Source organism: Argentina anserina, chromosome 3, assembly GCF_933775445.1.
Source record: "Argentina anserina chromosome 3, drPotAnse1.1, whole genome shotgun sequence".
Classification (NCBI taxonomy): domain Eukaryota; kingdom Viridiplantae; phylum Streptophyta; class Magnoliopsida; order Rosales; family Rosaceae; genus Argentina; species Argentina anserina.
In genome coordinates this window covers 2,341,030-2,480,324 of record NC_065874.1, presented here as the reverse complement: position 1 = coordinate 2,480,324, position 139,295 = coordinate 2,341,030, and the positions used below count along the sequence as shown (strand labels likewise).

General features: G+C 39.2%; 15 protein-coding genes, 1 non-coding gene and 2 pseudogenes across 17 annotated transcripts; 8 read left to right on the top strand and 10 right to left on the bottom strand.

The window, feature by feature from the left end:
- Positions 1-497: 497 nt before the first annotated feature.
- Positions 498-1,777, top strand: LOC126788232 (non-classical arabinogalactan protein 31-like). The gene is made up of 2 exons (XM_050514204.1): positions 498-1,044; positions 1,133-1,777. Exons 1-2 carry the CDS (start codon positions 537-539, stop codon positions 1,432-1,434), a joined length of 810 nt encoding a protein of 269 aa, XP_050370161.1. The 5' UTR covers positions 498-536; the 3' UTR covers positions 1,435-1,777.
- A 4,797-nt stretch (positions 1,778-6,574) lies between these two features.
- LOC126788235 (transcription factor bHLH162-like) lies at positions 6,575-7,591 on the bottom strand. Its single transcript, XM_050514206.1, has 3 exons — positions 7,466-7,591; positions 6,821-7,171; positions 6,575-6,715 (listed from the first exon to the last, which is right to left on the bottom strand). The coding sequence occupies exons 1-3, from the start codon at positions 7,589-7,591 to the stop codon at positions 6,626-6,628; spliced, it is 567 nt and encodes a 188-aa protein (XP_050370163.1). The 3' UTR covers positions 6,575-6,625.
- A 15,005-nt stretch (positions 7,592-22,596) lies between these two features.
- Positions 22,597-25,890, bottom strand: LOC126788230 (serine/threonine/tyrosine-protein kinase HT1). The gene is made up of 4 exons (XM_050514202.1): positions 25,628-25,890; positions 24,063-25,393; positions 23,390-23,845; positions 22,597-23,062 (listed from the first exon to the last, which is right to left on the bottom strand). The coding sequence occupies exons 2-4, from the start codon at positions 24,864-24,866 to the stop codon at positions 22,763-22,765; spliced, it is 1,560 nt and encodes a 519-aa protein (XP_050370159.1). The 5' UTR covers positions 24,867-25,393; positions 25,628-25,890; the 3' UTR covers positions 22,597-22,762.
- Positions 25,891-36,858: 10,968 nt separating this feature from the next.
- LOC126788231 (uncharacterized) lies at positions 36,859-38,615 on the bottom strand. The gene is made up of 3 exons (XM_050514203.1): positions 38,337-38,615; positions 38,006-38,225; positions 36,859-37,514 (listed from the first exon to the last, which is right to left on the bottom strand). The coding sequence occupies exons 1-3, from the start codon at positions 38,571-38,573 to the stop codon at positions 37,084-37,086; spliced, it is 888 nt and encodes a 295-aa protein (XP_050370160.1). The 5' UTR covers positions 38,574-38,615; the 3' UTR covers positions 36,859-37,083.
- A 5,804-nt stretch (positions 38,616-44,419) lies between these two features.
- Positions 44,420-47,137, bottom strand: LOC126788228 (L-type lectin-domain containing receptor kinase VII.1). Its single transcript, XM_050514200.1, has 2 exons — positions 45,087-47,137; positions 44,420-44,535 (listed from the first exon to the last, which is right to left on the bottom strand). Exons 1-2 carry the CDS (start codon positions 47,134-47,136, stop codon positions 44,453-44,455), a joined length of 2,133 nt encoding a protein of 710 aa, XP_050370157.1. The 5' UTR covers position 47,137; the 3' UTR covers positions 44,420-44,452.
- Positions 47,138-59,117: 11,980 nt separating this feature from the next.
- Positions 59,118-64,105, top strand: LOC126788229 (probable hexosyltransferase MUCI70). The gene is made up of 9 exons (XM_050514201.1): positions 59,118-59,901; positions 60,492-60,725; positions 60,856-61,069; positions 61,277-61,386; positions 61,470-61,669; positions 61,982-62,085; positions 62,798-62,985; positions 63,065-63,264; positions 63,493-64,105. The coding sequence occupies exons 1-9, from the start codon at positions 59,640-59,642 to the stop codon at positions 63,733-63,735; spliced, it is 1,755 nt and encodes a 584-aa protein (XP_050370158.1). The 5' UTR covers positions 59,118-59,639; the 3' UTR covers positions 63,736-64,105.
- A 579-nt stretch (positions 64,106-64,684) lies between these two features.
- Positions 64,685-65,413, top strand: LOC126788236 (uncharacterized). The gene has a single exon (XM_050514207.1). The coding sequence runs from the start codon at positions 64,738-64,740 to the stop codon at positions 65,194-65,196; it is 459 nt and encodes a 152-aa protein (XP_050370164.1). The 5' UTR covers positions 64,685-64,737; the 3' UTR covers positions 65,197-65,413.
- A 146-nt stretch (positions 65,414-65,559) lies between these two features.
- LOC126785686 (lipoxygenase 3, chloroplastic-like) lies at positions 65,560-69,897 on the bottom strand (annotated as a pseudogene).
- A 310-nt stretch (positions 69,898-70,207) lies between these two features.
- On the bottom strand, positions 70,208-74,459 carry LOC126785684 (linoleate 13S-lipoxygenase 3-1, chloroplastic-like; annotated as a pseudogene).
- Positions 74,460-76,913: 2,454 nt separating this feature from the next.
- On the top strand, positions 76,914-78,347 carry LOC126785683 (F-box/FBD/LRR-repeat protein At1g13570-like). The gene has a single exon (XM_050511308.1). The coding sequence runs from the start codon at positions 76,914-76,916 to the stop codon at positions 78,345-78,347; it is 1,434 nt and encodes a 477-aa protein (XP_050367265.1).
- A 2,872-nt stretch (positions 78,348-81,219) lies between these two features.
- Positions 81,220-87,806, bottom strand: LOC126788227 (vesicle-fusing ATPase). Its single transcript, XM_050514199.1, has 21 exons — positions 87,605-87,806; positions 87,270-87,366; positions 87,086-87,167; positions 86,935-86,985; positions 86,478-86,642; positions 86,087-86,241; positions 85,896-86,004; positions 85,625-85,724; positions 85,487-85,542; positions 84,877-84,942; positions 84,670-84,752; positions 84,269-84,402; positions 83,808-84,018; positions 83,552-83,683; positions 83,413-83,473; positions 83,216-83,275; positions 82,942-83,000; positions 82,764-82,851; positions 82,476-82,598; positions 82,010-82,075; positions 81,220-81,664 (listed from the first exon to the last, which is right to left on the bottom strand). The coding sequence occupies exons 1-21, from the start codon at positions 87,759-87,761 to the stop codon at positions 81,521-81,523; spliced, it is 2,199 nt and encodes a 732-aa protein (XP_050370156.1). The 5' UTR covers positions 87,762-87,806; the 3' UTR covers positions 81,220-81,520.
- Positions 87,807-90,786: 2,980 nt separating this feature from the next.
- Positions 90,787-93,475, top strand: LOC126788233 (50S ribosomal protein L21, mitochondrial). Its single transcript, XM_050514205.1, has 5 exons — positions 90,787-91,268; positions 91,384-91,464; positions 92,496-92,597; positions 92,929-93,003; positions 93,091-93,475. Exons 1-5 carry the CDS (start codon positions 90,840-90,842, stop codon positions 93,208-93,210), a joined length of 807 nt encoding a protein of 268 aa, XP_050370162.1. The 5' UTR covers positions 90,787-90,839; the 3' UTR covers positions 93,211-93,475.
- Positions 93,476-98,447: 4,972 nt separating this feature from the next.
- Positions 98,448-104,617, top strand: LOC126788226 (probable ubiquitin-conjugating enzyme E2 24). The gene is made up of 10 exons (XM_050514197.1): positions 98,448-98,838; positions 99,749-100,571; positions 100,698-100,798; positions 100,983-102,454; positions 102,540-102,671; positions 102,789-103,211; positions 103,315-103,378; positions 103,490-103,629; positions 103,716-104,027; positions 104,123-104,617. Exons 4-10 carry the CDS (start codon positions 100,994-100,996, stop codon positions 104,351-104,353), a joined length of 2,763 nt encoding a protein of 920 aa, XP_050370154.1. The 5' UTR covers positions 98,448-98,838; positions 99,749-100,571; positions 100,698-100,798; positions 100,983-100,993; the 3' UTR covers positions 104,354-104,617.
- Positions 104,618-105,124: 507 nt separating this feature from the next.
- Positions 105,125-107,839, top strand: LOC126785656 (uncharacterized). Its single transcript, XM_050511270.1, has one exon. It carries the CDS (start codon positions 105,125-105,127, stop codon positions 107,837-107,839), a length of 2,715 nt encoding a protein of 904 aa, XP_050367227.1.
- Positions 107,840-114,813: 6,974 nt separating this feature from the next.
- Positions 114,814-117,684, top strand: LOC126785654 (uncharacterized). Its single transcript, XM_050511267.1, has one exon. The coding sequence runs from the start codon at positions 114,814-114,816 to the stop codon at positions 117,682-117,684; it is 2,871 nt and encodes a 956-aa protein (XP_050367224.1).
- Positions 117,685-117,933: 249 nt separating this feature from the next.
- LOC126789548 (callose synthase 11-like) lies at positions 117,934-123,825 on the bottom strand. Of its 2 annotated transcripts, XM_050515740.1 has the most exons (4): positions 123,215-123,408; positions 118,388-122,759; positions 118,176-118,237; positions 117,934-118,065 (listed from the first exon to the last, which is right to left on the bottom strand). In XM_050515740.1, the coding sequence occupies exons 1-2, from the start codon at positions 123,263-123,265 to the stop codon at positions 118,401-118,403; spliced, it is 4,410 nt and encodes a 1,469-aa protein (XP_050371697.1). In that variant the 5' UTR covers positions 123,266-123,408; the 3' UTR covers positions 117,934-118,065; positions 118,176-118,237; positions 118,388-118,400. The 2 variants fall into 2 exon arrangements, with proteins under 2 accessions (XP_050371697.1, XP_050371696.1); XM_050515739.1 differs by having other exon boundaries at positions 118,388-123,825.
- Positions 120,672-120,751, bottom strand: LOC126789645 (small nucleolar RNA J33). Its single transcript, XR_007671560.1, has one exon. It is a non-coding gene; the product is annotated as a small nucleolar RNA J33 (small nucleolar RNA).
- Positions 123,826-128,336: 4,511 nt separating the features above from the next.
- On the bottom strand, positions 128,337-130,065 carry LOC126785652 (pentatricopeptide repeat-containing protein At2g33760). The gene is given in 3 exon segments (XM_050511263.1): positions 128,337-129,673; positions 129,676-129,955; positions 129,958-130,065. Coding segments are annotated over 3 exon segments (1,725 nt in total).
- Positions 130,066-139,295: the final 9,230 nt, after the last annotated feature.

Here is a 139,295-nt window from a genome sequence, read left to right as displayed (position 1 = left end):
TAACGTACAATATTCCCTCATACATCAATCTCTAGGAGAGTCTTTATCATTGCCTTTTCTTTTCCATGTCTTACAGTCCCAATACCCAATCTCCATGTCTTTAATTTTCTCTTCTCAAGAATCTCACTTTAACTAAATTACCAAGTTAATTAACTTATAAACAAAGTTAAGCATCATTACCCCTCGAACAGTCCCAAATAACCCAAGTCTAGTATCCACCCATTTAAATAACCCGGGTCCGATTCTCGAACACCTTGGAAACTTCCACATAGTCTTGTTAACTGTGTAAAATCCCTACATTTTCATTGGCTCCCGATTTCTGTGCATGTGGGCCTCTCTGCCACTCGACCCTAAATATGGAAGACCTTGCAGCTCCGATCCCGGACCCGACCCGACCCACTAACCCACCAAAATTTAAAATCCAACTTCACCAAGAAGTGCCGCAGTGAATCCCGGCCTAAACTCCTATATAGTCATATTTCATTTCCTCTAATTTTCTCACTCACACTCTCACTCTCTCACTCAAGAAAGCAAAAATGGGGTTTGCAAAAGCTCTGGTTTTTGTTCAGCTCTCTATTCTCCTACTAAACTCCTTGGTTCGTGCCGACTTTTGGGCCATTGAAGCTCAGGCACCGGTGCCGCCGCGCCACCACGGTTACTATGCACACCCCATAGCCGCCCCTGCCCATCCTCCCACCCACGGCGGCCATCACCACCACCACCCCAAACCTCACCCACACCCACCAACCGCCGCTCCAGTTCACCCCCCGGTCCACCCTCCGGCTCACGCTCCTGCTCCCCACCACCACCACCATGCTCATCCACCTTCTCACGCCCCGGCTCACTCTCCTTACCACCACGCTCCCGTTCAGCCCCCCAGCCACCCTCCCACTCACCCCGCACCACCAGCTCACGCTCCGGCCCCAGTTCACCCTCCTAAGAAGCCCTTCCCACGTAGCTTCGTCGCCGTTCAAGGCGTAGTCTACTGCAAGTCGTGCAAGTACTCCGGCATCGACACTCTCCTCAACGCCACCGCCATCGCCGGTAAATAGAAACTCCTCGTCCGTTTTTACGTACTTGACTCCATGTATATCACTCATGGAACCCAAGCTGACGTCGTTTAACTGTGTAGGTGCCACCGTGAAGCTCCAGTGCAACAACACCAAGTACCCGCTCGTCGTTACAGGCAAGACAGACAAGAACGGCTACTTCTTCATCACAGCTCCCAAGACCATCACCACCTACGGCGCCCACAAGTGCAAGGCCTCCCTCGTCTCCACTCCCACCACTGCATGCGCCAAGATCACCGACTTCCACGGCGGACTCACCGGTGCCGCTCTGAAACCAACCAAGCCATTCCTGTCCGAGAAGAAGCTCCCCTTCCTTCTCTACACCGTCGGTCCTTTCGCCACGGAGTCCAAATGCCCCCGTTGATTAGTTCAATTTACAATCTCTACCATCCTGAGTCCTAGAAGACCGCGCCATCTTGTGTATTAGGGTTTATGAGTTTTAAGGGTTTTCCCTCCCAACATGGTTTGTAATGAATGGTTTAAATTTGGCCCTGCGTGCTTAATTACTTGGTTTACAATAAGTAATGACAGTTAATTAATTGAAATCCCTGTTTTTACTCTGGTTAAATTAGTCATCTATTTTAACGTCTAGTGATTCAACGGTCATAAGTAGATTACAGGAGTACCTGTTTGTAGAATGGCAGACAGCCAGACAGGTAGCTTTCACTTTCACTGAGAATAGAAAAAAGCTTTGAAGATAATTACGATTACATCCCCAGCAATCATAGCCTTGCATGCGATTACCAACTATATTGGATTCCAATTTTGTGACAGGTCCATTTGATTTCATCGTGTTATGTCGTTTAATCCTATAAAGGACTCTCTAGCGGGGTCCTCTTATTTTCCTGTGAAAAAGGAGTGCTGCTTTCTTACAGGGACCAAGTTAAAAGGTCCTAGTCGGTAAGGACGACACCAATAACAGGCTCTTTAGGGTTTTTGGCTTCTGGATATGTGAAAGGTTAATCATACCATGTGGGTCGCTATGTGATCTGAAGAAATTCATGTGATTTAGGCTCTGATTTACCACATGCTGTGTGGGAGGATGGAGTTGAAGTGTATCACGATGAATACGTATCACGGTACTCGTCCTGTGTGCGGATTTTTCTGCAACCCTAGTTGAGAGAAAGTTTCCGATGAGAATGTGCGTATTATGGTACTCGTCCTGACAATTGTCACCTAAGTAATGTGTGAAATTTTCATAATATATTGTGTTAAAATAAATGGTCCGACCATCTCATTGAAGAGCTCTTCGTAGCCTAATTGGTGTGGGTTATGTATTGGTTTATAAATGCATGCGTTCCCAAATCCCAACTTGGTATGGTTCTACAACGGTTGTATACGAAATGATGCCAGGCCCCGACCATGACTGGGATGCATATATTGTAAATTTTAATTTGGGTTGATATAATGTTCTGTATTCATTTTGTTTTCTATCATGGTATTGTTGTCCAGTGCTTTTTCTGCAGCATTATGATGAACTGTAACTTTTGTATGAAAGATCTGATACACAAAAGTATAGTAAGGACCAACATTCTAAAGAGCGTTAAGCGGTATACAGGTGGACAGCCACTTTCTATCGCCTAAACGGTTAGCCGGCCTCTTAAGCGGCGCCTAGACGGTTTTGAATTATTAAATATTTATTTATTTTTATACATATATTTAAACTATTTTAATGATTAAAAATATATAATGATGTTTAATATTAATTTTAAAAAAATACTTAAAATAGTCTAAATTCACATAACTTAAGTAGAAAGTCCATAAAAATATTTGAAGAAAAGATAAATAATGAAACAAATGCAATAATACGAAATCTCAATTTATTTCTCTCCAAATTATTTCCTAATTCATTCAGTATTAGACTCAAACTTAATATTCATATTTCTTTCCTCTTCTTCTGTTGATCAGATTCAGTTTTCAGAAAATAGACAAATAGTTAGAGCTGCGGCCTCTTTTAAATTTTTTTTAATATCAAATGATGGTTGAACGCTTAGGACTAAATAGAGCCAATTAGACTGCATATGACTGAATATGGCCGCCTAAGACCGCCTAGAACCACCAAGGACCGCATAGGCGGCCCCTAGGACCGCCTAGGCCGCTTAATTCACAAAACGCCACAGATGATCGTCGAGGCAAAAAGTGTGGCGGTGGGTGACTTTCTAGCGCCTAAGCGCTGCCTAGACCGTTTTTTAGAACATTGGTAAGGACAGTCAGAGGACCTGTGTGGCTGTTACAAAGCATTCACTACAGTGTGTATCATTATTGCCATGATTAAACGGATCTCCTTTTCTGTTCTTTTTGATCTGTTTGATTTGCAAAACTAATGCGCAGCATAGTCTTCGAGCTGTACACGAGAATATCTAACCTGAATATATAGTTCATGTAGTTGGAGCTGATTTCAACACAATGTAACGTCTTAAGTTTTATATATCTCATTCTTTACATGTCTGCCATTTACGTTCAATACATCTCCATCACTTTCCTTTTGGAGCATTGAAACAAGTTTGAAATGAAAATTTGTTGATGATACCTCACGCTAGAATAGAGCAAATAAATATTGGTCCATCATACCATGAGACAATTCAAATTTCAAATTCTAGCTAGCTTCTATCTTTGTTTCAGTTAATGGCGCTCGTGTTCGATCAGTACTTCCTATCTCTGCATATCATGATGGAAGATTTCTCTTTTGCGTGAAAATTGAAGATCGGAGTCGCTGGGAAAGTCAGGACTTCTGTGCATTCACTCCCTGCCAAATATATCCAATAATGTCATCACACTCGTCGGACGCCCTAGCTTGTAATGTTTGTGCCACAATAACTATAAAGCAGAAGCCCTAATGTCGCCGAGCCCAAGTATTATGAACCAAAAAACCAACTGGGCCACAGGAAAAACACACATAATCTGATATCCGTGATTGCTTTCATGCTCTCAAATGGCGAGGGCAGTGATGAATGGTGACCTAGCTTGCAGTATGGTTTTATCTTGTGATCCTAGTTGGGAAAATGAATAAACTCGATCAACAATTTGAATCAAGTCTCTTATATCATCAAATCGCACGTTATAAATGGTATGAATTGGTTTGCATGGGATTTACCATAAATCTTAGTTCAACATTTGGCTCCTGTTCAAAACAAAAAAGTTCAACATTTAGCTACAGCAATATCTGAAATCGAGTAGAGTTGTATACTTGTATAACCAACTTGTGAGCTAACATGCATGTTACTATTAGTTACAGACTTACAGCACTACTCCAAGGATGTAGCTACACACGGGCTACGGTGGGCTGTAACCCATCTCAAATTACTAAAAAACTTGTCTTTCTAGTTAAATTTTAGTGTTAAAATTTAAATTTGAAATATTAGCCCACCCCAAATTTCTATATATAATTCATAAATAGTCGTAATTTTTTTTCTAACCCAACCCATTATGAAATCCTGGTTCCGCCCTTGTCTTTGGCAACAGTTCCGTTACATGTTTAGGTAACGGCGTGAAAGCTCGAAACTGAGCATGGGACTTCAAGGTCTGAGATATAGTTTATTCGCTGCGCATCGATCAACACTTGAGCATATTGCAAATTTCTTCATTATCTTTTCGTAGCTAGTGTATACTTTCGTATTGGGGCCATAACATGTTGCTGGATTCATTTTGTAGAGAATGGGGTCATAAACGTATTTAGTAAGAGGCTTCAACATTTTAGGGTTTCCAGAATTAAAATGATCGGCATCACCAGAAGTGGATATATATATATATATATATATATATGTTCCGGTGGAATTCCGACTGGCATAGACATAAGCGCTGAGAGGAGAGAAGTGCGGCTGTGTTGGTTGGCACCTCGTTGTGAGTTGTCAGTGGTCGGAAAAGCCGAATCCACACCGTCCGTACGATGCAGATCTTCGCAGCTGAGAATTTATGTATATATATATATATATATATATATATATATATATATATATAGTCTCTATCCAGAGTGAAGGTTCACTCTGAAGTTTCAGAGTGAAGTTCCAATTTTGGGTCACACTTTTCGGTCAAAATTTTTCACCATAAGTGATTCAATATTTAGGTATGCTATTCAAGATCATCTCTACAAAATTTCATCCAATTCGGACATATTTAAGTTATTGAAATTAGATTAAATCAATGAATGAATTAAAACTGTTCAACGTGAACCGTTCGTGTAAATCTCAATTTTGAAAGCTCAAATCATTGTCAAATTGGATGAAACTTTATAGAGATGATCTTGAATAGCATATCTAAATATTGAATCACTTATGGTGAAAAACTTTGACCGAAAAGTGTGCCAAAATTGGAACTTCACTCTGGATAGAGACTGTATATATATATATATACATAAATTCTTAGCTGCGAAGATCTGCATCGTACGGACGGTGTGGATTTGGCTTTGAAAAGTTGAAAACGTGCTATTCGGACTTGCCTCATTCGTTAACCAGAACAAGTAGAAGCTCATACTATAATGAGTTCTAAGTGTTGAGTTTGATCACTTTGCTCTACTAAGGTTTTCTACTTTCATTGCCGTGAAACCTTCAATATTGGTACGTTACTAGGCTTATTAATTATGCATGATCACATTTCAATAGCAAGAACTATCAACTGCAGAGTAAACTTGATTAAAACTGATAAATAATTTGATAGATCATAGTGTGGTACGTACTGGAATAGCAATTAAAGACATTTTTGGCATGGGTTTAATAAGCAGAAGCGCGGAACTATGCATGTATGGGATAAACACAAATGTAAACGTACAATCTGTCAACAAGAATGAATTGTCGAACTCTGGCCATGTCGTCACAGAATACATAGAAGAAAGATTAATTAGGACGCGTAGAACTCTCTGCCTATACTTCTTCCTTATCTTGTTGCACGAGTAGCTAGCTAGCTAGAGAAGCATCTCAATTTTCTCTTCCTTTCTGATATAGGTTTAATTTGATCAAGAAATGTAGAAGGTCAGATACTCACAGATTTACAGAGGACAGGAAGGAACATGTGTTCCATTCCAAATTGTTTTGTATATCGATCGGTTAGTATACATATATGTATTCGATCACTATAAGTGACTAACTGACTATACTCGGCCTAGCTGATTCCTTCTTTCTCTAACCTTAAATCTTTTTCTTGATCATTTTCTTCTGTAACCAAAATTATAGAGAAGTAATAGTAATGGTATTCCTTTAAGCCTTTTAACACTCCTTATCTTTCATTTAGTTTTCCGTCCCTCTCAAAAAATAGTAATGGCATTCATCTCGTTTACTTATTTCCTTGTATTATGATCTTGTAAATAAAATGAAGGTTTCTAGCTGGCTAGAACTCTCCTATGGTATAGTGTATATTCGTCAACAAAGCTTCAGAGTTCAGATTACCCGAAGTTAATTTCTACTACAAAAATACAGTACTTCAATATTAGAATAAAGATACAAATCACCAGCAGCGCGCTGAGGAACCATATAAACGACTTACAACAAGACTAGCTTGACATATGAAAATGTCTCTATTAATTAATCACATAAAATGCAGCAGTGAATGATGATGTAATGGCTTCAAAACCCAGTAGCATTAGCTTCGTTCACAAACTTTCTTAGTCTCTCAGATATCCTTGCAGCTACCGTGCCTGGTGCACAGTCGTTGATCTATTCATGATCAAGAACAAAAATTTATATCGATGGATTATGAAGTGAACTGATTTAGTTCATTTATGAGTGTGGTTTTATAAATCATGTTGATGACTTGCTTACCTTAGAATGTATACTGTGGAAAATGGTATTCTCAACAACTGAGAAACTGGCATTTACAATGTCAGCTCCCTCTTGAATAAGCATACGGATCGACCCCTCAAACATGAATTGAAAATCCAATCCAGTTATCAGAACTACATCAAGAGCCGAACCCATTTCACGAATCTCGATCTGAGGTGATCTTAACCGGCCACCATGTAGTCCACTACCATAAGCTCCATTGTTGTCATTAATGATCCGCTCTACTCCCGTTTGCCTGTCTTTCTTCTGCTTCAATCTCTCCAAGTTGGTCTGCAACTTCTTAATGTAATTCACAGCTTCATCTATTTGATCTGGCAAAGAAGTCACTACCTGCCCCGAAAGAAACAAGGTAATTAAGTGCAGTGTAGCTGTGAACTGTGCAACTCACAAAAAGGCAAAGTGTTTGATTGTTTATGGACATGCATGTCTCAACGAGACTCAATAAGATGCATAATTTAGGAGATGAAAGAATCATCGGTTATCTTAAGAGAAAAGCCTAGATCTGAACCGTTAAACACATACAAGGTGTGATATATGTATGTATAGATATGTGTGTGCGTGTGTGTATACAGGCCTTCTCACAGAGAGAGAGAGAGAGAGAGAGAGAGAGAGAGAGAGAGAGACCCTTGAGCGTTGATGGGGTAGAAGAGAATTGAGCTCAGAGTATAGGACTTTCATCTGATTCCTCCTGTTTTTTTCAATGGTTTTTCTGTCAGTTCTGGATGAACGAGGGTACTGCTGCTGATCCATGAACAGAATAAAGCTAATAGCTTAACCCGGGTGTACCAATTATCTTATAGTCACAGGAACCCAATTTCCCACCTGCAAATTATAATAACATCATAGGGTGATCGTTATTATATATATAAACTTATACAAAGATGTGGTCTGTCATCAATTTAGTTTCAGAAAGAAAGTGAAAGGTGAATTAAAGGCAAAACATTATATATGATTAGATGCAATGCTATTACTGAAAAAAGTTTGTGCAGATTTCACAGGCCTCGCATGGTCCCAACGTGCCCCCCACCATCCTTGACCGTCAGTTTCCACAGATCACAGATGAATACACACACAAAACCTAGCTAGCTGGTTAATTAGTTCATCACTGAGCCAGAACTATAAATTAAAACGGAACCATACTCATAAGAGTCTGATAAAATATACATATGTGATATTGATAATATTTTCTTACAGCCCTGAGGGAGGATGGGACATGAAGTTCACTCGCAAAGTTTATTTGCATTTATCCTCATTCGAATTATTTTTAGCCTATTCGTCGGCCTAGTTTAACATTCCTGAATCTTTCAACAATATTCTTTCTATTCTTACAAACGTCTTAGTTAATGTACCTTTTAGAAAATCACATGAACATATTCAAAGAGTACGGTAGATTGCCAAACTGTTAGGATTTTGCAGCTAATTAGTAGCTATATATTTAAGCTAGCTTCTGATTAATTATAACGTTAATCTTGCATGTTTTAGTTAATATAAGCTAAGGATAGCCTAAGGATATATCTGTGACACTACCAGCTACCAATTAACTACATGCAAAACTAATCCTACTTACACAAACATCCTTGAAGCTAGTACTGTAAGTATGCATACGATTTAGTCCATTAATAACTAGTTAAATCACTTGAACGTACTTGAATGATCATGTTTTCTTAATTAAAGATCGAGACAAATTTCAGCTAGCTAACAGAGACGGATAAAAAACAGAACTTAACCTGAGCTTAAGACAACATCAACCATTTAGCAGTACCACTGTATCGATCGACGATGAATTGATGATGATGATGCTGCTGTCTGGCACGTACCTTCGGCCTATCACTTTCTAATTTAACTCATACAGTAGCAACCAGCATATATATTAAGTTATAAACTACTCCACTCCTCCTTAATCTTATATCCAAGCTGGCTGACGATTCATAAAGGCTGAGCATTGATTGGGTGGTTATATTCCCATTTGCTTAACGTGCTAAAAAGACCACACTCACTCTCTGACCGGTTCTTCCAGAGATATTTTTTGGTAAGCTTTGTTTTTCATGTGTATACTCCTAACTTTAATTAATCTTTGTTCACATTTATGCTTTCAATTCATTTATCACTTTATCCTCTCCAGGACCCATATACAGAAAACGTCAAGAGCACCATAGTTGCTATCGATCAGAAACGTACTGTTTGAGTGTGATTCAGATTAGACTCTGTACCCCTTTAGGTCTCATTACCAGAACCACTGGATACCATTTAAACAGTTATTCTTTAACCTAGAGCTAGATATTTTCTCTAAGAGCTAGCAGCTAGCTAGATATATATAATTTAAAACTGATATTATGTATATGCGTCGACTCGTTCTCTAGGGAGTCTGAAGTTGCAATCTATCTGTATATTATGTATATGTTTAATGCTTTACATTTTGATTGATGCAGTCTAATCTAATGGGAACAAGATAACCAGACAAATCATCTTTGCTCGCAAATTCTCATACAACATGGGGCTATCAATTCTTGCTTTTACTTAAAAAAGGTCAGGACAGTGGTAATCTTATGAGATGCTGTGACTCCGATCTTGTTGGATAAGTGAAGCAAGGATAAAGGAAGCTCGTGGTTTTGAAAATATCATGCATATACATATATGCACGTCATGCCAAAGAATTTTGGATTTTCTTTTATATATTTATCTTTGTCTTCTTTTCAGAACCACAGAATGCAAGAAATTTTCGTTTATGTAAATGATGCAAAAGCCAAATGCCACTTCAGTTCACAGTTGCGAACTGCAGTCGACGTGAATATGAAGTTATGAACCATGGCCGTGGAATTAATAGATATGCTTCAGAAGATTATTAACCACGGGCTCTGCATAAGTTAATTAATGCAGGGTTCACCGGGCTTTGAAGTACTCAATTCATTCAACATTCTGAGAAAAATTTACAATGCAAATAAACAGTAAGATCTTCTGTTCGTCAAATTACCATGAGTACAATGTTCCTTTTCATTTTCCTTTGGAATGAATTGGTTGGCATCATTACTGTCAATTTGTCATGCACATATGTGTAGTAGCTCTACTGGTTCGATCTCTATACATAGTCATGGTGATTCTGTCAATTTCTTTTTGGTAAAGCTTGGTAGGGAGCATCAAGGTCCCCAGCTCTGGACTCTTCGTACGAAAGTTGATTGATCGATCGACTTAAATGGATGGGTCTAAGGTCCAAAATATCTCCGATATTTCATTTAAAAAAAAACGATATATCTTATGGGTAAATATCGTATTTTTTCGGTATCTGCGATATTTATCCGATAATATAAAATATTTCTAATATTTATGATATATCCGATATATCTTCGATATTTTAGAGAAATATCTGTAAATTTTCACTTGAAAAAATTTATCTCGACTTAAGGATGTCTTGGACTCTCTGAGAGAAGTTTTTGCTTAATTAATCACCTCGAGGAATATAAAAAAAGGCTAGAAGAGTAGTCCCTCAATCGGCTAATTTTAATTTTTCGTAAAAGATATCCGAATAAGGAGTGAAAGTTCAAGTCTTAATTCTTATTCTCTTAAGAGTCCAGCCATATCAATGACAAGTGTTCTCTTTGAGGGAATCCAAAATAAAGGATCACATAATAGTCTCATGAAGGTCATAAGTAGATCCAGAAATCCAGATGAATAGTCAGTTTTCGAGTAATTTTAGCACAAACGGCTTACATTTTCTGCTTGCGAAAGAAAATTAGAGTATTTTTACTCTTATTCATACAAAGCAAAGGAACTGTCTTGCATATCAGAAGTTGGAAAAATTTGTACACTGCTACTACAATATAAAGTTACAACTACGTGATAAATGAGAAAAAGATAATGTGATCAATAAAAATAAATATATCGATCTAATTCATGTTGCTAGTGAACCACTTCAAAATGGCATTGATCCTCTTCATAATTGGATTATGCATGCACACCTCGATAATGAAAATGACAACCCTGCTCCACATGTTGTAGAAAAGGCAATTGATTTTGGAATTGTTGTAAATAATGTATTATCTAATGAAGTTGGAGACCCAGGAGATGATTCTGATAGTTCTAGTGTGTGACGGCGTAGCAACAACAAATAGTTCAGATGATGATGATAGTGGTGGTGGTGGTGGTGGTGGTGGTGGTGGTGGTGGTGGTGGCGGTGGTGGTGGCGGTAGTGGTGGAAGTCGACAAGGTGGTGGAGATACAAGGTTTGAATATGAACCATTTTATGTAGGTGGAGGATTTGAGCAGTTCACTTGTGAAAGTATTTTTGATCATGATATTCAAGATAAGGATCATAGATCTAGAGCAGGTGGTCATGGTGCGCAACAACATAATAGATACGGGAGGAGGACAAGAGGAGTCATTGATGATTAAAATATTCCATCAGAGGTTTTTTCAATTGCCTTAAGTTTTGATTTTATCAGTTTAGGCACATAGTACAGTGAGACGTCAAAAGAATCACATGAAGTCAACTATCAATCTGGTTATCATATTTACGAATATGATCAGTTTGGAGAAATATATGATCAATCATCGAGTTAGATTCATTTTTATTATCTCATTCTCGGAGAAATTGTCGACAAATCGAAATAGATATATGACTATCATGTTAACTATTACAATTCGTATTATATGGCTCGTATATCTTGGGCAAAGTATTGTAGTTTTGTTACCAACGTGTGTATTTTCAAACAGTTAGAGACTCTTTATGGTACTAGATAAAATTGATAATTGTATATGTTTGTATGTAATTCAATAATAAATCAATACAAAGTTTCAGAACATGAAGTCATGAATGATATTTTTATCCAATATCACTGATATATCTGATATCTCCCTTTTTAAAAAATTATATATCTACCGAAACCGATATTTTAAGAACATTAGATGGGTCAAGTCTATCACTAATAATAATACATGAGAATTCGTTTATACCCAATTTCTAGACACCATTTTAGAATAGACCCACCTATAAATTTAATTCAATTTACACTATAATAATTCAAATTATGATAATATATTGTTTTCTTTTTTTTAGTTTAATTACATATTTCCACTATTTAAATTTGATTAGTCAACTATCAGAATTAAATTTAGTTTAGATATACAATTAAGGTATTTTTTCATGATTTTGGGAGTTTTCCTTAACTCATCAACATTGCTAGAATTATGGTAATTACTTTACATATCAGTATTAATTAAGGAAACATAGCTTATGGAACCGTTTTTGGGTAAATTTTGAAAATTCCTTAATTACCCATACATGAAAAAAAAATCTTGCATAAACACAATCTAATATATTGAAAGTACAATGGAGAAACTATAACTCCAGAAATTATTTTCTATAGTTGGGAACAAACCTTAGATCCACGTTTGAAGGAGTTGATTTCAAATGACCAGGTTTTAAGGAGTTAATTTCAAATTCAGAAAATTACCCATAATCTATTTGACTATTTCTCTTCTTTTATACATTTTTTCTTAAATTCTCAAAATTAAAGGGCAAATAACAGGCACAGAGTGTGTGTGAATAGCTAGTAATAATAAATTCAAAAGACTTATATATTTAAATAATGAATGTAAAACTCAATTTTGGGTAATTTAAATTTTCTATCTAAAATGTAGATTTTCTTTCTTCTTTTGGTACTTAGTTAATGCATTTATCTTCAACAATTTGCATTAACTATTTCTTTTTCGGTCTTCTATTTGTAACCTAATTCAAAGGTAGATATTAATAAAAAAAACTTGAAAGTAGAAGTTTAAGTTTTTAACCTATCTAATAGATTTTACTTTTACTTACAACCTATATATTAGACACGTTGGTTTATATGGATAAACCAATATGGCTATATGTTAGATAATATTGGAGACTAAACTATAAGAAAATATACAAAAATACCTAGAAGAAAGATACTTACAATAAGAAAAGATTTAACCCTTTCAAAAAAAAATTGAAGAAATCAATTTCAAGAAATAACATACCTTGTTGGTAGATACCAAAGAGAATATGACAATGAATATACATAGAAGATAGTGTACGTGATACATAAATTCACAAACAAACAATTGATTTAATTTTCTTTCTCTTTGTTTTAGTTCAAAGAAAATGAATTGTTTGTATCAACATTTGTACAGTTTAGCATTTGACTATATATAAAGGTTTTTTAATGCAAATTTAAAATGAATGCATGCATAAATTAATAAGTTGTTTCCATTTTTGAACGAGAAGGGTAAAAAAGTGAAATCATTCAAAATGAAAAAAAAATTTTTTGTTTTAAAAATAAAACCTATAAAAAAGGTTAAAACATTAATTTGGGTATAGATTCAAAAAACTTTTGGGGGTGGATTTAGATTGAAAATGGGATTTTAATATTGAGGTTATGTCTAATTATCTCTAATAATACTAATAATCACTACAAAAAATATGGGTAAAAGCCACAAATGTAAAAGTCACAAAAGTATGGATATGTGGCTTTTAGTGGTGTGACTATTGCAAAAAATGCCACAAATTTCATGCAAATGTGGCAATTTAATTATTATAATAATTTAATTGTCACATTTGCATTAAGTTTATGGCATTTTTTACAATGGCCACATGGGTAATGCCCACATGTTAGCCACATATAAATGTGTCTATTACCAACTTTTTTTGTAGTGAATGATCAATGCGATAGTCTCAGAATCAGACTGGTACATTATATTTTAATTACGGTTTTTTAAATGTAATTTATAAAAGTGAGATTCCATATACTCTACTTTCTAGCAGATTATTCCATCCACAAACCGTGTAGTCTTTAGTCTTTAGCAATTGTCTGTTTATATCAATTAGCAGTGTTTGGTAGTTAGACATCCTTTTTTTTTTTATGAAAACCAGTCACCACTGTGGAGGCTTAATGCATGCTCTCAACACTTTCATACAACTATTCACCCTGCCATTTGCATTTGAATCCCATCAATTTTTTTTTTGAAGAAAATCCCATCAATTTCTATAGACAATGCAATGAGAGATCGAGTATTTTTATATGCATGGTTGAACTAAAATTAAGAATATTCTTTTGTTGATATATATTTTGTTGTCTATAAGTATCAACGGTTGTAATTGATAGATCATCTAGTATCCTTACATAAGGAGGTCATTAGTGAGGTCAACATGTTGACTTGAACACAATTCACGCAAGCGAATGTATCGTTGTTAAATAAATGAAGTATTTAGACCTTAGTTATCATACCACGGGAATTAGCTAGGTAATGACCTAATCTGAGTAATTGGATCTAGAACAACTAAAAGCACACAAGAAAATAAAAATAAAATAAATAGACAAAAAAACTATAAAGCCTTGCCAATACTCGGCCTAGTTCGCACTAAGCCTAATCACAAGCATCAACTTGTAACTTAAAATGGATATGCACAAATGAGATGTAGATATTTTTTAGAGATATTGATTTAGTGATTCCTAAATTAAATTAAAGACAAACCAAATATAAATAAAAACAAACTAATTACTAATTAAATATGGAATTCAAACAAGTTGGGAGCATGAGAGTTTTGGGGCGTGATTCACACTAACTCTTTCTTGAAAAATATTGATATTAAAGTCACAAATGCATGTATTTACAAATGTATCAAGTCCCGTATCTAATACCGATTAAAGCTACTAGACCAATTATCCTTATGGTGTATTGATTATGCCGGTGAAGGCCATAACAAACTCTCTAATATGGGCATTACGCCGACTAAGGCCGCAACATCCAAAATTAGAGACCTAGAGTGCAAGATAATAGAGACCCAAGCAAGCTTAGCTACAATTAAGCTAGCTAATAGTTACCATGCTTAAATCCTAGATGCCACAAGACTAACAAGTAGTCAACTCATTAATCTATCATCAAAATTACCCACAACATAATTTCCTAGGGTGATGATTAAGCTTAGAAACATGCTTCTAAAAACCAATACATTCAGATTTAAAGCATACATAATGAAAATGTGTATTTATATCATTTAAAACATCAATATTTATACAAGATTTGAGTTAGAGTTTCACAACCCTAACTCCTAAAATCAAATTACTCACTATCCATTGATAAATACATCACCAAATACATAGAAAATTGAAGAAAAAAAATTAGAGAAGAGAGAGACACAAAATAGGCTCACAAATTGTTATAGGCAAATATGAACCCACTTGAAATTAAACCCTCTTCTTTATCAAATTAGAAATCCTTGTAGTGGTGAATCCTTGATAATTTTGGGTCTGAGTTCTTTAAAATCTTGTTTGAGAGGTGGTAAGAATTTGATGGAGAGTGTGAGAAAATGAAATGAATTAATTGAGAAAAATGGAGATGAGAAAATGGGGGAGAGAGAGAGTGCAGCGGTGGTATTGATGTTTTTTTTTTTATGTAGGGTTTTTAATTGAATTCAAAAGGGCAGAGGCTGCCACGTGGCTTCACGTGAATGGTGAAAGGAGAGGAAATGAGAGGGGGAAAATCTAAGTAGCACGGACACGGATATGAGTGTGCGTATTGGACACGATTCGATACGTAGACATGACATATAGAAATTTTTTTGAACATGGACACGTGGTGGACACGTTGATTAAATATTATTTATAATATATATATTTATTTATTTAATTTTTTTTTATAAATTTGAAAGTATTAAAAATGTTAGATGTATATATATGTCAAAGTGTGCATTAAAATGATGAAAACAAAACTTGTTAGAATGGCTAAGGACTTGATAAGTACCTTATATAACCAAGGTTCGAATCACACCACAAGCAGTCTTATTTTTATCACGAGTTTCTCTCCTTATATATATTAAAGTGTGCATAAATATAACAAAAACTGAATCTGTTGGAATAGTTGAGAAGTTGTTGAGTGCCTTGGATGACCAAAGTTCGATTCTCACCATAAGCACTTTCACTTTTATTATGAGTTGGTGCGTGTCCGCCTGTCCGATTTGGACACTCGCTCGCGTGTCCAATTCGGACACTCGCGTGTCCAAGCCGTGTCCAAATGCGGATACGCGTGTCCGGTGCGTATTGGGGCGTGTCCGTGTCGGACACGCGATGGTGTGTCCGTGCAACCTAGGGGAAAATGCACGGCTAACATGTTTTTTTTCTTTTCTAATTTCTCTTTCATTTTCTCCATTTCCTCTTTTTTCATTTTTCATTCGGCATACAATTCCACGGAGTATTCCACTCACTTTCTGGCATTGACTAAGATTGACTCCGCCCTTGCTATTTTGTCCTTTTGTCTGAAGCTCCATTTTACTCTAATTTCGTCCGGTTTTTCCAATTTCTGCTTATTTTCTATAATGTAAATAAACATGGATTACTTACATAATATTGACATGAGGATTAACATATTTATAGTGTCTTAGATATGATTACACACGTATGAATGCGAGTAATCACATGTCAAGACAAAGTAGAAGTTGCTATATGATAGATTTAATTGCAATTTTGAAAATTAATCAACTTTTGGTCATTAAATTGATTTTTAACCATATTATGTAAAAAAGTTGAAACAATAACCATGTTGTAAGGTTGATACCCTCATTTCCTTTAAATTCAATCTTTGAAAATTTTAAGAAGATAAATCAGCAAAAATATCACAAAAAAAAAATAGAATGGCCAGAAAGTCATCAAATACCAATACTAGAATTTGAAACTCTAGCCTCCACCAGACGTACATATGATTGGCAATTCCTATATAGTTTCTTCCTCTAGCCATATATTGGCCTCTTGGGAATTAAATTAAGGAATGCAAACCTAACTTATTAAACTTCAGTAGGAATACTAAATCTGAAAACTATTTTGAATAACCCTAAATTTTCAAGAATGTAATCAAATAAACGATAATCTAATCTTAAACTAGAAAAGCAACTAAGAGATTATAAATGTATGTACCTTAAACATATAACAAATTTAATATTCTTATGTATCAGTAAGATAGTAAAATAATCTTTAAGTTTTCTCATATATTCAAGTTTGATTGTGGTGATAGAAGTAATTTGATCCTAGAAAAGAATGAATTAATGTAATAGGTTTATAAAAGGATATTAAAGATTTTTTGCACTTTCATGTGGTTATTTTTCAACTTTTTTCCAAAATATGGTTAAACATTAACTTGGTGTCCAAAAATTGGTTAGTTTTTACAATTTTTCTACACCATCGAAATTTTGAAGGATAACCTCTTTTTAGCATTTGAACTGAATATTAACCATGTTTTATCAAGGTAAAATTGTCAAAATACACCACAAACTTAGCTGAAATTGTTAATTTGCACCATAAAGTTGTATTTGAATCAATTTACCTCCTAAATTTTGTAAAAATTTCCGATTTGCACCCCATCCGTTAAATTTAACTGCTTATATCCAATTTTACGTCACATGTTATGCACATGAGGGGTAATGTTGTCATTTTCTATTTATATTTTCTTAAAAAACAAATAAAAATATTCTTTAAAAGGAGGATTATTTTTGTAATCAAATTATTTATTTACATTTTTTTTCTACATACTTAACCATACTTCGAATTATATATTCAACATACACACCCATTCAAATATAGTGCGTTGTGTATATATATATTTTTATATGTACACATTTATTTTTAATTTTCAATGTATTTATTTATATATTTTTAATATCTTTTAACATACCATATCACGTGAAATAATAAATATATAAATCAATAACATGTTTCGAAAAAAATAAAAAAATATAGTAGCAAGTGTTCCTCTTAAGTAATTTTATTAATTTATTTCATTATTAAATATGAATAAATATATAATGATAATATTGTCCCTCAAATGCATGACATGTGCCTTAAAATTGGATGGAAAACATTAAATTTAACGGATATGGTGTAAATCCGCAATTTTTACCAAGTTTAGAAGGTAAATTGATTCAAATGCAAGTTCGAGGTGCAAATTGTCAATTATGACTAAATCTGGGGTGCAAATTGGTATTTTTGCCTTTTATCAAACAATTGAAAAATAACCATATAAGGGGATTAAATGTCTCATATACCTCATTAATATTTTTGGTGAGTTCCCAAATCCCAACCTTCATTCATTGTTTCATTCAAACCCCTCGTTCAAATGGTCACTGTATGCAAATAAGGATTTGGTAGTTCTCTTTTCTCACCATGTTTTTTCCTTGTTGATTGTGCCAAATCTCTAAGGGAAGCAAAGGCAGTGGGATGAGGTGAATTGGAGTACAAAACTCGTTAAAGTCTCTCTTTTCTACCCAAGAGTTTGACAGCCAAAAGTTGGAGATCATTCTTTTGCTGTCACTCGATCTTCGATCTCCATTACATGTAGTCCATACGGTCGTTTAGAAAGCTAGTACCCAACAATGGAGGGAAGATCATTGTCCCCAGCTTGGATGCTACAAGAGTGATTGATAAAGTTCATCCTTGATGTTTCGTTTGATTGTTCCCTAATGTTCAATTACGTACGCTTTCAATTTGCTTATAGAGCATCAATTAAATATGCATAGCTAGCTAGCATTTGTATTACATATTCCAACGGAGATTAATTTCTAGGGAATAGTATTAACTACAAAGGCTTTTCAAGTACTTTTCGATCATCAACACAAATAGATTTGGTATCATTTTTTTTTTGTAAATAAAACCTATATCCCGATAGGAAAGATCATGTTCGTCTAATAGTGTAGAGAGAATATAATAGCATATGGCACAAGTTGATTGTGAAGTGGGCTTCCGGCCATGGACAATTCCAATCATTGAAGGTAGTTGTTTCTTGTTTTTGTAACGCGATTTGTAGTTTGAAAGGTTGAGAACTGACAGTAATTTAGATGAGGGTATATGAGACATTTAGTTTCCTAATATGGTTATTTTTCTTATGTTTGATAAAACATGGTTAATGATTATTCAAAGGCTAGAAAGAGGCAATTTTTCAAATTTCTCGGTGTAATCCAACAAAAGAAAAATCTCAAAACTTGTCCAAGAATCTCAAAAATCCACATCTTTTTCAGTTTTTGAGCATGTGGCACAAAATCTCCCTGATTCTTCCTATGGGTGTGCCTTCTTGCAATCTTTCTATCTCTGTCTCCTGATGGCAGCCAAACCCCGCCTAAACCTATGGTGAATCAAGCCTCCATCAGCATGCATCTCTCCTCATTTCCAATCAGCTTCTCCTATCTATTCTATTGTTACCAAGACCCTAGGTTTTTGAAATTAGGGTTTCCCCTGTTTAACGGCATCTACCGGGGGTTGGAATCTGGTAACTCTCCAACAAAAGCAGAGTTCAACATCAATGGGTAGCCTCCAAGCGGTCGTATGATATTATTGCTGGTGAAAGAGATGCAATCCCAAATTAGGGCTTTCCATAGTTGAATTTGGGGCCCTGCTCCAAACTCAAAAGTTAGATGACATTAGTCGAGTCTATTGTCATGTTTATATAAGTTGTAGAACAGGGGCTTGTTTTTTTTGTTTTGTTATATTTGAGCTTACATTCAAAAGAGTATAGACTATAGACCTATGCTACATATTAACTATTAAGACATCTTGTCTGCCGAGCCGCTTGTCTGCTGCTCGAGTAAGTTAATACTCTGAGTTTTATGCCCCGAAGCAATGTTAAACGGAATTAATTTACTTTCCCTATTGGGATTTGTGGATAGAACATGAACATATGATGTCAAGAGGTGATGGAATTATAACTGGGAAGTTGGAAATTAAAGGAGCTTATTCAGAGCTCCAACGGTGTGTCTTAACCAGTCGCACGTGCCTCAGCACGTGACTTGCTTCCAAAACTCTGTTAAGCCTCCGTCATCCACCCAACGCTCCCGCTATTCTCGAATCCCAATTGCTGTTGACTTTACGTTGCCGACCAGAATGAGAAAATGAAACCAAAACAAGAACCATAGTAAAAATGAAAATCATCAAAATGAATGGGATTTTAATTATCAAACCACTTCCAAAATATATTAAGAAATCTACACTATCAATTTCCTTCCCTCACTGATCAAACACTACAAAACAATGAAAACATGAACCCAGAAACCATAGTTAAAGACGAAGGATCTTGGTAACATAACCTTGTTGCTTAGTTCTCGTACTCGTATTCCCATATACTTTTATGGGCATGAATAAAGTCAAAAATGAACCCTGGAGCATTAGATTGGACATCCACGATAGTGGCTTCGCTGAAACCGATGACACCCAAATTTGTCCAAAACCCATTTCAAATTGAAAACCAATTATACATAGAATTAAAACTCGATGAGGGGATCACATATCACACCTCATGCATCGGCAATGGTGACCGGAACACAAAGAAGATATGCCGGAGCTGTCGAGATTTCGACGTTCTATTCTCTCTCCATTTTCAATGAATTGTCCAACAACAAGGACATTGATGATAGATATGCGAGCCAGATGGGATTAGATCTCTGCTGCAACACCGCCAGAAGGTGGAGAAATGGTCGGGCGACCCGCATTAAGCTTTGCCGGTCAAAAGTAGATCCGAGATGCCAGTTAGAATTTGATTGTTAACGGAGTTTAAAAATTACATACGAGATAAATTACATTGAATGAATGGACCCACAAGTGTGTGGTGATATTGTTTCTTCTTATTAAAATATTCACTGGTGGTAGCACTCCGTGGTGCATTATATCGCTTCCCGGGAATTAATTGCCTTATTTACTTTGTCTAATTTGAAACGTATTGCAATTACTAACCAGTGTTTTGGTCTTGTCAAAAGAAGAGAGGGATCTAATCAAGTCACTTTTTTATATTAAAAGATAACTTCATTAAGACGAAGGATTAAGAGAGTAACCAGATTCCGGACGGGGAAATCCTTACATTGAGCTGCACAAGAAGAGAAAGAAACAAGGGTCTAAAAAACAGAAGAACACAAGAAAACAAACACAAACGGACTAATTCAAGCATTATGCAGCTTGAAACCGAGCAAGTTGCATTCCGGTCACAATGGCAAAACCAAGGAACTGGTTACGCCTGAACCTCGCCCACCGCACTCGTAGACGCAGACGCAGGCTCAGTCAGTCAGTCAGTCACGTCACTTATTCGTACGCACAAATGGACGACAAATCAAGAACACTTGTCCAAACAAGTCCTGACAAATTAACCCAAAAAAAAACAAGTCCTGATTCTTGACAAACTAATGTATATAGCACCCCATGTTATGGTGGATGAGTGGATCGGAGTATTTATGATGCAATCCACCCGTTTCAATGCATACAAAGAAAGTCGTGACTCGACAGTTTTTAGTTTCATATATTTTGCTTAATAATGTACATGGGTAATTTCTTATCTGACATGTGAAGAACTTCTCTTTGTTTGGATTGAATGTTTCACATTAAATAGAAAAGTTAGCTTCGGTTTCCGATTTTTAGGTTCATAAGACCTTAAACTTCGGATGCATGCATAATGAACGAATCACTGAACTTTTCGTCTTAATTAAATTTATTTTAAAAATTTTGAAATCTCAGTCGAAAAATCACGTCACTTTTATTTTACCTAGATGTGTATCCTTAAATTAAGGTTAAAGTGCAATCCATCAAACAGTTATATTATAATCCATCAGCTGTCGGGAGTTCCAAACGTATCTACAGTTAGATATGGATAGCTCGCTAAAGGAGACTTTCTCTCGAAATGTAAGAGAAGGGATGAGAAAAAATCACGGATACAACTCATACAAGATTACATACAAGTAGCAAAAAAGCAATAAAGCACAAACGCCCATTCTATACAATGCATCTAAATTCTGAATTAGTATTTAGGAAGGTAAGTGTCAAGATCTCATCAATAAGTGTATCAACGCCATAAGGGATGCTAGAGACATGACAGGACCAAATACAGTTTTGTTTCTCGCAAATGGCAACAAAACTAACCCAAGAACGTTGTGAGAATTAATGTCAACATGTCCTTCAAAAACCTATACCCTTTCAAAAGACCAAAGATATTTTTGCACCTATAATTCAATACACTAGTCCTGCCGTGCATTATGTGACCTATAGTATAACATGTAGGCCAAGCATATCCTGTGATCAAAAGCCAGTATGGAAATGAAGAAGTGACAAATGGACCAAACTATGTAGGAAATTCCATCTCTCGAGTCACGGAAAATTTAACCAGTTATTATCAAACTTCTCTTCTAATTGCTTACAGAGATCACAGTTTGAATTCTCTTCTAATCGCTTGAAAATATCGAGGTCGGAATCCTGCCTCGCCGAGAACAAAAACAAAAGAACCAGGAGAGACGTATGAAGGTTTGAAGATAGAAAATCGAATTTGACACCCCAGGAAGGCAATAAAAGGGCACCAGAAATTCTGGTTTAGAATAGGACAGGTACCAACTCCAATTTAAAAGGGGCTAGTAAGAACAATCACAATCAGACTTTAAAACCCTAGTAGAATGCACAATGCGTAGTCCACAGGTGATGAATTCCAATCCAAAATGGCTACTTAAGAATACTATTAATCAGATTTAAAGAACCAATAGAGAGAGGAGTTCTAAACTGCTACTCATTATATGATTCATGAACGTACGGAACATGCGTATAAAAACACAAGGGAGTGCCATTCTTCCAGGAATACAAACGAGCAACATGACCCGAAATTGCCATAGGCATGAGGCATGTGTTGTAGAGGTCAAAAATGAGCTAAATTGATGACCCAGCAACAGAATATGATATTACAGTTTCCATCTGTAGAGGTCAACCATTTGTTGTGTATAATGCTAGAAAGAGACTTGCTTTACTTCAAAGCATGCCTACCAATTGCTATTAATATCACTTTCAAACTGTTTCACATGAATGTGACATAGGAGGAACACAAATAAAAAACGGCTTAGAAAACGAACCTTTCTTTAATTACAATTTGACCCGGTACTACTACAAAAGCTGGTCATAAGAAACACACTCAAGAGAACTTGGGTTTAGGCATGGGTGTACTATTTGGATGCTGGCCAACCTTGGGCGGAGTATTTGGATGCTGACCAAGCTTTTGAATCCAGTGAAGCATCCCCTTCTTATGGTCTTGGCAAGACAAATTCTGTACTAGTGTCAGCGTTCCATCTCGGGCAAGGGAAGACTCAAATTGTTCCAACACCTTTACAACCTGCCAAAACTCGGGTCTTTTATCTGGCTGCAACGACCAGCATTGCTCGATCAAGGCTCGCATAGCAGGTGGACAGCCCTTTGGGATAACCGGCCTCAAATTCTGTAAGCACCACATAGTATCTTAGAATGTGTTTAACAAGAAGCTTTATACACACAAAAAGGTGCATAAAAGCTTCAAAGATTAGAATGAGTTCAAGAATTATTTCTGCGAAGTAAAAATGAAGCAATGCAGCAATTCCTAAACCTGCTGCAAACTCATATAATTAACTCACAATGAACAGCAAGCTTCACAATGCAGACAAATATATGAGGTTACGTAATTTTGTAACTTCAGAATCTTCAGATGTATTTGATGCATGATTAATGGAAAACTAAAAATAAGAATTAAGAAAGCAAAGATCCCTACAACAGTACTATACTGCCATACCTTGTTCACTACTGCAAAAGCAGCTTGAATGGGATTCATTTCTTCGTAAGGGATTGTTCCGGCTACTAGTTCCCACAAAAGAAGTCCGAAACTGTAGACATCAACCTTTCGCCCATAGGATTTACGCTTGATCATTTCAGGGGCCATCCAGCGGTAAGTTCCAGGGTCATCAGCCAATGAATCACAGTATACCTCCTCACATGCTATGCCAAAATCAGCAATTTTCAGCCTGAAGTCTTTATCAATAAGAACATTCTCAGGCTTGAGGTCCCGGTGAATGACTCCTTGTGAGTGGATGTATTCCATTCCCCGAGCAATGTCCAAGGCAATGGCAATAAGTTTCTCTAAAGGAAGAGTTTTGCACTCAAGTTTGTGCAAGTAAGCCCTCAAGGAACCCTCATCTAAATATTCTGTGACTACACAATAAACAGGAGGCTTTCTGCAAGCTGCAATGAACTGTTTCATTGGAACAATGAATCAAATTATCAGTTTTCCATTTTTACATCCTCAATCATCCCCAACAATTCGACCCTCAACAGAAAATAATAATCATTCCCAACAATAACTGAACAAGACTTAATCATGTCCAATGTCAATAACTCATTAATCAGTATATAAAAGGAAAATTAAACAAGCTATTTAAAGAAGAAAGTTGGGGCGAGAATTCCATTACCTTGATGACATTCGTATGGTGGAGACGAGAAAGAAGATTGACCTCTTTGTTAAATTGCTTCTCCAGTCGAGCTGCCATGACTCCACCTTCATCATCTTCCGGTACCCTGATGATCTTAACTGCAACAGCTTCCTCATTATAAATCCCATGATAGAGCCTGCTATGAGCTCCATGAGCAAACTTGAGACCAAGAAACAACTTTGACAAATCAACACTATATTCATCTGCAGCATCCACCGCATTAACTCTCCCACCTCCATGATCAAAATACTTGGCCCATGGTGATTCCTTCCTCTTTGATTTGGTCGACTTATCACTGACTTTCATTGAAGCCAAGTGCCTGAGGGGGCTAGTATTCGATGACGAATGCGAGGAATGTGATCCCTTGTGTTGTGAATCCTTCCTGAACAACTTCCCCATAATTCCCTTCTCTGATTGTGCTCCCCTAGGATGTGGTGTCGAAAACCTCTTCGTCTCAGTCTTAGCTTCCTTAAACACATCACTGAGGTTGCTCTCCGGCAAAGGAGACAAAGATCTCTGCTTGTGAGCAAGTAGCTGTCGACCAGCAGGTGAAGACACACGGCTGTTCTTCCTAATCATCGAATTACTGGGGCTCGACTTCTGCCTAGTCGGAGCTGCTGCTTCTCCAACAACAGGCCTTGACTTCAGCCCTGCCATCTTCTCCTTCTGAAAATCTTGAAAGGTCAAAGGAATGGAGGTCAATCTTGAATCATCATAGCGATGTGAATCAAACCGATGGGAGAATTTCGTTCTCCGAATCCAAGAATAAGCTTCTTCCTCCATAATCTTCCCAGTAATTCTCCGACAGCACCAAAGAACCAAACCTCTTTATGTCCACAAAACCACTTCCTTAATCTCCTTCTTCTCCTCCTCCTCAAAGTGAGAAGAAGAGTCACAGCAAACTTGGTGCTCCTCAAACAATCTTAATACTAATACACTGTCTGAGACACCAAATCTCTTCAATCCCATTCACAACAGCAACAAACAACAACAAACAAGTCTTACCAGCTGAACAAAGATTCAAACTATAAATCTTTCTTAATAAGCTAAAATCAGGAGGACATTCAAAAGACACACACACGCGTCAAGAAACCAGAGACCTTATTCTCATCTCCATCAGAACCAAAATTCCCTGAAACCCACCATAGCCCATCAAAACCTCTAAAATAAATAAAAATTACACTAATGATGATAATTATATGGACCCATGAGCACCACCACCAAACCGTCCAATCTCTTAACAAAACAACAAACTTGTATTAGTTTCAAAGTCAATCACCACCTTCCGTAAAAGCCTGGAAATTCCTACGCTGAAAAAACAAAAACCTGTCAATAATAAAAAATAAAAGCAAGCACTCAATTATATTGAAAACTAAAATAGACACCCATGATTACAACCCCTATGAGGCTAAAGAAAAACAATCATATACACCACAATAATTCAGACCCAGATACAAAACCCACAACATCACGGGAAAAAGTCAATAATCCATATTTAATTCTATGAGTTAAAAAAAAAAAGGTGAGAGCTCTGGGTAGCTTACCCCAAAGGAATATGGCTCCTTCCTCCACCATGCCACGATTTATAATGTCACCATTGAAAAACAAAAACAAAAAACAAAATTTGAGAACAGAAAAAAAAAGAGAAAATATGGTAATAGATTCTATGGACCCGGATATATATACGGGGGAGGTCTTCTTCTTCTTGTTGTTCTTCGTTGGTGGTGAGAGGATGAGGAAGAGGAGGAGGTGGTGGTGGTGTGTGGGGACCACCAGGGCCAAAGTCAGAAAAGACGGGGGGATTGAAGAAATGAAACACAGAGAGAGAAGACGAAGCAGAAAAGGAGAGAGAGAGTTTTTATTTTCTAAAATAAAAATGGAGGAGGAAATTAAAGTGGGATTCCATATTTCCATGTGTCACTATCGGAGGGAATAAGGTTTTGGGGGGTTCTGTACGGTACGGTTCGCACGGTGTAATCTTCTTGTACGTGCGAGTCTTTTTGACGGGTTTTTTTTTTTGGGTGGTATGGATCATTATGATTTGATTCTCAATATGAATATGAAGATTTTGGAGAATCTGAAAGGATTAAAATGGTGCAGATCTGGAAGGTGAGGCGGGTAAGGTGATACCTGAAATGTGGTTTGGAGGGAGCACCAAATGTGGACTGGAATTGATATGAGTTGATTTTTAGTGTACGAGATAGTAATGGTGGTCTACTACGGAGATTTTGATTATTAAGGTCGTTGATGGTGTGGAATTTCATTTCTACAACAATTTTGATGTGCTTAACTGTTGCTTGGTGGTGAGTTTTATTTGTTTAGTTTCGAGGCGGTTCCGGATGATGAATGTCTAAGAATAATCGTATGGATATGATGTTTTGAGTTATTAAGGTTCTTATTTTCGGCTTCAACGCATGATCCTATAAAAAAGATCTTTGTCTATAATCTTAATTTCCTCGTAACTAATTTACCTACCTATTTTGTATCTAGTAACAAATAGCGCTGTATCAGATTAATTCTCAACAATTATAGAATGAAAACAGAACAATTACATTATTGTTATACTAGCATTTCTACATGCACCTACGCGCGCGTGCAAAAACTCCTAATTTCTTCTCTACTCTCATACAATTTTCTGGGTGGTTTTGTTTTTTAGTTTTGTATCTAAATTACAATAATATATTTTTATACATTATGTTCAGTTTTGTGAAAGTTAATAAATTATGGACTTGTTTGGTAGTTCAAAAATTTAACTATTGGAATCTCTTTTTTGTTTTATTAATAGAAGATAAATAAATTAATAAAATATATAATCACATACATTCTAAACTTGCACGTAAAACTCACTATAATGTAGTCGGGGTAAGAATCTAGATTCCATACCCACAAGGACGTAGCTATACACGGGCTACGGTGGGCTGTAGCCCACCTCAAATTACTAAAAAATATGTCTTTCTATCTAAATTTTAGTGTAAAATTTTAAATTTTAAATATTAGCCTACCCCAAATTTCTATATATAGTTCATAAATAATCGTAATTTTTTTTCTAACCCAACCCATTATGAAATTCTAGCTCTGTCCTTGCATACCCAGGTTTGAATCAAGCTCAGGCGCGAATCAGTTTCTAGGTTTTTTTTTCTTATATGAAAATAAAAATCTCCACATAATTGCACATGTGACATGGGGTGTCGTCTTCCTTGTGGCATTAGCGTCGAGGAGGTGGTGTCGTGTGGAGAAGGGGTCCATGTCGACGTTGGCATAAGGGGGAGAGATTTGAATTGAGATATGAGATCGGGTTTAGAGAAGGGGTAGTTAATATATAAGAGGGGTTCAAATGTCTCTTCATTTGCTTTCATTGGATCAACCGATCGGGTAATAAGAACTGATTTGGGCAAGTTTTTCCATGTTTATGTTCAAATGGTCAAAAAAGCCCAAATAGATATTTGATGCACTAAAGATGAATTAAATAAACCAAAACTAAAAGAGAAAAAAGTAAAAGAATTAGAAAAGAAAATAAATTGATTTGAATTGGGAGTGTTTCAGTCTCATTAAAAACTTAACGGAATATTCTAACGGTCAATTAACAAATGGATACGTTTGTCAACAAATTTGAGTTTAAAGATATACTAATTTAATTTAAAGTCAATTGATAAAATTATTTTTAAGTATAAAATATAAGATGTCACAAATATTTAATTTTAAAATCAAAGAAACAAAATTGTCGCTCCAGCTACATAATTTATGTTCTTGTACGAAATGAAAGTACGAGACTAATAACCGAACAATGGAACTCAAGTAGAGATCCAAATTCCGAAAGTACTTATTTAGACATGGCCCAGATAATATAGAAGCCCAAGCAGTATATGAGGTCGAATGGGTTGACCTAGCACGATTCAGGAACAGCTAGTAAAGGACTTGATGAACACAATAGCTAACTGTAAATGCTGCAACTCGTTAATGAGATTCATAATGTAGAAGAGAATATATCGCTGATTGTGCTTATATTAATCATACTGAAGACACAGTAGTAGGCAAAATAATAATATACATTTATTCTCGCTAATGTTATATTCGTGTTCGACGCATACATGTTGAGTGATTACGAAGAAAATCATTATAATTTGGGATAAAAACTTTTGTTTTCTTCGAATAAGGAAAATATATATTGTTGGTAAGAAATGGATAGGGAAAGTTCGTTAGATGCCTATACTTATACCTTTTAGTTCTGCTTTCAATTGATTTATTCAAGCATACTGCTCTTGTATATTGTAAGTTGTAAGTTGATGCGTTTGCAGTGACAATATGCTGTGGTGTGAGCATTGTGGTGGTCATGTTTTTACAAGACTCTTGATGGCAATTTTTTTATGTATGTTTATACCTACACTAGCATAGAGCTAATATGACATGACACCAAACATAATTATCACTCTTTAGGCAGACCCTACAAGTCACTATAAGACTTAACCTTGATATCCATATCGTACCTCATCATACAAGCTTTCAAACGATAGTCGGAAGCCGCCAAGACATGACCGGGAAGTCATATTTGGCCTCACCAAGATAGCTCTACAATAAGCTTTGAAGACTAGAGTTAGAAAGTTTGTCCAACATTGAAGAATATGTAAAGGAGATGGGTTCTCTTACCTATAAAAAGGATCTCTCCTCCCACTTAGAAATGATCCAACTATTATACTTATATAATATAAGGCTATTTGCCTATAAGGCTATAACTATCACTCATTAGGCAGACCTACAAGTCACTATAAGACTTAACCTTGATATATATATCGTACCTCGTCATACAAGCACTCAAACGATAGTCGGAAGCCGCCAAGACATGACCGGGAAGTCATCTTCGGCCTCACCAAGATAGCTCTACAATAAGCTTTGAAGACAAGAGTTAGAAACTTTGTCCAACATTGAAGAATATGTAAAAGAGAGGGTTCTCTTACCTATAAAAAGGATATCTCCTCCCACTTAGAAATGATCCAGCCATTATATTTATATAATATAAGGCTATTTGTCTATAAATAGTGGATTCAAGTTGACGTAAATTACCCTCAAAGAGAGAGAGATGAACCACTATACTTCTGGTGTTCAAACTAACGCTAACCCACACTCAAAAATTCATGAATAGCTAACTAAGTAGATTAGCCACTCCGACAATTAACTATATTAACATTGGTGTCGTCTGTAGGAAGCGATGACAAAGAGGTACTACATAAATTTCCAACGTTTCAAAGATTTACCCTCATCTCGCGGGGATTTGCGGAGCGCATTGAGGATCAAAAATCTTGTTGTGGTGCTAGAATCAACAAAAGTCAGCAAGTCCGAAGAGCAGTGTAATTCAGAAGTAAAGGTGGCAAACGGGCCGGGCCGGTCCATTTTAAACGGGCAAAAAACGTGCTTGGGCCGGCTCATTTCTTTATCGTGACGGGCTCGGGCCGTGCCATTTCCTTAAATATTAAGCCCGGCCCGGCCCACAGCCCAAGCCCATGTCGAGCCGGGCCAAAAAGCGAGCCGGCCCCGCCCATAAGCATTATATTACACAATTAAAATAAAAAATATTATGTACTTTGAATATTTATTTTATATAACTATTTAGAGTAGTAAAATAAAATAAAATACTACAACACATTTCATAATCTTATTTTAAAAATGTTATGTATCTAAAAAATAATGACATTCTATTCAGTATTTTGATAATACTTGTGAAATATTATAGTTAAAATAATGAAATAATCAATAGATTTTAATTTAAAAAGTATAATATTCAAGTTTAATAATGATAATTGTTTAAATATTGATATAAATAATATAAAATTATGTGTTTAACGGGCCGGCCCATAAATTAATCGTGCCGGCCGTGCCGGTCTTCTAACGGGCTCGGGCCGATTTTTAACGGGCCGGGCTCGGGCTTTTGGGCCCATTTGCCACCTCTATTCAGAAGCAATGTTCTTATCTCTTGGCTGCGCATCAAGCTGCATCGGCGCCATAAAAAAACACAAAGGAGAGAAACTTCGAGCGACCGAGTCTCAAACAATAAGAGGTCCAAGCGTCGAGCGTTCCCTGCAATCAAAGATAAGATTCTAAAACTCCAAATTAAAGTTCAAATGCCTTAGTTACGGCGGAATGAGGACAAAGTATGATTATAAAATGATATTTACTAGTCACTTGACCATTCATATTCTTATGTAGGGCTGGGCAAATTCGGTTCGGGTCGGTTTTTGGCCCAAACCATTTTCGAAACCGACTCAATCGGTTGGGCCAAAACAAAAACCGAAACCATATTTGAATGAGTTGGGCCAACAATTCGGTTTGACCGAATTTTGAATCGGGTCGGGTTCGGTTATGGTTTTAACCGAATTCATTGTAAATGAGCTGATAATTCGACCCAATTGCAAAAAATTTAAAATTTGCATGAGGTGGGAGTCGAAACCCTTACCTCTTAGGTGTAGAGAATGACAAGGAACCACTGCACCAAACTTAGTTCTTGTTATTTTATGTGCAAACAATAACTTTATTAACTTATAATGAATTTATTATTATTTTTAATACATAAAAATTAATTCAGTCGGTTCGGTTTATAAACGGTCGGTTCAACCTATGAAACCATTTTCGAACCATTTCATTTCGGTTTTGAACTTCTTGAATCCATTTGAAATCGATTCGGTCGTCAAATCATATATTCGGTTCGGTTCGGTCGGTTTATCCATTTACAATCGGTTTATACCCACCCATATTCTTATGTTGGTTGTCTCTTGTAACTTAATTTTATATTCTTTTATGGAGGCCAAAGCCAATGCGCAGTGGTAGGAAACAAAAGTTCAAGCACCCCCAAAAACAAAAGTTCAAAGTCCCAAACTGCAAGCTTCAACAATTTGGGCAGCAAGCTTGTGCTTGCACTAGCAGAGACCAGGGCTTTGCGCATCACTCAGGTGCCAACCCATTTGGACACCCAAAATTCTGCAATGGGGACCGATCCCTCACATGCGTTGTTAACAGCGCCGTCGCAAGCCCACTACGCCATCTCCTCATTGTCATGAAACTCCGCCAGAGTGCAAGGAGTAGTTGCGGCGTTAGTAGACTCTCACTCACGCCATGAGGTAATTACGACACAACAAAAACAAAAAGTTGTAGCGCCTCCAAGAGCAGCGCAATGATACTCCTCCCTGCAACGCGCATCACCTCCCCGCAACACCACGACCTGGCGTCTCCAATCCGCAACGCCTACTCGTAGCAACTCCCGCAACGACCACGCATCACCATCACTTAGTTACTCACTACAACACAAGTCCGCAACGCCAAAACTTTAACATTGAGCGCCCAATTCAGTGCAATTAAAAGTGATCGACGCAACACTGCATCAAGCAACACCACTGCGCAACGCCCTGCCCAGTGAAACAGTGCCATGTCCCGACGTTTCCAATGTGCAACGCAGCGCAATAACAAAGCCAAAGTGCCAACACATTAACGTCATTACGGGTAACTCAAAAAATCATTATCGAAGCAGGTTCACACGCAACGCCAACAATATTCACTAGTCTGAGGACACCCAATGCCAAAACTCAACACCACGCAATTGTCAAGTTTTGAAAAACCAAACTCAATGAAATCTCACGCACACCATTCTGTTGGGGTGTATATGTTGCTGTTAATTGTCGCATGATACCATGAACCTTGCAAAACTCATTAAATTCTTTCGAGGTAAATTCTCCTCCTCGATTTGTTCTTAAACCACACACAGACAAACCAGTCTCCTTCTCCACAAGATTTTTATAACATTTAAACATACTGAAAGCTTCACTTTTCTCAGCTAAGAAGTACACCCAAAGTTTTCGATTGAAATCATCAATGAGATTTAAGAGATACCTCTTGTTACTATTTGAGATTGGTGTTATAGGGCCACAGATATCAGCATGCACCATTTAAAGTTGTTGTGTAGCTCTCCACTGATTCATTTTTGGCATGTCCTTTCGCAAGGGCGGAGCTAGAATTTCATAATGGGTTGGGTTAGAAAAAAATTTACGATTATTTATGAACTATATATAGAAATTTGGGGTGGGCTAATATTTAAAATTTAAAATTTTACACTAAAATTTAGATAGAAATACATATTTTTTAGTAATTTGAGGTGAGTTACAGCCCACCGTAGCCCGTGTATAGCTACGTCCTTGTCCTTTCGGTGCTGCTTCCCTACCATGCAACTAGAACATAATTTGCTCGAAGCTTTAAGTTGTGGAAGATTGTTGACCAGTTTCTTGTACTACAAGACTCTCAGATGCTTGTGACTTAAATGCCCATAATGTTAATGCCACAGCTCACTAGCCTCATCTGTCTTTACCTTAAAGCAAGTTGACGGCTGTATTTTTACCATTGCTAAAAACACAAACATCATGTTGGCGGACATTTGACTCTCCATGATGCACCCTCTTCTAGGATGATAAATTCTACAAACTCCATTTTGTATCAAGATTGCAAGTCCCTTCTCTTGTAATTGGCAAATGCTCAACAAATTATTTTTCAAGTCTAGAATATAATAAACATCACTTACAATCTGAGTTACTCCATTTACTTCCAGCTTGATGTTTCCTCTTTCCATCACATCCATTCTTGAGTTATTTCCGAGCTTCACAAAATGTCTAAACTTCTCATCAAGATCCATGAACCACTGCTTATTTTCAAACATATGGTTGGAACAACCGGAGTACAGAAACCAAACTCCTTCACGATTCGCATTGTTTAGCTCAACATGTGTCATCAGCAACATCTCATCTTCTTTATCCAACTTAGCATAATTGACTCTTGTTTTCCAGCTAGGGCATTCATATTGAAAATTACCCAGCTTATGGCATTCAAAGCATTCGATAATTGCTTTGTTGAAGCTTTGCCTTCCCCTGCCTCGTCCTCCTCGAAATGCACCTTTAAATGCGCCTCTACCTCTGCTTCTTTCTGCTCTATCTTCATGAGTGATCTTTAGAACTTCTTCTTCTTCTTCTTCTTCTTCTTCTTCTTCTTCTTCTTCTTCTTCTTCATGGCCCTTCATTCTCTGTTCATGAACAAGAAGACAACTCTGCAACTAATCAATAGTCATCTCTTCCATGTTGTTTGATTCTCCAATCGAGCACACGACATAATCAAATTTTGAGACCATTGATCTCAAATCTTCTCAATAATTGTCATTTCACTCATACTTTCACCATTAGTCCTAATGACCTTCATTTTGTTGGCTATAGTTAAAGTACGAGCAAAGTAAGCATTTATTGACTTTCCTTCCTTCATGTGGAGAACTTCAAATTCTTTGCACAAATCTTGCAGATGTGCTCGCTTGACCCTTGTTGAACCTTAAGACTTTTGTCTCATAGAGTCTCATATCTTCTTGGTTGTGCTTCTGTCAAGGATTGTCTCAAGAATATCTTGATCAATTGCTTGATAGAGAATATCCTTTGCCTTGAGATTCTTCAGGTTCTTTTCTTCTAACAACTTTTCTTGAGCCTCAGTGGTTTGGCGTCTCTCTGCCACCACGGTGGAGAATGTCCTTGCTCCTACGGTCTCCAACGTAATTCTGTTTTCAACAACGTCCAAATATTGTTCGGAACGTAAGAGATTCTCCATTAATTATGCCCAATGATCGTTGTGCCCGTCATACTTAGGCACAATGATATTGCTACTTCCCTCTGCCATCTCTCTCAATTCTTACTCTCTCTTTTTCCTCACACACCCTCGTGTTTACTCTCAATCAAGCCCATTGGATGGGGCTCTGATATCACTGCTGAAAAACCAAACTCAATGAAATCTCACGCACACAATTTCTGAAGGATGATTCTTATTAAATTATTGAAAGAGCTTTGGCTTATAAAGCCTTCTTTACACATAACTAAAACAAAGAACAACTCACGTCTTTAACACCTCTAAAGATCGTAGTAACACAACTACATAATAAGTCAAATACTAACATCATGCTCCTTATAAGTAGGAGTTATTATCAAACATGAATTCAAATAAATCCTAACTGACTAATTGACCATCCTTTTACTGCACCAATGACCCTAATATCAAGCCCGCATCGTAGCTAGCGTCTTGAAAAAAAAAACCGCAGCGCAATGAATCCTCCGCCAGCGCAAGATCAATTACGGGCACTGCCTTACAAGTTACAACACCGCGCAACGCCACAACTCAGCGCATAGCACTCCCATTAGCACCATCACAAAGACAAGTCAACACGCAACAACACAGGCGCGCAACAGAGTCCCGCAACGCAAAAGCACAAAGAAGTTTGCTTTCAGATCTACAAAGCTAAAATCATCTTTATACATGCAGCCAATCACATTGTAACTATTTGATTGTGAAGCATGTTTACAACCAATATACATGCACGCCAGAGCGCTGGATAACTATTAGATGCCATGTTTAAATCCATTTGCATGAGCTACTATGGTATGATGCCACGCATCAATTACACACACACACATATATATATATAAATATATCACTTGTCAACCTTACGTAAGTCAATACGTAGCTTTTGCATGCCATATACACATGATATGTTTCTCATACAAGAGTTTATGTGGCCAATACCGATAGAGCGCAATGAGTATACCCGGTTACCCATATATATATATGCAAAACACTATGCTATATATATAGTTACGCATGAGAAGCGAACTTTATATTTAGCGCATCAATGCCACTGTTAATATTCTCTTGCAAAATTAGCTTCGGCATGTATGATTATCCAACAGTAGGACATCACACTTGCATACGACACTAGATAGCTGCAGTACCACATGCAATATCTATGCATGCATGACAACAAATAGTCACAAGCAGACAGTGCAAATTAGTCCACTAAATCAATATAATTAAGTTCCTAATGACTTATTTGTTTTACTACGAGGAATTGAAAGGAGAACGACGCCAAACCGGGCATCTCCTCAAACGCAAAACCAAAAGGCTATTTGCAGTCCCCCGAACAATGGAGCGACAACTCCAACATGATTTTAGTACTTGCATTGATCGCTATCCATGCTTATTTTAGAGTGGCATAAGATAAGTAAAATGCTTTGTCTCTCTACACACATAATCTTTACATAATGTTACTACTTTTTATGGATGCTTACAAATATATCACACTTGATATGCATGCTCATATGACTTTTAAGCATTTCCTACAACATTTTTGTAGAGCTAGCAAAAACACATGTCATATCTTACAAACGAATATCATGCTTTTGTCAAATCTTGAAGGCTCATAAGCATGCCCACAAAACGCAAAATGCCGTTAGCAACTTCAGTACAAGAATTTGCTATGCCACAACCATGTTTAAGTTTAATTGTAATTCAATTAACTAAACATGAATAACTTATCTACTTAAGCAAAAATTGATGCTTAAAGAATGCGTGACGCACACACTCAAATATCAAACTTGATTGTGCTAATAAAACTAGCTAGGAATTATTCAAACTATTGTTCAAGAAAACAATTAAATTTTTTATGCATATTGTTGCGAAGTCAAAACTACTTTCCTCGCCAAAGAGCGAGAGACCTTCCTCTTATAGCACGAGAGATTTTTCCTTGCATAGCGGAAGCCGGAAGACATTAGCCCAAAGATAACACATTAGTCCAAATCGCATTGCACGAGACTAGCTAGTCCAACTATATAGAGGCTACTCATACCCTCTATATACATTTTGTTCAGCTAAGCTTTGCACCTTGTACGTTTCTGCAATAACATGTTTCAGGAATCAAACACTGATTGGGTAATCATCCAATACAAAGTAAAAACTCATACATGCATGGATAGCGCGCAAGAATATATATATATATATATATACACACACACACACACACGACTGTATTGTAATCCAACCTAAGCCAAATATCCCATAATTGGCATTAGACCGTCAACTACTTAATCTTTGAATTTGAACCAAATCTGACTTGCTCTAGCTATCAAACTTACAGTATCTTCTTCTTTTTGGATGAAAAGACATACAGTACTCTTTATTAATTTATCATCTATTGGCATGCAGAAGCATATTCCAGGGACAAAAAAGAATCCGAAACTATTATCCGATCGCATGAAGGGGATGCTAATGGACAAAGTTCTGTTGTTACCATATGTCGGAGCATGCATGAATCAGACATGAGGAGGAACAGTACGTGGCTTTGGAGTTTTATATATGACCTGATGGGGATGAATAATGGTCTTGAATGATTAAAACTGATGTAAATGATATCGGTGATGTGATAATTGAATGTTCACTGTCATCATCTTGTGTTTTATATGAAACGGTGGGCTATTGCTCATCTCCAGTATGCATCTCTCAGCAGATAAACTATGTCCCATGTACCCTAGCTAGCCCTGTTTTATAAGAGATGACGAAAGTAGCAATAATGTGTATTTAGATACGGAGATGGTGTTCAATTCGCAATATATATAATCTACACCATGATAAAATTATATAATGACAAAAATTTAACAAAGAATGAGATACCTCCAATACCAAATATATGCTTCTATTAAAATTACAGCACAGAATTCAGTATCTCTAAACATCGTTCAATCTATAATCCATTTTACATTTCAATGGAATGAATCGATAGAGTGAGTCTTCTTATTTTTATTGTCGATCAGTCCCTCACCCAATTGTACGTGTTTCTTTTTATCTGATCACTGATCATCTCATGCATTAGTCGCGCTCCGTTGATGTTTAGCTCTCTGATTTTGAGACCAGATTCGATATCTACAGACAAACACAGACATGTATGAATGGGGATATATTTATTTTTATTCAGATCGAACCTTAATATATTTATTGTTACTTCAGATCAAGCCTTAATTAAGGATGAAAATATGATTTTTTTTCCTAGTCTATACAATATGTACATGCAAACGGACTCGCAAGTACTACTATTCCATATTCGACTTTCTTTAGTTCTTAGGATCAAACTCATCGGCAAAAAAGATCATGAACGAAACGCTAGATGAACAATTCACACAACTGCAACCGCTGCGCAATGCATATTAGGCATTATCTCCCCTAGCAAATCAACAGTTAGCATTGATGACTTCGGCCTCAGACGCAGCCGATCCGATTGCCCCATTGAGAAAGGTGGTGTTGACGTCGTTCTCTTGCACGCACCAAGCCATTTAGCTTGCATGTACTTCTGCTTTCTCCACGGCCCCATGTGCATTTTCTTCTCCTTCATGCACTTCTTGGCAGCCGAACACAAAATTTTGATCAAATTTTGAAGTCTCTCAACCTTGCTGACAAAGATTTCGGGAAGTCGTTGCACCAATCTGTTGTATTTATCGCTTGCTCTGGCCATCTCAAACTCGGCTCTGAAGTTGAGTTCTATGATCACCCTCACCTGTCCTTTCCTGGAGCTTGAATTGTCCACTACATCCAAAAATGTGTGCTCGCCTAAACACAGAGAAAACGCAAGGTTTAATATAACCAAGTTGTTTACCAAATTTTCGAAATAATCCCAATTAAGGAGTGGGTAGACTGTGTATCAGAGTACCAGACCAATATACAATATCTTTTTGGTTTGGTTTATAGCGATGAACAGAGTCTTCACAGATTCAAACTAGTTTTAGAAAAAGAGCAAATTGGTAGAACTTAAATCATTATTATAAAGATGTTAGATCACTTATCAGAGAAACAGAGAAGTATATGAGATTAGGATATATGTATTCTAAGATTAGGTCTTAATCATGAGCATCTTCCTCAATGATCTCGATCCTCATTATTTCAATGATAATGAGGAAATCAAGATGTTTAAGAAAGATGGAGGATGATCAAGGCATAATGACAATTTACATAGAAAAAAGGAGGAGTTACGTGATCGATCAGGCTAATTAAATAATCAAATAACATTGATTGAATAACATAATCGTGGTCGGTTTTCTTACCTGAAGGAATATCCGGCGAGCTTCTCCACCTGGACTTGCATATAGCACTGTCGTAACCAGCATTGCAAAGCCTGCCGCAAACTTCCCTCATAAGGCAACTCCGGCAACCACTCGCAGCCTTCCCACAACCGCATACCCCAGCTCCTGCCGATTCTCTCACCGCCTCCTTCGTCACACTCCTAATCGTCGTCTCTAGAGAACTAGTCCTACACAACGTGGCCTGCAACACAGATCGATCACAACAGTTAATACTTGTCTCATTTCACAACGTTAATTAGCTAGCACTACATCAGGAATTCAAGAACGCAACGCTAGCTAGATAAGTAATTACTTGTAAAATCTGGTTCTGGTTCTCCCAAAACTTCTTATCCTTCTCATCCTCTCCGGCATCCTCTTGATCATCGTCCATGTCAAACATCGCTTCATTTTCTTGACTACTCTGGCCCCCGTCGCTGCTGCTGTAACTCTGCTCGAATTCTTGACATCCATCTTCCAGAAACCCGAAAACCATGCCGGAGAAGCTCGCTGCCAACAGCTCCTGTGCAGTGTTTGCCGGAATTCTGGCCATATTTTGGACTAAGGTGGTTCACAAAACAAATGGTGTGATTAACTTGGCAAGAATCTTGTGGGTTTTTCATACATATATATAGTCACATACACATACCACTAGCAGGTAACGAAACCTCACTGTTTGGATTAGGATAGGGCCCATAGATTTCACTGGTTGGTTTTGGTTGCTACGGACAAAACAACTTTATTTGACTACTTTCATGTCATCCATTTAGATTAATAACACATGTTATATATTAATTATGATATAAATGTAGTTATCTATATAAATTAATAATAATAAATAATATTTATCTAATTTACATTTAATAAAATTTTAAAATTTATTATTTTTATAATTTTTCAAATTTAGAATTTAGTGTTTACGGGGGGTTTTAGTGTTTATGTGAGTTTAGTGTTCAAATTTTAAAAATTTTAAAACCCTAAATCTTTAATATTAAATAAGTAAATTCGTGGATCACCCCTTATATGTCTACTCATGTCCACCCGTAAAAGTCACATGTCTTAAATTTTATAAATTAATTAATTATTTATTTTTACTATGTGTTATTAATTAATCTAGATAAACATAATTATATCATAGTTAATTTAGGATACATAACGTTTATCTAAGTAAGTAGACACGAGAGTGGTCAAAAAAGATAATCGGTAAATTTACTTTTTAATCTTAAACTCTATCTTGAAACCGTAGACTCTTTGTATAAAAACTATTTATTATTATTGAATTTAAGTTAAAAAATTAATAAATAGTTTTAAAATTTTAATAATTAATTATGATAGAAATATAGTAAGTAAAAAGAACCCATAACATTAATTTAGGTGGGTAGAGAAATAAAAAACGGTCAGTAAATTTACTTCCGCTGCATGGCGACGAGGATCCACGTCAGTCAACTCCAATAATTGCAACAGTTCTGGGTTTTTTTTTTTGGAAGTAGTTCTGCTGGTTTTTCTGGACCGGGGGGATATTCGAGTACATCCAACTTCCATTAACAAAAAACAAGAAATTAGAAATTAAATTGCTCTACCTATTTGATTGGTAGGCCCCTAAACACGATGGAATTATTAGCTTGATGAGGAAATTGGAGCAATATCAGCCGTGGATCGATGGATATTATCCCCGTTGAGGGGCCCATGTGTCCGGCAACCTACCCAACATTATGGAGTGATTGGAGGGTACTTCGTAGTATTGGATTGAGATTGAATACGCGGCGTCCGGGCCTCGCTTAATCATCTCTTTTTCTCTCTGGTTTCCGGATAAGGACGGGAACTAGAAGGTTGGCGACGGTGGGCGAGGAGGTGGTTGAAGGGGCGTTTTGGTCATTAGAAAGCCCAATTTTTTCTTCTGAATCATTCACATTAATGCGTCTTTGTTCATATAGTCTGTCGCGATCAGATGATTAGTTCGCTGTGCGCACATCATACATGAACGTAGGGGTGGACTTTTAGACACTGAAAAACTGAAAACCGACCAAAATCATACCGAACCGATACTGAAAAATCGAAACCGAACAAAATCGATCTATCAGTTCCAGTTTTACATCAAATTGAATAGTTCGGTTTCGGTTTGCGGTTTCGTCCGTGTAAAAAACCGATCAAACCGAACCGAATTGAATCGACATATATGTATTTAATCATTAATATTTAATATAGTAATAGGTGTATAACATGTTTATATTTACTAAGAGTTACATACGATATACATGATTTTACATGATAATGACCTCGAAATGTCTAACTTAATTGCTCACAGTCTTTAACTCATTAAATATTACGTTTGGTTAATACTCTATCGTAACTTTGTTGATTTTATTTGTTGTTTATAACTTATTGCAATCTAGTTTACTTATTTACTAATTTGAAGTACTAAACTTGTAGCTTACTACTTTATTTTGATTTTAACTTTTGTTTTAAGTCAAGTGTGAAAAGTTATTACAAATGATAGGTTATTAACCGAAATCGAACCGAACCGAATTATAGGTGAACCGAAACCGTGGTTAATAGATAATTTTTTTCAGTTTCGGTTTTGAGAAATACAAAACCGAGACCTCGGTTTCGGTTTTCGGTTAGTGCTCTTAAACCGAACCGATGGAACCAAGTCCACCCTTACATGAACGTAATCTAGATTATTATCAATTTTGACTTAACACTAATGAAGTCATCCGAAATAGTGCAATGCTAATCGCTTCATAACTCCGTGTTATAAATTATCGATTGATAATAACTACTAGTGAAAGGATTAAGCTCGTCACTAAATTTAATTTATACATAATGCATAACGTATCGTTGAATTGTAGAACAATTCATTATTAGAATACCGCTTACTTGTGTGATTAGGTCTTAAGGGTTTATGGACTAAAATTTCCACCAACATCTTCTCATAGTCTATAGAGATGTATTTTCCATCATATACAATGAGACCTCATCATATGAAAGCATGCATAATGAGAAGATAATACCTTGCGCTATTGAACTACCTAGAGATCCTTTAAAAAAACTAAAGATCATCAAGCTTTTCTACCTAGAAGATTGCCCACCAGCCACATTGTATTAATTAGCTAGGCATGCATCTACATCGGTAAATAAGTAATTAGGTAGGAAGAAATATCACTTTGATCGTTAAAGCATGCTTCGATCGACACTTTAGTCCTTAAATTTGTGAAAACTTCACTTTGGTCATCTAACTATACTATATGTATATCACATTGGTCATTCTATTTATTATTTTCACTGTTTTTATTTGTTAACTTGAAGAATAGTTCGGAGATTAAAGTAATCAAACGATAATTTTTTCTTAATCTTTAGCACAACAGTTTAATTATTTTCTAATTAATTAGAATGATAAATATGATACTATATATTAGGATTTAACATTCAACTAACAAAAAAGATATACAAAATGACAAATATGACATGCAAGTAGTATAATTAAATGACTAAAGTGAAGTTTTCAAAATTGTAATGAACAAAGTGTCGGTGTGATATTTCTGCCAATTAGGTAATATAGGCCTTGATGAAGTAATATACTATAATTGATTAGAAGCACAGCATGTCATCGTGGTCAAAATATATACAACGTCAGTCTAGTGGACTAATCCTTCCAAACACTACATTGATTTACTATCAAAATAAGCTTGTTTTTCATCTTTAACATGTTCACGTCCCGATCCATAGATAATGTACGTACGTTGCTTACAATTTTTGCAGTCGTTTTCCGGTCCCCAAGTAAACTATTAATTCTACGATATATTCCAAGTTTTTCACTTTTTCCAGCTTCAGTTTTGGCCATATTATTTTCTGGTCTTCCTTACTTAATTAACAACTGGAACTCGAATGATCAACTTGCCTTTCTTAATCGGTGTATGGAATTGGTCATTGTTTATTAACAGGCGATGCATGTTGAGTTAATCTAATAGAGTGCTTATAGTTGGCAGCATGTAATTTAAAGATACGATAAAGAACAAAACTGGGAATCAAAATTCACTGTGAATCCAGATACTAGTTGTCGACCACAGCCACATTAGTTTTGCCAATTTGCTGATTCTTATAGATTGGGATGAGATATATTGGATTGGGTTAACACTTAAGATCTACAAACACAATAAGGTTTGTCGAATCATCATACATATCTAAACTCGTTTATAAAAGATCAAGTTGGGGCTCTAGCTACCGTATCCATTGAGCATATTGAATAATATATGTTCATGTTTCGGATCTTAACCTGATGACCTTGATTAGTCACTGATCCAATGTACGTGGCGATGACTTATAACTTGTCAACTGCTTCATTCAAGCTATATCTGGGAGCTTGGTAACTATTATTCGATGAACACTGACGAAAGCAACATAAACATGTGTCGTCGTACGTACATGAAAAACCCAAATTAATACTCCAAGTAACCAAGAAGCTATATATCATGCCATCGATCGACCAAGTATATCATGTATATCCTTAAGCAATTGTGTGGCTCGCTTGCTGCTGTATAACTGGGACGTATTTTGACAATAACAAGTATATATATATATATGAAAACAATCGAGAGAGAGGACGTCGGACATTCCACCGACCAACAACGCGCAATGACAACGCGGATAGTGGCGTGATCTTTGACGTCAGCACTTTAAAGGTTGTGCGGACGTTCTCTCCATAACCGGCATATATGTGTGTGTATATATATATAGGCCGTTTCAGGTGCACAGCGTCCGCACCTGAAAATTCTCCTATATATATATATATAATGGCCATTCCACTAAGAGAATTTTTTTGTTAAATGGATAGCTCATTCACCAATTTTTCGATTACATTTCCACATTTCCACCGTTTAAATTTTAGGTTGTAATGTGTAAATCATCTTTGTAAACTTTTAGTCAAAATGATGATTGTTAAGATATCAAACTTGGTGAAAGCAATGGACGCGCAAAATCTATCAAACTTGAACCGTTCATGCTTATAAGGTTAAATCTTAGTTTTAAACGTCAATTTTACATATGTGATTTACACATTAAATTCTAGATGTTGAATAGTGGAGATGTTGAAATGTAATCGAGAAACTAATCTAGTGACATATTCTTTTAAAAGACAAAAAAAAAAGATGCTTTAGTGGAATGGCCTTATATATTTGAACACATCATTTAGATGGTAAATGCCCTTTGGATCAAAAAAAGGATAAGAAGATAAGAACATAATGTATAATTTATAGTTGACAGAAAGGAAACCGAAATATCGGTGTACATGAAGTTTTGAAATTATTACAAAAAATTATAGGCATACACATGCATGTCAGCATGTTGTACACATGTATATATATTCGCATCGTCTAAAAGAAAATACCCAATATCTATTCAAAGCGTATTCCAGTGTGTGAGTTTCTCATTTAGATTGTCGCCATTTTGTGATGGATACGACAAGGTACCAAATTTGATGTGTGATCGATGACCGAGCTGGTCGGCCTTGTTCGTGGCTGATAAGGTGGTAGGAAAAGCTGGATGAGTCCGCATTCGAAGTTTAGAACGACAAAGGTTCTTCCAGAAGCTCTGTATCACTGTATGAGTTTCTGGATGCATGCCAGAAATTTCAAACAGAGACACAAACTTGATCGAGTTCGAGCTAGACCTGCGAGGTCCAGCCACGTAGTAGGCATGCAAGCATGATGGACCGTTAGGAAATTCAGAAGGGACTGAGAGTCGGAGACTTCAAAGATTCAAAGATGGTAAAAAAAACCACAGAAAATTTGTGGTGCACGTAAGGCTAATCCAAATAGACGGATCCTGATAAATTTCATACCAGTTGCATTCAGATAGGACTTCAAGTTGAGTGGAAGCGTCCAGCTGATAAGGTTCAACACCTTGATGTGGTGTCTTTTTTGTCCTTCTCATATGTAGTCTCTACTTGTCTGTTTCGCAAGATTTGATGAATAATTTAATTTGTTGACGAGCTTTTTTTCATATAAATTTCACCTTAGAAACAATCAATGCAGATAATGAACATAACATTGTCAATGGGTCAATGGGAAAATGTCGTGATAACTGAGAAACAAAACCACTGGCAACAACAAAAACTGAGTGGACGTGTAATCCCATCGATTTAGAACCAACAACATAAGACTATAAGTCGATCCTTTCCTTTCTGTCTTGCCCGTCCCTTGAGAAAAGGAAGACGATGAGGACTCATCTGTTTATCATTTTATGCCTCCCACTGACTAGTGAGTAGTGAGTCACTCCCACATGCGCACATCGTCCATTTCTGAATAATGAGAGGTAAAATAACATTATCCATATATCTAGCTGGACTCATATTGTTGATCAATCTCATTCCAATGACTAGTTGGATCGGCCCAGCTAAGTCCTCGCCGTCATGGAATATGTCAATGTGTTACGCTATCAAATGAGTGATCTACAACAGAATTCGGACGCCGGCCGGGCATTACAGATCACGAAGAAATACCTCATTCGAGTGAAATCATCTGCGACATGCCGATCGGAGGAGTTTAATGTGTTACCTGGTGGTAAAATTGATCGAGAATGCATGGAAAACACTCAATATGTGTGTCAGTGACCCAAAAATAATGTTTATGTGCTTTACATTGTCCTGTACACTAGTCCATTTTTAGCTGGCCATCATAAGCCCATCTTCTTCTTCATTTTTAGATGATTTTCAAGAGATTGATCATTCTACGACTACCAACCTTCATAGTTCCTACCCAAAATCGTAACTATCTTATTGGAGTATCATTTCCTTTCATCATTGTTAACAAGACAACATAATTCCTAGATAATAATTCTTTAACTGTAGCAGCTTTAAGCTACTCATGGGCATAAATCTCAAAATTGAAGATAGCAAACAACTATAATAAAGGAATGAAACTTCAGACTCGCATGATGCCTGCATTCATTGAACTCACTCATGAAGCTAGTCATGTTCTTTCATATTTACAAGTAATGTTCATGTACAACACCAAATCAAGTTATATATGTATGAAAAAAATAATTGGGATATGATGAAGAGTTCACCTACCGTCCACTATGCTAGTACTGGACCAAGAAAGAGATGCTGAATTGGACATAGACTGCTTGATATCATCAAAAGTTGGGTGTGATGATAATCCATACCCAAAATTATGTGAGAACTCGGACCACATTTCCTTTGATTCCAATTTATGTAGCAAATAAGCATCCATTTGCTCTGTTTCCGACTCATCACCTCCCTCGTTATCATTCTTCCCCTCCAAAATTTTCACCACTTGCCTCATTGATGGTCTTGCATTTGGGTCAGGGTAAGCACACAACAATCCCAAATGCAAAACCCTCTCCACCTCCTCTTCATTAAACCCTAAACCTCTGCTCCTCAACTGCTCATCAAATGCATTTAGCAATTGCCCATTCCCCATGAGTTGCCACACCCATTCCACCAAGGGTGGTTTCCCTTCCTCTATAGGCCTCCTCCCACACAACACCTCCAAAATCAAGACTCCGAACCCGAAAACATCCGTTTGGGCGGATGCTCGCCCGACGTGAATGATTTCCGGGGCTAAGTAGCCCACGGTGCCTACCACCCTAGTGGTGCCGAGCACATCACCATGGCCGTGCATCCTCGCCAACCCGAAATCCCCTAACCTTCCATTCATTTCCTTATCAAGTAACACATTGCTTGCCTTAATGTCCCTATGCAACACTTTTGATTCCCATCCTTCATGCAAGTACAAAACCCCAGAAGCCACATCTCTCAAAACCCTAATCCTGTCTTCAAAATCCAACATCTTACTCTCATCACAATCAAACACCAACTTATCCAAACTTCCATTTTCCATATAATCATAGGCCAACATGAAATTCCCCTTCTCTTTCTTACACCAACCTCTCAACCCCACCAAATTTCTATGCTTCAATCTCCCAATGCTTGAAATCTCAGCCAAGAACTCTCTCATTCCATTATTCTCAGGGGAAATTCTCTTCACCGCAATCTCAGCTCCTCCTGCCAAAACACCCTTGTAAACCTTCCCATTCCCTCCAATACCAATCACATTTTCCTCCCCAAACCCATTCGTCGCTGCTTCAATCTCCGAGAAAGTAATCCGGTGAGGCCAGTACTCCAATTCCCAATCCTCCATTTCATCTCTCTCCCTTTTCCTCCTCCTCTTCCTCTTGATCAAAAACAGAGTAAACAGAGCAATCACACAAGCTGCAATGAAACCCCCTACTGTAACTCCAGCAATAAACCCTTTAGACTCAAAAATCGATGCCTTAGGAAGCACAAAATTAGGCAATCCAGAAGTGATCAAACTCTCACCCATAGAAAAATTAGAATTGCTGAAACTCCAAGCCAAAATCATATGTCTCTCAACTAACGCCCCCGTCGAGCCTGTAAACCCTACAAACATTTCCTCCTCCAAAACATCAGAAAGATTATAAACATAACTCAACAATGGAGTCGTCGGCCTCGGCATCCCAGCTTTCACCATAGTCACATTAATCACCGAATCCCTATAATCAATCCAAGCCTGGTAATTGACGCCATTGTTGAGCTTCAACTTCTTGAAGACCTTATTTCCAGTCCAATACCCCGCTTCGTATGCATCAAGCGACTCCAATGAGTTCACATCAATTCCCACATGGTTGTCATTTATGTCATTGAACTCCTGGTTCTTGAACACGTCGAACTCGACCCCGAAAACATGGTTCTTGGAGCTGCCTCTGTTTGTGAAGTTGAACAGCCCTAAATGCTCGGTGGAGCTGGTTCCGTTTATGCCCTCGGCGGGCGTGAAGAGGAAGACCATGCCGTGGCCGGGAAGAGCATTCTTGATCGGAGCGATGGAGAAGATGAAGGAGGTGGAGAAAGGGTAGACAGAAGCAGAATTTGGAGGTTTGGTCGGGATTTTGTATTTGTAGAGAGCTCGGCCGATGGAGAAGCTGGTGGCGTTTGTGAGAGTGAGGATTTGAGAGGAGACGGTGGCGTTGCCGAAGAAGAGGAGGTCGGAGGAGGAGTTGAAGCCATTGAAGATGAAATCGACGGCGGAGAGTGGGTGGAGAGAGAGGAGGATGAGGAAGATGAGGAGGAGGGTGCTCATGGTGGAGAAGCAGGGGGGATGTGAAACAGGGTGAAACAGAGGAGTTGAGTTTGTAAGATATATGGGCGGTGATAAGGCTTGTAGTCAAAGAGTTGGGGGATTTGAGTTGACTGATGGAAGGGAAATTTGACCCTTTGATATGCAGTTAATTACGAAAATGTACAAAGTTTGACTTGCGAGGTCGGATTGCAAGTGTTGTCGGTTTGTGCTTATCTGTTTTTATTTGCACTACCGCCGCTACTTTTTTAAAAGATGACATAACATTACAGTAGTTTCTTGACCAAAAAAAAAACATTACAGTAGTTTATGAAAATGATATATAATGTGTGATAATTTTTTCGTACAGCAAAAGAAGAGCTAAAGATCACATGGATAATATTATTGTATTTAAAACATGCCTGAAGGACCAACCGATGCACTAATTGGACGTTCATGAGCTTATTTAAATCTCTCACAGTGAACTGATGCTATTTAGGAAAACGCACATAATACTTAAAGTTTCACGGTATAATGTATAATTATAAGGTACTTTACGGTTGAGACTAAGTAATATGTGACGGTAATTGAGACTCAATTATAGTTTCGTAATAATCTACATGTTGTTGCTCCACGATGTGGGACTACCATCCCTATTACTAAGTTATGCTATCATGCTTGCTCATGTCATTGTTCGGGGTGTTGCATAGTAGTTCATTTCCAATAACGAGAGATATGTCACATCAAATAATCACAGTCACTTCATTGGCAAGTAAATTGTGCTCAAATGCTCAATGAGATTCGCACAATCATCCTAGGTAGAGTGGTTCTAGTTTCTTTTTAATTCACGGTCTTATGTCATACCTCAGTTGACAATTCATCCTAGCCGTCGCTGCGATACCTATAATGGCATCTTCGTTATATTGTGGAGAACTGAACCTCATTGCCAAGTGAGAGGTTGAAGAAACAACGTATCCCTCTCTCGTACCAAACCATGAGACACAATAACCAAATCTTGGGACTCTCTCCGTACGAAAAGCAATCGTTCGCGGGGGCGGCTGCTGCTCTTCTTCAGTTCTTCTTCTTCTTACTTGTCCTAAATTTGGTAACCTCAACTATTACTTGCTTATCAAGTTAAACCAGTTATCTGCCTCTCAAACCAATTTTTGTGAAATTGTCTGATTCTTCAAAACATACCTAAGGAATTTGGTTTGTTTGAGTAATGTATCTACATACAATGTGAGAACCGTGACTAGGTTAAAATGGATGAAAGACCTTTCAACAGAGGCATGCGTTCATACTAACAATGTAGACAACAAAAACTTTGTCAACAATGAAATTAAGGGAGGGCTTCTATTGCGGACCACTAACTTGCGGACTCAATACGGACCTTTAAAATACATTGTCAGATCAATTCAATGCTACATATATTAGATAGCTCAATAGATCTGACCTTACTCAATCATGTCGTTTACTTTCTTCTTCTGTGCCTCTCCTCCTTCACAGAAATTCCTCTCTCTCTCTCTCTCTCTGCCTCCCACCATCCTTCATCTGATTGTGGGCATCCTAGCAACGACGTACTTCAGCAAATCTCATCCACTCTTTGAATGATCGATTGAGTTTATTGAGCATATAAAACTCTGCCTAAAATAATTATAAACAAAAATTAACTCTAATTGATCCATACATAAGATTTATAAATTATAACGATACGTGCAACACTTATTTATTTAATTTAGAAACCATTATTTGATTTATATTTAGTTTGCAAGTTTATCTAATGGATAAGATCATAAGAGAACAGAAAGATCGATCAACTTCATCTTCAACTACTCGGTTTAACCAAGTTGGAGATTTGTCTTTCATCTCTACTGCCTTCTCTATCTCCATCGTTTTATGGGTTTCGATCGGTTTAATCAAGTTTCCTCTCTGTTTCTCTATTATGGGATTTTTGGATTTACAAATATGGATGACATCAGAGAGAGAGAGAGAGAGGAATTTATGTGAAGGAGGAGAGGCAGAAGAAGAAAATAAAAGACATGATTGGGTAAGATCATCTATTGAGCTATCTAATATATTTAACGGTGAATTGATGTGACGGTGTATTTTAAAAGTTCGTATTGAGTTTGCAAGTCAGTGGTCTGTAGTAGAAGTGCTCCCATGAGATTAATTTAGAGGACTAGGTGTGATCAATACGACCAAGTTTCATGAGATACATTATACATTTATACTTAGAGGACTGGCATAAATGGTTTTGGAATATACTATATGGTGCCATGGGCACAAGACTTTTTTTTTATACGCATGGGTACAAGACTTCTTCTTTTTTATACGCATGGGTACAAGACTTCTTCTTTTTTATACGCATGGGTACAAGACTTTAACATGATCAACTTCTAAGAGATTTCCTAATAAGAAAAGTCAGTGATTTTGTAGGTGGATGGTCTCTTTTTCAATAATTGAACGAGGTTTAGTTCGGTTTCAAGAAAACTCTTTTAATTCTCATATTATTCTTCACAGCCAATGTGCACGTAATTAGTTGACATGTAGAGCTAAGATAATGTAATGATCAACCAGTTAACATCAATGTTGATTGGTCTGAAATGGGTATGGCTTCCCTAATTTCTACCATCTTCGAGAATCACAGGAAAATATGCATACCAATGAACAAAGTCAACGAACTTTCAATCATGCAAAGGCCAGAGTAGCAATAGCCAGGCTAAAATGAAGCGAGGCTAATCCCAATTAGTGTCTTTCTAAAATAGTTGGGCCTGAATGGTTGATAAGCCAAAAATCTAGGCCCATATCTACTTGCGCCAGCGATTCCTCACGCGCGTCCGAACACGGTCATACAAAGTGTTGTAAGTTCCTTTTAATTGGTAAACAAATTTAGTTTGGGACGAGATGGTTCGACTTGCTGGTTATATGACAACATTGTCGATTAGACCTCTTCTGCTAATTAGTGACGAAATCAATCAATCTACAAGATTGAGAATTTTGCCTTTTTGGATCCGTCTGACTATAGACAATGAGACAATAATCGCTCATCTTAGGGTTCAAATGGTTCAATATGTAACGATCCGAACTCGTTGACTATGATTTCGTTTTGCTCTAACCTATTTGAAGTAGCCTTTTAATGGCTACCTGTTTTTAAAATCATTTATCATCGGATATTGTTTACTCATCGATCTAAGTTTGCCAAATTAACGAGTCTGCTTCATTCAGTATTGTTTTCATTGCTAAAACATATAGGTCACATAATGAATGATAGTGGCAAGGTCGTGGTGTAACTTGGACAGTTATGGCCGGCACATGATGTTTTTAGAAACATAAACAATTTACGCACTGATTTGGTCTAAAGGGATTGATATTGAAACAATTTTGGACATCATCATCGAATCTAATTAAACGTGGTCTAATTCCAGAAATTGATGCGATGAATTTGACGAATGTTTTGCATTTTGTCAATTTTGCTCATCCCCGTTAATAATCAAATTGCAACTTGGATGGAATGAAGGTTATCTTTTCTAAGAAAGGGACTAGGATAGACACGCACTTAATTGGGATTTAAGTTAAATTAAAAGATGCCCTGGTTTTTAATCATGCACCATTTTTTGGAATTTGGAAGTTAGCTCCTTCGTCAAATTTTCAATTGAAAATGAAGTTAAATCACGTCATAACGACATACTTGTTCCGGGAGAATTACTATTCTATCCTTATGTGTGTCTTAGCCTAATAGGTTTCCTGTTAGGAGATATATTAGCATCTCCGTAATAGATTAGGACTCCAAATCCTACGGGATTGTGGTTTTGTAATGCCTATATATAGGCCCTCATATCATTCAATAATACACAATTATTTCATCATGAAACACGTTATCAGCACGTTGCCCTAAAACCCTGAACTTTTAGAGCCCTAGAAATTTTTTCTCTCCACCGCCGGCCGCCGCTGTCTCCGGCCTCCGGCATCTCCTCGTCGGCACAGCCCCTGCTCGCCGTTTGTTGCAGCCCCCCCCGCTGCACCCCCGCAGCCCCGCGCGCAGCCCCTGCATGCTGCCCCTGCAGCCCCGCACGCAGCCAGCCCCGCACGCAGATTCTGCCCTGCGGCCCCTGTTGCCCCTGCGACCCCCCTGTTGCCCCTGCACGCAGTCTCCGCAGCCCCGCAGGGTATCCTCCGCATTCGCTCCGCAAAAACATCTTTTTGCCCCGAAAAACCCCGCACCAGAGGATTCAAAATTGCTCTTAATCTCCGTAATAAATTAGGACTCCGAATCCTACGGGATTGTGGTTTTGTAATGCCTATATATAGGCCCCCATATCATTCAATAATACACAATTATTTCATCCTGAAACACGTTATCAGCACGTTGCCCTAAAACCCTGAACTTTTAGAGCCCTAGAAATTTTTTCTCTCCACCGCCGGCCGCCGTCGTCTCCGGCCTCCGGCATCTCCTCGTCGGCGCTCCTCGTCGGCACAGCCCCTGCTCGCCGTTTGTTGCAGCCCCCCCCCGCTGCTACCCCCGCAGCCCCGCGCACAGCCCCTGCATGCTGCCCCTGCAGCCCCGCGCGCAGCCCCACACGCTGCCCTGCCCTGCAGCCCCCGCAACGCAGCCCTGCACGCACGCACGCTGCCCTGCCCATGCTGCCCCCGCATGCAGCCCCGCACACAGCCAGCCCCGCACGCAGATTCTGCCCTGCGGCCCCTGCTGCCCCTGCGACCCCCCTGTTGCCCCTGCACGCAGCCTCCGCAGCCCCGCAGGGTATCCTCCGCATTCGCTCTGCAAAAACATCTTTTTGCCCCGAAAAACCCCGCATCAGAGGATTCAAAATTGCTCCTCCCGCATATATACGCAATGAACGCGAACTGCACAAGCAAACTCTTCGCTCAAGAGAAGCTACTCCCGTCTTCTCTACCCTTTGGGGCCTTTAAACTATTTCTCTTTTTTCCTTTTTATTTTCCTATTGCTTATTAAATCGTTTATTTGCACGTTTTCGTTTTCTAACTATGTTTCACGTGCTTGCATAGGAAAAGTGATCACTCGTCGTACTATGGTGATGACATTCATGCCGAGATGGATGATACTTTTGTCATCTACATACGATTTTGATCGTACCCTCCCAAGATTTTATGTCATCGGACGAAGATCGAAAAGGAATTCAACAAGCAACTTCATGCATGACGATCGATTTGCAGAGCAATTTACTTATATGCGGTCTATTTGGCAGACCAACAAGTATGTTTTTCTTAAAGTTGCTGCTTTTGAAGATATATATATAAATTATCGGGCACTATTAGCCTTTTTCATGTCTTCTTTTCCGGCCTTTCTTATAACGCCGATTAGACCAAAGAGGGATATGATTCCCCTCTTGGTCGACGTTTTTCGTGTGACAGTCCTGGGGGAGTCACGTTATTATTTAAAAAGGAAGATATCGATTTCGTGTGGTCGCCTGAGTGCACCGCTATTTTGGGTGCGATCATGAGAATCGCCGATATGCATCGATTATTTTGTGACCATATACATCACAACCCTTCTAATTCCGGTTACATACTTGAATATTTCGATTATTCGAAACCTATACAACCCTCGTTTCTTATGGATGCGTCGTCATCGCGACTGTTATTTGAATGTTTGAGTTTTCTTAAACTCATGTCTATAAACGATAATCCCAAGGTCTACGTACTCATTTATTTGAGTTGATTCATTACTCTGATGCAGCACTATTTGCTGACAAAAGATCCCAAAAATAAAGAATTCTATGGGACACACTTAAAGTGATTTAATGAACGTCTATGACGTTGTATTATCAGAGTTGACCTTGATGCATACTCCACATCCAAGAAACGCATGCCATTTTTGGCACATGTATCTATTTCTTGAGGGAATTTTGGAGATGGAAAAGTAACATTCTTCCATTCTCAAGTAAGCAAACATTTTTGAGCCTCAGGCTAAGGCTCCGCCCGATCCGATATGCAAGATTTTGTTGCTACGGACTTTTGATTAGTCAATCTATTTTGACTATGTTTTCTGCTTACTATTTTTCAAGTATGACGTTGGCATTGTCATGTTTCTTGTTCGACTTTAGCTTAAGTCGTCTATTGGAATTGGAAATTTGGTTGTGTTGTATTAAATATTGGCATATTCTATAAAATTTCTCATCTTTCTTGGACTCGTGAGAATTTTATTTGCATTGGCTTAGCATGCATGGTCAACGTTTGCAACTCACGTGGTTTTTTAATTGGCCGCTTTTGGGTTACATGGGACCCCAATAGCACTACATTGTGATTTTGGATTTTGAAATTTGGAAAACGGACCTCAGAACGTCAAAATTGACGTCGTTTTTCCCGGTTATTGTTTCGGCGTTTCCGGAACGTTTTTTGACGTTTTACCGGCGTATTCGCCGCCTTCCAGCCATATTCCGGCGTTTCCGGAACCGCCATCCGGTTCCGGACGGCGTTCCCTGTCGGACCTGAAGTTATGGCCTCCATACCGGCTAGGTCCGGCCACTGCCGGACGGATTTCCGGCAATCGGTGCCGCCGGCTTCCGACGAATTTTTCAGACGTTTTTTTTCGTCGTTTCTCATCATTTTTCTGACATATCTCAGCAGTTCTTGCTGCCATGTTTTCCTAGTCCAAAATTCATCCGGTTTTGAGTGAATTTGACATGGTTTTCCGGTTTTCTCCAAGTCGTTTCATAACTCAAATGATTTTATTATTATTGGTGACCACCCGCACCAATTGGATGGTTTTTACCACCCAAATTGTTTGGTATTCAACTGCTCCAATACCATGTTTTTCCAACTCTTGAGTTGAAGAATGTAGTTCTATTGCCATGTGATACATTCGATGGGATTGCCATTTGTTTCAATCCCCTCTCTTACAATATCCTACGGCGTATTGTGTAGAGAAGTTCACCGCGTTGTTGACTCTCTTAATCTTCATTTTGAGAATGTCCGCCGTGAAATCGAGTGTCTTGCTAATTGCGTAACCACCCACACTGTCATACGGCGCAGGTAGTTGTTTTACGGATCTCGTGCGGAGATTGTGTTGTATATCTTCGTGCCTTGCTAAGTTTTAAAGGCCATTCATGCCAATGATGGATTTTCATCTTGATATTTGTGTTAAGAATGGAGATGAATAAATCTGTCAGATTTCATTGACAGTATCTTTTTCAAGCTTTGACAGTAGCTTTGTTAGCCTGCAGACATCGTTTTGCTTGCCTGCAGCAGTAGCTTTATGTAACTCAAGATTCTTTGAATCATGGGTTCGGTTTTACTGTCTTCTCGGTTTTGACATGATCATTTTTGGTCATTTTGAAAAAGATATTATGATTCGAGTTCTTTGAAATTCACATTATCATCTATTTTTCATGTTCACGAAGCGATTGGAGGACCACCTCACCCATGCTCCACACGGTGAGGCCGAGCCTGCCTATTTCGGCGGCTCCATGACATTAAGGCCGTCGGTGGCGGCATCCCCTCCTTCACAAGAGCTTGTGATGCCTCCCGTGTCTTCTAATGCCTCCATGACAATCTCTTATGCCAATCGCTCATTTTGCAAAGCTTGTTCTTTTGCTAGATATCAAGGAAGTCCTTATTTGCTAAGGCTCCAACCGAGAACATTCTATTCTTACAAAGTATTTAAGGTGACATTAGTGGACCCTATCCAACCGAATACATACATTTTTTGGTATTTTTATGGTATAGGTTAAGAGCATCGACGCGTTGGTCACACGTCGCTTTGCTTTCCACAAGAAACGCTGCATTCGCTAAAGTTTTTAGCTATGATCATCATCCTAAGGGCTCACCACCCTTCCTATCCTCTCAAATCTATTTGAATGGATACCGTTGGAAAGTTCACCCCCACGACTTTGATGATTTCGTTTTTCATGTCTACTGGGATCGTCGTTGAACATATTATTCCTCATGTTCATTCACTGCACGATCTCGCAGAGCTTGGACTTGGTTATGGGTACTAACCTGCCGATTTTTGCATGGGGATATGTAATGATGTTGCATGCAGCGACACTTATTCGTTTCAAACCCACAACTTGCCAAGAGTTTAGTGCGTACCAGATGGTCACTGGATACAGTCCCAACGTTCTTTTCACTAACGCCTATTTGGTTAAAGTTGTTTATGGTGCCTCTATTGTAGTTATCTCAATGGGTTTACTTGAAACGATTAAGTATTCTGGTTGGTTATAATTTATGAATCACCAACACTTGTCCACTATTTTCCAATCTACAACCGTTGATCTCTATCCTGCGATATTATCAGACGGTTACTTTGATGAGACATACTTCCCGTCGTTAGGGGGAGATATGGAATGCTCTCATTCTGGTTTTAACGCCAGGAATTGACGTGGTGTGGCACTATGTCTCATTAAGATCCCGCACTACTCAAAGTGAGTAAATGTGCAACACATTATCGACCTCCAGAAAGTCAAAAATTCGATGCTCAATGACTTTACCGATATTGCGAAAGTGACGAGATCGCACATAAATGCTGTGATGTGCCGGTAAGGTTGGGACTCTCAGAATATGAGAGAATTTCATATGACCTGGTCCTAGCACCATTGGCACCATCCCTGACAGTGGGAAGGAAGCCGGCTATGGCACCATCGTACGCTGTGGTGTTGTCGGCGCCCGTGGTATTGTACCACAAAACAAGGGCGGCAAACGCAAAGATGGACTAGTAAGGGTCATAGTTTCGGTCTTGGCTCCTGCCTAGATGAGGGGGAGACCATTATTCTCTGGTATCAAAACCAGAAAGAAGCGAAGTGCGTAGGCACAATTATTTCGCCCATCATCAAGAGATATTCTCTAAACATGTGTATCAACTAAGTTTCTGTGGGACGCTACAGACTCCTTTTGTTGATGTTAGAGAATAATAGAAATCCCACAAATTGATCGTATACAGCGCGCGCGTGTTTAATGGATTGATCTCCCATGATTGATGATGTATTCGCTTATGCTCTTATTCCGTTGTAAAGCATCAACGATGAGCAACTTGACCGAAGTGGAAAGAATCAATACAGGTTGAACTAGACTTGTTATGTTGGTCGTTGTTCGTAAGTGTAATGAGAAAGATGAAGTCATGCGATATATGCAGGACTTATGGCGCAAAGATTGTCTCATTATCCTAGTATTGACTACGATGAGTTATATTCTCTCGTTATGGACATAATTGCTTTCCGTTACTTGATCAGTCGTAGTGTCCATGAAAACTGATTTGCAGCATATGATAGTGGTCATAGAATATCTGTAAAGGGATCTTGACGCAGATATGAGAGTGCCTGAGGGACTTTAAATGCCTCTAGACCACGGAGAGCTTATGTAATCAGATTGCGACGTTCGAGAGAACGTAGTACAATCGGTTGCAAGAACTAATACCCATATGTGTTCATATTAAGCTAATTATTGATTCTCTATTCCGTCTAAGTATAGATGATGAAGAGATTCAATGAGCTATACATTCATACATGTTAGTGTTGTTGGGACACTATTGCTTTCATTATGACGTGATTAACTATGCGCCTATGCATTATCATTGGACTTGCATTGCTTATTTGACATGAGTTTAATTCTACACTTAGTGAACCAACACAAATCCTATCCACACCAACGCCGCCAGCAGCTCCAGCAACATCAACGTACGCCTTGGTGTAGCAGTCGACACTGGTAGCGTAGAGGATGCGTACGGTTCCGTCTTGGACCAAAATCAGTCCTTCATTGGTCCATTCCCCCATTCTTTTTGCGAAAGACACATTGAATGTGACAAATCAGAATCTGTCCAGTTTCGTAGGTCAACTTCAACGAGACCTACAGGACAGCTCGCTCGATGAAATATGGTTAGATTAGTACCGTTGGAAATGTCTATGTGTCTACTTTCAAGGGACAACAACCTTTCGTTCATAGCTATCATATTGAGTGAGTTATGGCCGTTTTAGCAAAGTAGGACAGTCATGTCCGGAAATTTGCAAGTCAGTCAACTTCGATAGAGCATTGTGAACTGCTCCGATCGGATGAGGTTGTGAACCTTATGTTACTGGAAAGCCACGGGTGTCTACTTTTCAGAACATTTTACAGTTCGTTGATACCTATTTTGACGAAGAAGTTATGGCCGTTTAAGTGAGTGAAGGTCATTCTACCCAAGAATCTGATTTTCATTGCAAACTCTTGTTTTGAGTTGTTATGCAATCTTGTTTCTTAAGATCTAAGTTTGGCTAAGTATAGCATGAATGATCTAAGGATGTGTGGCTAGATTAATGGTTAATCATTAGCCCAAGACTACGTTTGAGAAGCATGTGATGAACGTTGTGTATGTTGTTCTTTGTACTCCATGATTATGACACTAATCAGGGGGAGTTGTTTCGTAGACTTCAGGGGGAGTCTAGCTCACATGATGCTATCAAATGTAGACGGTGCGTTGTGCTCTTTTTCCCTTCGATCAAGCTTTTGTTTTTACCCAAGAGGTTTTTATTTTGCTTGACAAGGTTTTTACCGAGGCAACGATGTGTGCACCATGCAACCTAGGCATGCGACACAAGGGGGAGTGTTCCGGGAGAATTACTATTCTACCCTTATGTGTGTCTTAGCCTAATAGGTTTCATGTTAGGAGATAGATTAACATCTCCGTAATAGATTATGACTCCGAATCCTACGGGATTGTGGTTTTGTAATGCCTATATATAGGCCCCCATATCATTCAATAATACACAATTATTTCATCCTGAAACAATACTTTAATATTATAAAAAAAATGCAAGAAAAAACGAGCTATAAATTCAAAACTTTTACATCTAGATGACTAAAATAAAAAGTTTTACGTGTGATCGATGTTTTATGTTACGTGCAAACACTTAAAACCTCTGAGAAAGAATTGTGAAGTTCACCGATTAAATGTTTGAGAATAACATATATCTTCAATTTGGAAGTGCATCCTAAAGGTTCACCGATTAATGCAGAAACCATTTTATTGTTGTTAGTGAGAGATCAATCGACATGCACAATTATTGGGAAGTAACCGAATTTCCGGTGGAAAAATATGGACGTGGTACTTTGATTATATTGTACACAGGACAATTATACAGATCAATAATGGAATGTTTATGGCAAAAGTAATTTAAGATTTCACGTCAAATCATGACAAAGTTTCCATTTGTTATTAACACTGAACCATTTACTCAATAATTGATCGTAAAATGTCACATTATGATGAAAATCAAGTAAGGGGACTCTTTATAGACAAACAAGTAAAGGGACGTCTTGAAAATTCCACTTCACCATGACATTTATTTGAAAAATAGAAAGAATAAATTGGAGACAATCTCATAAATAATTTGGGACCAAAGTGTTCTTGCAACTGCGTCCATTGATCCTAAAGTTGAATGTTGAACTTCACTTATATTTTTATGGCAATATACAATTAAATTTTCAATTCTTGATACATTGGTGAATAAGTAGCTTATTTGGCATTGATCTTGATATACATGAACATGCTCAATTTTAAACCCTAAAAGATAACGATCAAATATGATAATGTATACGCTCATAAGAATGCTAACACTATAAATCGTAAACCCGAAACAATTAAGAAAAAGAAGAAGAATAGAACTCGATATATAGAAGCCGTAGAATGTTATGTTCCATTTGAAGAGAACTCAGACAATTGAGATTCTAACAATCATTATAAAATATAAACCTTATTACATGAATCAAGCCTTGGATATTTCGTACTAACAACAAAATCGATACTTTCTGAAATGCCCTAAGCATTGCCAAACGTCCCTCTTTGAAGCTCAAGGTTGCACCAAACACTCCATGCACTCCGAGTAAAGACACCACCGTCGTCCGGGTTGTTAACATCACCCACATGGCGCAGGGTAGCCAATCATAAATTCCCATGTTTAATTTATTAATATACCCATTTTCATAAATTCGGACTTATAAATAATCCAAAGAAATTTTCGCTCTTCCCTCAAAATTAGCAAACATACAAAGAAAAACAACAAGCTTTGTTGTAAATTGTGAAATCAGATTTCTTTCATAAATCAAATGACCTAGATTTCATAAAAACCTAGATTTGTACTCATAAACCCTACAACCCGCCCAATCACCAATCTCAGAAATCTCACTCTGTGTTTATACTTCATATCACTTTATTTGTTCATATTCAATTCCTCATTTACTGATTTAAAAATCTCAAAAAGCACATTTTTTTGGTCTGATCATTTGTTTTTCCCAGAAGCAAAATCGCCTCTTTTTCAGTGCCCAAGTTTGGTTTTTGGAAGATTGAGTTGTGTGAGTTTGATTTTTTTGTTGCAGTGCTTTCTGGGCTCATTGAGCTTGTGATATAGTGAAATTTGGGAAGTGAATTTCCAAGTCTGGGGCTGATTTGGTCAAGTGGGTTTTGTAATTTGTGGGATTTTGTGTAGTGGGTGATTGGAAAGGTTGGAAATTTGGATTGAGATTGTGAATGAGAGGATTGAGGGGGAGATGAGAGGTGTAGATGAAGGTTTGGAAGAACAATGACTGGAGGGTCATTAGGAATTCGTTCAGGGAGTTATGGGTCTTTGGATAAACAGCTACAGAATAACAGCAACGGTATCAGTGTCATCAACAACGGAGTGTTGCCTATTCAATCTGCAAGGAAGCCTTCCAAAATGCTCAAGGAGAAGGAGAGGTTGTACCATTCGATCTGCAAGTTTGCCGGCCGGAAAAAGGTGGGAATGCTGCTGCTCTGTGTCATCTCTGCCGCGGTTTTCGGATGGGTTCTTTATGTTGGAAAAGGTTTGATCCCTTTTGCTACTGTGCATGTTGAGTTTCTGAAGTTAATTAGGTTCGGTTATGCTTTAGTTGTCCAGTTTTTGATGATGATATTTGTTTGATTGAGTTTCAAGTTGGTCCTAACTCCTAAGTTGGTTTAGATATGATTGGTGTTATTGAGTTGATTGAATTAATGTCGATTATAGCACATTCATTCAGTGCTCCAGCAATCCATATGTGAAGGTCATGGGGTGTTTGTTGTGTAGATTTCTGTATATGCAATGTTGTGTATAATAGACCGAGAGGATCAGTAGCTTTAGCTCTTTGATCAGGTGGTTCTCATGGTTATTGGCACTTTTGAATCAATTAGGCTCACTGTTGATAGACTTGTTTAGAATTCTTCGTCCATCTTATAGTTGTGTATCACACATGAAAATGTGACTTAACGTATCAAGCTTTTAAGTTAACAGAATTTGACTCTATACCTGCCTCTTACACACTTGGAACGCTTGGATGCAAATTTTCATGGGATTTTTCCATGTTTTTGAGTTCTAGTTTATCTCTCTGATTTGTGCATGGAAGTAATATAAACATCATGTTGGATTTGTGAATAGGTGAAGACTCACAAGTAGGCATCTCTCGCCAAAACATTAGTCTTAACAACAGCGTCATTATAAGGAATCCTGAATCCTTACTGGAAAAAGAAAAGGAAAGCTACAATATGTCGCCAGCCTTGCCTCCTCCTCCTCCTGCTTTTTTCTTGGGTTATACTCTTCCTCCTGGGCATCCATGTAATATATTCACGTTGCCTCCCCCACCAGCAGATAAGAAAAGAACTGGACCACGGCGTGAGTTTCTACCTATTATTTACTCGCGTTTACTTCCATACAAAATTCAAGCATAAAGATAAACCAACAAAGGGCACCATGTTAATTATGTTCCTAATATTCTTTCTTTCCTTTTTTTTTTGTCCCTCAGCTTGTCCAGTATGTTACCTTCCTGTTGAAGAAGCCATAGCCTTGATGCCAAAGGTCCCTTCATATTCTCCCATTCTTAAGAATTTGACATACATTTATGAAGAAAATTTATTGAGAGAAACAGAATTTGGAGGCTCAGATTTTGGTGGATATCCTACATTGAAGCAAAGAAGTGATTCATATGATATAAGAGAGTCCATGAATGTGCATTGTGGGTGGGTTTTCTTTGCTTTTTTTACATTACCTTGGTTAAATATTTCTAAATACGTTTGTAAGCATTGTAGGATTTTATATATGATTTTTTTCAAATGTATCTGAGTTTCTTTCCTGATATAGGATAGTAAATACAAGACTATGTCACTGGGCTTCTGTTTTGATGTCTAATGCACGTTTTTCATTCAATGAATTTGAGCATCAATCAGATTTGTTAGAGGAAGTAAACCTGGGCGGAATACAGGATATGATATGGATGAGGAGGACCTACATGATATGGAGCAGTGTCATGGTGTGGTTGTCGCATCAGCTATATTTGGTAAATGCTCTCATTTATGTGAAGTCGTGCATCTTTTTGATAAATCTGGTGGATTCCTCATCATTTATATTCTAATCTATCAGGAAATTTTGATGAGATAAACCAGCCAAGGAACATTAGTGATTATTCCCGGCAGACTGTTTGCTTCTACATGTTTATAGACGAGGAGACAGAAGCTTATCTGAAGAACAGTGGTAAAATGGATAGCAGCAAGAAAGTTGGTATATGGAGAACTGTCGTGATTAATAACCCTCCTTATAAGGATGGAAGGCGCACTGGGAAGGTAATATTTATAGTTATCTTCCTGCATCTTTTATTAGATGTATCTGGATATGCAGCTTTTTATATCCCTACACTGCTCTTGTTATTATTTTCTAAAAGCATTTTATTGTAAGTGAATATCTGATGCTTTGCAAACAAATACAATATAACTTAAGCTTCTCTTTAGATAGCAATTGAGTCAATTTGAAGGATGGTGTTACCTTATCTCAGATATGTCATTAGAATTTATGGGGCTATGTATCAGGAATTCAGTGTTAATGTGCATTCATAGTATTTGGATTCCCCTTTTTGACGCCGATCTCATCTTTTGCAGATTCCTAAGTTACTAGTGCACAGAATGTTTCCCAATGCTCGCTTTTCTTTATGGATTGACGGGAAACTGGAGCTTGTCGTGGATCCATATCAAATTCTTGAAAGGTATATCTGATTAAAGATTAAATAAATATCCAGCCTTACAGAAAATTAGTTAGAGGTGTTTTTAGGAGATCAATTACAAGTTTAGTTCTTAGATTTGTATTCTGCCGAATATTTCTTTCTTAGTATTCCCTTGTTTAAAAAAAATCACCACAATTTAAAATTTTAAATATCCCATCACTTTGTGGGTAAACATAGGTCGCAAGTCTGATTCCCAGAAACATCCAAATGTTGAGATGGAAATGGCAACTATGAAGGAAATGTTGTTACTTGTTAATATATGTCTGCAATATAATTGTGTATCTTTTGTTTAATTTCTCGAATAACTCTTTTTCTGCAACATTGTAGCTTACAACCACAACTGACTGTAGCAACATAAAACAATTGTATGCTTCCCTTAACTCCCAAAATCAATGTACATTGAGTTCTTTGTATTATTGTCCTCACTGTTCTTCTAGGTTGTCTTATTGTCTTTTTCCTTTTTGTCACGTGTCTTTCTTCCAAATAGTACGCTTTCTTGTGGATGAAACCATGTAACATGAGTAATTGTTAAATGATTTGACTCTTAAACCTACAGCGGGATTCTGTCCTTTGTGCAATTAACTTCAAGATGTACTTTTAATGTGTGGATATCATAAACCATAAGTATGATGGCCTCAGTCAACCATATTTTTATCTGCATTCATTTTCATGTATCCTTAATTCTATTTTCCAGGTTTTTGTGGAGGAAGAATGCAACATTCGCAATTTCTAGACATTATAAGCGCTTTGATGTGTTTCTGGAAGCTGAGGCAAATAAAGTCGCTGGAAAATATGACAATGCCTCCATTGACTTTCAGGTTGAATATTACAAAAAGGAAGGTTTGACCCCATATTCTGAGGCAAAACTTCCCATTACAAGTGGTAAGGTGGAACATTGTTCTGTTGTAACAAATTGTATGTCTTCCTTTACTAAGTTTCCTTTGTTATGACCTTGCTGCAGACGTTCCAGAAGGTTGTGTGATAATAAGGGAGCATGTCCCTATCAGCAACCTCTTCACTTGTCTTTGGTTCAATGAAGTTGATCGTTTTACTTCCAGAGACCAAATTAGTTTCTCAACTGTCAGAGATCACATCACGGAAAAGACAAACTGGACTATCAATATGTTCTATGACTGTGAAAGGCGCAATTTTGTAGTTCAGGTAATCTATGATATGGTTCAAAACTTGGGTTGCCTAGTCATATGATAGTTTAAGAGGACCTGGAAGAAATATCTGGAATATTGAGGTTCTCCATGCTTACTTGAATTTAACCTATTTACGTTGCAGATTGCTTTATTTGGTCGAATCAAATTTTTGCTCCACATTTCCCCCCATCTGCTTGGTTCTCATGTTCCTCAGTGTATCTAATATTCTTTTCAATGTCCACAGAAATACCATAGAGATGTATTAGAGCACATGGCTCCACGAATTCCAGTTGCTGCTCTTCCACCACCCCTACCGCCGTCGCTGCCACCACCAGCTTTAAGTAATAAACTACCTGTTAAACCAGTTGAAACGACGCCTGTAAGGCCAGTAAGGAAGATTCAACCAGGGCGCCGGAGAGATAGGAGGACCGGTTCCAGACGTCACCGCAAAGTCATTCCCGGAAATACAGACACTGATACAAGTTAAAACAAATTTTGTTCGATGAATTATAATTATTCTTTAACCTTCCCCATTAAAAAAATCAATTGCGGCGGGGCTGGAAGATTTATGTCAAAGATGATGAGTGTTTTAGTTCTGCCTCAACAAGGTAACGCTCGCTTGTCTCCCATTCTTTCCACATTTCGGGAATTGTCGATTTCACTCAATTTTTTGTTGTATATATAAAGTATTCCAAATAATCTTTACACGGGTTTCTACCAAACCCTCATATTTGCTGCTCCATTATGTTATTCCAGTATCACAGTCGCATTGTACCGGGTCTCAACTATACGGAAAGCTATGTATTCACATCTTGTTTCTTCATATTCCAAATCAATGAAGTTCACAGAAGTTTCTCTATCCGTCCATTTTCCTATTGTACTTTTCTTTGTCATGAGTTCTAAACTTCTAACCCCTTGATGTGCCTAAAGAAAATGTTTATACTCGTATGACCAAAAGTTCTTTCATGCTCTCGGTGGGTGATTTGATACTCAGTCGTGTTAATATCAATCTCAAGTCTTCAACAATTTTTTAGATTTTAACTTTCAATCACAGCTAGAGTAAATGATTGTTATACTGCAAACACATCCGAGTATTGATACTTTAAGCATGTATGATATTGGTTTGTATATAATGTTTATATTCTATGATGTCATTTGAGTATTGATATCTTGAGCACGTAAAACATTTGATTTGCTTACAATTTCTATGCTCTATGACGTGTATATACATTCAGAAAAAAAAAACCCAGTGCCAATTTGGTGTAATAGTCCAATCGGAATCCGTCGGCAAATCAAACCAGGATCTCGCCACGTGTCTAACAGATATCAAAATGACCCCTCCAGTGGCCCCCACCGAATCCTTATCTTTGAATCTCACCGAATCATAGCTGCTCACTACTTCACACTCTTTTTTTCCAGCTAGCTCTTCTCTCTCTCTCTCTCTCTCTCTCTCTCTCTCCTAGAAGACCATGCCCGCCTGAAAACTGCCATGCCACCGCCGCCGCCGTCCACGACATCGTCACCGGCCTTCACCGTGATCTGCCTCCTCCACTCGGCGATCGCGATCACGTGCGGCGCGTGCATGATGTTCTACATGACGGACCTCTACACCTTCGGCCACGGCACCGAGACGGCGCAGAAGCTCCTCGGCTCGACGCCGCACGACCAGCTCCTGATCCGGACCTCCGACTCCTTCTCCGGCCTCCTCCTCTTCGCAATCGGCTTCCTCCTCCTCATGGTCGCCTTCGTTAGGGACCGCGACTTCCATAGCTTCTTCGCCAAGGGATGCACGGTCCTCCACGTCTTCATGGGCCTGTGGCGGTGCTACTTTGAGCGCAGGGTGGAGGATCTCGCCTGGGATTGGCTCCGCCAGACCGTCGGCGACGTCGTTTTGGCTCTCTCTTGGGTTTTCTTCCTTGTGTACTCGTGGAGAGAAAAGTACGATTAAGCCCCTCCCTCTTTTTCTCTCCTTCTCTCTTACTATTCTTACCGCTTGTTGAAAAAAGCTTGTATCAAGGATTGGGGTGGGGGTTAAAGTGTCAATGATTTGAGTTCGTGTTTGGGTGTTTTTCTGTTGAGTTAAAAGTAAATTTCGATTTTTCTTGTTTGGTGTTTTACTTACACGATAGTGGAATGGTGAATAAAAATTCATATTTTGATGGTAACTCTTGTTTTTGTTAAAGCTTTAAGTAGTAATTTACCTAAATTAGTGTTAATGTGGTGTTAATATATAAGAGCATGATAGCTGTATGGTTTTGCCTTATGCGTTTTACTCTGCGCTTTGATAGGCAAGTTGATAATCTGGAATTATTGATGAGCCAAGAGCATGATAGCTTTGATAGTAATTTGTAAAGTAATTGAAGACTTGAGCTATGAGCCAATGAAAATTATAATTGGAATTATTGGTGAGCTAAGAGTATGATAGGGTGTTGATATTGTGCTTATTGGGGATTGAACTTGAAAATTGCTATGAGTCTGGGTTTTTCCTCGAGTTTTTGGCTCTGCGCTTTGATAGGCAAGTTGATAATCTGTTACCATTATGAAACAGAGTTCTATGTTCTGTTCCTTTCTGTTGATTATATATTAGTTGACTGTTGATTAGGATTCAGGTATGACATGTGAATTGTTGGGTATATAGTTGGCCTTAAACCATCAACCAGTTGCCTAGCTATAGAATATTGCCAAGGTTTTTTTTAGTATTAGCAGGAGCTGCCTGATAAGTGTTTTTCTTATCGGTATACAGAGCTCAATTCAATGTCAGTTTTGGGCTTTTATTCATCATCGGCTATGAGTTTACAATCTTTTCTGGGGTGCCTTCTTTTCAAATTCTTAGATTGATATACTGTTAGGTACTCCTCTGCCTTTAACCCCCGGTTTTGAGCTTGGCATGAACAGTTCATATGGTGGGGTCCCTGCCCACATCTGTTACGTAGTCTTGGATCTCATTTCTTCGTTCTATTTCCTTTTCAATTCTCCTGATGTCCATTGAAAATCTGTAGAATGCCTCAATAATATTCGGGTCAGCTGACCAAGTGGACAAGTCTTTTCTTTCCCCAATTTACTCGTCATCTGAGGAGTGCGCTGAGATGATATCTACTACAGCCATATACTTCGTTGCTTCAAGTAAACGTGGCAATGACAATAGGACGTATTTCTCTGGATCCTTGATGAAAGTAGCATACTCTAGTTCCTGCTCTTGTGGCAGTAGTTTCCGCATGTGTGGTGGGCGTGTTGGGACTTATCGGCCATATGGATACTGCCCGTTATTCAAGGCATCGTAGTATGCTGACGTGACCCAAATAATGGTGGTGAGAATAGAGGCTAGGTCGTCTGGAGTAGATAATTTTGGCCACCAGCTAGCTTCGTGAAGATCAGCATGGCCTGAGTTGATTGACTCCATATACCAGGCTTGCAGTTCTGTATCAGAATGAAGCACACTTGCATTGGGATAGTAGTAGTGAACATAGGTCTGAACCAATCTTTCAAATGCTGACCATATGAGGAGTCCATCTGTTGCATATGGATAATCCTCGATCACTAGTCTTAGTCCATGGACTTGTGTGGCGTCTGGTATTGCTATCCCTCTATTGAAATGAAATTTTATAATCAACTATGGGAAACAATGGTTCACATTTGATATCAATATACACTGATTAAATGCTTACCTTCTGATGAGATCTGCAGGAAGGCCCTCAAGGTCAAACCGCCACCAGTGTTCATATGCAGCACAAGCAATCTCCATGCTATGCTTGCCAGCAGTGAAAGTAGACTCGATGATTCCTTCAGCATTGATCAGAAACTGGCGGGCCAATGCATTTATCTTCATTGTGTATTGCATGTGAGGTTTGAGAAGCCTGTAAATGAGGTGCATCACACTCAACTGCCGGTGGGTTGCTATGATTAAGGTTCCATGCAGGCATGACTGCGTAACCTGTTTTAAGCAAAAATTTGAAATTTAGCCTTTCCTAGTGTCATTTTATCATAAAACCTCTTATGTTGAATGTGCTTGTATGCAGTACCAGTGATGAATGAGTTGATGAGCGCAGGAATCGTTGGAGCATACCTGGGCTTTGCCAAGTTCCCAAAGCCAATTTGTTGTAGCATCGACTGGAAGAGTGAGAACCTGCTATCTGAAATGGTCTGTGGAGACTGAGCTCAATAGCAATGGTCTTCAATGTTCCCAATGAGGTGAGGAAAAAAATTGTACGTACGTGTTGCATAAGCTTTTCAGTCATCCTTAGAATTTATTTGGTTGATAAATGGAAGGAAAGTGTCGTGATAGTCTAGTATGAACAGTTTCTATTTTTCCAATGCCTGAAATTTTTTTAGGTGGCCCTTATATTGAATCAATGTGATATATCTATTTATTGATTATATTTAGATTTTTTACCTGTTGGACAGACATGCCATTTAGACAGCCTGTAATTTGTTCTTCCTTGAGTGCCGATTCTAGTGGACCATAAGTGGAGGCATTCAATTTGCTTACATGTGGAAAAACTCTGAGCCTTTCTAAGCTCAGAGGATTTATGCCTGCAACTGCTTGACGACCAAACTCGTTGTCTGGCAAAGAACAAGATGTAGTCCCTGAACATGGAGTGAGAATTTAAGTACATGGTACACCTAGCTCTTGGTTGCATCAGGATTAGGTCATGATACACACCCACTCTTTGGCCTATTAAGATGACTAGATGAGCCCTTTCAAAAACAAAAAAAAACAAAAAACAAAAGATGACTAGATGAGAGAATGCTTACTTGCGTCTAATTTTGTAGGGTCAAATTTGAGGAATTCATCAACTTTGTTCAATATATTTAGCCATGAAAGATTCATCTTATTCTTCATTTTGACTGAAGACATATCCCTATACAGATCTCTGATGTCTGAATAACCTTCAAATTTATCACTATTCCTTGTGACTGTTGTTAGTGTAGGAATAACATGCCTCAGAATTGCCTTTAACTTTCCTAGATCGAGAGCTTCTATCTTGGACTCCTCATCTCTGGGCACATAGGCCATCAGGGATTCATTCACTGGTGACTCCAGATTCTCATCTGCTGTACAAGCAAGGTAAATGTCGATAGTATCAGTGTTGTAATAACCAAAATTGAATACTAGATTGTATCTTCTTATAGCTATAGCTTGAAGTCCAATAAATTAATTCTCTAAATTACTTGACTACTCTTTAGTTCAGACCAAAATAAAAGTTACCCGGTAGTTCAACTACTGCCAGTCCATGTTAAAATAAGGAATCACCTGCCTTGGTTCGAGGCCTTCCAGTTCGACAGCGCCTTGGGTGTGGGTGTTTGTTGCCTCCAAGGATGGGCCTTATGTATTCAATTCCCAGATCTGGATTTCCAAGGTCATTGTAAGTGTCATAGTCGTATATTCTATCAGATGGTTTTCAATATCCTGTTCCATCACCCCTCAGTTGAATTAGCTCCATTTCTCTTAGTTTTTTTAGTTTGCTGGTGTGTCACTATGTAAGTATGCCTGCAAAAAGTTCAAATTGATTGATCATTACAACCTGGTCATTTATATACCCGGTGTGTTATTATGCAACTATATGCCTGATATGTGACCCCCATGAACTTCCTTAATTTTCACCTTACTGGTAGAGAAGAAGATTCTTTTTGCAGGGTTAACGTGCTCTGGTTGAACCCAAGAGTTGCAGGCAAAATGAATAACATCTTCAATGTTGATGCTATCCAGATAGAACTCGTTCTGGTCTCTGTTGCAGGCCGTGATGGCTCCTGGCATCCCAAAGTTAGAATCCACCACAAATTTAACTTGGTGAGTACTGGTCTTCCCGTCAGTCATTTTCAGATTCTTTGTCCAATCCAATATAGCTTACTCACTCAGCTTTGGTTTCATTTCCTCTTCTTTTCTTTCAACATGTTCATGATCAAGGAAGACATCATAAAATAATAATGATTGGTAATAATAAATCAAACAGAGATCATATATAGAAAATTGAGCAGCTTACGTTCATGGATTTGAGTACCAACAAGCTGTAGGTGGACACCCTTGTGATAATGATCAGCATCATCCTTGCCATTAACTGAATCATATTCACCAAGCCACATAATCCTCATGTTTTTCGTAACATTCAGCTCCTTTTCAGTTTTCCATTTGACAGTGATGAGTGCAGTGAGTTCCAAAGTCACTCCAGGCTGCTGCTTCGCATCATTTGAAGCCTCATCAACTGCAACATCAGCGGATCCTGCTGTGAGCTCCAAAGGTATTGCAGACTGCTGGTTCTTGTTCTCTGCAGCAACTCCGACAGTAAAACCGATGGATGGTAGTATATGAGCATGAGCGGCCGCCGCATTCTTTCTCTCACTTTGATGCCATCTCCTCTTTGTTAAACCGTTGAAATGAGTGGCAAAAGTAGAAGGGTGCATGTGATAATTGTGCCTCCTAACACTCGGAGGTAATAGTTCTACTGCAAAGGCGTTCATTATGTATTTTGCCACTGGTTTGTTCCAATACAACTAAGAAATCATATGCATGCATGTGTTGATCTTTGTGTGCATCTGTTATATCCAACCTTCTCTTGTGTATAACTGATGGCTCAGGGTTGGTATACTTACAGATTGGTTCCGACGGCCCCAACAAATTCCAAGTATGAGATGGGACGAAGTAAACGTACATCAAATTGATAACCGATATCAAGAAGTTATAGTCGCACACGTCCGTGTCCCAATCGTTATATATATTATGCTTTTACATTACTGAACTTGATACACACAGCTCGGAACAGATTATGCTATTCGATCTGTAGATAACTAGATATGGTCATCTACAGAGAGACGTATACAATTTGTTCATGAATAGAACCTTTTACATAGAAAGGATTACAATGGATTACAGGGATTTTACGGTATTTTTAGTAGCAAATCCCTCTTTATTCTATAATAGTTTGACTAGGCACGCGTAACTTTTAATTTGGAAGTGTTCAAACTCAAACTGTTATGCCATTTGGTACACCTCTGCAAGTAACCCCAGGTCCCGAGCTTGGCATGAGCAGCTTGCATGGTGGAACCCCAGCTCCACATCTATTCCGGAGACTCGAGTCACCGTTTCTTCGTTCAATCTCTTTCTCAATCCTTCTCATTTCCACTGAAAATCTGTAAAATGCCTCGCTAATTTCAGAGTCAGCTGACCAGTTTGACAAGTCTTTCCTCTCCCCAAGGTACTCTTCATCCGGTGAGTGTGCCGAGATTATATCAATCACAGCCATGCACTTTGTTGCTTGGAGTAAACTCGGCAATGCTGATGCGAAGTATTGCTGAGGATCCCTAATCAAATAAGCATACTCAGGGTCATCTTTCTTTGGAATTAGCCTTCTCATGTGTGGTGGGCGGGTTGGGACATAGCCACCATACGGGTATTGACCGAAGTTTAGGCGTGTTGTGCTGATGTGAGCCAAATGATGGTTGTGAGAATGGAAATGAGATCCTCCGGAGTAGAGAGTTTCGGCCACCAGCTAGCGTCCCAAAGATCGGCGTGTCCCAGGTTGATAGACTCATTGTACAAGGATTGGAGTTCGGTATCTGAACTTCTGAAGTGACCAAACTTGCATTAGGGTAGTAGTAGTTAACATAGGTTTGAACCAGTGTCTCAATTGCTGACCAAATGAGGAGTCCATCTGTTACATAAGGGTAGTCCTCAATGAATGGACATGACTTGGGTCTGGTACAGCTATTCCTCTGTGCAAACTTATACGTCAGTAATGGAAATTCCATTGTTCAAGTAATCAGATAAATGGAGACTAGGTTCATTATCTTGAATTTGCATGTTACCTTCTCATGAGATCTGCAGGAAGGCCTTCAAGGTCAAAGCGCCACCAGTCTCGATAAGCACCACAACTGAACTCCATGCTGAATCTAGCAGGAGTGAAGTCAGCCTCGATTGTCCCTCCGGCGTTGATGAGATCCTTACGGGCCATTGCGTTTACCTTCAAGGTGTAGCGCAAGTGAGGTTTGAGAAGCTTGTAGATAGGGTGCATGACACTCAGTTGTCTATGAGCTGCTATTATAAACGGTTCTATGCATGCATGGGTGCGTAACCTGTTTCAAAGAAATGAAATTTAAACAGTTAATCTCCTTAAGGGCTTAAGGCACATCTTCGTAAAAACCACCTTACAAAAATGTTTGAAGCTAATTAGTTGATCATTTTGACCAATTTGAGGGGAAAATTCTATCATGCGCGGCTGCATGGTATGCAGCAGCATTTTCTTCCACACACCTACGTGCATGTTATGACATCACTCCATCACCACACACAACTGTATGTCTGCCATACAGTTGCTGCACAGCAGACCAACCCTGCCATTTGAGGCCCTTCATTAAGAACTTGCAGAAAATTGGAAATCACTTAAACATTTTGAGGTAGATGCACATATTTATTCAATATATGAAGTTAACTAGCTAGCTAGGTATACATTGTGCATATGCTCAACCGGATAACTATCTAAGTGATTGTTTTGTAGCTTGTTGAAGCTAATTACCTGAAATAGTCACCAATTCAGTTCAAATCTGACATGCATGTTGAATCTTATCGAACAATATGTACATGAAACAAATATCTAACTGTAGAGTATATACCAGTGATGAACGAGTTGATGAACACCAGCATCATTGGAGCATACATGAGCCTTGCCAAGCTGCCAAAGCCAACTCGTCGTAGCGTCGATTGGAGGAGTGAGAACCTGCTTGGATGTTGAATCCGGAACTCTGAGCTCAATAGCAATGGGCTTCAAAGTTCCCAATGATGTCAGGAAAAAAATTGTTCGTGTTGCATAAGCTTTCCGGTTATCCAGAGCGTTTATTTTGTTGAGAAATGGAAGGAAGATGTCATGGTAGTCTAGTACGAACAGCTTGTTTTCTTCCAATGCCTGAAAACTCCAGGATCATAAGATGTTAGTTACTATTATTGATCAATCTGTCATCTCTTTGTAGTTTATACAGATCATGACGCAGTACAAATATACCTGTTGTATGGACGTGCCATTTAGTTGACGTAAAATATGTTCTTCCTTGAGTGCAGATTCTTAGGACCATAAATGGAGGGGTCCAGATTGCTTACATGTGGGAACACCTTGAACCTTTTTTATTTTATTTTTTTATTTTATAAAAGGACGGCCAATGTTTTAAATATCCCGATATATTACTGATATTAAGAAAACGATATGATAAGTTGCTTATCGGTCTATTATATCGGTCAACCCAAAAAATCAAGTCAAATGACGATATATCGGGTCAAACCGAGTTCGACCCGATATATCGGTGCCATTTTTTTTAAATATTTTTTTCAAAACCACGTCGTTTAAAAATAATAATTTAAAGAAAATGAAGGTTTCGTTGATAACATTCAATGACGAGAAAGTTTATGATGAATGATCACCTTTATTTTTATTAATTAATAATATTTATATATTTTAATTGTCAAAATAAGGAAATTTTTTTATGAACTTTATTTAGTAGATTTACTTCTATAAGTTTTAATTTCTTAAGTTTATTTGATATATTTTGATGTATATGTTTATAAGTATAGTAAATTTAATTAAAAATTAGTAAAAACGATAAATCCGATATAATCCGATATATCTCGATATATCTCTGTTATATCCTTATTTTACAAAACCGATACGATGCCGATAACCGCTATTTAGACCATTGAGTGCGGCTGACCTTAAGCTTTTATTGATGAAACTGTCTAATATAAGGAGGGACATGAAGACTAAACCCCTGATTATAAAAGACTTGATATAATATCAAAGATCCATACAAACAAGTACTCAACAAAGCACCAACCAACAAAGAGTACTACATAAATGACGACTCAATTTGCTTTCGATCAGCAGGGACATGGTGGAGATATCACTAGATACGTAATCCAATCAACGATGAAGCAACAATTATATATCATAATATCTAATTTAACAGTTGCCCAACAATGTTGCCGCCGGAATACACCAACATCACTTGGTCTCATCTTGCCTCTAGGAGGAAACACCCATTTAACAAATCTACGACATCTACCTAGAGCAAAAAAAAAGCACACAAGGTGCATATACCAACGCAAGACCCATTTTTCCCTACCGAAAAGCGATAGGGTATTATTCGTGACGTAAAACCACATCTTTGCAAAACTAAATAATAATAAAGCATAATTAAATTAAAATAGAAATTTATAACTAGAGCCTGAACCGAGGTACGAGCCCAAGCCCAGGCCCAAGACATATTACCACCAGGCCCAAAGGTCCCATCTAGCCCGTTCGACGACACCGATGCAAGGGCGTGCCGTCGGACTAAGCATTCACTTGTTCAAGGAGGACTAGCGGCGGCTCCTAGGTTTTTCTCAAGAGAACGGTTTGTCGCCCAAATTGGTCATCCGGCAGACTATATGCCTCTCCTGCCATTGAGACAAATAATTTCATAGTTACATCATCATGTTCTCGTTCACCTAAATCGTAACTTAGTGATCAGCTCGGGTATAATATTTGCTCACTTGAGTTTAATTTCGGTTTGTCTAATCCCAGTCCCATCGCCCCTCAGTTGAAGCAGTTCCATCTCTCGTAGCTCTTTCAGCGCAGCTGGTGTCTCATTGGGCAAGTATGCTTATAATATATAGTAGTCGATCGATCAAAAAAACTTAATGTACACTACCTATTGATGTTCTTTCTTGTTATGCAAGTAACTAGTTAACTGTAACAATCAAGTACCTTAGTAGAAAAGAAGATTCTTTTTGCAGCGTTAAGACTTCTGATCCGGTTGAACCCAAGAGTTGCAGGTAAAGTGAACAAGACCTTGTATGTTAAATTGTTAATGCTATCCAAATAGAACGACTCATCATATCTGTTACTCACTGTAATTGCCCCTAACATCCCAAATGTTCAGTCCGCCACATGACTTCGTAATTGTTCTTCTCATCACCCGTTTTCGGATTCTTCTTCCAATCCAATACAGCTGCCTGGTTCAGTTTCGGTTTCACTGCATCTTCATTTGTTTCAACATTTACATGAAAAATCAGTGAAAACTCCAGATATGATCAAACTCAATCACTAGTTCACTACATAGACAAATGAAAAATTAACCAAAATGCTTACTTGGATCAGATGTTTGAGTACTAACAAGCTGTAGAAGTACCTCACCCTTGTAACCATTTTGTCTTGTATCCCCGAACCAACCAAGCATAGTTTCTACATTCATATTTGCCTTCTAGTGAATATTCATAACAGTAACTAATCCGTTGATTTCGAAAGTCACTGCAGGCCTCTCTTCGGTAAGAGCGGGAGAGGATGTTTCCATGTACACATTAGAAGAATAGAAGGAGCACCATTCGTTGTTGCATTAAGATTCCCTGCTTGGGACCTTGGGTTACCATCCTCTTCTTCCTCCGCTGTAATTCGACTCTCCTTGTAGTCGAAGAAAATAAATGAGGAGAAGAAGGACGATTATGTATCATTCGGGCTGTTGCTTTTGAGGTGAGGGGATTGAATACATGGGCTTCTACCAAACTTGAGCGCAGAGGAGATGCTACAGCTCTCACATCTACTTCGGTGAAGTTAATTGATATATAAGCTTCTATATATATAATTATTTCACGAACAGTATTGTAGTGAAAGTTGTGAAAAACGTTTACTCGATTTCACAAACAGTATCTCTGGTACTTCCGTTCGATCAAATTGCTGCCTATTAAAAACAAAAAAAATATTTTGCTGCCCATTTTCATGTGTACTTGGCGTGTCAACATGGTTATGTAATTTTGACATGTTTGAAAGGGAAACTATGGAACGGGTCAACATGCATGATATGAATTTGTGGAAAATTTAGATTGAGCATTTAGTTGATTATTATTGAAAATAAAAGTTATGAAGTACGTTACATACTATTTCTCTATGAAGATGAAGGCAATTACCAAATCATATTTATCCATCAAACGTCTTCGTCTTAAATAAATTCATAATAGTAAAATACATACTTGTTAAAATCACGTCTTTCTCAAACAAAAAAGAATGTCAGTGTAGGTGACATGTTTCCATGTTTTATACTCGAGTCACCACTCACCACTATCGGCCAGCTGTTCTGATCAAATCAGGAGAGCGCCCAGTGAAAGAGGGTTGGGTGCCCTAATCAAATCCTTAGCCATTAGACTCCATGTGAAACACGTCACCAGACATAATTATCTGGTGAGGTATGTCGAATTGTGCAGGAATGTATTAGCTTGATGCTTGATTTTGAGTTTTGTTCAGTTCGTCATATTCATAGAGCAGCAAACAATGTCGCTGATAGAATAGCGAATGTTGCTTGTAGAGGTCGTAGTTTGGACCCAGCTGTAGAAACGGTCCCTGGCTTTATTCAGGACGTGCGTTTTGAAGATGCTTGTATTATTAACGATCAACAAGGTACAGGTCTTATGCCCCCTTGTATGAGCAGGCAAGTCATATTAATATTCTGGGCGAGGTAAGGAGGTAACCGGTTCACTTCGGTCTCCTAGCTTCAGCCAAATAAAAAACAAATCATACTGAAGACACAATAGTAGCCAAAATGATACTATACATTTACTCGTGTTCAACGCATACATGTTGAGTGATTACGAAGAAGATCATTACAATTTGGGATAAAAACTTTTGTTTTTTCGAATAAGGAAAATAAAATATTGTTGGTAAGAAACTAAGAAATGAAAAGGGAATGTTTGTTAGATGTCTATACTTATACCTAGGCTTGTAAAATGGGTAGGGCAGGGCCGGCCCGACACTAAGATAAGAAGACATACATACTACCCGGCCTATAACTACTTCAGCCCTAGGTGTAAAATGGTAAGGCAGAGCCAGCCCTGTCACAATATGTGAAGCCCTAACCTACCATTTGGACGGATAAAGTTTGAGCATAAAAAATATGTCTATGGTCCGGCTTATATTTGCCCGCGATTTTAAATAATAAAATATTTCAATGTTCATTTGGAAAAATTTGATAGAAATATGAGTTGAACTCATGAATCCCTTCATATAAGAATAACACATTTGCCAATTTAACCAACATATATTTAATTCTTAATATTTTAAAATCTAAATAAAAAACCATTTATTACTAAAATAGTCTGAGAATGGGCCGGGCTACGGGTCGATTTTATAATATATTATATGGGCAGGGCTTTGGGTCAGCCCATGGCTTGAAAAATGTTGTTCATACCATACAAATTTCAAAACGGGTCGAGTAAATCCCGCCCATTAGTTCGGGTTGAGCTGGCCCGCGACCCAATTTTTTGGACTAAATTTGGATATGCTCGTCAGCCTTGGGCCTAATTTACCTGCCTACTTATACCTTTTAATTCTGCTTTTAATTGATTTATTCAAGCATACTGACATTGTAAGTTGATGTGTTTGCAGGAACAATATGTTGTGGTGTGAGCATTGTGGAGGTCGTGATTTTACAAGACTAGATGGCAATTTCTTTATGTCCTCTTCCTTTTCCTTAGATTTTATCGCCAGAATAGATATAATAATTATCTCCTATCCGGTCACTTATCCAGGAAAACAAACACGGCCTATTAGTATATAAAGCCTGGGATTCCTTAGGGTTTTTTTTGCTCTATCTTTGGTACACCCCTTGTTTGCTTCTCCTCCTCTTGGATCAAACTAAATTTAAACAGAAACTTGACCTATGGCTGTTGTATCCGGTGAGCAAGCAAAACGTAGAAGATGTGGGATTACCGAGTTGCCGGATTGCATTATGGAGAATATAGTCTCAAAGCTATGTCTGAAAGACGCGGTGAACACCATCCTTGCTTCCCCTTCACAGTGGAAGCACCTTTCTCATCAAATACTAACAAGGCGCAATCTTGAATTCGACTATCTCAACATTTTCGGGAACAATTACTCAACACTATACGACATCGACCAAGAATTTTTTAGACGTGTGAGTAGATATCTGCATCAATATCAAGGTGACAAGGTAGACTCTTTCAAATTGCGATGTCGTCTTCGTCATGCAGAACGTGTCATCCTTAATGAATGGATTGGTTTTGCATTTTCAAAAGGGATTGAAGAGCTTCATCTTGCATTTGGTTGTTTTGGGGGACGAACTAAACATTATGTTTTCCCTCAGAGTTTGCATGTTGGCTCTACTTTGAATCTAAAACATTTGTTATTGAAGGACTGCATTTTAAAACATCCTACTTCTGAATTTGACGCGTTCAATCGGCTCACTACTCTTTCCCTCAAGAACGGTTCCATTGATCAATCTCTTATGGCAAATCTCTTCTCTGTTTGTGTGTTACTCGAAAGCCTGACTTTAAGATGGTGCCGGATGGCAGCTGGTAGATATTATATGAATGGTGCTGCGGATTCCATAGTTGCTGGTAATCGTCTAACTCATCTGAAATTGATAGATTGTGAGGAGAGAACCTGCAGAACGGAGATATCCGCACTGAATCTCGTCTCATTGGAATATATGCCATCATCGAACTGTAGGTTTTTTTCCATAAAAGCTCCACGGGTGTCCAGAATTTTTTTCTCAAATAAAAGAGTAAAGTATACATTATTACCTCAAGCACTAATCAAGTTTGAGTCGTGTCCCGGGCTTGAGGCTCTTCATCTGCAGATACTGGCGGAACTACCCCGAATTAGCAGCATACCAACTTATGGATATCTCAAGCAACTCAGATTGGATATTGACCTTCATCGAGAAAATAGGCAAGACAGTGACGACGTCGATGTGAATGTTGTGCTGGATCTGATCAAGGCTGCACCTCTTCTGGAAGAGCTTGTAATACTGATATATGGAGGAAAACTGTCTGAGACTAATCCAAGACAGACGAAGGATCATTCTACATTCACAAATGATCATTTGAGAATGGTTGAGATTCAGGGATTCAGAGGTAATTGGTACGACACAGAGTTGGCAATTTGTATCCTGGAGATTTCACCAAAGCTCGAGAAGCTGGTGATCGATCAGCTTGTAAGTAGATATTTGGGTGATGGAAAGTACTACGACCCCTGGCGCGAACATCTCAGGGAAGAAGTATTGGAAGGAAAACTCAAGGGATTAATATTAAAGACTGATGCTCAGATCATATTAAAGAATGTTCAGTTATGAACGTATGATTATTACTATGCTCAGAAGTCGGTGCCTTCTGATTTTGTTTGATTTGCTTCAAATTTTCACATATTGAACCGTTTGAACTCTTTGTTTAATATTGCCCCCATTGAAGAGGTATAAAAGTGCTCACTCTATAGTCTATATATAACCTTTAAGAAATTTTACATAGTTATAGTGAAAGACTTCGTTTGCTGGCCTACAATCATAAGAGACTCTCTAACATATGCATTATGGATTATATTTGTTTAAGAAGTTGTTGAATATAGGTTCTATATATTAATCCTTTCTTATTCTTTTGAAATTTTTTATTTATTATCTCTCTTCGATTTGTGAGATGGCTCAAGAATGCATTTTCCCTTCTTTTTTTTTTCTAGCTTGTTGGAGAAGTGTCTGAATTGGAGTTTTATGTTCATCATATTTCGTAGTTTAAAGTTGCATGATCAAACCTTTCAAAATAAAAAAGTTGCATGATCAAACATGATCTGTTTTCATGTTTTCTTGAGCAGTCAGTCCTATAAAAAAAAGGGGAAAACTATGTTCTATTCTCTGTTATTGCGTTGTCTGTTGTAACCGGCGCGGGGATCCAATTATTCTGAGCTCAAACGTCTATATCTTCACAGCCCCATCAACATCTCTCAATAGTTGTGTTCATAACATCAGGGGGTCTTTCTCAAGGTAGATCTGTGTGTCATACTGTCATTGATCAGCTTCTTAGCTCTTGCGCCTGACATAAACAGAAGATATCATTTGCTCATTGTAAGTTTATCTCGTATCGAAATGTAGCAAATCAAAACTTGATCTTCTTCACACAACTAGCTTTTCACTACCAAATAATGGCATTCGATCGGATTTTTTCTAGTTCGTGTATCTTATCAAGGAAAAGTGACATCTATTATCTACTCTAGGCTGGTTTTATCTGATGCTTGTCACAGAAAAGTGATGCTTCTTGCAGAAAGATGGGTGATGAATTATCATGTAGAGGCGCTAATTATCAATAACTTACTAAGAAATACCCACTTGAGAATACCCGCTAGTCCAGTCTGATACTAACTAGGCAAATCAAATCAAATCCTAAAGCCAAGCGAACTTTACCAAACACCGACTTCATTAGTATTTGTGTTCTACTGTACTTAGTTGGTTTTTTTTTTCCATCATTAGTTACTGCCTTCTGGTGCTCTTGTGTCAAACCAAATTCAGTTGACGAATTCGGCTATGGTTGGTGTGTCTGGTGAGCAAGAAAAACGTACAAGATTTGGGACTATCGAGTTGCCGGATTGCATTATGGAATATACAGTCTCAATGCTATGTCTGAAAGACGCCGTGAACACCATCCTGGCTTCCCCTCCACAGTGGAAGCACCTTTCTCATCATATACTAACAAGGCGCAATCTTGAATTCAGCTATCTCGACGTTCTCGAGCGCGATTACAAGTCCGGTTACGACGTGGAGGAGCGGGATCGAGCCTTTGTGAGACGTGTGAGTAAATAAATGGAGCAATATCAAGGTAACAAGGTCGACTCTTTCAGATTGCGATGTTATCTTCGTAATGCAGAACGCTTCATCCTTAACAAGTGGATTGGTTTTGCATTTTCAAAAGGGGTTGAACTGTTGAAGAACATTATGTTTTCCAGATGAACATTATGTTTTCCCTCAGAGTTTGCGGGTTGGCTCGACTTTAAATCTAAAGCATTTGTCGTTGCAGAATTGTATTCTAAGACATCCTAATAGTGATTTCGACGCGTTTAATCGGCTAACTACTCTTTCTCTCAAGAAAGTTTACCTTGATCGATCTCTGATGGCAAGTCTGTTCTCTGTTTGCCTGTTACTCGAAAGCTTGACCTCAAATTGGTGCCGGTTCCAAGAGGAGGGTAATTTTTACGATGATGATGTGCGTCTTTTAATTGCTAGTGATCGTCTAACTCATCTGAAATTGCTACATAGTGAGGAGGGAACCAAAACGGAGATTTCAGAAAAATACATTCCATTTTGCAACTGCATGTCCTTTTCCATAGAAACTCCACGGCTATCCAGATTTTTTTTCTCAGTCGATGCTGTAGGTAAGAAATTATTACCTCAAGCACTAATCAAGTTTGCGTCGTGTCCCGGGCTTGAGACTCTTCATCTGCAGATACCGGCGGAACTAACCCCAATCGGCAGCATACAAACTAACAAACTTATGGAAATCTCAAGCGACTCAACTTGGATATTGACTTAACACGATTGAGTAGGCGAGACAAGGACGATGTTGATGCGAATCGTGTGCTGGATCTGCTCGAGGTTGCACCCCTTTTGTAAGAGCTTGCATTAACACTCCTAGAAGGAAAAGATTTGTCCGAGACTAATCCAAGAGAGACGAGGAATCTTTCTTCATTCACAAGTGATCATTTGAGAATGGTTGCGGTTCAGGGATTCAGAGGTAATTGGTACGAGACAGAATTGGCCATTTGTATCCTAGAGATTTCACCAAACCTCGAGATGCTGGTGATTGATGTGCTTATAAACTATTACTTGGGTGATGGAGAGTACAGGAATTTATTCACAACAGTGCGGGGAGGTTGTGCAAGAAAAGCTCAAGAGATTAAAGACTGGTGCTCAGATCATATTGAAGAATGTCCAGTTATGATTTGTGTCAACTTATTGAATTATAGACGTGTTTGAGAGCTTAGTTCTTCGTTTAGAGTTGCATGATCGAACGCTGTTTATCTTTCATCCTCGAAGTGCTTGCATGTTTACTTGAGTAGACAGGCCTCTTTTACTACGTGAGGAATTCTATTAGGCTTACTTGCTAACTGTTACTTTGTGTTTTGTTCTATGTGCCGCTTCTGCATCTTTAATTAAAGTATTTAATTGAAATAAATATGTAGATAGAGACAGACTTTCCGAAAAATAAAGAGATGACTTTACTGCCGCCACTATTGATATAGCTACAAAACCACAAATGAAGGCAAGAACAGCGCCCTCGATTGATATACAACTCAACTCCCAGATTCCCAGCCAAGCTTTTAATCCCAACATGGAAAAGCACTTGGGTGTTAACAGAGAACCAATCATAAATTGAAAACCAAAACATAAACCAACAGAAAAGGAAAATGGAACGGACTACATATGATGTGAAGTGTCAACTCCCTCGAAGTGTCCTGTGGTTTTTCATATCTGACTATACTCGGAAACTAATATCGAATCGTATCATGAAGGATCGCATTAAAGTGATTGATCTCTATTTTCGATTGTCCGGAGAAGATTGCCTGCGAAGACCCTCCACGCTCACCCTGGGCTGCCATCTCAATTACCATATAGAGCTTCTTGATAGGAACCTAGAGAGAAATTGAACGCCAAAGACACAAAGTCAGACAATGAGGAAGTAAATAGACGCTATCATCTGGATCAGGAATATTACAACGATTCTAGGAAGCATTGTACGCCAATCAAATGCAAAGTTTGGTCTTTTGAAGATACAACGCCACAGAAATGATCCGACTCACAAAAGAAAATGCCAGAAGACCAATAACTAAAATTCAATATCGCATAAAGTTCATATGTTCAATTATTTTTCCTTTCCATGTCCTCTTTTCAAAAGAGACATGGCCGGGGGACAAGAAAAGTAGAAATTTAAGAAAAAAAATATAAATGAATGAAGAAAGATAGGGATGAAAGTTTACATCATCCAGGGCCTCCGCAGCTTCATCTAGGTCTTCATCAGCAAAGACATTTAACTGTTCTAGCACCTAAAGGGAGAAAACAAGCAATAATATTGTAAATTAACAGTGCATGTAAATACTTAAACTTTTTACAGCATATGTTGCTCATAACAAGACAGGTAGGAAATACAAGAGTGGCTATAAGAAGAAACAATCGGTCATCTCGTTACTAGAAATAACACAATATATAATGAAACAATTTAATTCAAAAAGATTTTAAGTTTCAAACACATCATCATAATTCTTATTTAAGATAAGCTACACAGACCAGTTGCACTATGGTTGTGCTAGATTTATCAACCCAATGTCAAACATAAATGTCTATAAATCATATCCATGAGACAAGATCTATTCAACTTGGCTATAATTGGTTTAAACTGTAAATCCAAAAAAGAATACCAAAACCAAGCCAACAATCTGTGGTTACCTTCTTTGCAGCCTCTTTCTTTAATGTGGGAACAGTGTAAGTGACAGAGAAGGTATCACAAAAACCAATCGAGTCTAAGAAGCCCACTTCACTTGTTGTACCAAAAACCAGTAGCTTTTTCCCCTACAGAAGTAAAAGAATATTAGAAAGAAAGCTTATATCCACAGATGTCTGAAATGTCAGTGAGAAAGAAACATAACTCTCAAAGATAATCATGGTTAAAAGTAGAAGGTTTCCCATGGATTCAGCTACAATCTATAATGTCAATGAAGTAGAGAAATGTAGAACCTTCGGAGGAGTGCGCTTGAGAAGGAGCATCAGTGTTTGAGATATCAAATTTGAAAATCTTGGACCAATAGCAATATACTCTAGTAACCTACACCACAGATAACGATTCACAAGACATCAGTGTCGATAGAGTAGCCAAGATCAGTAAAAATAAATAAATGAAAGTAGATCGGTTTACCTTTCAATATTATCCAGGATAATAATGCTTAATGGGGACTTGTATGCATCTTCAAAAACCTAGCAGATAATTGGGAAATAAAAAACGAAATTAGAAGCAACCATATTAATACAAAAATCATTAACTGAATAAAAACAAAAGGTCAGTAAACCATTAGATCATCTCATAGAATTCTGTTGGAGTTTACAATATAGAGACGCAAAGTGACATCTGTAGAAAGTAGTAATTAGCATTTTCCAAAATGCTAGTTTAGCCTCTGAGAAGATCAACAAACCTTTGCAATTTGCGCACATTTAGTACTCTCTTGAAGACCAATCATTGCCTCAGCCGAGATCTATTAAAGAAGAAAAACAAGTTATGGCAGGTATAAAAGAAACAAAATATGAAAGGAAAAGAAGAAATTTTTTAAAGCAACAGCAAATTTTCGACAAGCATAGAGACAAGAGTCAAATAAATGTGAGATGAGCTTACAATCTTAACATAGGGGAAATCACTGTCAATGCCAACAGTAGCTGCTAGTGAAGATTTACCACTGTCCAAGACATGCAGCTGTCAGAACACTCGCAACCAGAAAAGAAACATGAAGTCGGACAAACACAAACTTGATTACCTGCCACTAGGACCTTCCAAAAGGCATGTAACAAGTGGGCTTCTCTCACTTGATTTAACTTGTTCCACAAGTAGCATGGCTCTTTGATAGATATGCTTATGTCGATCCCCACAATCCACCATGCCATGAAGTCTGTAGATTAAGTAAAAGATAACATCACAAAACAAAATAAGATAAAGGAAACAAGTACCAATTGAGTTAAATCTAGTACACGGTTACTAAAAGCTCACTAGTACACAAGTAACTATAGCCGTACCTGCATCTTTCAAGGTCATCAGTGGAGGCACCAAATGCAGGTACAATTTCATGGAGTGCACGTAGAAAATCATCCATGGTAACCTTAATACTCTCTTCATCCACTGGCTTGGTAAGATCATCCAAACTTAGTTGTCTATTCAAAGCATATGATACTGCACTTTTGACAACTCCTTCCAGTTCTGCACCACTATAGTTCTTTGTGCGAGCAGCTACAAACAAGAGATAAGTCAGAAAATCACTCAATTATGAACATGGATATGGTTCAAATGAATGTCAAGATTCCCAGCATTTGGAAAACTAAAACTACCAAATTTATACATTACATGTCAATGATTCACAATCATTTACAATCCACATCTTCCATCTTATAATTCAAGGAAATCTAATAGCCATCAAAGCCAAATCGATCGTGTACCAGGTGAATAAGTTACAGGAAGCATTTGTAAATTATGGACATACCAAGCTCTTGCAGGTTGACATCAGGAGCAAGAAAAGAGCTTTCCTTCATTTTATTTGTATGAATTTGAAGAATTTGTATGCGACCATTTTCATCCGGAAGACTTATCTCAATCTGAACTTCTAGACGTCCTGGCCTACAATTTAAGCGAAAGACAATATCTCAAAACATCAGCAACCATTAGACATTGAAACACAAGAAAACCAATTATGTTAGGTAGCCCAGATTGCATTAAGCTACTAACACTCCACATATCTTATATGAAAATAAATTCATGTTTGAAAGCCACTATAGCCAACACTAAGGAAATATTGTTCATCATTCTTTTGAAGACAAAAGACAGATTAAACAGAGTAGCAATGTGAAGGGTAAGGGAGGGATGGAGGCAGAGAAAAAAGAGCACCTCAAAAGGGCTTCATCAATCAAATCCTTTCTGTTTGTCATCCCAATCAGCAACACATTATTCAGAGACTCCACACCATCAATCTGGGATAGCAAGTAGTCTTTCAGTCATATTAATCACATATCTCAGGAACACAACACAAGACAATAATAGTATAGTATCTTTTTTTTTCATTTTCGCAATACTGCTTTTTCAAAATGCACAAACCTTTGTAAGTAACTGGTTCACAATACTATCATGAACTCCTGTGCCATCTCTGGTCGATCCTCTTGACTGTATATGCACAATAAAGCACATGTTATATACTTCAATTACTCATATGTCGAACCAAAACCTATTAAATCTAACATGCATAAGTACATGTGAATTTTTCACCAGTAATATCAATTCCTACAATTTAGAAAGCTAGGCAACTGGAGTATCCCAGGTAATGTCAACTCTAAACTCATCAGTGACTATTAATCATAATTTATTACTACCACCTTAGCTACAGGTGACAATGAAGAACTATATGCGAATCGCTAGTAATTGTCTACCAATCACTGTCACTATATTCAAGTTTATTGTTAAGTGCCTTGTTGACATAATCATATCCTGGTCCAATGGTCCAGAAGAAATTACTTGGTTAAATAATAAATATACACTAAAAAATTAAAGAATTACAAACATTCCATAGTACCCATCCACAACAAATCTATATACAAGAAAGAGATAGGGCGGGGAAGGGCAAGTAGGGAGGTCAATTTTGTTTCCATGGGCCACCATTAATCTACTCTTGCCTAATGAGAACTGATCTTGAGTGAGAAAGACTTTGTACCTTACAAATAGCATCAATTTCATCAAAGATTATGACATGCAATTCGCTTTCATCCCCTGAAGAGTAAAGGAAATGACAAACTTAGAGATTCCGGGAGAACTAATATAGAAGTGCACTGAAGACATATATTGCTCTTACCACGAAGCCTTTGATCATTCTCAGCATCAGCAAATAGATCCCTAACATTCTTTTCAGTTTCACCAACAAACTTGCTCAAGACTTCTGGACCATTAACAATCTAGTACAGTTCATAAAAGAAATACATGAGCCAAAGCCCATCAATTTTTCATCGATACGAGTACTATATATACATATGATGCTGGGTTACAGTTCAGAAAACATCAACACATGCTGACTTCTAAAAGAATTAGAAAATCAAAGAAAAGTAATGGTGAATCCACTTCCAAACCTTCGGATCTTTCCCGTTCAACATTTTTCCAATTTGACGTGCCATAAGAGTTTTTCCAGTACCAGGTGGTCCATACAGCAGCATACCCTTAACATGCTTGATCCCTAGTCTGTAGCACCAAAAATTATCAGTTAAGAATATGGTAAACAGATACCCAAAACTACGACATCTTGAAGAATCAGTTGTTTTACTTATTTGTAACATGTGCAGGGAAGACACGAGAGGCAAACGCTCTTCGGAATATATCTGCAAACTCAGCACCTAAGCCACCAATGCCAAGTGTTTGAAGGTTGAATTCCTTGTGCTTAAAGATTTTGCTAGTCGTATCAGAACGTTGGCCCACTATCTGAAAGACAAAAGTCAATGTGTCGCTTTTAAACCCTTATTTAATATAGTTTATGATTCAAAGTAGAATATGTTTCTGTAATACTACACCAAATTGTATGAAAAAGTTGTGATCACATGATTCTTAAGCCAAAACAAGCAGTACTAATTATGAAAATCAAGGAAACTTGCCAAGGTAAGTGAAGAAGAAACCATAAACGTAATGAGCCTGACATCATTTGAAATAAAAAATCTCACCTTTATTCCATTTCCACTCGGTGCCTCAAAAACGAAATATGTTTCACTCGATATCATCCCTCTTTCAACAGAATTAGACTCTTCTGATCTTACAGCTTGATTGACTGTAAAAATGTAGTTAGTGCCATGATACTCAAATGATACTCTTTGTCCAGCTGTCATAACCTGCAGAGAGTAAAGCCCCACATTCCAGAAGCTATAAGTCGTCTGTCATTTTGCAATACTGTAACTAAATGGTTTAGACAAGAAAGAAACATGTAATAACATGATCCTTCCAGGAATAGAACATTGATTCAAGTCTGGAATGAAACATATGTACATTCTTAATTCCAATATATACCAGTCCGTTTATATTTTGAATTAATTAAAAACAATGGGACAATCCATAGCACCACAGAAGCCTTTCAATGTAAGCAACCGTAAAGAATGAGCAGCATAAGTAAAAGATCATAGCTACCTGGTTCATAAACCTCTTCTTAAGTTGGCTCGAAAGGGCACCGGCATCAATCTACACAAACAACCCAACGCTCTTAGGATCCATCTTTCTCCTATTTCTACATGTGTAACAAAAAGATGCACGTAACATCGGAAATCCTAAATGCAAATACCTGTTCACTCTTAGTCCCTTTCTTTACAAACTCCAATTCCAGAGTGAGCAAAGTCAGGTTGAAATCATCAGGCGGCGTAAACCTAACAATTTTACCACAACACAATCACAAACAGGTTTAAAAAAAAAACATCACAACTCAGTCACCACAGCAGCTCGTAAACTTGATCGAATCGATGAGTAACCTGCTCACAGAGACCGAGTCACCGCTGGAAACCCTAGCATGCCGTCGCTGAATTGCATTGAGCGCAATGAAACCCTGCTGTATGCTCTGGTGCGGAGTTTCTTTCAGTTAAGGCAACCAATACATCAAAATCAAGCACTACTGGAAAATCAACACGTTCAATTTCACAAATGCCAAAACAAAATCGCAGCGATTTCTAAAACCGAGTGCTAAGCATAATCAAAAAGTTTCGGAATCAAGTAACGAACAGATCGTAATGAAGAACAACGGAGGCATTGGAATCGAGAAGGCGTGAATATGAATGAAAAAAGCTTAGGAAAAAATTGAAAGGATATGAGACTGAGAGGACGAACGAGTCGGCGATGAGAGCTAGATTGAGCTTGGTGCCGGGAATGGCGAATTTCTGGAGATCGAGCGGCGAGCAGTAGGCGAGGTTGGTGAGGGCGAGATCGGCGGCCGGAGTGTTGGTAACGATCATCGTCGCCGGAGCCATAATTTGCAGAGGCGGGAGAGATCTGGCTTTGGAGGTTTTTTTTTATTCCGTTTGGGGAAGTTTCCGTTCCGTTTGGAGCTGTGAGAGAGGAGGATAAAGCTTTGAATATAAAGGCCTTTTATGCGGGTCCAGAACAACGCGGCCCAATTGGCCCAAATCTGCTTTTGCCTTCTTCATTAAGTACTCTCCTCTATGATGCCAACCAGCCAGTCACAGTTAGATATGTAAGACACAAAGATAGCCATATGGCAGCGTATTAGTGGCCTGTCTACTTGGAAAATTATTATTCTTTTTTATTAATAGACAAAAATTACGGTTTTTGTCCGTGACGTCCTTTTTTATTGTTATATAAAATTTCATATTAATCACTCAATCTTACCTCTAAATCTCTAACTATCGCTTTCAGTCGCCGGTATGTAGCATCTAGGCATATCAATACATTTGCAAGTCAGAGGTTGTAATTTTGAGTGCTCAAAATCTAGTTATATCATTTGAGTTGTTTATTTAACCGACCAAATTTATATATACCTCATATACATCAAAGTTACAACTAACACAAAGTTTTGTGCTTGCATCTAATTTGGGGAGTCATGTGTCATTTTTTTTTCTTTAGATACCAATGGTTTGTGTATGATGCAAGGCCCTCTATAAGAGACTATTGCATTGTCACCGATATGTCTTCCACCTTACTGTCTAGTGTTTTAATTCTTAATTTCTATCTCTTTGAGGATATCTGATATCCGACCTGCCTTTTAATTGAGCAAATATGAGTTTCATAGAGTCTTTTTTTTTTATGTATCAAAGCAATGTTTTTATCAAAGCTAAAAAACATTTAGGGCATCTTTGTGTTGGGTTCTACTCCACCACCAACAGAAAGACTAAGGACACCCATCACTCTGATGTGGGCTCCAGCTTATCTATTCCCTTCATTGTAATCTAGTAGTAGCATCGATCTATCAGTCTTGGAAGAGGTTGTTTGGACTTAGCCACCCAAGCTTATATGTATTCTGCTGACCTCATTTGAGGGTACGAAGGAATTATTATGACCCTTTACTAGTAATTACTAAAGTTTATCTATTTTGGGCATTACAATTTCCTTTAAATTCTTGTTTCAATTCCTTCTATGTTACTTTAATTTCCTTGTTTCAATTCCTCCATGTATTACAATCCTATCAATTGGTATCAGAGTCAGTTCCGATTGGCTTCTCAACTCCCACCATTTACGTCCCACCCTCCTCCGCCCAATTTTACCCACCGCCGCCACCTCCACACTTTCCAATTCCTCATTAATCATTTCTACACACCCACCACCTCTTCCGGCAGCAATAGTAGTACAAGACATTCTTAGTCAGTTTGTTGCAATGCAGCAAACTATGGTTGATTATGGTACTGCTTGTAGGACGGCGCTAAGTAAGTCTCAAGAATGCCTCTCACAACTGCGGAACTTCACATCCCCAGCTGCGGATGTTCACTCAGCCGCCCCACCATACACTCCACCATACACCTCTGATTCTCCTACAATAACCCACCTTTCATCTCCCCAACCCACAAATTCCCACCCTATCAAATCTATTTCTCTCAATCGCAAGCAACTTAGGGGTTTTCGACATCGAGTTGCCCTAGCTGCCAAATCGAGAGTTGTCCAAAAGACCCGGAAGCCAGATTTGCTCTGTGGTGCAGTTAAGTACTCGAGGTCCAAGATGAACTGGGGGCACGGACTTTGGACTGTGAAGGCCAACCACAACGGTGTATTCCCACAGTTTGTGGAGGAGATTTGTCAGCTCTTTTTGGGTCCAGAAACTTCGATCAGTACCTCACCTCAGCCGGTAACAAACTCATCTCCTTCGCCACTCACTTCTGATTTCCCAGATCACAAGGAGGTCCTCTTCTCCATTGTCGTGTCCGAGGAGGCCAACCTCGCCTCACCGATAAGCAACCGTGACGTTACCGACGATACCTCTACCGACATCGCCCTTGCTAGTGTTCACGAGCTCGACGGGGAACTTGTCAACCTCAATGTTGTTCCACAAGTTCTTGAGCACGACCTTTCCCAAATTTCTATTGAATCTGGCCAGTTGGGTAACTTTCTCGAGGCTTCGAAGGGCAAAGAAATTGATTTGGATGAGCTTTTGGAATGATAGTGGTGGCTTAACCACAACGCCGATTACATTGAAAAAATTATTCAAGCCTGCGTTGGTGAATAGAGACTGCGATTATGCTTCACGAAGACCAAATGCTAGTATTTCATGAGCACAGTGCAATTGTGCCTGGGTCTCCTCAATTATGGTTGGTTGAGGGAAACTTTTCTCAGGTACGGGTCCTGAATAACCTGAATTCTATACTGAAAGCTACCTCAGTGGCACAAAGTATCGCTGCATCATTTGAGATATTATACTGGTGTCAATGCTTGGATTCTCTACTCATGCCAGCAAACACATGATCATTGATTTTGCAAACGTGATTATGAGATGCATCCGATTACAATTTTCAACTTCAAGTCACACTATATATATTGTAGGGTGCACTACAAACGTACTTGGAAGCTTGAGAATATATGGTCAAACTCTAAGTGCTAAAATGCATGCGAAAGAACTTCAAACCACATATTCGGCCATGCATTATTTTGCTTTCATGCTTTCCATTCCTTATGTTGTTACTGAGATTATTCTGCTATCAATTAGTCATGCCTGGGATTTTCCAATCATCCAACTGGGGCCTACTTCTGGGCACATTGAGGACTTTGATTCTAAAATTTCACTTAAGTAGTGCAACTCGATTGCGGCTTGGTAACACATAATTTCAAATTATTACCAACATGCAATGGGAAACTTAATTGTGTATCACAATAACATAGAGTCATAGACCAATCACTCAATTAGTATCTAAAACTTCATCACTTGAATTCTATAAATACAATATCACCTTTCATCAACCGAAAACCAAAATTTTATTTTAATAAAGACAATTAAATAGCAAAGCCTAAAAGCCTAAAACCATTTTTCGACTAAAATGTGAAGAGCTTAAACCCTAGCCCTTCTAAACCCCACTTCAGAACTGAAAGCAAACCCGAAACCACTCATGTCGAATCGACGGTGCCTCCAGCTCCTCACCCGCCGCCTCTCCGCCCTATTCTCAGCCAACCCTCCACTCCACACTCTCTCCACCCCACCTCCCCTCTCTACCCATGAGCCCCTCAAATCCCTCATCTCCCAATCCCCACTCGCTTTCAGCCCCAATTGGTCCCACCGGACCCGCCATTTCTCGTCGGACCGCAACGACGGCGTAGACGGCGACACCGAAGAAGACGGCGACGATTCAGACGGCGACGAAATTGGATACAGCAGTGACGAAAATGCGAGCTTATCGAAAGGCGGAGGGTCGAAAAGGGAGTACACGGCGGAGGAGATGGCGGAGGAGGCGGCGGGTATTGGGTACAAAGTAGTTGGGCCGCTTGAGACTACTGATGGGGTTTTCAAGCCCTATGAGCCCGTTTTCGCTGTCGTTCAGGTTTGGATCGTATGCTTTTGAGTGATGCATCATTTTGCTGTTTGACTACAATTGACTGTTGAGATGGTAATGTGGGTTGTGATTGGATTCTTTGTCATTGTTTCTGTTGTTGTAGATCGGTTCGCATCAGTTTAAAGTTAGTAATGGGGACTCTATCTTCACTGAGAGATTGAAGTTCTGCGAGGTTAATGATAAGGTATGTACATTTTGGTATGGTGTGTTTATTGCTGCGAGATCATTGATTGGTTATGTGTAAATTTTGTGGATTCACGGTTAGAAATGAGTATCCAGTGATTTGAGGTTTTCAGAAATTGAATTAGGATATGCATTTTGAGGCAATGTAGCTTACACTGCGTCTGTGTTGGGTTCAGAGGAAATGAGAAGGTGGGCTTTAAGGCTACTGCCATTTGTGGTGTCATTTTAGATGGCATTGCATCCTATATGAGTGAAATGCTAGTACGGTATAGTCAAGATTGCAGTTGGTATATTTGGTTTACTGTCAGATTGGTTCTTTCTTATCTTATTCTATTTCACTTTCTGTGGAACTCCAACAAAATTCGATTTCTTTATAATCAGGGGCTCAAGCGTTCTCCTCTGCTTGTATTTTGGTGCTCTGTTATGCCCATGGAGTTGTGGACTTAGAGTTACTTTTGGAGTGATAATCCAGACTACTACTCTAATACAATGCCCTAATAGGTCCGATTCGTTTGTTTTTGCCATGTAACTCACATTCTTTTGGCATTCTCTAGTCTAGTTGGGAGGAGAGAATTCGTGATTTCCAAGTTTATGACCTCATGCATAGGCTTGAAATAGCTTGTTATTTGGAAGCAAGGGCCTAGTTATGTAGTATCTGTATTTGTATATTGATTCATAAAATGTATGTTGAAAGAAAGATTGGAAGAAGCTGGGTGTATAGTGTGATATGCATGAAAGTAATTCAAGGATAAGTGAAAATGCTAAGGCAAACTAGTGAACTTACATATCGTCTTTCATGCTTTCTTGTTATAGCTTGTATGATGTTTGAGTCGCTAAATTAGTAAAAATACCTTTTATTTGGGTTGGGATGTTGACGAGAGATTTTGCCATTGGTGTCAGAAAATTTGATCCAAGTTTTGCAGTGAAGATTGCTGGTAGATGATGTTATTTACTTGCATGGGAATATTTAAGATTTTGCATTTCCAACCTTACGTGTGAACTTAGTTTTGATGCTTGGATTATTTGTTACAGTTGATATTGAACAAGGTTCTCTTGGTCGGCACTAGTAGTCAGACAATGATCGGCAGGCCAATAGTTCCAGATGCCACAGTGCATGCAGTCATTGAAGAGCATGTAAGTGCTCCGCCTTGTCTTTTTCTTGTTCCTCCTGTTTGCGTGAGTGTGAATAGTTCACATTTTTGGCACAAACTAATAAAATTGCCAAGTGAAGAGGGTTCTGTAACAAACTTTTGAGAAGAGTATTTTGTTAATTCCTTCTTAGTCTTTCTGTAAACCTGACGGGAACACTAAAGGAACCTAGCTTTATATATATATATATATATATATATATATATATAAAACATCAGATGATTCTGTTTCAAATATTGTCAATCTGACTAAAAACATGATAGTTGAAGTGGGATAGCAATTTGACTGGCACACAATTTATTCATTCTTAATGCAGGCATTAGATGCAAAGGTTCTTATTTTTAAGAAAAAGAGGAGAAAAAATTACCGTCGATGCAAAGGTCATCGCCAGGTATGTTTAGAAATCCTTGTCAAAACGGTTGTTAGGCGCTTGTCTTGGTACATTGATTATTTAATTTCTCATGTTATTGTTCTGTAGGAATTAACCAAGCTGAGGATCATTGATATTCAAGGGATTCAGAAGCCAGAACCTGTAGTCACTGAAAAACCTTCTAAAACACCTGGTAAAAAGTCAGGTAAGGTTGCAGTTGCTGCGTAGGAGAATTGTATGATGCAGTTGTTTGTCAGTAATAATGGCAATCTAATCATGGTCTTGTGCCTAAAAGTGAGCATGATGAGATTCTTGAATTGCTCCAGGTACATCTTGGGATGTCATATGAAATAGAAAGTCTACAATGGAGCCAGATAGATGTAGGATTGGTGACATAGATTTTGCCTATTTGTTTTTTCTGTAGTTTGTAGTGCAAATTTGCAAACTATGAAACCTTGACCTGAATGAATCACTTTTGTTCCTGAATAGATGATACCGTTGTCCTGAGGAAATTCTTTTGTTTTGCTTTTGATGCTCTTTCCTTGCTGAAGTCTCTTATTTCTATCTTGCATTGCTAGATTAGTGAAATTTTTGTGCCTCCAATTAATATGCAATTCCTTATTGATTCAGAGTTACAAGACACAGCAAGTTGCATCTTTTTATCATGTCTAACAGATCACACCCAAATATTTTGTGCTGGTTTAAGCTGTCTTCGTTTAAAGCATAATCGGAGACAGAATCAATGGATAACTGATTTATTTTCCTTCAACTTGTACTCGAAGCATTTTGAAACCCATTTTGGTGGGGAGAGCATGAATTCTCTGTCCACCACAAAATCTTCTTTACAAGGTATTGAGATTTCTTATGGGTTGGAAAAGCTCAGGAATGGGGATGAAAAGGAAGGATCAAACAGGCTTGAGTGCTGCCCCAAATTGTTGACTTGATGTTTGGTGCTCCCTTTTGTGATTTCTGTGATGTTGGATACAAGCTAATCCGAACACACTAAACTAATAGGCTTCGAGGATACTGCATACGACTATCAAAGGTGGAAGTTCGAGGATGCGGTTGATAGACGATTGTTGTATCCGACACTTCATATGAGTTTAGAAAAATTAACACAATAATCGCTTATCTGACACTTCATATGAATTTAGTGAAATTAACAGGCTCCTCTTAGAGGTAAAACCAAATTTGAAGCTAGTCTGCATCTTTTTGGTTCAATCTTCATCATTCCTCGTTAACCACAGTAGAAGTCACATCGACTCCCCACAGTAATTCGTTATAAGGGTGCAAGGGGATGACTATGAAAACTGGCTGTTTGGTTGACCCGGCCTATATACACTCCCATCGATCATCAATAATACAACGCTTTCTCTCTTTCCACTGTTTCCAGTTTCCACTATCACTTTCAAATTTCAACAAAAGCCTTCCTATGCATGCCAGGTATGCTAAGCATGTTAAAGACTTTGTCCCATCATCAATAGTTGATGTGTTGTCCTCCCCCTTCTTTGTTTTATGGTATTTTATGTTCTAAAGTGAGCCACCTCAAGTTTGAAACGAACTCGTGACCATTAATGGTTTTAGATTGTTTATCTATTAAGTTTCGCTTGGAATCAAACTGATTCAAAATTTCATAGCTATATAACTATTCCCACGATAAGTTTGTTCTGAAGTCCTTTTATACCCTTCAAGCATAACTCTTACATCGTAAATTACCGAAAGTTTCTAGAATTCATTATATATACATTATACACGATTGGAACTAACTCAGAATACTAGTCAAGAAACTAATCTGTCAAATTTAGACTGATGGAAGTGCAAGGATAGGCATAATGTTCGATCAAACACAGCTGGAGCTTTGTTTACAAGTAATTTGGCGACCCCAGCATATCCACTTCCATATGATTTTTGTTTTCTGAAGTTGAAAGCTTTCTGTTCGTGTTTTCTGGGTGGTTGAAGGGCCAGCTTAGGGATTTAGTAACAGAAGAATATCCCCCAGTGCTTTTTAAGTGGATTCACTTTCTTCTTTGCCCACCTATAAATCCTCTTTCAACTGAGGAAGCTATTATATAGAATAGAGTTCGGCATTTTCCTATAGCACTTTGCATCCACTTTGCATTCTATATGATTATGCTAATGGAATTCATTGTCACACTAATAGTTGCTCCACCTTCATGGAGGCTTCTATAATTAATCTACCATTAGCATATGCGTCATTATTAATCTACGTAAGGAAAAACTCTTTTGCTTTCTTCCATGTGATTGAAATTAATATGGTGGGATTAGCACAATATCCCTCCTTAAGAATTCATTAATCAAGTCTTGGGCTATCGGTAACCACTAATTATTTTAGAGGTTATGATGTAAAATATATTCTACTTCATTCCAAATCGACAATGCAATACAATCGAATTAGATCAGCATCATCGGTCACTGGATTGGCATATATACAGATATACTCATCTTATTACCACCGCCATCGTCATTTCTAGATTACTTATCATAGGAACAGTCGAAGATTAAACAGGCATTTACTCTATCATTATGCTTACTTAAAAATCGAGGGACCTTGATTCATAAGCCTGTATTTACCTGAATACCTGACTAATTATCATGTTGACTTCAGGAAAGGCTGCTGTTTGTAAGTCTTAGTGTTTATACACGTGTTGCTGTGTGATGATTTTGAGTCTGGATCAATCATATCAATGGTAGCTTTAGGTAGCAGATTTTAGAGTACATGTGAATACAGAGAGGAAAAAGAACTCAGATTCATAATGTAGTTTGATCTATATTCTAAATGCAGCTGGTTGATGTGAAAAACGTAGAGCATAATTTGTCTCAATTTATTTGTATGAACAGTCTGTGAATTCAAGAAGGTTATGGTTATCCATTATATTCCACTTCGCTCGTTAACTATATAATAGTTTGTAGATTGTAGAAAGATCGATGGATCGAGTTAATTATTTTGTATATGTCCACCTTCAACGGTGAAGATACACTACTGCAGTACTGCTGTAGTTGCTTTTGTTGGGAACCAACTTTAGTCAAAAACCACATATATAGTCGGCCACCGCTAATATAATCTGTATTTGTAGCGCGCCGTGTAGGACTAAATCAGTGGAATGGCGAAGGAAATTATGCAGATGCTTTGGAATTCTACAGATCATGACCTGAAAAAGTCCAAATGTGCGTAGTTATATAATCGCATATATATCAAGCAGTAGTCTTGTACTTGAACAATGCTGAGGGTGAAATGATATCACTGCCAGATGAAATCGCAGTAGTTAGAAGTATACAATTTCAAATTGCCTCATGTATTGAGCCATTGAGGAATTCGATCAATTACAGATCATTCTGGTTAGCTGGATATTCCATGTACCCGAAAGCAGGATTCTTTGCTCTTCCATTCTAGCTATGTGTGTAACTATCTATGTCGTTAGTACTACTGCTTTTCTCAACTCTACGCTTAAATTATTGCTTCTGGGCCAGAGATGGAAAATCCTGGGGTCAAATCAGCATGCAAAAAGCTAGGGTTTCAGTACAGCAACAGCAAACCAAATCTGGATATACCTAAATTCATATCTCTATGTCTACCAAGAAACTGCTTTAAATAAAAAGGAACAGTGAGTATATGCCAGTATATCCACTCTAGATCACAACAGCATTGTACATTTGTACTACTACTTAACATCGATCAGCATGCACATAATATCTGCCTTGATCGATCGGTTAGGTCAATTAATAAACATCAAAAGTGACGATGTAAGATTTGATACTCAGGAATACTATCTTCTTTTAAGTTAAAGGACACTTTTGAATTTTGATTGCTTATTTGGCTAAGTTAGTAAAGAACCAATTAGTGTAAACCAACCTTTCGACCTATGATTTGGTCACTGATTGTAAATACATTCGATCAATCTGGATTACCAGAATTCATTCATTCGGAGTCATATCAAGGGCGATTACATTATATTATTACAAGCAATGTAGGCAGCTAGATGCCTAGATAGCAAAGTGCAACATGAATTTGTCTTCAGAAAGATGCAACCATTTAACCCGAGAGGCAGAGACCGAAAAAAGCTTTACATATGGAAAACACAATTACAAGTGCTTATACAAGTAAAATAAAGGTCCAAGGTTAGCGACAAGTCAATGTACTTCATTTATTAGCGTTTGAATGTAATCGATAATATACCAATGCCAGCACTCCAACGTGAGATATTGTCATATAGTGTACTCAACTAATCATATTATTTTATATTATGGTAAATATGCACGTGATGGAAAAAAATTGTAGTCCTTCCAGATAACCACGTGATAATGTTTAGTGGTCCTCCCACCTGTTATATTTTGATACGTGGATTTATTATATAAAAATTATAATTTTACATAGTCCTCCCGGAGAACCACGTGATAATGTTCAGTGGTCCTCCCACCTGTTATATTTTGATACGTGGATTTATTACACAAAAATTATAATTTTACATATTTTTATTATTTATTAAATGACTTTCATGGGCATTAATGATTTTGAACTGTAATTTTTGGTTTAGAGTTTTAGAGTGTATATAGGATTTTATAGTTTATGGTATTAGAGTGTCGGATCTATGGTTTTAGAAAGAAATTCAAAATAGTTTTTTATTTTATAAAATAACTTAAATATGATTGTTTTATTAAATCATAAGTGTCAAATGGTGATTAGAATATAATACTACTTGACATTGCCATGTGGTTCTTTGAGAATACTGAAAAATTTCTCCGCACGGTGAAATGAGAAAATATTATTTAAATTATCATAAATAAAAACAATAAAAAATGGACAAATAATATTAAATGGGTACGTCACATAAATTATGTACCAGATATATATAATAATTTTCCTCTAACAGTGTATAAACAACTACTAGAATATAATCTTAATCCATTATATATGGTTATATAACTTTTAGCTTGAAGTTTCATCACTTCTTTCCAAAGAAGGAAAATTGAATTGGACCACTTGAAAATGGATCGAACCACATGTTTATGCCCAAGGTGCATGTATTATGTTTGTGTTTAGAAGCTAGTTGTACTTGTATCATAAACTTTCCACTCATTAATATTAGGCGTAAGAAATACGTCAAACATAAGAACTTGTCACATTGTTACTAAACAAAGCATATCATTATGTATGAATATGATTCACCTTGATCAATAAAGTTTTACAACAGTTTACAACATTGAAAAGGAAAAGAAAAATGTTCTTGCGTGATTGTATATTTGGTGTCGCAGGACTTTTTTTTTTTGACTAGTTAGAGCATCCAATAGTCTGTGAAGTAAAAGGGTAGAGCAGTCCTTTCCAATAAGCTGAATAGTTGGACAAGAACAGTATCTGGACACTGTTTCGGAATATTCTGTAGTGCCATGTTTCTTATAGTCTAATTGGCCGTGACAGAAACACACGCATTCAAAGTCTCCCAACGTTTCCACGCACAACAACTCACAAACGTCAAAATTAAACCACCCCAAAAACAGGGAGCTCATTCTTAGTTTCTGTCTCTGCCTGCGTTCGTGTGCGTCACTGTGGAACGGTTCCGAGCTTTGTTCATGGCCTAAGCGACGAGTTTGAGCAACTGGGGCTCTGTGCTTCTGAATTCCCAGCAGTCTTTTCATAAGAAGAAGGTGAAACAGTGAGAATAGAACAGTGCCCAGAAGCTGAAGGAGGAAAAATGAGAAGGTTGGTTTTGTTCAGAGGAGCTGTGTTGTGGGTTGAGTTCCTATTGTCAGCGTTGGGTGGCTTTCTCATGTTTTCTAGGTTCTTTTGTCGCTATTAATGACTTCAGTAATGGTCACTTTGCTTCTTGGAGGCAGCAAATGGTACACTTCCTCACTAAAGGTTCTGCCTTTTTGGTTATTCTTGAATGTTATGCATATATTTTGAGGGTTTTTGGTGGGTTTTACTTTGAATATTCTTGTGTGTAAGTGTTGTTGATGATCAAATAGGACTGTTTTTCATATTGTCTGCTGCAAGTTTCGGACTTTGATCAATGAAATTGATGGGTTCTGGAAACTAGATTATCTTTTGGAATGTTAAGTTTTCAAGTGCTACGTACAGAGAGTATGTATTCTTTTTTGGAATTTGTGAAATTTTTAATTGGCTTGGAGATTGATTTATGAACGAATTTGAAATTTCTGGTTTGTACATAAGCTGTTTGATTCATTTGTCATGAATCCATCATTAATAGAGAAAGAGTTTTATATCTGGTTTTAGTTGTTGCTCTAGTCGTTTGTGGTTCTTGAATGCTTCTCAATGAGAATATGATGCATATTTTATAATCTTCATGCAATTTCCAGAAACTTTTCAAGCTGTAAATTTTAAGATTTTATTTTTAGGCTCTATCTGTGAATTAGTATTTCTAGAATTCTAATAATGGAATCAGATAGGAGATGGCTCTATGATGCCTCGATTTATTTGTTCATTTATTTTTGTTTTCTAAGTGCTTCAAAAGAGCACAGGTAAAGGTACAAAGTTTTCATAAGATCCTGCTTCTGCAAAATTTCCACAAGATAGTTTATGTTATGAGTGGTAAAGCATCCAGTTGTGGGGAATCATTTCATGTACATGTAAATGACAGTAAATCACATGTTCTCTTTCTATATGTTCATCATGCATCTACCTGTATAACCCTTCCATATTATGTTTCCCCTCAGTTCTTGATTAGACTATATGGTTTACTTTTCTGATCTATATTCTTGTGTTAAATTTGGCAAGGTGGTACTTTTGCAGGTTCCCAGGAAATATTCAGCTCTTCAAAGAAGCCCTTATGACCTTTGGCATTGAGAAGTGGATATTTGATAGATTTCTTACTGTTTTCATAAGGCAGTGTCTTTGCTAGGTGTATGTGGTATTATACCTGTTAGAGAAGTTCCCTAGATCTCCACAGTTCCACGTGCTTGTTCAGCTACCTCTCTTAGTAAATTAGGGATTAGTTTTTCTCTGAGGTGAATTGAACGTTGTCATTCTGATTCCTGCAATCTGGTGGTTTGTTGAACTCTGTACGAGGCTAACCTCCTTTGGCAGGATAATTCCTCACAGAAACTTAGGCATAGAAAATCTTCTTTGGCATGTTTGGTTCTTAGAGAAACAGACTCTTACCTTTGTTTAAACCTGAAAAAGAAAAAAAAAAGCTCTGTTGAAGTTACTGAAGTTCCCTCTGGTTGGCTATCTTGTGTAGTGGATGAGAAGAGTTCATCTTTGAAGTTTCTAGTCAGAAAGTCTCCTCTAGTTGAAACTTCTCTCCACCTATCGCCGACCGGGCAAATCTTCTTTGACATTTCGAGTCCTCTGTTGACTCTGACCCTTTAAGGGCAAATCTTCTTTGGCATTTTGAGTCATTTGTTGACTCTTGTTAACGCCCTCGGGCAAATCTCCTTTGGCATTAGATCTCCAGTTTTAGTGGTGAAATACCCTACTGGAGATACTGACACATTATCCTGGAAAATACATCATTCTATCCTCTTTACTATCTGATCCTTGAAGCAGTGCTCACCAAGAGTTTCAACAGAAGATTAGTTTTAGCCAGTGTTGTTGATATATTTCGTGGTAGAAGGTATTGATCACATTACTCTTTCTATTGTTTAATGTTTTTAGTTCTTCCAAGTTCCAACGTATCTTCAACTTAGTACTATACTTCAACAATTCCGTAGTTGCTCACCTATGCATGTATTATGTTCAGGTTTGTGTCCATTTTGACAGCACTGATATCTTGCAACTGAGTGAAGGTTATCTGAGTTTCTCTGCAGGACTCATTTTTTCTGCTCTCATTTTGCAACTTAGGTGAGAATTGAGAAATTTTGCAAGGAAATGTTATTCTTTTCATTCATTTCATTTTTCTGTTATTTTTTTTATCATCTAGTATACATGCACGTAGTCATGCTATAGATGCATATGCATACATACATTCAGTTATATGATAATATGATCAAATTAAACTAAGTTGGATGTGGGCATATTCTGATAGGCATCTGAACGATGGATGTGCTTCTCAGTGACTCTGATTGGGACAGTTACAGTGAGACTGGTAGCAATGAGGATCAAGAGGGAAATTACCATTTCTATGGTGAGCACGCCAGCAGCCTATTTTCTAGCCTCGAGGCTAGCATTGGGAAAATCGATGATTTCCTCTCATTCGAGAGGGGATTTATATATGGAGACATAGTGTGCTCTGTGAGAGATCCATCTGGACAGATGGGAAAAGTTGTTGGCATCAAGATATCTGTCGATTTGGAGAGTGTGAATGGAAATGTTATCAAAGATGTAAACTCGAAGAATCTGTCAAAGATCCGTCCCTTTTCAGTGGGGGATTTTGTTGTTTGCGGGCCCTGGCTTGGAAGGGTGGACAGAGTAGTTGACTGCATAGCTATTGTCTTTGATGATGGCACGGAGTGTGTGGTGACTGCAGTGGATCCAGAAAAGCTCATCCCCGTCTCCCCAAACATACTTGAAGATCCTCAGTACCCATATTATCCAGGACAGAGAGTACAGGTTAGGCTCTCAACTGTTTCCAAATCAACTAAGTGGCTATGTGGTAACTGGAGTGAAAATCAAGATGAAGGAACTGTCTGTTCTTTGGAAGGAGGTTTAGTGTATGTTGATTGGCTTGCCTCTGTTCTCGTAGGTTGTGATTCGGATTATCCTGCTCCTCCACGTCAACTAGATTCGAAAAAATTGACTTTGGTGTCATGTTTCTCTCATGCCAATTGGCAGCTTGGTGACTGGTGCATGCTTTCAATTGCTGAGTGTAAAGGTTTCTCGGAGCAGGCTTTTCATAGAACATCTACTTGTGAGCTCACTAACAAGCAAGAAGGTTCAGAAAGAGGATTCAAGAGAAGAAATCCCAAGTCAAAAATTGAGGAAATCTTTGTAATCTCAAAGACAAAGACCAAAGTTGATGTGGTGTGGCAAGATGGCAGCCAGTCGTTGGAAGTGGATTCACAGACGCTCCTCCCGGTCAGTGTTGTAAATGATCATGAATTCTGGCCTGAACAGTTTGTCCTTGAAAAGGGGGCTTATGATGATCTAAACTTGTTTAGCAGCCAAAGATGGGGTGTTGTGCGTGGTGTGGATGCAAAGGAACGTACAGTGAAGGTGCAGTGGAAAACTATAATTGCACCTGGAGCCAATGATTTAGAGGGAGAGCAGATGGAGGAGGAAGTCGTCAGTGCTTATGAACTTGTTGAACACCCAGATTACTCCTACTGTTTTGGAGATTATGTGTTTAGGATGGTTCAGAATCATTTTGATGAAGAAGTTGATAAAAGCTATTCGAGCACAAGGTTGGATATGACTGAGGAGGTAGCTCCGGAAGAGAAAAACTTTGGTGGGGATCAAGAACCTTTCACAGATAAAAGTTACCTACGTTGCATTGGCAATGTTTTGGACTTTAAAAATGGTGTTGTAGAAGTGAGATGGGCAACTGGTATCACAAGCAAGGTATCATTTTTAAGTTTATTTAGCTGATGTTTGGTTTCAATTTGATCTTCATAATCCTAATTCAAGTTCTTTGTTGGTCTTACAGGTGGCCCCTTGTGAAATTTTCCGGTTTGATAAACATGAAATTTCAACTGAAATCACCGTAGAAGATGCTTCTGAGGAGTTGAACAAAGAGAAAGCTGAACATGAAAAACAACCTAATAATGAGAAAGCAAAGGTATATTGATCTCTTCCTTTCTCTCTATGCCAAAGACTCTGAAAGTATGTGGTGAGAGCCAGTATCATCTTGACTTTCCTCACTATTATCTGAATAAGTTTTTATTTATTTATCCAGGATTCCTTCAACTTAAATGGTGATGCTAAAAGTTGCAAACAGTATGCAAGCGAGTCTAGTTCATATTCCCTTCCTCAAGCTGCTTTTGGATTTATCTCGAGCATCGCTATGAGTCTCTTTGGATCCCATGGTTACACATCACTTTTAGGTCCTTCCCCATCATCCTGTACAAAGGAATCGGGGATTTGCCATGAGAAACGAATAGAAGAAACTCGTGATATCTGCACAGAGCCACATATGGTGTGTGAATCTGACGACATTAATGAAAATTCGAATCATGAAGGCAATGACATTGAGGGGAACATATATCTTTTATGTTTGAAAGACCAGGAGAAGGTAGATCATTTTAGGCAGTTTGACATGCTTGATGATTGTGCGGATCACCACTTTCATGGTTCCAGCAAGGAGTTGGCATTATCCCAGGTTAGAAGCTTGATAAGATATAATTTAAAACACCTTTTTTTGTATATCATATTTTCATACATCATGACATCCACTGTAATTCTTTCCAATTTTATACTCACAGGTGAAAAGAGGTTGGATGAAGAAGGTTCAGCAAGAGTGGAACATCTTGGAGAAAGACCTTCCTGGTTGGCACTTCATCCTGACAAATTTTAATTTGTCGATCTTTCTTTATTTAAGTAAGCACTTATGAAGCAACTTATATATTGTTATAACTAAACTCTGCTGTTATTGAACAGAACAAATCTATGTCCGTGCCTTTGAGGAAAGGATGGATCTACTGCGGGCAGCCATCGTTGGTGCACCAGGAACTCCTTATCATGATGGGTTGTTCTTTTTTGACATTTATCTTCCACCAGAATATCCGCATGACCCACCTGTAAGTGATACATAAATGATGGTTGTTAATAGGTTCTGACTGAGATATTCCAACATAAAGATTGACGAATCTGTAATTCTATGCAGACTGTACACTACATATCTGGCGGCCTACGTGTGAACCCGAACTTGTACGAGTCTGGAAAGGTCTGTCTTAGTCTTCTTAACACATGGACTGGTACAGGAAGTGAAGTTTGGAATCCTGAGAGCTCCACCATTCTTCAAGTTCTTCTCTCCCTTCAAGCTCTTGTGCTTAATGACAGGCCATATTTCAATGAAGCTGGATATGATCAGCAGGTGGGAAGAATAGAGGGAGAGAAAAACTCGGTGAGCTATAATGAAAATGCATTCCTTATGACATGTAAGTGCATGTTGTACTCTCTCCAAAAGCCGCCCAAGGTAAAATATTCTATTCATCTCATCCGGTTTTACCAATGTACTAATGTTAGTTCGATTTTTTTTTTGTACATATTCTTACTACAATGTTGGTGCAGCATTTTGAGGGGCTTGTGATGGAACACTTTACTCGGCGCTCTGAAAATATTCTAACGGCTTGTAAAGCATATATGGAGGGGGTTCCAATAGGGGGTGTTGCTGATTTTCAGAAAACCAATGGAAGCTCTACTGGGTTCAAAATTATGCTTGCTAAACTCTTTCAGAAACTAGTGGAGGCATTTTCTGCTAAGGGAATCGACTGCAACCAGTTCCTCGTGGCAGGGAAATGAAATGATGCAAAAGGTGCAGGTTTGTAATATACAAGGTACTCAAGGATTAATTCCTGCTGTGTATAAATAAAGCCACAGTGCCATTGTGTGTGTGTTCAGTTGTAAGCTTGATCGTGCATGTTTCTGAATTTGTGATTGCTCTTGTCCAGATAAGAGAAACCGATCCCCACAGTTGTGTATATTTGAAAAATAAATGTATCTGTACTGTATTGTATCTTGCATGTAAAGTTTGTGAATAAAAAGCAAGAGTTGGTTTGGTGTGTATCAGTGATGCCTACAGAATTTTAAACTTTCTTCTTTTCCCTATCGATAAAATAGAAAGAAAAAAAATATTGCCTTCTATTCTAGACTTCACTGCAAGCTTCTGTTGCGGGAGACATAAACCCATGAACTCAATACCATCATGCTTAAAGCCTCTATCGAGTCCTTGTGGATGACTTGATGGCTCATTTCAGTCCTTGATTGTAATAAGAAATGTATATGCAAAGGAAGAAAAAAAAAAGTATCTTTCTTTAGCATAAATAGTTTTCTGCATCCCAAATAAGAATGAACAAAAAAGCCAAGTTAATTATAGAAATCTGCAAAATGATACATCCAACTATTCCACCTGATCCTTTACCAATTTGGAGCTCACCAAATATTATTTTCTAAAACTTGTTTTCAAATTAAAAATATATTATAAATTCCATTAAGGTATACCCGCCCATATAAGGAAAACCAGCGTCGACTCATTCAGCTCTACGGTTCTTCCGATCCCTCCACTCCACACCCATGGAACCCATTTCTTCTTCTTCTTCATCCTCATCTAGGGTTAGGGTTTCCGCTCATTCAAAGACCCATGATTCCTTCTTTACTCCACTCCTCCTCTTCTTCTTCTTCATCGCCACGACCCCCACAGCCCATTCAACCCTCCCCTCCGATTTCCACTCCTTATACACCCACCACTGCAACAACCTCGTTCCCATTCCCCACACCCACCACTCAAAACCTCTTCACGCCGACCTCGGCACTGGCTACTTCACCGGCGGCGACACTCTTTTCTCTCAAACGCCCGACAGAACCGCCTTGAATTTCCACCAACAGATCAGCTTTCAAGCCCATTACGCCGGCTCAATCCTCAGCGGCTACTTGGTTCTCATAACCAGCAGATCCCCTCCAGAAGGACCACAACACTGTCGGGAGTTTCAGCTTCAAGGACACTATTCAGATACACGTGAAAAGCTTTGCATGGTTGGAACTGTTTCGCCCATTGATGTTCCAGGTAGTAGTTCTGAGTCTGCAAATGTTGTTGTTCTGAAGCTTAGTTATCCGAAAAACATGAGCATTTTCGATATTTTGGTGACTGGGACTTTGGAGTCTGTGTCTGGTTATTTTGAACCTATTTCGATACTTGGTCTATCTCAGAAGTCTGGTTATCGGCCCACGTTCATTGGGAAGGGTCGGATGAATGGCTCTTTGGTTCGTTATGAGAGAGGGGAGAGTTTAGGTAGGGATAGTTTACCTCTAGAGAAAAGGGGTAAATCGAGTCGCAGTGTATGTAAGGTGCTTGGTGGTGGTGTTACACTAGAAAAGTATGAATTGGAATATGAGAGTGGCTATGGCAGTCCTGTTGGGGGAGATGTTGGATATGTACCTACATTCCTTGTTGCGGGTAGGACTCGGTGTGGAGATGGGAAGATGCAGATGTTGTTGGGGTTCCTCAACTCGAGCGATAATGGAGGGTATAGTTTTCCCTTTGAACCTAGGACAACTTTGATTGCTGAGGGGGAATGGATCGAGAAGGAGAATCGTGTGTTAGGTGTTGCATGCCGGATTTTGAATTTTACGGATTCATTGACTAATGCTGTTGTCGGAGATTGTTCGACTAGACTCAGCATTAGGTTCCCTGCACGGTTGTCTTTAAGAAATAGGTCTACTATTGTGGGGCAAATTTGGAGCAACAGGACAGTGAATGACTCTGGTTACTTTGGTAAAATTGGGTTTCATCACAGTGTGTCGGTACGGTTTAGAGGAGGAGTCTTAGGCTATAAATATGAATTCACCGAGTATGACACCGTGAGGAAAATGTGTGATGTAAAGAAAACCAGTAGAGGAAATGGAAACAAATACCCTGATGAGCATTCAGAGGAAATGAGACTTGGAATGGCGGTGAGAAACAAAACGTTGAGGTCTGGATGGGTTAATGTATTCCCATTGTTTGTGGATGGTGATCAAAGTCGTGCCAGGATTTGGGATAAAAGCCCTAGTACTGTGGTGAATATGAGCTATGTTTTAATCAATTATGGACCCAATTTTTTTGATAAGGGTTCCACAACAATAGTATCTGCTGAAGGCCTATATTATAGAGATCACGGTTATCTATGTATGAAAGCATGTAGGCATGTATTGTCAAAAAATCAAGAACTGATGGAAAAGGATACGCTAGACTGTGCTATTAATATTAATCTCCAGTTTCCTCCGTTGGATGCTAGGGAAACAAGAACTGTCAATGGAAGTATTGAAAGCACAAGGACAAAGTCAGACCCTCTTTATTTTGAGCCTAAGGAGTTATACTCGTTTACCATTACAGAAAGGCAAGCTGCAAAGTCCATTTCAAGAATGGACTTGGAGAATCTTATGGTTCTGATTTCCAACACCCTTGCATGTGTCTTTGTAGGATGGCAGCTCTATTATGTCAAGAAACACCCTGATGTACTCCCCTTCATCTCTATTGTGATGGTTGTTGTTCTCATTCTGGGACACATGATTCCTCTTGTGTCCAACTTTCAAGCAATGTTTGTGCCAAACCACAGTAGTTGGCAGGATAAGTTTCTCGTGACTGGTGAATGGCTTAAGGTGAGTGAAGTAATTGTTAGTGCGATGATGTTTGTTGCTTTCCTGCTGCAGCTATGGCTTCTCCGGCTGACTTGGTCCTCAAGACAAGGTGACAGAAGTCAGGAGCTCTTGAGGGACTGTGAGATGAAGGTTGTTTGTGCAACTTTACCACTATACATAGCTGGTGCATTGATTTCTTGTTTTGCACACCAGTGGATCCATAGTCATCACATCTCATTCAGGCCATTACGGGGCCATTCGCGTTTTCATCAGCGATACTCTCTCTGGGATAACCTTAAGCCTTACAGTGGCTTAGTCCTGGATGGTTTCCTGCTTCCGCAGCTATTATTCAACTTGTTCTTCAATTCAGGAGAAAAATCTCTCTCCTGTACATTTTATATCGGGTCGACCATTATCCGTCTGCTGCCGCACGCATATGATCTTTACAGGGCTCGCACATCTCCAGGGATCTTTACTTTCTTTTGCTATTATGCAAAATCGACATCAGACTTTTACTCTACTGCCTGGAACATCATCATCCCTTGTGGTTGTCTGCTGTTTGCTGCCATTGTTTTCTTGCAGCAGAGGTTTGGTGGCCGTTGCATTCTTCCCAAAAGATTTAGACAGACTTCTGGTTCATATGAGAAAGTCTCTGTCATCAGCAGTGTTTAACAATGAGGAACTATAAACACCTTGAATAAGTTTTGGAATTGAAGCGTCATTTTTCTTAATTTCATATATTGCCAGTGTAGAGATTCTAGCTATGACTCAAAGAGATACTTCAGTCTTCATTGCAAGCTTCTGATTTTTATTCTTTGACAGGAATTGAAATTGAATTTCCACATCACTGTTGGATCTGTACATTAACATAACGTATTCTGTAAGTTCTTTCACAGTTTCACTAAAATAACTAATCTCACTTGAGCCTAGTGAAGGATCCGCGGTGACATGGCATGACAGTATCGTGCAGTGAACATCTGGAACTCCTTGGATGCTCTTGAGACCTTTCTCTAGCTTGTCGATATTGATCTCAATCACTAGCTTGGTGTTCTCTGCATCAGTATGCCAATGTATCTCTGAGAATTGGTATGGTTGCGCGCGCTTCCGCATCAATTCATTACTCCAACGGACTGAATCATGTCGGTCTTAACATGTAGGTAAGCTCCTTGAAGATTTATGTTAATTTTGATATTTTAGTCTTTACTGGAGGAGTTGGTACCAAGCTAGTTTCATCGTCTTCAATTGTTGTGCATGCATCCTCCCCGTGATTATGATTATGACCATGACCCTAAACTATAGCTTTGGTGTGTTGGCTAATCATAGTTCTATGATAAATTAATATGCAAATGATACAGTATAATAGGCTAAAATCACTTATGTATTGATATGAATAATTACAGGGTATTTATAGGATTCTAGGCTACCAATTAACAAGTATGAAACCAAAGATAATTTGTCAATTACTACGGCTTAGAGATTTGGTTGGTGAGATCCGGTGTGTATATTTGACTCATGCTAACACTCCCCCTCAAGTTGGTGCATACACATCGACCATGCTTAATTTGCTAAGTGAGTCATAAAAGGCCTTCTTAGACACACTTTTTTTGAGTATATCTGCAAGTTGCTCTACCGAAGGCACAAAAGGAAAGCTAATGATCTCAGCATCTAGCTTCTCTTTTATAAAGTGACGATTAACATCCACATGCTTTGTACGATCATGTTGTACAGGATTATGTGAAATATCAACAGCTGCCTTGTTATCACAGTACAGCTGCATAGCATACTTAGGCTTAACACCCAAATCTTGTAACAAATTTCTAAGCCATAACAACTCGCATACTCCATGGGCCATACCTCTGTATTCTGCTTCAGCACTAGATCGAGCTACCACCTTTTGTTTCTTACTCTTCCATGTAACAAGATTACCCCCAACAAAGGTAAAGTATCCTGATGTGGACCTCCGATCTGTAATATTTCCAGCCCAGTCTGCATATGTGAAACCGCAAACCTCAATGGTATTGTTGTGATTAGAAAACACTACTCCTCTCCCTGGAGCTGACTTCAAATACCTCAAAATCCTCACAACAGCATCCATGTGATCCATACTGGGATTATGCATGAACTGACTCACTACACTTACTGCATACGCAAGATCTGGTCTGGTATGTGACAAATAAATCAGGCGTCCAACTAGCCTCTGGTAACGAGTTTTGTCAGTAGGCACCTGATCTGGGTACTCTGCTAACCGATGGTTTTGCTCAATAGGAGTATCAATTGGAGTGCAATCCAACATACCTGTCTCTGTTAATAGATCAATGATGTACTTCCTCTGACACAGATATATACCATCACTTCCCCCGGCTACCTCAATGCTTAAGAAGTACTTGAGTGTACCTAGGTCCTTCATCTCAAATTATGTGGCTAGCTGCTTCTGTAATTTATCCACCTCAATAGTATCATTACCAGTAACTACCATATCGTCAACATATATAATTAGGGCTGTTACTTTTCCTTGTTGGTGTTTGAGAAATAATGTGTGGTCTGAATTACTCTGTCTGTAGCCAATTTTCCTCATGAATTGTGAGAATCTTCCAAACCAAGCACGAGGAGATTGTTTAAGACCATACAAAGACTTTCTCAATCTGCATACAAAGTTATCTGGAGAAGCTGCCACATATCCATGAGAAATATCCATATACACTTCCTCTGTAAGTTCTCCATGAAGGAATGCATTCTTAACATCAAACTGTCTAAGCGGCCAGTTTAAGGTAGCAGCAAAAGAGAGCAATACCCGAATAGTGTTCATCTTTGCAACAGGTGCAAATGTCTCATCATAGTCTATGTCATATGTTTGGGTGAACCCTTTTGCTACTGGGCGTGCTTTATACCGGCTCACTGACCCATCTGGATTATGCTTTACTGTAAACACCAAACGATATCCTACGGCATTCTTCCCATGTGGTGGAGATACAAGCTCCCAAGTATTGTTCTTCTGTAATGCTTCCATCTCTTCCTCCATTGCTTTCTTCCATTTTGGATCTCCCAATGCATCCTGCACTTTGTTAGGTATTGATACAGCAGAAATTTGATTCACAAATGATTCATATGACTTAGACAATCTTTTAGTAGACATAAAATTTGCCACAAGATACTTAGCTTTAGCCTGAAGGGTAGGTTCATATTTTTTTGTTGGCTGACCCCGAGTAGACCTAGTTGGTAAGACATATTGTCTACTATTAGCTTCACTAGTATTAGCCCCAATAGAATGACTAACCTCAGGTGAGTGATCTTCTGTACCAGGGGAACGTTGGTCAGGGGTATAAACAACAGTAGAGGAGGCAGGAGGGGCAGTTGTGCTGTCAGCTTCTGGTACCTGAATCTCTGGAGTGACTATACCAGACTCATTGGGAGGTGCATGTGTAGCTGACACATCAGTAATCTCATCCGAACTTGTCACCATATTTTCTGGCTGACTTGTCTCCCCATGTCCATGATACAGCTCTTCAAAATAAATCTCCCCCTGAAGAGCAGTATCAGAAGACGTGAAATAGCTCATGTCCTCAAAGAAAGTAACATCCATAGTGACATAATACTTTCTGATAGGTGGATGATAGCATTTGTACCCTTTCTGATGTCCTCTGTATCCAACAAACACACATTTAACTGCCCGGACATCCAACTTAGACCTCTGATGTTTAGGGAGATGGACAAAAGCAACACAACCAAAAACACGGGCGGGAAAATTATGAAAAGAGGGTAAGGAAACATGGGATGCAAGCACCTCATATGGAACTTTGCCATCAAGGACACGAGATGGAAGACGATTAATGAGGTGAGCAGAAGTGACGACAACATCACCCCAAAGGTATTTAGGCATATGGGCACTAAAGAGAATACACCGAGCCATATCAAGTAAATGACGATTTTTTCTTTCAGAAACTCCATTCTGCTCAGGTGTGTAAGGACACGTTGTTTGATGAACAATTCCCCGTGCGGTAAAAAAACTCCTGAAAGACACGATTCACATATTCTCCCCCATTATCTGAACGAAGAATTTTAATTGTGGCATTATATTTTGTTTTGACAGTGGTATAGAAGGCTTGGAAAGCTGAAAAGACCTCATTTTTGGTTTTTAGAAGAACAATCCATGAAAGACGCGTGCAATCATCAATAAATGACACATAATACCGCATTCCCGACAAAGTAGACTATTGGGAGGGTCCCCAAACATCAGAATGAATTAATTCAAAAGGAAGAAAACTTTTATTAGAAGTACTAGGGGAATAAGTAGACCGATGACTCTTGCCCAAAACACATGTTTTTACAACGAAAAACTGACTCATCCACACCAATAAACAAAGTAGGCATGGATTTTTTCATAACACTAAATGGAGGATGCCCCAAGCGACGATGCCATAACCAAACTTCACTTAGCTTATCAGAAGTGGAGAGTAAAGCGATCCGGGACTGTGCCCCTGGTTTCTCCCCCGCATATGTCTGATCCAGATGAAACAACCTGCCCCGTAGGAAACCCCCGACCAATTAACTTCCCGGTGAGAAGATTCTGAAATATCACATACATGGGAAAAAATGTCACAGAGCGCTTAGCTTCAGTGTTCAATTATGGGGACAGATATCAAATGATGAGATAAAGCAGGTACATATAACACATTGTGAAGCTCTATTGTGAGAGTAATACGAACAGACCCTTTTCCTAATACGGGGAAGGCTTCACCATTAGCATTAGTAACATATGGTACTGGTGGAGGAGATAATATGCTAAAATAAGATTTGTCATAAGTCATATGATCGGACGCACCAGAATCAATAATACATGTATCAAAACCAGCACAGTGAGAAATATGTAAAGCCATACCAATCTTACCACGATCAGCTATTGATGTTGTGGGTGTTGCTCCTCCTGCTGTATGATGATCATGTCCAACCACACCATAAATATCTGGTTCCTGAACCAGTTGAATAGCTGCTTTTGCCTTAGGACGATAATTAGGCCTTTGGGGCCTAAGGTGTGGATACAACTTCCAACAGGTTGAACGAGCATGGTTGGTATCATGGCAATAAGAGCAAGGAGGGCGGGGCTGATTCCCGAAACCGGGTGGTGGTCCTCGGTGAGGAAATGGGGATGAAGTGGCCTGCTGAAGAGGTGGTGCTGAAGATCTAGCACGAATAGTAAGGCTGGAAACTTCAACTGGTGTTTGATGAAGGCTTTTCTGGTGAGATTCATCCTTACGGATATATGTGAAAGCAGTTATTAAGCTAGGGGGTTCGGGCTGGCGGAGCAATTCCCCTTTCACACTGTTATGTTTAGTATAAAGACCTTTCAGGAAATGGTGAACTCGCTCAAGCTCCTTCTCACGTTGGTACCAAACAATATCTTCCTGATGTTTGATCAAGCAAGGACGTTTCACATCAATCTCAGCCCAAATATTTCTGAGTTTGGTGAAATATTGCGCCACCGGTTGCCCATCTTGTTGCATCGCCAAAGTGGTGCACATTAACTCATGAACTTGTATGAAATCAGAGTCATTAGGATATAAGCCTTCAAGTGTCTGCCATATTGCCTGCGCAGTGTCACATGCCTCCACCATATCAATTATCTCGTCATTCATAGCTTTCCACAAGACAGACATCACAAGGCCATCATTATCGTCCCACTTAGTGTAGGCAATAATATCATCTTTACTAGGAGCCTGAGTGACTCCGGTTACATGTCTCATCTTATGCATGCCTCGAAGATGAGCCGCCATAAGTCGCTTCCATTTACGGAAATTGGTCTCATTGAGTTTAGTACCCCCAAAGGACCCACTGTCAGAACTCTTGACAGATACTTCAAATTTCGGAACATCAGATTCGTCTCCAGAACCCATTGAAAAAGAAATGGAAAAAACAGAATCAGGAATTGTGCAGCGGAAACACCAAAAACAAAACTGATAAGAATCTGTCTTGGGTGCACGTTCACTGTCGGTGCATCTGCACTGACAATAAAGAGTTTATTATTTCTGGGCGGGCCGGATCTGGTACGGGTCGGGTCGAATCCGGGTCAAATCCGGGTCGGTCGAATCCGGGTCGGATCGACGTTTGGGCTGGAACTGGGCCGGACCGGGCGGGTCGGGTCGGTAGTACCCGATTGATGGAGGAAATGCAGCGGAGACACCAGCGACGTCGGGTGGAGGGATTTCCGGTCGTGGCTGCTGTCGAGGGCGACGCCTTGGTGCGGCGGAAGGTAAGGCTTGGTTCGGTGCTTCTTGGGTCGTTGGAGCCGTCGCCGGAAGAGACTCGATACCAAGATTCGGTAGAGGTAGGTGCGGCGATGTCGGAGGACCACTGGACCGCTGGATTCGGTGGAGATAGGTGCGGGCGGCGTCGGAGTTGTCGCCGGTAGAGGTAGGTGCGGGCGGTAGAGGCAAGGTATCGCCGGTAGAGATACCAAGGTTCGGATGAAAAAGCAAAACAAGAAAAAACAAACTCTTTTACTGCTGTTTAGGAGAAGCAAGCCAAAAAATGAAGATATACCAGCGAAGCAGCGAAGCAGCGAAGCTCGCATAGGTATGTTAGGAAGAAAGGTGATACCAGCCAAGCTCCCACTAAACCCATAAAAACAGAGCATATGCTCTGATACCAAGTAGAATAGGCTAAAATCACTTATGTATTGATATGAATAATTACAGGGTATTTATAAGATTCTAGTCTACCAATTAACAAGTATGAAACCAAAGATAATTTGTCAATTACTACGGCTTAGAGATTTGGTTGGTGAGATCCGGTGTGTATATTTGACTCATGCTAACAGATACATGAACAGGCCGTTGCGTACGAGGCTCGATTGTCATCTGTTCAGTCACATAAAGAGTGTCCATGTTTAACGTTAAAACAACAAAGTTTGTTGGGCTAGCCATCTCCAAAATCCTTCCTGAAACTTGGGAAAGCTGTAGCTAGCATTACTCGTGCTTAAATTGAGAAGGAACTCAATCCCATAAAGCTTAAAGCTAGCTAGGGTTTAAGTGGATGATTTGATGACCGTAAGATCTCCTATAAGTTTGCAAGATAAAATGCAGGGGGATATTCGAAAAAAATATCGAGGTTTTGAGATTTGGCATTCATTGGCATGCAAGCGAGCGGGGATATTAGCCTCACCAAAGCGGGGATATTAGCCTCGTTAGCGTACCAAACATGTCATCGCGCTCAAATTAGCTTTGTCAGGCGGGCATTTTTGCCTCGTTAGCGCATCAGACATGCCATCCTGCATGCATATCACACAATGAATATATCGAAAACTCGTTATCTGATAGCTTTTTTGTGTATAAGCCTGGCCAACGCCAACATAGCCTTTAAACTCTAAACTCGACCCGCCTAGCTCCCACTAGATAAAAATCGATATCGAAAGGTAAATAATATAAATCTCGACAGGTAAAAATAATAATTAATATTACCGAGCTACTCTTGTAATCTTGTATATCTTGTAGATTTGTACAGTATGTTTAGTTTTTTACGATAGTGTTACTATTTACCTAAAGGTAAGAAGAAGTTCAATTTCTGGTTAGACGGTGTATATACTCAGCTCAAGTTTCCTGGAGCTTCTTCTCCATCTCTCTCTCTCTCTCTCTCTCTCTCTCGCCTTCATTTCGATGGAGACCAAATCAAGGGTTTGGCCTCTTCCACTTTCCCCAACCTCTCCTCCACAAACCCATAAATCCCAACTCACTCCCCTCCTCTTCTTCTTCTTCTTCCTCATCAATCTCACCCCCACATTTTCACTCCCCAACCCAATCCCAAACCTCGATCAACTCTACTCCCATCACTGCAACGACGTCGTTCCCAAATCGGAGACCCACCCCAAGTGGTTCCTCACCACCCTCTCCATCCAAGACATCGGATTCCACACCACCTTCTTCACCGGCGGCCACCGCTTCTTCCTCAATTCCACCTCCGGCGACCGGAAAGCCCTCATCTTTCGGCCCAACTACGTCGCCAAAACCCTAGCCGATGGAATCTTCCAAGTCAGAGGAAGCATGGATCTTCGTTCTCTGAGATTCTCGCCTCGCCGGAATCTGAAGCTGGTCACCGTCCGGGAGCCGAGGATTCCGGTCAGGCGGGGCGTGGTGAGGGTCGCCCTCGATGGGTTCTATTCGGAATCAGCAAAGAAGCTGTGTATGATTGGGAGAGTTAGGCCCATGTTTAATAATAATGCAGGTAAGTTTGAGCCTAGTGTTGTTGTTAAGCTTAATTATCCGAAATGGTCTAGTGTTTATGATAGTTTGATTAGTGGGAGTTTAGAGAGTGTTGTTAATGATAAGGATAATGATGAGAGTTACTTTGATCCTGTTATGATGTTGGCTTTTAGTGTGAAGCATAGTTATGTGTATACATTTGTTGGGGAAGACAGGCTGAGTAGGTTTCCAAGCAGCGCTGAGAGTGAGGAGAGTATAGGGTTGAGGAATTTTAATGATTCGAACGGCGGGTTGTGTAGGTTGCTAGGCAACCGTCTGGAGAGGTTTGAGTTGGTGTATGGGGGTGAGTGTCGTGGTGGGGGTGTGAATTGCAATCCTGTTGTTGGTGGGGAGGCTGGATTTGTACCTGGCTCGGTGGTGTTCTATGGGACGCGGTGCACGGAAGGGAGGAAAATGCAGATTTTGTTGGGGTTTTTGAACTCTACTGGAGATGAATATTTGAGGTTTCCGTTTGTGCCTAGCAGGACGATGATTGCCGAGGGGGAGTGGGATGAGAAGGGGAAACGTTTATGCGCAGTTGCATGTAGGATTTTGAATTTTACAGAGTCTTTGACTAGTGCTTTTGTTGGAGACTGCTCGACTAAACTCAGCTTGAGGTTTCCGGTAAAGTTGTCTTTACGAAATAGGTCTGCTCTTGTGGGGCAAATTTGGAGCGACAAAAAAGTGAGTGATGCAGGTTACTTCAGTAAAATTGAGTTCCAAGGTTTGTCGGGGTGGTTAGTGAAACTCTTGAGATACAAATATGAGTATTCTGCGAATGACAATCTGAGAAAAGCATGTGCGGAAAAGAGGACTAGGAGAGGCAAAGGAACGAAATATCCTGATGAGTATTCACTGGATATGAAATTTGACATGAGAGTAAGCAACAGCAAAGGAAAAGTTGCATGGGGTTTTTCATCGCCATTATTTGTTGATGATGACCGGATTTATGGACGCCGGTTTTGGGATAAAGGACAGGACACGGAAGTACCAAGTCATCAGAAGAAAAGCCACAGCAGCCCAATGAACATTAGCTATAAGTTGAGCTTCACACGTGGTGCCCAATTTTTTCATGATGTCTTCCCATCAAAAGCAGACGTAGCTGCTGAAGGAATATATGATAGAGATTATGGAAACCTATGTATGATGGGCTGCAGGCACGCATCATCCGAGGAACAAAATTTGATTAGAAAGGATATGTTAGACTGTTCCGTTCAGATTGATGTACACTTTCCTCCATTGAATTCCAAGGATGGCCAGAATGTCAAGGGAAGTATTGAAAGCACGAGGAACAAGTCAGACCCTCTTTATTTTGAACGTATTGATTTCTCCTCAACTTCAATTTACCATAACCAAGCTGCTGCATCCATTACGAGAATTGATATTGAGATTATCATGGTTTTGATTTCAAATACCCTTATATGTGCTTTTGTGGGATGGCAACTCTATTTTGTGAAGAAAAACCCAGATGTGCTCCCATTCACTTCATTAGTCATGCTCACTGTTCTTACTCTGGGATATGTGATTCCTCTGTTGTTCACCTTTGAAGCAATGCTCGCACCAAATCAGAGAAGACAGAGTACTTTTCTTGGCGTTGGTGGATGGCTGCAGGTTAATGAAGTAATGGTCAGGCTGATAATGTTAGTAGCTTTCATTTTGCACCTACTTCTTCTCCAGGGGACCTTGTCATCAAGACAAGGTGTTGATTACCAGAAGAGCTTGATGGATTCTGAGAGGAAGGTTCTTTACGTGACCTTAACATTGTACATAGCTGGTGCACTGATTACGTGCTCTGTCCACCAGTGGATGAATACTCACCAGAACTCACACAGGCCATTTCATCGCAATCTTCGGCTGGTAACTAACCTATGGCATCTTGTTCACCCACAACGCTCTCTACTGGACGACATCAAGTCATATGCTGGATTCATCCTGGATGGTTTTCTGCTCCCGCAAATATTGTTAAACGTATTCGCCAATTCGGGTGAAAGGTCTCTGTCTTGTTCCTTCTACTTTGGAACCACCATGATTCGTCTGCTGCCTCATGCTTATGATCTGTACAGAGCTCGCACTTACACACGGTTACTTGCTTTTTCATACATTTACGCAAACCTGAAAACAGATTTTTTCTCCACTGCCTGGAACATAGTCATACCCTGTTGTGTTCTGCTGTTTGCTGCCATTATGTTCATGCAGCAAAGGTTTGGCGGCCGTTGCATTCTTCCCAAAATATTTAGACACTCCACTGTATATGAGAAGGTCCCTGTCATCAGCAATGAGGAATTGTGATGGACATTTTGCCTTGAAATGTTTATTCATAAACCATTCAATTTTTAGTCACCAATTAGTATTGTCTCCATTTCTGAGAATACAAGTAGACTGTAAGTAGTAAAATGATCAGTGGATATTTTTCCTTAGTGAATTAGTAAATTTGTAATACACAAATGCCGTTAACACTTTCTGAATAATCTGGCAAAGCTACACTAGATATGTACAAACCAGATCCCGAATAAAAATGTGGCTAAACCACCACTCTACCGATAACTTAAGATGCACTCTTGTTTCATTTTCATTACAAGATCTAACCCTAGCTAATCAGAATTGTGAATCTCAATCGAAAGAGGAAGCACCCCTATAAACGAATCAGGTGAGCAACAGTACAGTTCGTACCTGAAAGATAAGCAATCAGGTTAAGATTATAATTGGCGACAATTGAAACAGAGGTATAAGAGTGATATAATTCAATTAACAATGTTGCTAATATGAATGTAGGCAGCTACCTTGGTCAGTTAAATTCAACGCCAGCCTAATTGGGTATTTTACACCTAAGCCCCATCAGGACCTGGAACATAACACGATCTACAGTTAGATTATTGTAACTTAGCTCTGTACAAAGAATTGATCAACCCATTGCCCTAGTACCAAACAACAAGAAACATTAGTTGAACACATGATGGAGGATTATAGAAGCTCAGAGTGATTTCAGATTTACCTCCGAATACAGCTCAGTTAGACTTTTTGCCAGTAAGGATACGAGATATCTGGAGACCTCTGCTGAATGCTTCATTGAACAAGATCCTAGTCTGCATTGACTGAAATCCAGGTAACCATGACAGCAGCGCCACAGGAGCCATAACAGTTACTCCAAATAGCATATCATAAAGTCGAGCCAAGGAAACCACAGTATCCCACACCGGTGTGGTCTGCAGAAAAGGTCTAAGCACTTGAGCAATTAAAATTATACCCCAGCCAGTAGGAATGAATGCCAGGAGACTTGAGGCAATGTCTATGAACTTGAAACCAGTGAACTCCAGCAGCAGAGCAATAAAGAGTACCATAACCACTATGACAGAAAGCTGAACTAGCCGGTAGTATACATGTTCCTTCGCAGCATATTTGTTCTGAGCCCAGGATATGGTCATATAAATACCAACAGCTACAACCATGTATATCCAAGACAGCAAGTAAACACCTATACTTTTGTTTCCACCAGTTATACCCAGTTGATACACAACACCATACTGAAAGAAGAAGAAACGGAGATCCAAAAGAATTTCCAAAAGCTTTCCCCAAAGGCCAGTTGTTCTCAAATGGTCCTGTTCCTCGTACCACCATGTTTCCCAGCTGTGTTCAGGTTTTGTGAACACCCCTCCAGAGTACCATAACCAATTCATAAAATCATCAAAGTCATAGACAGTTTTCAGCCAATCAAATCCAGAAGGGTTAAAAATAAAGGGAGCCAGCATCCATGACACTACCAGAAACCAGCTTGAGACACTCATGCCAATGTAAGCAAAGGTATTTCGGGGCACACTGCTATGAACAGCATACACTATTAAAATAATCGCAAGTTCGATTGCCTTCACAAAATGACTGCGAGAGTATAGTCTATAGTTCTCGGCAAAGCTCTTGTGCTGGACCACAAAGCCACGTCCGGTTGCTCGGTACTTTGCACCCCCATGAAGAATAGTACGACCGAAAAAATGGGAACGAGTTCCCATCGAGAATGTGTAAAAGACTGAAGCAAGCTGCAACTGCATTGTTAAGAAATCCCAAACCGCTGTGAGGAAACCCTGTTCCAGGGAATTCTCAACAATCATCGGTAGGGCAGTGAACAGACCAAGCTGAATAATGAATTGCTGATTTAAGATCACACCAACTGCTTTATTGTTGTTTGTGTCCAGATCGTCCTCGACCCCACTGAGAGCAAGGAAAAGGCGGCCCCACAAGAATGAATAAACAGTTAGTACCACCACCATTGTGTTAAAGTAGAACCCAACAGTTGAATAGAAAAATGACAGCATCCGAAAGAAGTCCAATCGATGACCCAATCGGTACACATCTCTGCTCAAAGCCTGCTCACCATTGCCACTTGCAACCTTGGCCTCAAACATGGAGATCTGATTTAACCCAACATCCCTTCCCTTGCCAACCTGCATATATTCATGGTGAGTTACATTGCCACCCCGCAGTGTGCAGTTGAAGCCAGCAAATATGTCCTCACTGATATTGATAACTTTAGAAGCCTTGCTGATTCCACCTCGCGGCAAGAACCAGAACCTGTCAAACACATCTGGATGACCATAGTGCATTCGCACCTTCAAAGGGTTTGCCAAAACACGCTGGTTCAGGGTCACAAAACTCATCTCCTGAGCAGACATGAACCAAGCAAGGGATGATACAGAACCTGTGAAGATATTCTCACGGACACCCAAGATGGTTGGCTTTCTGATGCCATAAACGTTCTTGAATTCCTCTAACAAATTCCGCATTTTGAGTGCCTCCTCAAAATAATTGTCTTGGTTCATGTCAATTGTCTGAAGTGCATCACCTCTGGTAAAGATTATGGCATGGTTTTGATTCTCTGGTTTGCCTTCACCAAGCTTCAAGGGACCAGGCAACCTGATCCGATAGATCTCTACCTCCCTTTGGACCTGCTGATCATATTTGACCAGCACAGAGTAATACTCAACCTCATCTCTCCCCAACTTAACCTCATCAACATAAGCCACTCGAAGCGGCTCATTGTTTTTCATCAGGTATAATATCTCCTCCGCACGGTTGTCTCCCTTAGCCTTGTGCTTCCCATATAGTTGGCAGGCAACCACATACGTGAATTTCAACAAAGCAATGCCATGTTCATGGCCCTTGAATAAGTTAGTCACACTGGCAGTTCTTCCGAGTTTTTGTGGAGCTGTTTGCGAACCTGACTGTACACCATCCATAATGTTATTGTGGGTCATCAAACCATGAGAGCCAGTTTGCTGTGATCCATCCCTTATATCCATCTCGGATGCAGAATCAAGAAAGGCAAGCATCTTCAGTGCCCTATAGTAGTACATCATTCCTCTCACAGTACGAGATAATGTCTGGCCTCTGTATGATACCCAAACACGGAGATCTCTTGCCTTCGTATTAAAGAGTTCATCCTCATCCTTCATGCCCTCTCTGTGCATCCGTTCCAGAAAGTTTGTCCACTCACCTTCATAAATCTTCTGCAGGTAAAACAAGGTGGAAATCCCATCTTCATTCTCAGATCGAAGAGATTCTTTGCCATACAGCACTTCCTCATCATAATATGGAGTCAGGACACTGAAAGACATCATTTTTTCAACATAGGGAGCACGTGGCATGTTCATGAAAAGTGAGTTGCTAAAGAAGGCAATGCGCTTTCTCGCCTCAATATTTACAGGGACATTGAGCATTGAGTCTCTAGAAGTGAGAATTGTATGCAGACGCCGCAAATGCCCAAAGAAGATTGCATCCTCATCATCAGGGAACTGAATCGCATTTTCAAAAAGCAAGCCCTCGTCAGTGGATCTACTACGAGTTGCCAGGCCTTCAGCCCTCAATGTCTCCATAGACTTCTTCACCCTTGGGAATTCACGAACAGAGAGTTCATACAGCGCCTGCAACATATCCACAGTCTTACTTGTATCTTTCTTCGATTGCAGCATAAGGTCAATAAGAGAAACTAATTTGGCATGAATTTGAGGAAGCAGAGACATCCTATATGTCACCGTAAACTTTTGATTCTCAATACATTGATCTATCTCCCTGAACAAATTTGCAATGATGGAATATTCTTCTGTGCGATATCTAACAATCACAAGAAGCAGATACCTTATGCTGTCATACGCTTCAATAACAGCACACCGCCGATACTCACTCTTACATATCCCCAACCAAAGCACGTCATCAGGTTCAGCTGCCATCTCCTTTGCCTGACTTAAAGCAAGCAGTAATTCATTTGCAAGGAAGAAACACGGCCAACGAATAACTCTAATGTTCCAACAATTAGGTGGTAGTTCCATGAGCTCAAGTTCTCGATCACTGATAAGATCTTCCTCTCTGAAAGTTGTCATTATTTCATTCCATATCAAGGCAAACCTTGTAGCTTCTATTTGGCTTGATTCAGTCTTCTGGTAAGCTTGACCAAGACCATATCGCAACTTCAACCTGTGAATGGCATCTCGGAGTTTCTTCACCATTGTCGGCTCTGGACGTAATGACTGCTCCTCTGGCATGAGATTAAATTGCAATGCACTAGCAAAGAACTGAAACCTAAGCCTCAGCTGTTTGATATTCCTTATCTCACCCAAATGTGAAAACAGCCCAATTGTTGCACCAATAAAGGATGAAAAAACGGCATACCATATCTGCAGATCCATCAGGTAAATCAACAAAACAGGAACCCAGAGCAACACAACTGCTATTACATTAGTCCCCTCGAAGAAAACATGCATCTTGTATGTGTGAACCTTAATCTTCATGATAGCCTTTGTTGTGTTAACAAGCGGTTTGATCTGAAGGAAATAACTGAACGCAAACTTTGAAGCCAATACAATAATCCAGAACAGTGTGTACTTGACATTATTGATAAGCCCTTCCCTCAGTGCACGGCCAACAAAAATCCGGGTGTGAAACCACCATGTAAACACATAAATTGCATTCCAATTCAACTCTTCAATGAAATTCCTCACCCAAGGAACTATGAACAGAAGCAATGCCAGCAATTCCGGAATAACAAAAACAAGTGCAGTCCAAAGAAAATCAACAATCCTGCTATTTGCCTCATCAGACCACCTCCCATCAGAATTCTTCTGAGCCCAAATCCTTGCATAAAACACAGCAAAAATAATAGTCCACGCCATTGCCACCAACGCCTTCAGCACCATTCTCACCCCAAGTGACAAAGTCTCCCTCGTCACCAAACTATACTGAGTCCCAGCATCAAGCACTGCCTGAAGAACCCTAAGACCTCCATAAGTAATAAACACAGTCAGCAACTCCACCTGCACATCCCGACTCTCCAACGCCGTCCACGGATACTCTTTTCCCTCCCAAGCCACAATAAGAGCAGCCTGCAAAAACAATATCAGCATCACCCACAGCTTGTCGAAACTCCTAAACAGATTCCAAAACGACCTCTGCTCCACAAACCCCGTCTTCCCCACCCTCTTTTCCTTGCCAGTAGTTGTATTTTCATAACAAAAGAAATTACTACCGAGGTTAATAGGCCATCTGAGTCTCTTGAAACACCTCCTGGACCAAAAATACTCGTTGATATCATCATAATTTCGCCAGGCCGAATGCGGCCTGGTGCCATTTCTACTGCTACTAACCTCTGCGCTAATCGTGCCGTAAATCGGGATAATCACACTCTTCAAGAATGCATTCTCACCGGAGACACTAGGCAAAAAAGGCCGGCCGGTCTCCGGGTCGATGTCCTCATCAAGAACCTGGTTGAGCTCCATAGCCATATGATGATAGATGTAACAAATACACTCTGGAGTAAATCTCAGGTTACCGGACTCACCCCAGACCAGGAGGTACAGCGCCACGTAGAGCAGCTCGCGGCGGAGATCATCGCCAGCGCGGCGCCGCGAGACGACGACGTTTGATCTGCGGCCGAGGTAGGCGCACCAGGAGGTGTAGTTCCCGAGCAGCTTGCGGCGGAAGCGGCGGAGGACCCCCGGGTCGAGGACGTCGACGAGGTGCGGCGGCGGCTGGAGGCGCATTTGGGAGTTGGCGAGGTGCAGGACCAGGTGCTCCCGCTGGTTCCGGACGTTGTCGTCCTGGAAGCCGAAGAAGATTCCGAGCCAGTTCATCAGGTCGTAGTCGCTCTTCCACTCCAGGAACGGCGGCTTGCGGAGGTCGCCGACGGCGCGTAGGGCGGCGGCGGCGGCGCGTATCTCGGGGTAGCGGAGGGAGGGGTGGTCGGCGAGGAGGTTGTGGATGGGGATTATGTTGAAGACCTCCTGCATCGGCGGCCGCGCGTATGGGCCCGTGGCCGGCGCCCGCTGCCGGAGATTCATCTGCCTCAGTTGCTCTTTTCAGCTTTCCGGTGGCGGAGTGTTCTAGTGGTTGATCAGTTTCATTTTCTCAGTGAAAAACGTGGTGTGTGGGTTTTAGGGTGAGAAATTGAGAATCGTGCACGCATAAAAGAGGGAGAGGTTTTGAATTTTGATTGGAGGAGAGAGGGAGGAGTGTTGTAACGGACTGTTGCGGAGTGTGGAGTTTACGCGCCATAATGGGGGCGTTTTGGAGGAGGGCGCGCAAAAGAGGGGTATCTGATGGTGGGTCCCGCGGGTGGAATATCTGCATCTTTATCCGGATCGGACAGCGACGACGACGTACTGGCCCAATCCAAGTGGGTCATGTCCTACTCGTGCGTGTGGGGAGGAGAGTCTGCGGAAAAAGGAGGGTTGCATATCCAGAAGAGGGCAAGCAAACCAAACAAAATGACTTTTGGAATTTGAAGAAAGTAGAATTTTCATCACTATGAATCATTATGAGGGGAATGGATTGTATTCCAATGGGTCTGCCGTCTGCCCAATACAACCAATGGTTCTGATGGAGACATACCTCCACTACAAAACCTTCATGCCTAGTCAAGCGTATGCGAACTTGACAACAAGCAAAAAAAACCAAAATAAAAACTTAAAGTACAAAATTTGCTTTAATGTTCAATGTAACAGAGCAAAACTTAACCATAATCCGAAAGGAGAAAAATAAGATCAAAACGGGAGCATGCATCTTTGAATGATAGCAAGAGGTATCATAAAGCCGATGAGATCTTGACTCGGAGCCTAAAAACCGGGGGTGTACTTCTTCGTCACAAACACTTGAAATTGAGATCAAGAATAGAGTCGTTACAAAACTTGAAATTAACTATAATATTGGTGGAAGAAAATATTAAAGATCCATGCAGATATTTCAGAGGTCCTCAGTATATAGTAATGGCTGTTCATTCTGACAAACCCAAAATAGGCAAAAGCCGCAAAATAATGGGTTAATTCATAGTGGGCTTGCTCCGTCTATTTGTCTCTTTCGGCCATTTTGGGCTCACTCGTGGGTTATAAATCTCACAGACGCCAGAGAATCTCTTGGACCAATTATTAAATTACTCTCTTTAATATTTAACGTGGAATGTTTCCTCTCTGTTAACATCAGCAGATTAATTACTCATTAATTTTTTTATTAAACAGCATAGGAGTGGTCTATCACATGCTCATGTCATATTAAACTCTCATTCCCAAACGTCCAGTTGCTCATTTGAAAAGGATCTAACCTTTTTATATATGTTCCATGCATTTACCAATAGTCAAATTTTGTACACTGATAATGCCTTTCATTTTAGCATCTTAAATTGGGAACTATGAACGGTTGCTTTTTAAATTGTTTCCTTGCATGAGCTTGACTTGGCGTCTCGTCCTTCTACGTTTTACTATAAGCCATTGGTAATTGTCAATCCACAAATATGAGAGAGAGAGAGAGAGAAGAAGAAGAAGGAGAAGGGAAAAAACATTGAGTCACCAAGCATTCTACCAATAATCCAGGCATGAACAAGAGCCATCTTTGAAATGGCGGAAGCGAAGTGTTGAAAATGGTGAACTGAACTTGGCAAAATGTTCTAAGTGTTTCATTCAGTTGAAGATTACAAGAACAAAAGAGAACTTAAATAACAAGAAAAAAGTTGTTAACCTACTGTGTACAGTACAAAGTTGAAACTAGATTTATACAAACCAAGGAAACCAGAAATTAAGGAATAGTAGTTGATTGAGTGACAAACAACCAGGAATTGAGGAGAGAAAATCTGCAAAATTGATCTTGCATTAAATACTGTAGGAAGAGCTTCAAACGACACCAAATGAAGGAAACGACCAGCAACTTGAGCAAATGACATCCTTCGCCTTCACCTTCACCATTCGCCAGAGAGAGCAGGTATGCTTGCAGCCCTGCACCAAGCACAGCTACACTTGCAGGCTGCAGTTCCACTTGCAACTCTGCCTGCACAGCCTCTACAGCCTTTCTTCCCTGCAGCACTCTGCAGCCATGGCTTCACCGCCAATATTTCAACACACCACCACGATACTTCCAATACTCCCCCTCAAGCGTAGGCGAGAGAGAAGCGACAGCCAAGCTTGCCACTATTTCTAATATTGTCAAACTCCATGAAATATGACATGTGGTGGAGTTGAAAGAGATGAAATATGGGGTAAGTTAAGAAAATTTCATAAGCCTATGATATGATAGGGGTTTGAAATATGAAATGGAATATGGAATGAAAATATGGAATGAAACCATATTTATCATGAACTTGAAATATTAAATGAAAATATTTCAATATGAAGGCTATGAACCTATGATATGGTATGAAACATGAAGAGATGAAGGCTAATGAAGTTATGAATGGATGGATGGGTAGGTTTATGAATTTCAGAGGAAGGTCCAATGAGGGAGGTACTAGTATAAAATGCAATGAGAATAAAGAACAGCTGAGAATTAGTTGAATGTTGATTAGATTTCTATATGAACCATGATCAGCAAGCTTTGGTATCAAATCTATCTCACGTCAGTTATGCCATGATGCTCAATCACTAAAGAAAGAAGTCTGATGTGCAAACCCTGAAGCTATACCATCATTAGAATATAAGATGACAATGATCAATGACAAAATAGATACTCCATGATCCAACAAGAACACAGCCCCTGATACATATACACTGAAAATTAGATCATGATTTTCTCATAGCTTGCACGCCCTCGATCTGATCTTGAAACCCAACTCAAATATTCAAAACATTTGAACTTCGGCAGTTCTCCACAATTGTTATAAACCTTTGCTGAAAATGAAGATAACTGATCATGCTATCTAGCAGAGGACACCCTCTAACCATCTCAAACAAGCCTTCAACATCAACACATGATGATACATTCCACCACGAAAGTGACTTTAGAGCAAAGCATCACCTATTCACCTAGCAACTACTGACATGCCAACATATCAAAGAGTTCCAAGACACCACATCTCTCACAAGCATTTTATCAAACACCTTCATGACACATCCCAGATCACCACAACTCCCATATATATGAATCAAAACATTGGAAACATAGAGATACGATTCGAACCCGAGTTTCAAAGCACAAGCTTGAGCCTTTTGGCCACATACAATATCCAAAAAAAAAACTCGAGCACAGGCGTTGAGAATGAATATGAAGGTCAAATTGTTCCCCACAAACCTTGCTTGGTTGAAGATGAATCTTTGTGCAGGTAGGTTTTGATGAGGTGGGCATGAAGCTCTCACTGGTCCGAGATGATTCCGGATTAAATGCGAATCCGGGTTAATGAATAAAGGAGAACACAAGATTCTAGAATGGCAGTTGAGATATGACCCAACAATAGCAGCCACATCAGTAATCGGCTCCCCCTGAAGCCAAATTGGGATATGACCCAAGCATGCTTCTCTTAGGCATTCTGTCGAACAGGTGATGGGCGCATGGTTGCTTCGTTGCAAATGAAACAACAACAACAATTTCAATGCCCCAGGGATTTCGATGGAAGCCCAAAATCACAAAAAAGTAATCAACCAACACCAAGCTCAACTGAGAGAGAGAAACGCAGCGGAGAAATAAACATGGACTGAGCAGCCGAGCTTGACTGTGAATGAAACAGAAGGTGTTGAAATCAAGATTTGCGGTCAGTTGGGAGAAGATCCGATGAAAACTCCGACGAATGACGACTTCCTGATGCATAGAGCCGAGGTGGGCGGATCGGAGATGATTTGAATCGAGACCCAAACACACTCTTGAAAAACAACACCAAACGTGATGGCCATAAGACAAATCCTCTTGTTCTCACTTTCATGAAACTGAAAAAGACTCTGATATTCCAACATCGGATATGATGAGGTTGCAGAAGTACCTCTAAACCGATCTCCCCTCTAAAATGAGATGAGGAAATCAGATCTTGACGACAACAAATCTCTTCAAAATGGAAGAAGAGATAATAAATTGGCCAAGAAGAAATGAAATGAGGAGTTATGAACTCAAACAGATGTCTCTCCTAATGATAGAAGAATAAATCAGATGATGAGATTTCTCCTCCAAAATGAAGGATGAAGAAATCGATCAAGAAACAGAGTAAAAGAGACAGGCCATGAAACCTGCTCTGATACCATGTTGAAAATGGTGAACTGAACTTGGCAAAATGTTCTAAGTAAACATTCAGTTGAAGATTACAAGAACAAGAGAGAACTTAAATAACAAGAAAAAAGTTGTTAACCTACTGTGTACAGTACAAAGTTGAAACTAGATTTATACAAACCAAGGAAACCAGAAATTAAGGAATAGTAGTTGATTGAGTGACAAACAACCAGGAATTGAGGAGAGAAAATCTGCAAAATTGATCTTGCATTAAATACTGTAGGAAGAGCTTCAAACGACACCAAATGAAGGAAACGACCACCAACTTGAGCAAATGACATCCTTCGCTTCACCTTCACCATTCGCCAGAGAGAGCAGGTATGCTTGCAGCCCTGCACCAAGCACAGCTACACTTGCAGGCTACAGTTCCACTTGCAACTCTGCCTGCACAGCCTCTACAGCCTTTCTTCCCTGCAGCACTCTGCAGCCATGGCTTCACCGCCAATATTTCAACACACCACCACGATACTTCCAATACGAAGCTTATCCCGAACAATAATCTTTCTTTCGGAAACAACTGAGATAAACTTAATAGCGGCATGGCAGTCCTCACACATTCGGAGGTTCTTTACAATCCTAATGGGATCACCATCTCTGGTTTTTATTAGCCCATATGCGATTGCAAGCTTCTCACTATGATATGTAAGGGCATATTCCCTCTCTTCTTCTTCCACTTCATGCATCACTGACTCCAGTGCTGGTGTATACCCTGCTTCACTGCATCGCAACATCAAGTCATCTAAAAACAGATAGATTTCATTTGTCTCCTCATGGGATTTGTCACCCATGCTAAACAAATGTGTTTTCTGTTTAACATTAATAGTACTATAGCCAACTTGCTTGCTCAAGATTCTCCCTTTCAGCATGTTTCTAACCATCTCCGCTCTATCCATCTTGCCAGCCAATGCATATATGTTCGAAAGCATCACATAATGGCCTGGATTTTCAGGCTCAACCTCCAAAAGATGCTCTGCAACCGTTACACCAAGATCAATATTCTTATGCATCTTGCATGCCCCAAGCATTGCAGTCCAAAGTGGTGGAGCTGCCTCTCTCGGACTAAGCTCTTTGATGAATTGATATGCCTCATCGAGAAGCCCAGAACGCCCAAGCGTATCAACCAGGCAAACACGGTGCTCCACTCCCGGCACTAATCCATACTCTTGCCTCATGCTTGCATACGCTTGCCTCCCTTCTTTAACAAGCCCAGCGTGAGCGCAAGCCGCCAAGACCGCCACAAATGTCACGGTGTTAGGCCTTGGACCACGAGCCTCCATTTCACCAAAGACTTCCATAGCTTGATTACCATCACCATTTGTTGCATACCCCGAAATCATAGCCGTCCAAGTAATCACATTCCTTTCATCCATACAATCAAAAACCTCTCGCGCTTTCCTCACATTCCCACATCTAGCATACATGTTAATCAGCGAAGTCCCTAGCGCCACATGCATCTCCATACCCCTCCTAACAACCTCATCATGAACCCAACACCCCAAACCAACATCCCCCAACTGCGAACACGCCGCCAAGACATTCACAAAGCTACTCGAATCCTTCTCAACACCCGATCCCCTCATCTCCTTAAACACCTCAATCGCCTCTCTCGAAAGCCCGTGCTGCTCGTACCCAGAAATCACCGAATTCCACGCCACAACAGTCCTCTCACGCATTCCATCGAACACCTTCCGCGCAACCCCAAACTCGCCGCATTTCGCATACAAACTAATAAGAGCGGCCTGGACAAACGGTTTCTCGCCGCAGCCGCACACGAGTGCACGCCCTGACCGAGCCTGGGGGCCGAGAGATCGCCGCAGGCCTTGATCAGAGAGGTAAAGGTGTAACTACTGGGCGGGGTTCGGAAACCGAGCATGGAGCGGTAGAACAAGAGAGAGTATATCGGGAAGCCGAATTTGGAGGAAGATCTGATGATGGAGTTGAAGAGGAACGAGTCCGGGTGAGGGACAGAGAGGAAGAGATTGCGAGCTTAGAGAATGGAGCCGGCTTCGAGAGCTAGACAGATCAGCTTCGTGAGGAGTGAACAGCTGCGGTGAGAACCAGAGAGGCAGAGACCACAATGTGGGCGTGCGCTTGTTGCAGAGGCTTCAGATTTGGACCGGCTTTGAGTAGAGCTTTGTAGGCCGGTGATTTTGGCGGTGAGGTTTGCTTAGCCTCCATGGGAAAAAAAATTGAATTTGAAAACTCAAAACGCACCGTTTTGTGCACCGTTGTAACAATTCGCGCCGAGATATCAGGGCCTTTTGGCCCATTCGTGTTTAGAAAATGGTTTATGAAGGAAATTCGCTGCGAAATGTCTTTAGAAAATGGTTTCTAACTTGGTTTAACTCATGCTCTCTTCTTCAACAGTCAACACGAATCAAATAACAATGCGTAACTGTGGTGATTTGTTCTTGGTTGATTACTGATGGTTGATTACTGATAGGCTGCCCCTGATGCTGTGTTTGCTTAACGATCATGGTTATGTCTATAGGGACTAAATATAAATTCGGAAGTTCATACTTGTGCGTAAAATTATATGTTCCGTGTTATCTAATATACGAAGAAGTAACAAAGGTTTACAGAGTATAAATAAATAAATAAATAATTAGGTCCTTGGAAAACTGCTTCATGTCTCATAAAAAAAATGTATTTTTCGCAATCTTGCAACATTACACAACAACAAAAATCCTGAAGCTTTAGTCTGTATAGAGCGCTGCACTGTGTATCGATCCTCCTTATTATACATTGCATCTTCTCTATCTAATTGTGCTGTATTTCTAAACAGTCATTATCCAGATTGGCAAATATATATCGAATAACCCTCACATACCTAACCAAGCAACCGAATTACCACCCTTGTATGTTGTACCACGTCTTACTTCCTTCAGTTCCTTGGACTCATCAACATCAACTTGAGTAAAAAAAGCAAGCAATTAGATTTGAGAAGCCAATCAGAGAAGACGTCAAGAAGAGAATAGAGGACAATTCATTGTACAACGAAATCCAATTAATAGAAAGTTAATATAACATCATACATGGAAATTTAGCTATGGCAGATTAATGAAATTACAGCTTGCTACTATTTCTGGCTTGCTAGTAAGCATCGATATTCCAGGTAATTAAACAAGCTTAAAGGTCTTTGTCTTTCTCATAGCTTCGACTATTATGAAGCTTACTATACCAATCTCTCTCAACTAGTAGTCTCGTCAGGTGCGAAATTGGCTTCACGATGACAGTAGACAGAAAAGTAGCCGTCCAAGAATCAGGATAACAGGATTGATTTATAATTAATTGAATCACTTTGGACATATTGGTCTCTAGTTCCTCCTCATATTGCCGGAGTTCACCTTCCAGCGCTGCCGAAAATCTGTCCACCAAAGCCTTCAGATCACACCGCGGGTGGGTTGTGTGAAATTTCAAAATTTCGATTTTCATGTTCAAACTCCTTATTCCTTTGTAGAAGGTCGAGTACTGATTGCTAATGTCCTGCAACGTCACCTCGTTTAAGTTCTTAACTTCTAGTAAAGCTAAATTTTCTGAATTGTAGGCCTTGATATTCTCCAGTTGTGTCCCAGCCAAATCGGCCAGCACAGATATATCAATATCCTCGTTATCAAATAATTTTGCTGTCGACTGGAATGAAGTAATTAAGTAGGTTAGACACTTGAATAATGCCTTTATGTGTGTATTCTCAGTTGCCGTCCACAGACAAGAAAAGTTAATAGTGGCTTTGTACGCTAAGGCGTCATTTAGATTCATAAGTCGAGCATTTAGAGTCTCCACAACCTTCAATCTCTCTTGATCAATTTCATCAAATTCGTGAATAATAAACCTTTCCATCCCCTTCACAAATTTGATTTCTGCTGGATCTAATTCGGTGATGGCGACAAGCTTCCATTCAACTGATCTGGCATAATCAATAGGAACTCCTTCCAAAAGCTCAGAATATTGATCATGATTACTCTCATGATTTTCATGATGAGGATCAACACCACCGGAACGAATCATTTTTTTGTCTTTCTTCTCCATGCTTCACCACAGTCAAATACACATATATATACACGTACACATATCATTTACCAGAATAGGGTAGGAAACATAGGAAATCATGTCCGTGTAAATTTAGGATTCCAAACTTGAACTGGACTACTACTACTTTAATAACCGATATTGAATAGGAAAACAATGTCCATGTAAGCAACGACCAAATACAAAGGGAAATCATATCTAAATTGTGCTTCTAGGCGTCTGAAGGATTAATTAAGACATCTTATATTTTTGTATTAACTAAGACGCAATATTACTGCTCGAAAATAGCCGGATGTCGCGCTCTCATCTTCGCCATCTCCATCGGATCATAATAATAACCTATGGGGACCTGTGACACAGGGTCGGTCTGAGTCCCTGTGGGCACCTGTGACACAGGGTCTGTCTGAGCCCCTATGGAGACATGCTTAGGACGCTGGCGGTGGAATCGTGCTTTCAGACTGTTGAGTACTTCCCTTGGTTTATCAATCAAGACTACCTGGATGAAGGCCAGAACTCCCCCGCCCACCACTTGAGTCTCTGGTTCGATCGTCGATTCGATCACTGATTCCATCTCTGATTCGGTCTCGGTCTGAGTGCCCGATGATGCATATTCAGTCTGCCGGCGGCTGAAACGTGCTTTTAAACTGTTGAACACTGCCATCGGTCCTTTGATGAAGATGTACAGGACAGATACCCCAATAATCGTTGGCACGAAATAGGTCAATAAGCTGATAAAGCTGGTTCGACCGATGACGTCTGGACGGTGGCTTCTCCACCACCACCAGTACTCCTCCTCAACCTTTTCAACCCTCTCATCCCAAACCTTCCTACATTTTTTAATCCCGAGACTACTAATGCTGCCCCTCCGGAACCGTTAGTCTTCGTTGTAATTGGTAGTCCGGCACTTCTACCGCCCCGCCCCCACTTAAACATTGCCCAACTAAATCCACTGACCAAACCACCTGCAGCACCACTAGCTATCAGTGGCACGCGGTGGCGCACACCTTCCCTAACCCCGGTGGGACGGCCGGTTACTATGCTGAGTATTGTCGTCATCAATGAACCGAAACATTCCCAACAAATGCAAACCCATGGGCAATAGCAGTAGATTAAACCAAAAACAATACCAATACAGCACAAACCAGCACCAAATTTAACACCTACGGTAATTAGAGAGCCGTACCCGTTATTACCCGACGGTGTGCGACGCACGGAGACGTCATCATCGGCACGAGTGTCGGCGCGTGGCGAAGGCGGGGGGAGAGCAGCGTCGACTGAGTCGTCGTTGTCCTGATGACCGCACGGTGGGGAATGCATGGCGGCGTCATTGTCATCGTTGTAGTCGGTAGGGGGTGTTGGAGATGAGAGATCCCACATCTAAGAAGTGACAAAGAAAATAAAGCTTATAAGTGGGTGGATAATAACCAATTGTACCGAGGCCTTTTGTGATTAAAACCCAACACCTGTGAGGTGGCTAAATTGGGACAATATCGGTACAGTTGGTCCACGGGCCACGCTTGTCGCTGTTTAACATGGTATCAGAGTGGGTCCCTCTCCAATCGCGCCTCCAATCTTTCGTAGGCCCGAGTTGGGTGCCACTTTGTCATGCCATCGGAGGATTTCCGATTGGATGGTCACTAAGTGTCGTTGGTTACTGGACCTTGGTTTCTTTCATCCCAGTATGTGGGATGTTAATCTGTCACGTGCAGACCTAAAAATTAGGTTGCACGTGAGGGGGCGTGTTGGAGAGGAGAGATCCCACATCTAAGAAGTGACAAAGAAAATAAAGCTTATAAGTGGGTAGATAATAACCAATTGTACCGAGACCTTTTGTGATTAAAACCCAACACATGTGAGGTGGCTAAGTTGGGACAATATCGGTACAGTTGGTCCACGGGCCACGCTTGTCGCTGTTTAACAGGGGGCGACGGAGGTCGAAGAGAGCGGAGTCTTCGTCGTCGTCGTCGTCAGTTGGGGGCGACGGAGGTGGAAGAGCGGCTGCGTTGTCGCGATCGTTCGACGCTTAGAGAGGTCCGAGAGGCAAACACCGTCATATGAGGTATCTCAAGTCCGGTGTAGTCGACGGCCAGTTCGGCAGCGGCGAAGTCCTCCACTCGCAATCCCACTTTCGCTACCGGACGTCCCGACGGGACGTCGTCGCACGGTGGGGCAAACTCCAGTATGGAGAGGAAGTCTGATGGAGAGGTTGGAGAGAGGAGTGGTGGGGACGGCGAAGCTGAGACGACGTTGTACTGATCCTGTGGGGCAGCGGAGGCCAAAATCGAGGTGGGAGAGGCATGTGGTGGAGGCGCCCAGGCGGCGGAGGTGTTGTTGCCACCTGAAAGCAGACGGCGGAAAGCAACAGGTTGATGATAAGGATTGTCGAGGGGAGAGGGGTCGCCATTAGAGAGAATTAGAGCTTTGGGTTTTCGATTGTGAGTGTAAAAATGAGTGTGTGAGGTACCGAGATGCTTTTTGACCTCGCCAGAAAATTCAGGGACTCTTCTAACAGACTCTCTCTCTCTCTCTCTCTCTCTCTCTCTCTCTCTCTCTCTCTCTCTCTCTCTCTCTCTCTCTCTCTCTTCTAACCGTCTCTCTCATAGATATTCGTTTGTAATGAGAAAAAATTCAGGTGCGCCGTGCGCGCGACTGGTTAGTTATTTCGTTAATTACATACGTAATAAGTTTGTATAACCAACAATATACATCATGTAGAGTAGCTTTACTCACATGCAAGTGTACTTCATTTTATACGGTAGATTGAGGCACTTCATTAGTTCATATCAGTGATTTTTTTGTTTGCTGGTCTTATGGCCTTTTAGTTGATGATATTGAATTGAATTATCAGGTTGTCATCTCTATTAATTTTGCGACCGTCAATGGTGTTATTTCATTCATCATTGAAAAAGCTGTATTGTTTCTTTTGAGTTAATTCAATCGTAATTGATTGATGAGAATATATTTACATATTTGATTTGATTTGAATAAGATACATATATTACCTTACGAATAAACATGCGCACGCGCGAGAGTAGTATTTTGCAGGCGAAGGAGTTTGCAAGCGTAGAGCAAATTAAGCGTCATCCACATTTTGCATATTATTGCAACTTGTGCATTTGGAGAGAGCAGACTTCGGCAGATGGATGACCCATAAAAATTGAGGTAAACAAGCAGTTTGCGTGCGAATTAAAGAACGTACATCTTTCAAGTATACGCATAAAAATCTCAAGCAAATACGTACATACATACATGTATATATGGAACTAATGGAAGAATGGAAAATCGATATATGTAACCGAGGATTCCAAATGTCAAATGCATGCGTTGATTCCCATCTGCACACTGTTCAATTCCTGATCTACTATAACATTAAACTCGATCAATATTTCTTAGTCTTGGAGTGCCCAATAAGGACTATGATATTACTCGCGCCGGATCGAGTTCGTCCAACAAGTGTTGTAGTCCCTGTTAATTATAATTTTGAAGCTCGATTACTTGCCGATTTGCTACCTTACATTTATTAGTTACATATTAATTTTGCCAATTTACTACACATAGTCAAGTTGGTAATTTTTTATATAATATAAGGGGGTTCATCTGCTGTGCAGTAGTGTATGTTATACATACACTGATGTGTGGTATAGATTTGATGTCATAACATGCACATGAGGTGTGTGTGTGTGATAATGTGTGAAGAAAGAGGCTACTGCAGCGTAGACTAGAATTTTCCATATAAGGGCATATTGAGAAGTTCAATAGCTTCCCGCCACCCACAAACTCATCTTTTGAATCGTTTATATTTTTCTTCTTGAACCATAGCATCGTCATTTTTCGGTAGACAATAGACATTCAGTACAGAATAAAAATGCAATATAAAAACAACAAATAACGGCATGATGTTTATCATCCAAAAAAAGAAATAAAACGAAAAACGCCATATTACGTAGGTGTTTATGGAAATGGCATATATGGCTCAGGTCAGAATCCACGAGTAAATTAATTCAGCATCATCTGGTAATTGGGGATAAATTTAGGCCCTTAGTTTCAGTTGTGTTTGTTTTCTCTGCGTCATATCCACCTCTGATTGATCTGAAACAATGGGAATCCAACAGGGGTTTCATAGCAGAGAAACCGGTCAGTGTAACCCCACACGCTTCGCCCGCCGATCATTTGCGACTCTGAGTGTTGTAGAACGATTAGGGCATCTGGAGAAGCTAGCTAGAGCTCAGGAGGATTAAGTCGATAGAATTCAACTCCGGCGGCGACCTGCTTTTGTTGGGTTCCCATGAAAAAGAACTCGTATTTTGGGACTGGAAAGCTAAAACTAAAAGACTCTCTTACGATCCCGGCCACTCGAGCAGTGTTAGTCGTATAAAGATCCTTCCTCTCAGCGATGATAAGAGAATCGCAATTGCTACTATGCGCGTGTTGGAGATGAGAGATCTCACATTTAAGAAGTGACAAATAAAATAAAGCTTATAAGTGGGTGGATAATAACCAATTGTACCGAGGCATTTTGTGATTAAAACCCAACACCTGTGAGGTGGCTAAGTTGGGACAGTATCGGTACAGTTGGTCCACGGACCACGCTTGTCGTTGTTTAACATGGTATCAGAGCGGGTCCCTCTCCAGTCGCGCCTCCAATCTTTCGTGGGCCCGAGTTGGGTGCCACTTTGTCATGTCATCGGAGGATTTCCGATTGGATGGCCACTAAGTGTCGTTGGTTACTGGACCTTAGTTTTTTTCATCCCAGTATGTGGGATGTTAATCTGTCACGTGCAGACCTAAAAATTAGGTTGCACGTGAGGGGGTGTGTCGGAGATGAGAGATCTCACATCTAAGAAGTGACAAAGAAAATAAAGCTTATAAGTGGGTGGATAATAACCAATTGTACCGAGGCCTTTTGTGTTTAAAACCCAACACCTGTTAGGTGGCTAAGTTGGGACAGTATCGGTACAGTTGGTCTACGGGCCACGCTTGTCGCTGTTTAACATTTCGTCCTAGTATGTGGGATGTTAATCTGTCACGTGCAGACCTAAAAATTAGGTTGCACGTGAGGGGGCGTGTTGGAGAGGAGAGATCTCACATCTAAGAAGTGACAAAGAAAATAAAGCTTATAAGTGGGTGGATAATAACCAATTGTACCGAGGCCTTTTGTGATTAAAACCCAACACCTGTGAGGTGGCTAAGTTGGGACAGTATCGGTACAGTTGGTCCACGGGCCACGCTTGTCGCTGTTTAACAGCGCGGTCATGTTAGAGATAGACTTAATTAGATCAGATATTTTTCTTCCTCGTATGATTTGATTAAAAATAGGTGGCGGGATCTTGTGTATTTCGATCGAACTTCCTTTGCTTTTTAGGGAGTTTCAAATGTAATTTGAATCTGTTTAGTGAGATTACGGGGTCATGCTAATTATACTGTGTTTAATTATTGTATCAGGTGAATGTGTCATATAAGAGACAACATCGTGTGTTCTCGGAGTACTAGGTGCTACTACTATAGGAATGTACATGGCTTAAAACGTTATTTGTGGTAATAATAATAATAATAATAATAATCACAACAAGGTTTTAAATAGGTAATTTGTGGATACAATAACTATCCACATTTACGAGAATATTGTTTTTTAGGATCTTCGAGGCTATCTGATAAGTACATACATATGTAGTTATTAAATAATCTCAGAAGATTTTTAACATGTCAAAGTATTGGTGGCGTAATGTGTAGCATTAATTATGCTAAAATATTGAAGCATAGAATATTGCTCGTGACTTGATTGTAATTATAACAGCATTTCTTAGCTCTTAGCCTAATATATTTAAGTGCATATACTTAAATTATGGCTCTTTGGCTATCCAACTAATGATACCAAATTTATTTGGAGAAAAGTCGAGGTTATTCCCTTATCAAGTGTAACTAAAAAACGTGTAGTTGGAATCATGAAAAGTTTGTACGTCGTTGCCATATCTAACTCATTGTAGAAATCTGATTATCATGCATTCAACAGTCATATATATCATGCTAGAGGAAAGTACTAACATAGATGAGATATCGTTGCATGATATAGTAATAAATCCAAGAAATCCAAATTACTTCTGCACAGGAGGTACTGATGTATATGCTCGTATCTACGACATCAGGAAATTACAGCAGGGATATGCATCAAGTTACAAAGATGAACCTGTGGACATATTTGGCTTACTCCAACTCCAGTGAACTTCTTGTCAGCTACCATGATGAACTGACTTACTTGTTTCAGAAGGAAATGGGATTTGGAGGTGATTCACCGTCTTATGCTATACCTGAAGAATTTAAAAGGCCACAAAGTTTCTTCGGACATAGGAATGATAGTCATTCAAGAGGACTAAGCTTTTTCGTTCCAAATGATGACTATGTCGCGACTGGGAGCAGATGTGGCAACATATTTATCTGGAAGAAGAATGGAGCTCTCGTTCATGTTATAGAGATTTGCGTAGAGCAAATCAAGCCTCATCCACATTTTCCTATCATTGCAACTTGTGCATTAGGAGAGACTGTAGACCTCTGGGCTCCTACAGCAGATGATGATCCTCCTCTGCCTTACAACCTAGCAGAGGTTTGTATGTCTGTTATTTTTATATTGCACCTTTCCTTAATTTTGAGCTATATTATGTTCAGTGACAGACTTGCCTCTTAGTTAACGTCGTTGCCTTCGATCATATTCTTCAATGCTGTTTCTTTATTGAATGACAGTATAGGAGTCCAGGGAGTCCATCTAATAGAAGGTCTAGCATTTCCGTTATAGTTTAATTTGTAACGTGTTTTTGGCAAAAATGTCAATTTGCATTCTAAATTTGGTCATAATTGTCAGTTTGCACTCTGAACTTGCATTTAAGTCAATTTACCTCCTAAATTTGGTAAATTGCCGATTTGCACCCCATCCGTTAAATTTAATGTTTTCCATCCAATTTTAAGTTACATGTCATGCATTTGAGGGGCAATATTATTATATTTATTCATATTTAATAATGAAATAAATTAATAAAATTACTTAAGATGAACACTTGCTACTATGGTTTTTTTATTTTTCAAAACATGTTATTAATTTATATATTTATTATTTGACGTGATATGGTATGTTAAAAGATATTAGAAAAATATAAATAAATACATAAAAAATTAAAAATAAAATGTGTATATATATATACACAACACACTATATTTAAATGGGTGAGTATGCTAAATAAATAATTCGAAGTAGGGTTAAGTATGTAGACAAAAGATGTAAATAAATAATTTTTTGATTAAAAAAATAATCCTCATTTTAAATAATATTTTTATTTGTTTTTAAGAAAAATATAAATAGAAAATGACAACATTACCGCTATGTGCACGAC

Excerpts from the sequence above, each read along its gene's own strand:
- LOC126788232 (XM_050514204.1), top strand. The coding sequence starts at position 537 with ATGGGGTTTGCAAAAGCTCTGGTTTTTGTTCAGCTCTCTATTCTCCTA. Across the intron at positions 1,045-1,132 it reads CAACGCCACCGCCATCGCCG|GTGCCACCGTGAAGCTCCAG; the intron begins GTAAATAGAAAC and ends TTAACTGTGTAG.
- LOC126788235 (XM_050514206.1), bottom strand. The coding sequence starts at position 7,591 with ATGGATCAGCAGCAGTACCCTCGTTCATCCAGAACTGACAGAAAAACC. Across the intron at positions 7,172-7,465 it reads TACCCCATCAACGCTCAAGG|GTAGTGACTTCTTTGCCAGA; the intron begins GTCTCTCTCTCT and ends CTTTCGGGGCAG. Across the intron at positions 6,716-6,820 it reads TCCACAGTATACATTCTAAG|ATCAACGACTGTGCACCAGG; the intron begins GTAAGCAAGTCA and ends GATCATGAATAG.
- LOC126788230 (XM_050514202.1), bottom strand. The coding sequence starts at position 24,866 with ATGGAGGAAGAAGCTTATTCTTGGATTCGGAGAACGAAATTCTCCCAT. Across the intron at positions 23,846-24,062 it reads ACCATACGAATGTCATCAAG|TTCATTGCAGCTTGCAGAAA; the intron begins GTAATGGAATTC and ends CCAATGAAACAG. Across the intron at positions 23,063-23,389 it reads CTTTTGCAGTAGTGAACAAG|AATTTGAGGCCGGTTATCCC; the intron begins GTATGGCAGTAT and ends TGGTGCTTACAG.
- LOC126788231 (XM_050514203.1), bottom strand. The coding sequence starts at position 38,573 with ATGGCCAGAATTCCGGCAAACACTGCACAGGAGCTGTTGGCAGCGAGC. Across the intron at positions 38,226-38,336 it reads ACCAGAACCAGATTTTACAA|GCCACGTTGTGTAGGACTAG; the intron begins GTAATTACTTAT and ends TCTGTGTTGCAG. Across the intron at positions 37,515-38,005 it reads CTCGCCGGATATTCCTTCAG|GCGAGCACACATTTTTGGAT; the intron begins GTAAGAAAACCG and ends CTCTGTGTTTAG.
- LOC126788228 (XM_050514200.1), bottom strand. The coding sequence starts at position 47,136 with ATGAGCACCCTCCTCCTCATCTTCCTCATCCTCCTCTCTCTCCACCCA. Across the intron at positions 44,536-45,086 it reads CAGTACTAGCATAGTGGACG|ATGATTTCACTCGAATGAGG; the intron begins GTAGGTGAACTC and ends GGCATGTCGCAG.
- LOC126788229 (XM_050514201.1), top strand. The coding sequence starts at position 59,640 with ATGACTGGAGGGTCATTAGGAATTCGTTCAGGGAGTTATGGGTCTTTG. Across the intron at positions 61,670-61,981 it reads ATGGAAGGCGCACTGGGAAG|ATTCCTAAGTTACTAGTGCA; the intron begins GTAATATTTATA and ends CATCTTTTGCAG. Across the intron at positions 63,265-63,492 it reads GGCGCAATTTTGTAGTTCAG|AAATACCATAGAGATGTATT; the intron begins GTAATCTATGAT and ends CAATGTCCACAG.
- LOC126788236 (XM_050514207.1), top strand. The coding sequence starts at position 64,738 with ATGCCACCGCCGCCGCCGTCCACGACATCGTCACCGGCCTTCACCGTG.
- LOC126785683 (XM_050511308.1), top strand. The coding sequence starts at position 76,914 with ATGGCTGTTGTATCCGGTGAGCAAGCAAAACGTAGAAGATGTGGGATT.
- LOC126788227 (XM_050514199.1), bottom strand. The coding sequence starts at position 87,761 with ATGGCTCCGGCGACGATGATCGTTACCAACACTCCGGCCGCCGATCTC. Across the intron at positions 86,986-87,085 it reads AAGGGACTAAGAGTGAACAG|ATTGATGCCGGTGCCCTTTC; the intron begins GTATTTGCATTT and ends TTGTTTGTGTAG. Across the intron at positions 82,599-82,763 it reads TCAAGCGCACTCCTCCGAAG|GGGAAAAAGCTACTGGTTTT; the intron begins GTTCTACATTTC and ends TTACTTCTGTAG.
- LOC126788233 (XM_050514205.1), top strand. The coding sequence starts at position 90,840 with ATGTCGAATCGACGGTGCCTCCAGCTCCTCACCCGCCGCCTCTCCGCC. Across the intron at positions 91,269-91,383 it reads CCGTTTTCGCTGTCGTTCAG|ATCGGTTCGCATCAGTTTAA; the intron begins GTTTGGATCGTA and ends CTGTTGTTGTAG. Across the intron at positions 93,004-93,090 it reads GATGCAAAGGTCATCGCCAG|GAATTAACCAAGCTGAGGAT; the intron begins GTATGTTTAGAA and ends ATTGTTCTGTAG.
- LOC126788226 (XM_050514197.1), top strand. The coding sequence starts at position 100,994 with ATGGATGTGCTTCTCAGTGACTCTGATTGGGACAGTTACAGTGAGACT. Across the intron at positions 103,379-103,489 it reads CTTGGAGAAAGACCTTCCTG|AACAAATCTATGTCCGTGCC; the intron begins GTTGGCACTTCA and ends GTTATTGAACAG. Across the intron at positions 104,028-104,122 it reads CTCTCCAAAAGCCGCCCAAG|CATTTTGAGGGGCTTGTGAT; the intron begins GTAAAATATTCT and ends ATGTTGGTGCAG.
- LOC126785656 (XM_050511270.1), top strand. The coding sequence starts at position 105,125 with ATGGAACCCATTTCTTCTTCTTCTTCATCCTCATCTAGGGTTAGGGTT.
- LOC126785654 (XM_050511267.1), top strand. The coding sequence starts at position 114,814 with ATGGAGACCAAATCAAGGGTTTGGCCTCTTCCACTTTCCCCAACCTCT.
- LOC126789548 (XM_050515739.1), bottom strand. The coding sequence starts at position 123,713 with ATGAATCTCCGGCAGCGGGCGCCGGCCACGGGCCCATACGCGCGGCCG.